Source organism: Lineus longissimus, chromosome 5, assembly GCF_910592395.1.
Source record: "Lineus longissimus chromosome 5, tnLinLong1.2, whole genome shotgun sequence".
NCBI classification, from domain to species: Eukaryota; Metazoa; Nemertea; class Pilidiophora; order Heteronemertea; family Lineidae; genus Lineus; species Lineus longissimus.
The window spans coordinates 19,530,265-19,642,143 of NC_088312.1; the positions used below are offsets into that span (position 1 = coordinate 19,530,265).

A 111,879-nucleotide genomic window follows, 5' to 3' on the forward strand; every position below is an offset into this window, starting at 1 on the left:
TAATACTAATACCATATGTACATGAATGAATAAAAAAAGTAAGTGAAGAGAAAAAATGCTGTGGATACACGGAGAGTCGAACCCGTGACAACCAGATCGAAAGTCCCGCATTCTAACCATTGAACCACAGAGGTTTTTCTTGTTAGAGCGGAGATTTTCTTCGCCTATAATAGCCAGGCTATGGCGATATGAACCTTGTGTGAAATGGAGCTAATTTTTATTTCACACACGCTTCAGATCACCATGATGTTGAGTTCGTTGAGAATTGTTTGTGTGGTTGCCACTTTGATAGAGGCCCTCTGCCAGAAATGAATTATAGTTGTTTTTAATCAAACGTTGCCTTGGCTGGTTCCCATTCTTTTTTTGTGAGAATCCATGTTTTAATTACATTGTGCCCACTTACGGCCTGATAATACTAACCTGTTATACTGAATAGTGGCGTGGTGTAGCTTCTGGTATTGATTTTAATTGATTTGTGACTTTTAAGTTCTGATACCAATTTGTGATATACATTATATTTCTTTGTTGAATAAATTGACTAATTCATATACGGTACAAGAATCTATGTGTTTTTGTTTTAATACAAAATAGCCTGATGCATGTACGTGTATATACTTATATCATACATCATGACTCAAGTTACGTTGATGCGACATGACTTTGGGTGGCTCAAAAAAGCCCCCCCCCCCCTCCAGATATTTAGGATAAATCCAACAGTCAAACGCAATTTAATCATTGATTACATGTAGATTATTGTGGCCCCTCTCGGCCCTACCAGACCCTTTTTCATGAACTTTTGATTTTCTTACCAAATGAAAACTATTGGAGATTTCTCTTGAATGATGTAAAGCATCCTTATCAAGTTTATTGTAGTATATATATTTTGAATATAATTCTATATGTAAATTCTTACATAAATTTTGGGTTATTGAGCAGTTTCCTAGGGCAACGCATTAACTTAGATAATTTGTATCCCACTAATCTAACTTTTAAAAGTTTTTTAAAATGCTGTATGTATAAGCGTCGTTTGCTGCCGAAGATGCCCTGTTAATTAACTACATTTATATAATTATTTTACTGTTTCTTGACTTCAAAATAGCTCTTCAAATATTATTGGCACACTAAGAAATGCACGACTTCCGGGCAAAAATGAAAGAACCGCCTCAAGTTGTTCTTGTCATGACCCCACCTGCCCTATTCCACCGTTGGCACCAGTCATAACTTCTCCAATTCTTCTCCAGCGCCTGCTAATTGTTTGTCAAAAACCACTTTCGCAATTTACCGCGATAAATATTTCATTTGTGAGGGATCCAAGGCGTAAAATGATGAAGGATTAAACTTTCAGCAGGCTCCGAAGACAGAACGCGCGCGCGACCCGTCATCTCGTCTGCTCGTCAACCGGAATCGATTTGCTGCGGGATTGATCCGCTACAGACCAATCAGATTCGAGCCGCCTTATTGGCCGGCCACCTGCAAAGTTCCCAAACGCTGGGATATATACCCAGAGGAGAAGCAACTTTAGCCAGACTTGACGACAGCGTCCAAAGTTAGAAAGTACTTTCAACACGGACGCTAAGAATTTTCCTGACTTTTTACTGTTCGTTTTGAGGATTTTGCGAAAAGAGATTAACGAAAGATTAACCGGAAGATTTGCTTACAAGACAAAGGCAAGATCAACTGCATTGAGCAGGTAAGTGTAAGACTGTAACTTTGACAAATGGCGAATTAGGGATAGTAATCTTTAGCTTTTCATGCGACCACGCGTAGTGCCTTTAAGGCGCTGGAATTTGACTTCACTGAGACCTGCAGGTGTTGGAAAGTTGTTAAAGTTCAATTTTCATATGACAATGAATCTTTTGCAATATCTACCCTTTCTTTTGAAATGAATTGTACCTTATCGAATGACGTTTTTATGGAATTAACGTGTTTTTCCAAACGTCAAGTATGCTCACTAGAATGCCCAACACCAGTCCGTATTCTCTTTTCTGTTTTGGCGGTTCAACAGGTATGTGGTACTTCAAACACTGCTTTTAAATGATACCAGAACTGAAATTATTATTGATAGTAACGAATATTTAAGATGAAAATTTCGTTGACCACAATTCCAAAGGAATTTGACTTGCTTTGGCATGCTATTCATGAAAATATGATATTATGATTTTATTCAAATTGGCCACCGTACATCTAATCAGCATTACTAGAACTACTGACATTGTCATATTAACAATAAGAAATTCGTTTATTATAACTGACTAGACTTTCATATAAATTACGTTTAAATATAAGTAGTTCTCCGACACCTCGGTTACATCTGAGGTGTAGTTGTTGATACATGTAGCTCTGCTCAGTTCTGGATACTAAGATATTTTTTCTATACGTCATGTAGAATTCAACCAACTGAATGAACACTGCATGAAATATTGAGTTTACTCTTTCCATTATTTCTGCAAATGTTTATAAAGTTCCGTTTACGGACAAGCCCATTCATGGAGTTTAATTAATTACGTTGAGTGGACGAAGTGCATTGGACATTTTGGGAGTATTAAACAGGTGCAGTATTCATTAGTCGGGGAAAAATGAATAAATTTGCCGATACGGATTTCACATATTGATTCTAAATCTATGATGGCCCGCATGAATTTCATAACGGATTCTATCAAAGAATCATTGACGGGCATGTTGTTTCATCAAAGATTCTACGATGGGTCATCATAAAATCTCTGATAATTACCCGCGGTCATACATAGATTCTTTGACCGAAACTTATGCCTGTGTACATGTTTTATGTCTGCAAGAAAATTGATATCCTGCTGATCGGAACCTTGCTGACATATACATGTAATCTGCGTTCGATCGGCCTATTCAGGTTAGAGAGAGGTACATAATTTCATCAATTTCGTAAAAAATATCTCAGATTTAATAGCATGTTCAGCCTCATTCCCAAAAATCTAAGACGTTTTCTAAAATTGCTGGGATTTTTTTTACAAGATTCCGAAATACTTTGTCCGATTTGTAAATAAGCGATAAGTCATTCGAAAATTTTCCAAAAATGTCCCTTTTGTTATTATTTCCGTGACGAAATCTCGACAGCCATGCAGAATCTAAATAACGGCAGAATGGTTTGAAAATAACACGGTGTTTATGCGTCGATAGTGGTGATTTATAAATCAGTAAAACTAGAGCTAATTATGAACTGAATACACGTAACACCTAATTCACCTAATTCCCGTGATTGTACATGTATCATAATGTTCAACAGCGCGAATTAATTAGCATAATGATAGAAATCGTTTATTTATCTAAAACAGAGTCTTTCAATAGTATTATTTTTTATTTATATTGACAGACTCTGCTATATTGAGATAGAGAATGAATGTACTGTGTCGCCCTGCTTATTTACGCACTTTTCTTTACCGGATTTTAGAAAAAGGCAAAATCCGATTACTACAACTAAACATTCTTTATGCGTTTTTTATTGGAAATTTTATCGGTTCTCTCCACACAGCTTTGTTCACTTCAGTCCGAGAGGTCGTTTTTTAGCTGTTGAGATTCTGATAAACCTAATGCAAGTATCAATTCGTGTCTTGTCCCCCCCCCCCCCCCCTCCTCAAGGGTACGACACCTTATCACCCTATAACGACATCTTAAGGCTCAAGCATCGCCCTTTTTTCACCAATGCTACTTTTTCTTTCGTCAAGACATCACCATCAACAATATATCAGTTATCACCATCATATAAAGTAACCGGACTAATTTTACTGGGTAAGGCTGTATGTTCGACAAGACATCGACACATTAGCATCCTTATTCTTTCCAGCTTCGCCAAATTTTCACTAAAGGAAAAATAAATACTACTCAAGCATCGGCAAAGATTAGTGGTGATAGCTTAACTACCCTTGAGGAGGGGGGGGGGGGGTACAAGAAACGAATTGATACAATGTACTTGCATAAGGCCCCGTCACTTCAGTGAAATTTCTTTACGGAATGTATATTTGTTTTGGCCGAAAAGGTTTTTCAAGAGTCATTGCAGTAAGAAGGTGTAACATCATGTTATTTTTTTACCCACTTGCAGCTATATATATATATAGCTTTCAATATTGCAAATAACTTTCGGCCTTTTTCTCGAAAAGAACTGCATGAAGTAAAGGTTTATTTCAGATTAAGCAATCATGCATGATGATAATCAATTACATTTACCTTCATTTTTGAAAGTTCATGTTGATATGCAAATGTCTTGATGGTGGTACCAGAAGGGGCTATTATATTGTACTGTACTCGGGCACTATAAAAGATACATTGTACATTGTCTATAGCGTAATGACTTGACTAGTTGATTGTAAAATTCCAGACATGTCGGGAGGGGATAGTCCCTTTTCCTTCCCTTACTGCTGCCGAAATGAATAATATGCAATACAACAAATAGGAATCGACGCTATTACAGCGACTATTCATTTTATTGACATTAGACCAAAGGCTTGAAGCGCTTTGACCTATGTAGTAGACCCTCGATTACAAAATCATAGGACAACATTTCGTCCCTAATTACTCAAATTTTGCAAATAATATTTAACCAGTCTTGGGGCAACTTCTTAATTGACTTCTACTGCGGTCATTTGATTGAAGAGGTCATGATTCTTGCATACATGTACCAATTTTCATCGTTTTCTATGGATTGGCGGACAATCATGCAGCATAAAGTGGACGTTAAGGTGATATTTTCCCAGCATTCTGTATGTCATCAAAAAACTGATTAGGGATGAATGGAAATTATACACAGACACTACATAATCTCTTCCGGGGTATACCACGGTCATATAAGGTACAGTAACTGGTTTATCATATGTTTTGATCACAATATCTCATTGGCTGGTTTATCATGTGCTTTGATCACAATATGCTCTCCTTGTCTGGTTTATCATGTGTTTTGATCACAATATGCTCTCCTTGTCTGATTTATCATGTGTTTTGATTAGAATATGCTCTCCTTGGCTAGTTTATCATGTGTTTTTATCACAATAAAAATTGCTCTCATTATATTTGAAGTCACAGATATTAGGCGCTTGAGACATGTTTTTGTAGTGAATTGCAATTTCGACATGTAAGCACCACTGAGTTTTGGTTGGCTGTCAAAAAGACGTCATTCTAAAAGGCTGAGCACCTGTGTCTCAAAGTCGTGTCAGGTCTGAGGCATGTTTGGATAGACAGAGTCAGAGACCTCCCTTTAAGTCACTAAACTACAATTTTCCGATATTACAAAATATCAGATGTTGATAATGATATCTGGTTCCGAAGAGTTTAAGGCATCTCATATTTTGTAATTTGACGCTTTTTAGTCATAACGCGACCGACGACATGATACAGGAGGGGGAGGGGAAGGCATAGGTTCCAAATTCATGTAGTTAATTGAAAACAAAGTGTTGTTTTGTTTTTCTGGCAAATTGGTTACGAGGCTGGGAGAGCTGTCTCGTTTATAGGCTTCGAGGTGGCTTGAACTAGAATTTCACTCCATCCAGCTCCATCCGAAACCGCAATTTTCAAAATAAATCTTGCGGCAACTAAATAGGCACCACTCACACACAGTGACTCAAGAATGCTCCCTAATTTCCCCATTCTTCACCAATCAGTTTCAACTGGTCTCATGTCAAGCGTAATGCAGACCCAGTCGTCAAATAGCGCACACTTGCCCTGCGGTCATCGCAATCCCTAACACCAAACCTTATGTTCTTATGAAAGGCGGCGCGTGGCCATTAATGTTCTCTGTGGTGGTTGACGTGATGCTGTTTTAATGCGAATGGCCAACGTCAATGCAGCATTTTCTCATCTTTGGTTGGCTCTTCGACGGCGTTATTAAATTAATTATTGATAAAAGTTAAACTCCAGCTTACAAACCGAACAGAGCAAAACCTTCTGCTTCTTCAGGAGAGTAAATGTGTCCTGTGAAGAAGGCATAGCCGTTTCCAGTGCAAGTACATCCTCGATCCCATAGCCGGCATTGTAGGATCGTTTCTAAAATCAGCGCAGTTGTATTGAGCGTATTTTAGAAATTACACAAAGGCCTGAAGTGGGAGGATGTAGAAGTACATGTAGAGCATGCAGTCTCACTTAATTTTTATCGGGCTATTTCATAATTGTTTGGTTATCTCTTGGATTGTTCTATCATATTAATATCATGAATATGCACGACTTTATTAACGAAACATAGCATACCAAATGAGACGTTAACTCTTTCCGCCGCTGCAAATGTCCTGTCATGCCTGTGGAATGTTTGGGACATTGTCCTGCAAGTGGCATATACGGTCATGCTACTTTCGTTGGCTCTCTGACAACTCCATCATCGAAATTATGAAAAAGTTAGCCTCAGCCTTCGATTCAAGAAACTCCGAATTAGCCGCTCTCTTGGCGCGACAGAAATTGGCCTCTTCTGGTATTTTTAATAAACGTATATGTGTTGCAGCAGCAGTGTTTTGGCCGCGGCCTCTAACCTTTGATCGTAATGTTGGCTTCGAAAAGATGATAGTTTGCACTACATCAGGCTGGAAATGGTAAATCGTTGCCAGCATGAACACAACCATTTTATCAAAGGATATTGCCCTTGTCCTCGTTATGGAACGACATTGTTTAACATGTACATGTACGCATACATAATATATGATACTGTATTACAAATAAAGAATGATTCGTATTTTGAATGTGTAGCGAATACGTCCAGCATTTCAACCTCCAAGCTTCTTTTTTTTCTGGTGCAGCCCATGTTAACTAATCTTATTAGCTTTAATACGTAAACGTTGGCCTACCAAACAAACAAGATTTACAGTAGCAAAGCCGATCCTTGACAAACAAGCCTTAATTGGAGTATAAAAGACGGAATAATAGCTTCATTAAAGAAGCAATTATTTTACTCATGAGCTGTTAAAGAAATGTTATAATTAGTGCCTTTTCTGGCCCACCTGGGTGGTTATGAGACAATGAGCGTGTTGGGCTTTAGATGTTATGAGAATATGCAGGGTGGTGGGCTCTAAGTCACACCCAAATCACTCAGAGGATGCCTGGTTTAATTGCCTTGATTGTACCCTTATTTTTCTCTGCTCAAATTAAGAGACGTTTTCCTCGCATGATAAGGTGCTTGTCGTTTGATGATGTCAGAGCATCTCCTTTGGTTGTTATATGTACATCAGAAAAGTTGCTAATTTAAACAAAAAATTCTCAGACAACGCCTGGGTTATCGGCAATAGCGTTCACTGATGAGTTGGGCAAATCCAAGAATAAACCCGTATTCAAACAAACTACGAAAATAAAACATACGCATCCTAATCGACTAATCAAGCCTGGGAAAACAATGTCCCATTCGCCAGCCGAAACTTTCAAAAAGAAGAAATTGTTTGTTGGAAATTCCTGCTTTGAAATGTTGTAAATTTCTTTGAGATAATTGAAAGATCAAACTTAGTCTAAAACCTGAATCAATTGGTAATATTTATATGACTGATGTGAATTGCTTTTCAACAACCTGCCTTGATATTTTATTGAATCCGCCATACTTTATGACGACGCTAATTGGCGCCTTCTGATTGGCTATGAGAGACAAACAGATGGCATACGAATAAAAGACCATCCCGCATTTTCCAATCAAATTTAATTGGCTGCGCGAGATTAGCTTTAATGACGAGATCAAAAGCGAGAGTTTGGGCTCGTCAGAGAGACAATTTGCTAATTCATTGCACCATAACCATGTTAACGTAAAACACTAGAAATTCGTTGTTCAAAGGCTTTTTTCCTTCACAACGTGGATGCTTTATAAGTTCACTGTAATGATAATTGCCAGCAAAGCTAGGACTCTTCTTGGAATTTATTCCGTATACTCCACTTATCAAAGCTTTCACTTCCTGAGTAAAACATATGTTCAGGCTAAGAAATTAAGTTAATCACGTCTTCACTGCAGTGGATGATCTGAGATTATAACACTTTCAATGAATCCGTTTGTTCGTTGCAGTGGACACTCCTTTTCTATGACACATAAGATTGCGAACTGTCACTCCTGTCTTGCTATCATTTACAATAAAGAAGGCGTCACGAACACAGGATAACAGCCTTCATTATTCTTAGCTCAATTACAGCTCTATGAGAAGTACATGTAACTGATGGCCAGGGCTGCTGAGCCTAATTTTAATTCGAATTCGAAAATTTCTAATTGTGTAATACGCACTGAATATCATCCTGAACTTCAGGTAAATACTCGGCGTTAATGACCATCACGTGTGCGAGGGGAGGAGCATGCGACTGACTTTGGTATTCGAAGATGACTGTCTAAAAAAGCACAACAATGCTTTAGTGTAGACAGAGATATATACATACTAGCCAAGTTACAGCGAAGTTATATTAACTGCACTACGGTGTTGTGTATTTCAATGCTCCTCGGCTACATGTATAAAGGGTTTTACGTTGATATAACCATCGCTCATTCAACGGACAACTGGTCTATGATCTTTCTGATACGATCGCCAGCTGACCCCTTCCTTTAAATTTCCTTATTATAACGAAATCTGTTTCTAACTTCCAGACCTCCTCTTCTGTGTGACCTTGGACAAGACGCTTGACTCATGATGATGTCACCCTGCCACAGTGACTGCGGCATGATGAGTATGTCGGAGCCTACCAGTCCGCTGCTGTCTCCCCACGGGAAGAGTAAAGCAGGTAAGAGACGAATATTGGCCTTGTTTTACTTTCCTGTGGTGATGGGAATAGAACACATGATAAACTTACAAAACCTTAAAATGACTGCAGTCTTAGAAATAAAGGTCTTTCAGCTTCTGAAAAAGCTTAAACGGTTTTTCGGCCGTCGCGGGTGTAGCGCATTCGTGACACGGTAGAGGATTTTCAGCAATCTCGGGAAGCATTTGGTGTTTTTCATTTTACCTTTGAAGGCTTTTTTAGAAGCTAAAACATTTTATTTTAATAAGAATGTACCAACATTAAAATAAGCGGATATAGTGTACTGACAGCGATTCCGTTGTAATGATGTATAGTTTTCATTTTATACCAAGTGAACCATTTTAGGACAAAGTCACAACCAGTAATTAAGAACGGACTACCCCTTTAAGAAGTCCATGTTTGATGTTTTCAATCATGCATGTCTTAATTGTAGCGGATAAGATAGCGTATGGATTTCATACGCAAGCAATTAAATATGACACAGATTCCGATAGCCTTAATGATGTCATGGTCCATCCCATTCTGATGACCTTTAGCAACCAAGACATCAGACGTACACAAATGATCCTGACAACTTTCGACCGACTCCCAAGACTGCAGTAAGACAAAATGCCAATATTTTTCTTCCGCACAAAATGAGAAATTGCAAATTGTTTCATCCATATCTTGGCTGATGATTTGGCATTCCGATAATGAGATGGCGTATTCCATTTAGTCATCATGCTGTAATGCGGTCTCACCGACCAGTTTTTAAGGAGAGGACTGACAAAATTGAAGGGTTCGTACTCACATTGGGTAGAAATTACAAAAATTGTGTGCGATTAAAACTAAATGATGTGGACAAAAAGCTTGTAATGTGTCATTTTGAACATGCCATAAACTCCTGGGTGCCTGGAAGGCCAAAAAGTTGTATCATGAAAATTAAATGCCCAGCCTTGGCAATACGGGGAAATGGCAGACAATTGAAGCAGGGACAGAACCGCGTCATCAAATATAGACCGCCAGGCTTCCCCAAAAACGTGCATGACAGTCCCGAAATTCCATGGTATCGCTTTCTAACGAATTCCGTTGAAGTCACCCGCATTAATTTCAGCTATCGACTGGTTAAGGCAGCATCTGACTTCGGGACGCTCAGCGTTCGTCTTGTAGCGAGATCATATCGCATCTAATCTTATCAATAGTCGATGTCGCCTGCTCTTAGTCGCAACCCGATATGTGATGTTTGGCGGGGTATTTAACGAGATTTCATAGCAAACCTAAGCTAGTAATGCGGGACTTCTGTTCAGGGATTTAAATTTGAAGCCAGACCGCGCGGTTCCCTTACCGGAACTCTGACGAATGCCATAGTTGTGCAATCAGATATCCCGCTTAATACTTCAAAATATGTATCAAAATCCCGTATTCTTTAAATGGCTCGCATAATTCGTGACAAAAATTTGGCATATTATAAGATTACTGGTACAACATGGCCGCAACATGGCCTCGAGTGGTGACACGTGCGCGCGATTTGTCCTCAATTATTCGAGTGTTCCGACGCGTGCCGAGTGCGCACTGCAGTGAAGTACGCGACAATACGATTGGCTGGTTCTATTGGCGTAAGGACCTGTTTGGAGTGGCGCACCTCTTTTGTGGTTGAAGAAAAACGCATAAGAAAGTTTATATCGCGTCAAGTATTAAGTACACAAGGGAGTGCATGCTACGCAATGACACTGAGCAATCCCGCGAATAGGCCGATAGATGTCCGCCTGACGTCAACCAGCTGCATGCTTGACGTCATTCTTGGACGATATCTGCCGGAAAGACACGAATTTTGTCCCGTCTGGCGCAAAAAACACTGCGATCTACCGCATTTCACAGTGAGCCTGTAGCGAGCTAGTGCCAAGACACTCAAATTTCCTTAAACAAAATTATGTCGACATTTATTATCATAATCATCATTTTGTTCGCGACATGCCGCCAACAAACATAACACTTTCTTCACTGTAAGCAACTCATAATGGTATTCAAGGTCACCCCGGAGGTCGTCCAATCAACAAATAATAACTATGACTTTTCGTTGCCGCATCGGAAATATACAAACAGTTCTATCAATTTCCACATTCTATGGGACCAAAGATTCTGAATTTTTCTGTGGGCCCCTGCCGCGGGACCGGCTGGTTTGAATAAGAGATTTCCCACATCCTAATCTGCAGGACAATGTAATATCGCCTTACGCACCGGATTCTAGCGGTGCTATATCGTATGTTGGGTCACGTGACCGGCTGCCTTCTTAACAAGACAACAATCCCGCTGCGATAACATTCTCGCGGTATTTCGGCCATTGTTATATGTTGTTTTGACAGGTTTGAGGCAGATCGCCACGAAATGCTTCTTAGATGGCTTTCGACGCGGCGAAAGAGAATTCGGCTTAGCAAACAAATTGAGCTGACGAAAAACTACATAAATTGACCTGCACCCCTTTAGAGGTTAATGGCAAAATGAAAAGCCCTAACAGGTTTTTTCAGAATCTCAAAAATGTTTAGGGATGGTATTTGAATGTACTTGTCTAGTCATATTGAACATGTTGAACCATTTGAATGATATTGCTCCCGTTTCTAGATTATTCAGAAACTGTCTCAGATCGGCGAAGCAAGAGTATACATGTTCTGTACTGCAAAACTGTCTGCCCAAGGGGAGCTTTTCAAAGGTTAAAGTTCCCTGCGTCCCTTCAAAAGAGTTACGATATATATGGTTTATCAATACAGGATGGTCGCTAAAATTCCAATGACTTCTATCAAAAGTCCTCGGGCTTTTGATGGCCGTGTGTCACTCAACGATCTTCCCCTCAAGACATATTGGCTCGTCGACCCTTGGCTTACTGTCGCCGCTAAACTGATAATACGTATCCACATAAAATTAATTGATGTCCCCTAGTCCAGCAGACACTTATCAGGTATCGATACAGTATTTTAGTGTCTGTCTCAGACGTGCAGTAAAATACTGATAGCTTGTTAGGTCAAGCGGATAGGTTAAACCAAATCAATGCAGGATATCTTAGTTTGACTTTGAGCGGTCGAATCGGAAAGTTGTCCGTGATACATGTATAAAGAAGTCAATCTATTTCGCTGTCAGATTTATGACATCAAAGGATTCAGAATTTGACTCTAAATTTACGTAGATGTAGCTTCAGAAAAAGCACAAACGACGATAAGACATACTTTAGGCTACTTATCAATTTTCCTGTTCGCTTGTGCAGTTTTCCCCTGTTCCGTGTTTGCATGTTGTGACCTTGTGACGCGTAAAAATTAACCTTGTCTTGGCTTGTTGGACGTACCCATTGGTTGTATTAGGGAACATATAGTATGGAAGAGACAAGGAAACAACTTCACAAGTCCACAAGGAAAAACAACCCAAGCCACATTAACATAATTGCATTGGGCATCTTCCTCAAATTATCTTTTTCTTTCAGGCGATCGCCTCCTCGACATCCCATGTAAAGTGTGCGGGGACAGGAGTTCCGGCAAGCACTATGGCATCTACAGTTGCGACGGTGAGTTCGCAGGTCTTGTGCTCCTCAACAATATTTCCGCTGTGTAAACCTGGGTAACACTTCACGGGTTTTAATAGTCATCAATAAAGATAACAACAGCTACCTAACAACACACTACTTCATGTACCACAACGACTGATGAAATGAAGTCTTTGCACAATATGAAAATAGATGACACCAGACACATGATATTGGTAAAATAAAAAGCCATTCATGGTTTTGACCTCTTAAGTTATTCACTTTGCTGAAAAGCTTTACGGGATGCATATTTGTGTTGGTCAATAAAATCTTTAAAATTTTTCAAAATCTCAAAAATCCTTATTTCTAAGAGTGTATACGTAGTCAGTGACGATGCATTTATATTAGCATGCGTTTCAAAACGAATCAACTGAATTAACTTTCAATAACATTGTAGTAATAATGTCCCATGTTTTGTTTCAGGTTGCTCCGGCTTCTTCAAGCGCAGCATCCACCGCCATCGTGTCTATACGTGTAAGGCCCAGGGTGACGGCAAGGGACGGTGCCCCATTGACAAAACACATCGGAACCAGTGCAGGGCTTGCAGGCTCAAGAAATGCTTCGACGCTGATATGAATAAAGATGGTATGTCCGGCATTTTCTAAAATTTATGCATTAGTTTGAAATTTTCATTTTTCATGATGGTACAAGCACTTGTAATATCTAATATACACTAAGAACGAAGGTTCTTGAGGAATTGAAAAAGCTGTGACTCAATGGTTTTTCAGCCAACATTATGCATCCGCGAGAGGTTGAAATGAAAAACCGTAAAGCTTTTTTAGTTTCTGAAGCAGCCACTGCGTGTGAACAGTCAAATAGCAGGAATTTCTAGAATTTACAATGAAAACACCTCTGAAATCTACATCGCCTCCAGACAATGACAGAATGGTTTAAAAGCCATCAAGTCCTGGCAAATTTTCACGCTTTATCAAATAGCAAATCAAGCTTGGTGATTTCTTAGTCGAACATTGGTACAGCTGTTTCGATCCTACGGGTAAACTTCCATGAGACGTTTGGGTGACAATAAGTCGATTTAAAGGTAAAGTACCTGCTTGCTTGACTTTAACCCTGATGCTGTAAAGTTTAATGACTCCAAAATAGATCGTAAACAGTTTGTCTTATGTATTGCTTTGTTTCGATTGTGAGTTCACATTTTCGTCGCAGCCGTCGATGCGTCGTTCAAATTTAAACAAGAAACGCATTTCCGCCCGCGCATTTCCTGCTCAACCTTTAACTGTTACCAGCTGGACAGGCAATAAGTCATTTTAAGTGTTTTATCCAGTGTATCCCATCAAGTCGATCAAGACGTCTTTCATTGCATTAAACGGCTCTTGTCCTGACCAGCACGACTCAATTATGGCACGGCAGGAGATTAATAGCTGAGTCGAGATTGTCTTAATACGGCATGTTAGCTATTGACTTTTTTGCCTCTTGGCTCTTGAGACGTTACAACACTTCGTTAGCAAGTCGAAAAATGTTGCAGTTAATTTTTGAGCTGCATTGTATCATCGCATCAGTGACGTGAAATTAACGTCTTCCTCAAAATCTCTTGTTTTGGCTATGATTGTTCAGAGGTTGGTACCGCGTTGAAATGATGCAATTGACCAGCACTGACACGAGAAAACATGCTACCACAATCCAGGAAAATAGTCTGTTCATGAGTCGGAGGGTTAAACATGACATGATTACATTTTTGTGACGTCTCGGATGAATCATTTGGCTAAATCATTGGCGTGGAACCCTGCAAATGTAACTTGTTTCGCATACGAACCTACTCTCCCAAGTGCGCAAGACATGGTAGTAAACCTCATTGACAGATGGTGTGACCATAACCATTCATCTCAAACTGTCGTCTGCTGAGAGAGATGGTAGTGACTCCCTCTAGTCATAGACGTCACGATGTCAAGTCATTCTTGGCTGAGTTTAGAAAAAACTGTTTGGTGGCGTCACGGGGGGGGGGGGCATACTTTGACGCTTTGACTCTTCTGTGAGTGCCTGTTTGATAATTAATTCAGCTGGATGTATGATATCTGGTGATTTTGGCTAGCAGTTTCTAACATGTTTTAGATTAGAATTTAATTTATCGCCCATTTCATGTAATTTGAAGGGTGTAACTCTACATGTCCTGATTGAGCAAAGCGCTAGCAATGTTTCGTCCTATTTGACTATAGTTTGGAAGATTTGTTATAAGTCACTATTAGAATCCTTGGAATTTGATTCAAAAGGTATGACAGCTATCCCACAAAAGCTGGGGTTGACTGACCTAGTCAGAAAATATCATTCATGAAAACCTATTAACATTAATTTTATTCAAAATGTACAGCAGATTTGATAGTTATACAGATTTCTTAAGGCATGTCAGATAGTAGTTGCTCTGGCAAAAACAGAGATTTGGTCGAATTTGGCCATGTTTGCTTCTTTTTATATGGTGTGGTAACGGAGGGGGGGGGGATATTATGCGCTGAAGCAACGTTTACTCACGCAACAAGCCAGAAGGTACCGTTAGAATCAAAGATGGGATAAGACTAATGGACATATTGAACGAATTAAACTTATTAGGTAGCTCAGAATCTTACAGGCCTCACCATGATGATATATTTCAATAACCATCATCGAAGCAAGCTGGTCCCAACATCAGTCAAACTCAACTGAGGAAAGACAATGGTGGGCAGTGTTAGAATTGCCAGCATTCGCAACAAATATCCAAATGATCGAAACATTGGCGAGAATCTATGACAAAATGACACTCAGAACACAAAATGCCTCCTTGAAGAAGACGGATCAAGTCACATTTACGTCCCGTAACGGCGTACTAATCCCTCAGCGGAATCGGTATTATCAGAGTAAGTGCGCAGGCCGCTTTGTCAACATGGCGACGCATTGATCACAGGATACAATTACATCTTAATCCGCTCGGGATATGACAGGGGGACTCGTATCATCCAGTCACGTTCAACACTCCCCGAGATTTAGCTGGAATGATTTTTCGTTGCCTTAAATCTAGACGGTTCTTGTAACCAGCTGTTCTGGTCCCACGTGCCAACTAACTTTGGGACGGAATTTAGATGTACCAAACTCTATTGAATTGATGGGGAGTTTAGAAGGCAATGATTGTTTGCAATCGGTAGTAGCCGGTCGAAAATGGTACCACTTGGGAGTAACTGTCAGTGATCGAATCCATCTCTGTGATGCGCACGTCCAGTACATGTACCTTACTGGGTTGAATAACTATTTTTAAACCCCGGGTTGAAGTGACATTTATAGTACCATTCAGTCTCATTGTTACTTTATTTGAGCTTTATTTGCCGTTTAAGTTAGACTCAGCGATAAAAATAACCTTTTCCTGGCGTGCTGCAGGATTGTTTCGTTTTAATTCCATTATGTTAGTTCCTTTCCTGTTGGCAGGTTATTGCATGCCTTGAATCAGATTCTAGCTCTAGCTACCGTCAGGGATGATCTGAAACGCGACCCGGCCATGAGAATGGAACAGGCTGCGCGCCATCCACAACTGAACAAGCTCACCGCGCATAATGTATCATCTCATCCCAGAATCAATTGACAGTTGAAAGAAATTAACTCGGTATTAACTTGTGTCGTGCTGATGTTTGCAAGGCAGGACTCGGGCGTTGACGCTTCATTGGAAAACAACTTATCATTTATACGGGGATCATGCCCCCACTCGGAAAGTACGATTGGCGGGGAGTGGAGTGCGCGGGATTGTTGCCATGAGCGCCGACGAGCATGGGCTATTCGGCGTCGGAATCAATGAAGGGTGGCAAAAGGGTAAATATCACTCGACGTTGTGTCCATTTGGGTAAGGACGCGCCCACTGGCATTATTGGTTCAACTTCTGTTGAGTTGTAAATCGAATCATGTCACCAAGAGGAAGTTTTTTTTCTATTATTTCGGACTTGATCTTATCCAAAACTTTCGTTAGTTTATCACGAGTTTTAAAATTTTCTGGAGAGCATGATTTATTTTTCACCTTAGTTCTATGATTTATCACGTTTTAGTTACGTTTTAGTCTAATCAGATATACAAGAAGCTTTGTGAAAATCGTCAGCTGGGCTGGACTTTAGCAGTAAGTTGTTGCTCAAGCCCACGCCGGATTTATAACTTTATCGCCATAAAAGAAGGGGTCTAATTAGCAAGCCATTCTTCGCCAAGGAGGATCGAACAAGCTTTGTAACTGCTCTGAAAGTCCATAATTACACCATCGGAATGTCACAAACGCAGGGTTCATTAGTGCAAACATGAATATTTAAACAAAATTTACTTGACTATTATAAATTTGGCTGGGATTTTGTAAGGCAATGATACTTTGTACTTGGGTAACCTCATAAGGTTTATTTCTCTGGATCAATTAAAAAAACTGATGCAGTGCCTTGCGAGCGTTCCTAATGAAAGCAGCCAGTCATTTGGGATTACAATAATAATATTACTGCGCGTGTTCACTCATTTGAATAATATTACCACATCGACATGTCGTTGGGAAAACAGTTTAGCTATTCGACAACGGCTCCGCATAACAGAGAAGTTAAACAGTCATATGATTATTTGATTGTTACTGGGTCTCTCATTAGCGGTTGCAAAACGAGATGCCAAGCCAATATCATATTCATACTGGTATTACACTATTGTTTACCGTTACTGTGGTCAAATTACATATTCTAAAGCAGTACGCAAGGCAATTTCATGTTCTTTAACTATAGTTTTTTTACCATTGTATAGCGTAACTTTGCCCATTGAATTTGATTTTGGTAATTGCACATTAAAAATTCATTTACTGATTAATGATGTCAAAATATATATTTTCACATCATGTCAAAATATAATGTTCACCTCTAGTAACGCGCGGCAGGGAGGACCGTTTGGGATTCAAGACGCCAAGGAAATCAATGAAGGCAATTTTTTATTTACTTGATTATGCAATACATACGTCGATATGATTATTACATGTAAGCGATTTGCAGCCTGTTCATTGACGCCGCCCCCTGGAATATTTTTGGTGCCTTTAAGTTTTCTTGACCAAGGTTTCTGTTTGCCGTTTTTATTGATTGGGATTGCGGAATGTGCACGGAATGACCCTTGGTGTTCGTAAAACCTTCCCTTGGTCTGCTTTTTAGATGATGAATGATTTGGCTTGATGCATGTATCACCACTAAATGACACTCGGCGACAGTTCTCAACGAAAAACAACATCCCTCTTGAGCACATCACACATGTAAATCAACGTGTATTTACTATCACTCGCAAATCAAGACATTTTTATGAATAAATGAATTAAGTTTGAAATACGTTCTGACCAGATCCGTTACAAGGCGCGGTTGTACGGTGTTTGTCTATTTTGACATTTAAACGTATCACAATCAAGTTAAGAAGTATGTATGATAAACCGAGTCAACTACCGCCAATGAGTCGCGCAAAATGTATGTTTAATGAATCCGGCTGACCGTCTGCCTTGGATTTTCGGTAATATCATTCAACATACACTCTTTGGGTCATGCACCTCACCACACGTCGCATTACGCTAATCTCATAAACAGTTTAGTTGGGCCATTATTCCAATTATAATACTATTATAATACTACACCCTATCCGATCTGTAATGCGAAAAGTAGTCAAAACAGAGAAACTGCCACCGAGTGTTACAATGTCTCATGTAAATATGTTTGGATACTGACTTATCATCAGAGTTATTCTCAAAGTTCGGTGACCCATGGCATGCACTTGGCGCGCGTCATCCAAATGTGCTAAAGAGCAGTTAGGTTTTGCCTTTTCTAGTGCACTTATTCCAGCGTCACAAAAGGTAAAAACTTCTTTAAGGTCAGCTTTTAACCAAAAAAGCCAAAAATAAGCAACAAGACTCCTGAGTTAGAACATCATTTTCTTTGACTATGTCGTCTCTAACGGTTGGATAGTTGAAATTACGGACGCTCGTAGCAACAACATGGCTTTACTTTCACATATTTTTCTGTAAGAGAGGTTATTGGAATGTACTTTGCAGAATTGCCACTGAGGGTGATCATTGTGATGTTTCATTGTTGATGACACGATGAACACCGCCGTGAATTGGGAGAGTTTTTCCAGAAAAGGGTAAGATCTGACTAAAATCAGAATGTACTATTACCCATTTGCGACCATCACATACACACGTACATCGATACGTGCCCTTGTTCTTCGCGCCTTTCCTTCACGTCTAAAACTGAAGTCAGCCAAGATATAGATGTCTGGAAACATTGATAAAACTTCGATCGAAAACTGCCTGTCACTATTGAAGTCGAATCATTTACTTCAACTGACTGCCAGTGAAAGGGGGCTTCTCAAAAAATGGTATGTATTTTCTAGTCGGCGGTATCACGGATACATCCGAGGGGGTATACTCCGTCCTTAGCCTTCCCTCATGCCTCTGACGAATCTATATGCGTGTACATGTAATTTGCGCCTGTGTTTTATACTGCCTCACCCAAATTGATAAAATCCTGTCGCATGACGTGGACACTATGAGTATACGGTATAAGGTGGATACTCTTTCCATGGCGGTATTCTATTGGAAAGTACAGTTGCAAAGGTATGTTTGTGTGGACAAATTAAGATTGTCATAAAAGTGTTTGCTGTAGCCAGTGGCATCCTGGTTCTGCTAAATAATTTACATTCACTGAGAAACTAGTAAGTGACACGCGATGCATTTCTGAGCGCACCCCTCGGCAAAGTGGCAGATGAGGAGAATTACACTCAAAAGTTCGATTTGCGAGATTGAGATGTCGCGAGATCAGAGGTCTGTCGTGATTGCACCTCCGCTCCGCTGGTTGACATACCCACTGAAGCGTCAACCCCGGAGGCAAGTTGTTCAGAAGTGCAGAAACGCCGGCTGATAAGTGGGGAGCGTCTTGTATTAGGCCTATAAACAAGTCATTATTGATAATAGGGACGCGGGTAGAGCGAGACGCTTGATTAGGTTGAGTAGTGCTACATTTACTGTATGGGAAGTCTCGCCTGTCGATGGTAATCGATTGGAGACACTTTCGATTGGTTGTGACGTCATAAAGGTGGCCGCACGTGATGGGTTGGCCTCTTTTCTGATTGGCCCTTAATTACGCATTTGTCACTGTTGATATGCTCAGAGTCTTTCATATGAATTAAATTAAATGAGAGACTCTGGTTATATCAACAATCTATTTGTGTTTGTTACTGATTTAGGTATTTTAATGTTGGGATTTGTTCCCTAATAAATCAATCTTCGTCAGAAATCAGCTGCAAGGATGCTGGAGAAAAAGCAGGTTTTACTCTGAAACCAAAAACAAGTTCCAACTTCATGTACATATAGAAAGAATTTGCCTGATCATACCTGCAAAACGATTATTCATCTCGAAGTTTTAATATGAATTTTAGGTGGAATTTAGGTTCGGAAGAAAATTTCTGGACTTTCGTACATGTACATGTACTTTGAATTTCAACCTCTGAGATCATCCAAGGGGCAATTGGCGTCGTTTTCAACAACATAAAATATGTTCATCAAACGTTATACGAATTTCTTTATCAATGTATCATTCGGTCACTTTCAATTACTGTCAAGCTATTTGAGGTCATTCTAGCATAATACGTTAAAACGGGCTCATTTACCTTGCGGAAAGTCTTGCGAAATCTCTTAATACGTCCATTTATTGAAAAAGCGAAATTCACTTAAACTTTCAAATGAAAATAGTTTCGTAAAGTTCGACGTAAGAACCCCTGCAGCTGTTGGCGATGAAAAAGGTTTCTTCCCTTGTCAAAGTTCAACAGCCACCCATCACGTGTGCAGCCATCTACGAACGGTAAGTGAGAGGAGGCTACCAGAGATCAATTCAATTTCTAATCACCCGTGCCATGTCAAAGATTGAAAACGCGATAGATAACCAAGGCTTTCAAGCTCTCAATAAATTGGTTGTTTTGGTGTAATGCGTTCGACTGGCACGAGAGATCGCCTGAAGAGCGGGCACAAACATTAAAAGAATCTGTTAGTTTTTTTGCCAAATTGCGACTCAGGGTTTTTCTAAATTGCGACTCTGACAATCGTGAGACCGGAAATCTGTTGAACGACAGGAGTTGAATTGAAGTGAAATCAGTGTTAAATGACTGCTCTCTCGATTCCGTGACAACCTCTCCGACCTCGTCCTAGCGGAATAATTGGAATGTTGGTAACACGGGGTGTCTCTCAAGATATTTGCAGTTAGACACCATCTTTAGCCACCTAGGGTGAGGCTTGATTGGATAGCGTTCATCCGCCTGTGGTCACATCAGGTTCCAATGGAGCTAAATCTTGCTAACACAAACGCCCGCCACGTCTGACAATAGCGACTTCAAAGTGCTCAATCACCCGAATGAAAATATCCGAACCTTTTGACCGCTTCTCAATGCCCGCGGAACACCTGAAGAAGCAGAAGACATCTAAACATACCACGTGATCACATTGGCCAATTGAGTGAGGCGATTAGTTAGCAAAGCAGAAAATCAAAGTGTCACGTGACTGGAGAAGATGGCGGCGAGGCTACTTCACCCAGGGACATGCTGGGCCAATCCAACTCAACTTGCCTTGATATTCACATGCCCTTTCCTCGCAGAAACTCAAACTGGTTGACCTGAAACCAAGTTTGGCGTTGGGAAAGACCAGCTGTTCGTTTCATTGTGCAACTCAAGCTAACCGGAGTTTTTTCAAGATGTTTCTCCATCTCTCTCGTGATACATTCGTTTGTGTACGGCTGTCTCCCTGGTCTCTTCATCGCGGTGACTGATCAAGCATCTAAAGCGATGCCTCCTGCCTGCTGGTGTGATGTCAAGCAAGTGAAAATATAACATTGGCGTTTGCTGGATTTTTTATGAGCTGGGGACTCTTTGGCCATGTCCAGGGAAAGGTTTTGTATTGTTGTGCAGATGATTGGACATGATTGCTGACCGATCGTTTTTTCCTTGATGAGAATAATGATAATCTTTTATGACATGCTCTCTGGAAAAAAGCTTTTGTGGGCGTAATCATTTGGAAGTTATTCTTCGTTTGAAAAAAGGATAAAACACCAACGTTTTGTTGTTGATGGGTGGACAAGAATGCGCTAAGATCTGCTCTAAACATCTTGTTCCTCTCACCAAAGTAGAGGTACTTCTTTTGAACAGAATATGGTTGTCCGCAAAATCCCTTCTAAACGCAAACAAAACTCAGAAGGCCAAGAATCTTTGAAGTCCACTTTTCGAAAAGCGTCAAAAATTGATGTGAATAAAATTTACCAATAATAAATACTTTGCAATTCTTGTCAACATGTCTGATGGAATATTTCTGAGCCTTAAGCAGTTTTCATCTTTTGCCGCAAGATACAGCAATCAGTCTCGATTGCGAACATGTCTGCATAAAAAGAATCATATACGAAAATCAAAAATGACCTAATCATATCGTCAAATGAACCTTCTTTACGCGTCATATACCGGACAAAATCGGTGTCAGTATTTTTTCCCCCCTCAAGAGATTGACTATGCTACCAATATATGAACTTCTATCGGAGGTTTTGACGATAAGTCTGACATCAATACGAGATGTGACCGAATCTTCAAAATGTTTTTTCCAAGGAAATCCGTATCTAGAAAAGCAATCTTGTAATTTATTCTCAGATATGTTTCGAAGCAGCAATATGCCAAAGAGCCAAGTTATGGCGAAATCTGTCTCCTTTTTTTACCAAGAACATGTATATACTACGTGAACCAATAAGTCTGGTTCTTAAAAAAAACAAGCTCTGAGATTTGAAAGTATTATATCTTATCGATTTTCTATCTGTCATGTTATATTGCGGATGATAACGTCAAAATTGTTCCATTTGTTCTGACAAACATACGGAGAGCGAGGTTGTTGAAAAGGAGCTACAGTGCAACGGTCAATGTAACCCTGTACCCCTCCGCAACCTCAGGTGGCCGAAACTCAATCTACCCTTTGTATCTTTCCTTGGACCAGGATTCGACACTAATCTACAAATGTCTTACAGTGAAATCGCCAGGGGCTAACCATGAACTTTGCCTAAGGTTTTCAATGATTATATAAACCTTTTTATCAAGAATGGGGAAGAGGACGACAGATACACGACACATTTTCTCATCACTCGGAACTCGACTCTACGTCAGTGCTGACCCCTGACTAGGGGAGTGCACAGGGTTAAGTTTGACCGCTGCATAGAGAGAACGTTCAGTCACAGAGAAATGGAGAGACCGAGTTGGTAACGTCAAGTTATTATACCATTCTAATTCATTTTCTGTGATGGAATGTGATTTGTTACAAATAAGCAACCAGCTAAAACTCGTTTGCAAAGTCAGATGTACGGGATCGTAAACAATTTTAAAGACAAGTCGTACCGTTTTTAATGCTCTAATTTCTCTATCCTTGCAGTTTTGCAGATTAATGATGACATTACGGTCCCCTAGACGGACAAGAAAATGGAAGCCTGCTTGAATAGTCACATGTTCATCTTTCTCTTGACCGTTTCTTATAATTTCATCCGACTTTCTTTGCAGCAGTTCAACACGAGCGAGGCCCACGTAAACCAAAACCAAAACACTCCGACCAAAATGGCAGGTTAACACCGCTATCCATGAAAGGTGACCTCGAGAGCCCCATCGACCTCAGCCTCTCCTCCAAATCATCGGACTCAATGTCTCCACCTATATTCCCCGAGCCGATCGTCTCCCCGACCTTCCTTCACACTCTCATGGCCGCGGAGCGAGTACAGGAGAACCCAGTCACCTGTAGTTTCGACCCCTACATCAAGGGAGAGCCATCTGCCTTCCAGGTGCCGTCACACCCACATTTGACGGTCAGGGAGTCGCTCCAGGAGGTTACGGCCAGGATGCTGTTTGCGATTGTCGGATGGATTAAGCAGGTCCCGTCGTTTAAGTCTCTGCCAAGTCGGGATCAGGTAAGCAAAGCATAAGGATCCTATTTTGGGAGTCTAAAGGCCCGTGTCCATCCCAAAGCGTATTTCGGCTGCTGCGCAGCCGCCGCGGGATATCTTCGCTCGACCCCAGTAAGGGCAGCATATTCGCCGGAACGTTTTTTGCCTTTTAATGATAGGCCTTCATCCGCTTCGAACAACTGCGCAAGCGAGTACCTAATACGTGCTGGGCCAATTGTAGTTTTCCGCGGCACCTACCGCAATGGGTGCTTTCACCGTGGAAGCGAGTTTCAACAAGATCTCACGATCAGTGTACATTAGGGTGGCATTTCTGAGGGGTGAAGATGAAGTTCCAGACCAAGTGCACTTGGGAACGTGTGGTAGCAACTGAAACACTGTGTCCCTGATTAACATGTACGACTTAAGGAGAAACTGCAAAATCCAGAACTTTGCACAGTGGGTGTTGTTGAAGGACTCGCTAAATCCTCTCTACATCAACATGTTGGTAATAGTTTCTCAGACTCGCACTTCTAATGCAGCGGGTAAATAATGACTTTTACTCCACTGAACATCCCTCTGCTTTGAATAGCTAAAGATAGTAAAGCTCGTACATGCCATTTCGTTTGCAGATCATCCTTCTGGAAGAGTCGTGGCGTGATTTGTTCCTCCTCAACCTAGCGCAGTGGAGAGTTCCACTTGACGTGCAGGCCGTCATGGAATGTGCTAACATCTCGCGAGAAACGACTTCCAGCGAGAAGTTAGCAAGCACGGTCTCAGATGTACGCTATATCAAGGACGTGGTGGGACGGTTTGCCCAGTTCAACGTAGACGTGACGGAGTACGCCTGCATGAAGGCAACCATTCTATTCAGACCAGGTAAGGTATGACAACTTCAATTCCTGAAATGTTGATGCCCAAGTGAGGTGGTTTCATCCAGTGCCATTTAGGGTTACGGTGTGCACCATCCGAGGTATACGTCTCCTCAAGACGCTACCTCCCTTGATACACCCCTGAACGCAAGAAGACCGAAATCATAGCAGGCCTTTGAAACAACATTTATCTTAGCGCAACACCCATACACACATGTTGGAATTCGGACCAAGTGTCTGGAACTGCAGAAGAGTTAAATCAACCTCGTTCACTCTCAGAACTTGTTTCAAATTCAAGCACTTCTTGATTAAGCGCAGTTCTTAGAGCCCACGACGCCCTCAGCGAACTGCCCTGCAGATACTGCACATCTCTGGCCATTGGCTGCCCCGGACTTCTAAACGTTCACCTCAAGCCTCCGTCCAACATCGGAAGGTCATTGGATGCAACACTCGTTAGTTGGTTGAAGGCAAGGACGGAGCGAATACCAACAGAACCTTACAGCTGACTTAATTTGCTATTTACTGTTTCAGAAACATTTGGTCTCCGCGATCCAGCCACGGTCGAGGCCTACCAGGACCAGTCACAAGTCATCCTCGGGGACTACACCCGGCGTGTCTACCCCGGCCAGCCGACCAGGTTCGGGAAGTTACTTCTGATGCTGCCCTCCCTCCGCGGGATCAGCTGCCACGCTATAGAGAGGCTGTTCTTCAAAGAGACGATCGGGGATATTCCAATCGACAGACTGATTTGTGATATTTATCAGGGAGAGAGGATGCAGTGACTGCAAGACTTTCGATCAACATTTGGACAAAGGACATTCGAACCATCATAAAATATATGTTCACATTCAAACGATTCATACCCCGAAACACGACTCAACTTTGACTGATTTTTAAACGAATTATCCACCATTCACCACTGTTCTCGAATGTTTATTAATTGTGAGACAAAAAGAGAAGTAGAGAAGCAGCCCACATTCCCACCTGGACTCTAGCGCAGTCGAGAACTACGACGTTCCGTGACCGCCAACACAGCTCGACATGAAGGGCGCGTGAAATAAAGTGCAAATTATTCGTTCAACGCCCTTTTAGCATGTTTAGAGCAAAAACAATCTATCTGACGTTTTGGCTCTGTTTTCAACGCCATTTTCGAGCGATCAAACAATCTATCTTACGTTTTGGTTCAGTTTTCAACGCCATTTTCGAGCGAAAACAATCTACCTGGCGTTTCGTCTCTGTCTTCAACGACCTTTTAGAGCGATCAAACAATCTATCTGTCGTTTTGGCTCAGTTTTTTCAAAACACAAGGAGGTTATCCAAACTGTGGACCATTTGAGGGGGACTCGGAAATATAGCAATTGTTTTGTAAATATCGTGGCTAGTGCAATTATGTTTTTGGAAGAATTTGTATGTAAATATTCGATTGAATTAATATATGGAAAAATATATGTATTTTATAAGAGACTTAATTCTAGTGATTATATCGCAGTGTACAATGTACTATGGTCCTCTTTTAACTGGACGATACAGATGCGACGTTCCTTGACCAGTCGTTAGATGGTGCAGGAGGGCCGTGACAGAAAGACGACTCCAAATGTACATCTTCAGCTGGCGAGTAAGGGCGTTCTTCGGGGCGTAATGAAAAAATATACGTGGAATAAAAGAGTTTATTTTGTCATAAAACATGTAAATGAAAATGATATACGCTGTCCTCTCTATATATCTAGACTCAGTAATGAATCCAAAGTGGACGTCTCATGTATATATACCTATAAAGTAATCTATGTTTGAAAATTCTAGTACGGATACACGAATATAATATATATCACAACATTTTCTCTCACAGTGTTTCTATAATTGTTTAGGCTTTTCCTTATAAAATGTGTTCTTGCAACAACATCTCCTGTACACACAGCGGCACACAAGAAAAACAAACGAACAAGCAACTAAAGCAACAATGCAAACAACAAACATTACGTCCCACATCAGTATTTGAATCCAAGACATCTCATTGGTCTTGCTCAACAGGTGGTCGGCGCCATATTTGATCACGTGATCGATCCAGTAGGCTGCAGTTTCCCTGGGTTCCATTGGTTGATCACGAAATATCGCCGACGCTTTCTTTATATTATCCGAATATTTCCGATCACTGATCACTTGCTTAATCAGATGCAGTAGTTTATCTTTTGAGAGATCTTTTGCACGAATGTGGCGACCAAATCGTCCCTCAATTCTCTTACAGTTAAACATCTGGTCGCCAAAAAGTGGGAGCCCAACCATGGGGACGCTGTTATACAACGCCTCATGCTGACCACTATTACCGCAATGAGTCACGAAGAGTTTGATATTTCTATGTCCCAAAACATCATTTTGTGGGATCCAGTTCACAGCAAAAACATTTGATGACAAAACCTGATCAGTTTTCAACGAGTTTTTGTCCCATTTCCAAACAATTTTGTAAGGCACATCTCTGAACGTTTCTAACAAAATACTGACGATGTTATCCGGGAGGAATTTAGCAATACTGCCAAACGAAACCAAGACAAAACCGTCTGTTGCGCCGTCAACAAACTGTTTTAGTTCACCCTCGGGGAGATATTTTGATCTCCTGACGTTCAGACCCCCGACGTTGATTACATTTGGGGAAACCGGCATTGGTGTGGCGAGGACTGTACTGACGTCGTACAGCCAAAGTTTCGTTTGTCTCTGAAGCTCATTTATTGGTATATCACAAATATCCCCAAACACGTCGTTACCTTTGGCAAATCCTGTTATGAAGAATAGTTTCCCGAGTTTTATAAGAAGTGACGGGAGGTCTCCATCTGATACCATATCATCCAGGGGTCCGCTAACAAGAAAGGGCGACTGCAGCGCCGTATGCGGAATATCTGGCATAAGAAACGAACTGAACACTCCGAATGGTACACCCAGTTTAAAAGGAATTATGATGTAGCACCTCATGATAGCATCTACCACAACGAAGTCAAACTTTTCCCTCTCAAGAGTCCTGTGCAGGTTCTTGTCCAAAAAGGCTCCTCTGCATTCGGACTGAAACAAGGCAAACTTCTTCGACATCAGTTTTATTTTCTCCAAAAGTCCCAAGTCCGTCAATTCGGGGGCTAATGTCATCTCCTGGTACACCCTAGTTTGGAACATTGGCTCGACTCCGGAATCGAATTCAATTACCTTTACATTTGAGCTCACGATACCCTTAGCAGTCTTTGTCCGGGAATTCAATATGGTGACCACTTCGTAACCACGTGCCACTAGACCTACTGCAAGTGAGTCCATTTGCATGAGGTGGCTGGCTGAAGACGCTGGTAAGAACAGAACCTTCTTCGACTCGGCCACCTTCATGAGGTGAGCAAGGAAAATGACAAGGAGAAACGCTATTAAGGTCCGTCCGAAATATGGTAAACATTCCATCTTGCTAAGATAAGACGTCCCAGGTGTAACAACCGTTGAGAAATTCACATGGGGTGGGAATGCACTTTTCGTCAAAGATCGGATGGTAACCTCGTCCTTCTGCTAGCGAGCGGAGGAATGGTAGAGACGAGTGAACAAATCTCTTCGCCATGCCACTGCATGTACTATATTTGCATATGCATGCACGCTGATGTTTTTCAGCACCGTGACCTCGTTGTTCACTAGAGTGCTGAATGTTTGCATACAGAGTGTATATAAGTGATTAATGTACAAATCATTATACATGTACATGTATTGTGAATCTAGGTTATCGCCACTTGTGCACTTCACGACGCCCCGTTTTATGAGTGTTCGCCTATCGTGGCCTTCTTACGGTCAATCCGATGACTTGCTGACAGACTATCCCGCATTAGAGTCCGACGGCTGCCATCTAATCTATTCCGGTTCATGCCCATTTCGCCTTGTCTTTTTTCGCCTTTTCCCATTTTGCCTTAAAAAAATATACATTTCGCCTTCTCCATTTTCGCCTTTTCCTATTTTGCCTCTTCCCAATCCGCCTTATTCTATCTCGCCTTTGTCTTTTTTCGCCTTTTCATTTTTCGCCTTATGCTATTTTGCCTCTGTTTTATCTTGCCTTATCACAAGTTGCCTTATCCATTCTTGCCTTCGTCTCAGTTTGCCATTGTCTTAATCTGCCTTCTCCTATTTCACCTTGTCCTAATTTACCTTTGTCCTTATTCGCCTTCATCCTATCTCGCCTTTACCCGCCCCGCCTTTGTATTATTTCGCCTTCTTCCCATTTCGCCTTCTTCCTACTTTGCAACAAACCTGGTGTCTTTACCCAGGTTTGTTGAGTCAATCTTTCATATGAAAGTGTCTTCAACAGTGTTGAAGGGCTTCTAGGGTCCATTCGGGGGTACCCCCAACCAAAACCCGGTGGACATTGCCAAAATTACAAGTGTAGATAACTTCTCAGCCATTATAGTCATATTACATTACATACCATATTACAAAAGACTTTTGTCTCTTTTACCCATGTTTGTGGGGCCAATCTTCCATATAAGAGTGTTTCCACGAATTATGTTTTGGTACCCTACCCAAGGCTGTTGTTTAATTACCAATATTTTCAAATCTTCATAACTTCTGAACCATCTACATGTAAGCTTACATGTATCTCCAAAACCAACTTAGTATCTTTACCCATGTTTGTCAAATCTTAGAGTTTTCAAGTCTTTCATGGAAATATTTTGGCATAGTGTTTTGGCATTCTTTGATAAGTAAGACTTGTGACCTGGTACTATATAGGAGGGATGGGGGTGCTAAGTATTTTATTGATCATTCAAAGTGTGAGTGCTTCTGAAGTTCTTTATTATGGACTATGGTCAATAGGCCTACTCAAATCCAGCAATCTGGAAGATGTATTCCTTTGATCATTGGGGAATTATGAGGCCTTCTCACAGAACGAGTTAGCTCTCAAGACAACAAGGCAAAATAGAACAAAGGCAAGATAAGCAAAGGCAGATTGATAAAAGGCGAGGTGAGATATGGCGAAACGGGAGAAGGCAAAATGGGTAGAAGGCGAATTGACACAAAGGTCAATCAAGAAAAGGCAAGATGAGATAAGGCAGGATGAAACCAAGGCAGAATAGGACAAAGGCGAAATAAGAAAAGGCAAACTAGGATGAGGCAAAATGAGAGGAAGGCGAGTTAGGAAGAAGGCCAATTGGAACAAAGGCGAGATAAGACGATGGCGAAATCGTAGAAGGCGAATTGAGAAAAGGCAAGTTAGGAGAAGGCTAAATTGGAGAAGGCAAAATTGGATGAGGCGAATAAGGTTAAGGCGGAATGGGCAGATACCTCTATTCCAGCGGAAGAGGAGGTGCCCCTCAGAGTAAAATGAATGCGGTAAAAATCAAGATTTCATGTATCGCTGACTGGTTCGTTTTATCGCCGAATCGATCGAAATGCGTGTGACGAGAAATAAGACGGAATAGCTGCTACATGTACCATGTAGCCTGTTGATTCCTGTCGTTGTCCAAAAATTATTCAAAAGGCGTTACCGTGCACCAATAGAACAAGAAAAAAAGCTACCTGCCAAGTGCAAGCCACGTGCTAGCATTCCACGTCATGCACGTCGTGATATTGTTTTTTGTAATGCATTTTTGTTTTAAGTTGTGTTAAAATTCCGAGCATGTGTGTCCTTTTGATTTCCCATTACATCTCTTTCAACGCATGTCCCGAATGCGTTGCCTTTTCGAGCTGTCAATGCGTTTATGACAGTTTAGCTTTTTCCTTTATTACGATTTTGCTGCGACAGCACCTTCTGAACAAACAGCGACAGACGAGGAATACCACCAAGAGGAGAAGAGAAATAACGACGCAAACAACAAACAGTACGTCCCACATCAGGATTTGAATCCAAGACATTTCAATGGTCGTGCTCATGAGGTGGTCGGCGCCATATTTGATCACGTGATCGATCCAGTAGGCTGCAGTTTCCCTGGGTTCCATTGGTTGATCACGAAATATCGCCGACGCTTTCTTTATATTATCCGAATATTTCCGATCACTGATCACTTGCTTAATCAGATGCAGTAGTTTATCTTTTGAGAGATCTTTTGCACGAATGTGGCGACCAAATCGTCCCTCAATTTTCTTACAGTTAAACATCTGGTCGCCAAAAAGTGGGAGCCCAACCATGGGGACGCTGTTATACAACGCCTCATGCTGACCACTATTACCGCAATGAGTCACGAAGACTTTGATATTTCTATGTCCCAAAACATCATTTTGTGGGATCCAATTCACAGCAAAAACATTTGATGACAAAACCTGATCAGTTTTCAACGAGTTTTTGTCCCATTTCCAAACAATTTTGTAAGGCACATCTCTGAACGTTTCTAACAAAATACTGACGATGTTATCCGGGAGGAATTTAGCAATACTGCCAAACGAAACCAAGACAAAACCGTCTGTTGCGCCGTCAACAAACTGTTTTAGTTCACCCTCGGGGAGATATTTTGATCTCCTGACGTTCAGACCCCCGACGTTGATTACATTTGGGGAAACCGGCATTGGTGTGGCGAGGACTGTACTGACGTCGTACAGCCAAAGTTTCGTTTGTCTCAGAAGCTCATTTATTGGTATATCACAAATATCCCCAAACACGTCGTTACCTTTGACAAATCCTGTTATGAAGAATAGTTTCCCGAGTTTTATAAGAAGTGACGGGTGGTCTCCATATGATACCTTATCATCCAGGGGTCCACGAACAAGAAAGGGCGACTGCAGCGCCGCATGCGGGATATCTGGCATAAGAAACGAACTAAACACTCCGAATGGTACACCCAGTTTATAAGGAATTATGATGTAGCACCTCATGATAGCATCTACCACAACGAAGTCAAACTTTTCCCTCTCAAGAGTCCTGTGCAGGTTCCTGTCCAAAAAGGCTCCTCTGCATTCGGACTGGGACAAGGCAGACTTCTTCGACATCAGTTTTATTTTCTCCAAAAGTCCCAAGTCCGTCAATTCGGGGGCTAATGTCATCTCCTGGTACACCCTAGTTTGGAACGTTGGCTCGACTCCGGAATCGAATTCAATTACCTTTACATTTGAGCTCACGATACCCTTAGCAGTCTTTGTCCGGGAATTCAATATGGTGACCACTTCGTAACCACGTGCCACTAGACCTACTGCAAGTGAGTCCATTTGCATGAGGTGGCTGGCTGCAGACGCTGGTAAGAACAGAACCTTCTTCGACTCGGCCACCTTTATGAGGTGAGCAAGGAAAATGACAAGGAGAAACGCTATTAAGGTCCGTTCGAAATATGGTAAACATTCCATCTTGCTAAGATAAGACGTCCCAGGTGTAACAACCGTTGAGAAATTCACATGGGGTGGGAATGCACTTTTCGTCAAAGATCGGATGGTAACCTCGTCCTTCTGCTAGCGAGCGGAGGAATGGTAGAGACGAGTGAACAAATCTCTTCGCCATGCCACTGCATGTACTATATTTGCATATGCATGCACGCTGAGGTTTTTCAGCACCGTGACCTCGTTGTTCACTAAAGTGCTGAATGTTTGTATACAGAGTGTATAATTATAAGTGATTAATGTACAAATCATTATACATGTATTGTGAATCTAGGTTATCGCTACTTGTCGGCAGTTGTAAAACAAGAAACACAGAAACGAAACAGAAACACAGAAACACAGAAACGAAACGCAGAAACCAGTCTTGTGGCGAATTCTGGTCTGCAGACTCCATCTTGTTGCCATGGTTGTGGCCGCGAACGCGGGTGTAACTAAAACTGGTATTCAGTCGGAATGGAAGGAGGAATGCTCATTTCCCAATACCCCTTTTAGCCTCATATTTAAAGGGACTATTTAAAGGCAGCAGCTGGGCAGGCAAGATTGAGTCACTCCAAGTCCAAGTCTAGTGCCCGCCCCCCCCCCCACTTTACTCTATTCTAGTCGCCAAAATTGGTCTCTCACGTCTCACATAACGTCGAAATGATTCACCCATGTACTGGTACCGTACCTTGCATTTAGTGCTGCATCAGACGGGATTTGTAGGATGATCCTGGTACTTCATGTAAATTGAACACTACAAGGCAAGATAACATGCTGTAGGAATCGAATCGAACCTACCAAAGTACTACACCACCACCTCAAAAGACTTCACCCATATCGTGCCGCCCCCTCCCCCCCCCCCCCCCCAAGTTGCTCCATGTATCCCCTCAACAACTCTATTGCATTCCGGCTGGCCGCAACCCACCAACCTCAGATTTTACTTTTAAACGACAATAACAACGGATTGGGCAAGGAAAGTATCGGCGTGCCGCTTGATTCCAACTTTTATGAAAATCCGTTTGATTTTCGTTTCTGCGTTTCGTTTCTGCGTTTCTGTGTTTCTGTTTCGTTTCTGTGTTTCTTGTTTTACAACTACCCGCTACTTGTGCACGTCACGACGCCCCGTTTTATGAGTGTTCGCCTATCGTGGCCTTCTCACGGTCAATCCGATGACTTGCTGACAGACTATCCCGCATTAGAGTCCGACGGCTGCCATTTAATCTATTCCAGCGGAAGAGAAGGTGCCCCTCAGAGTAAAATGAATGCGGTAAAAATCAAGATTTCCTGTATCGCTGACTGGTTCGTTTTATCGCCAAATCGATCGAAATGCGTGTGACGAGAAATAAGACGGAATAGCTGCTACATGTTCCATGTAGCCTTTTGATTCCTGTCGTTGTCCAAAAATTATTCAAAAGGCGTTACCGTGCACCAATAGAACAAGAAAAAAAGCTACCTGCCAAGTGCAAGCCACGTGCTAGCATTCCACGTCATGCACGTCGTGATATCGTTTTTTGTAATGCATTTTTGTTTTAAGTTGTGTTAAAATTCCGAGCATGTGTGTCCTTTTGATTTCCCATTACATCTCTTTCAACGCATGTCCCGAATGCGTTGCCTTTTCGAGCTGTCAATGCGTTTATGACAGTTTAGCTTTTTCCTTTATTACGATTTTGCTGCGACAGCACCTTCTGAACAAACAGCGACAGACGAGGAATACCACCAATAGGAGAAGAGAAATAACGACGCAAACAACAAACAGTACGTCCCACATCAGGATTTGAATCCAAGACATTTCATTGGTCGTGCTCATGAGGTGGTCGGCGCCATATTTGATCACGTGATCGATCCAGTAGGCTGCAGTTTCCCTGGGTTCCATTGGTTGATCACGAAATATCGCCGACGCTTTCTTTATATTATCCGAATATTTCCGATCACTGATCACTTGCTTAATCAGATGCAGTAGTTTATCTTTTGAGAGATCTTTTGCACGAATGTGGCGACCAAAGTGTTCCTCAATTCTCCTGCAGTTGAAAGGCTGGTCGGCAAAGAGTGGTAACCCAACCATGGGGACGCTACTATACAGCGCCTCATGCTGACCACTATTGCCGCAATGGGTCAAGAACAGTTTGATATTTCTATGCCCTAAAACATCATTTTGTGGGATCCAGTTCACAGCCAAAACATTTGAAGGCAAAACCTGGTAATTTTTCAGTAGTGTTTTGTCCCATTTCCAAACAATTTTGTAAGGCACATCTCTGAACGTGTCCAGCAAAATGTTGACGATGCTATCCGGGAAGAACTTGATCAAACTTCCAAACGAAACCAGGATAAAACCATCTGATGCGGTGTCGACAAACTGTTTAAGTTCGCCTGCAGGGAGGGGTTTTGGTTTTTTCACGTTCAGACCCCCAACATTGATGACATTTGGGGAAACGGGCACAGGAGTGTCCAAGACCTTACTGACGTCATAGAGCCAAAGCTTCGTTTGTTTCTGCAGCTCGAAGAGAGTTATATTAGCTATGTCTCCATAGACTTCAATCGAGTTGCCAAGTGCACCGACAAGGAATATTTTTAAGAGTTTCCCAACGAAAGGTGGTAGGTTGCTATTTCCGAAGATCCAGTCCTCCACCGGCCCGCGAAAAAGAAGTTGCGACTGCAGTGCCACGTGCGGGATATTCAGTGGCAGAAAGGCCATAAATACGCCAAATGGTACACCAAGGCGATACGGGATTATAGTTAAGCATTGCAACACGCCGTCAACAACAACAAGGTCAAACCTCTCAGCCTCCAGTTTCTTGAACAGATCCTTGTTCGATAAAACTCCCCGGCATTCCGCATTCAACTTATCAAACATCTTGTCAAGATATTTGAAATTTTCAAAAAAGCCATGGCTCAACAACTCGGGTGCCAATGATACCTCCTGATAAGCCCTCGTTTGGAACACTGGTTCGGCCCCTGGATCGAATTCTATCACCTTGACTTTTAAACTCAGAATGTCCTTGGAGAATTTCGTCCTTGAATTCAAAATAGTGAACACTTCGTGTCCCATGGTGATCAGGCCGTCTGCCACCGAGTTCATTTGCATAAGATGGCTGCCCGCGGACGGCGGCAAAATCAGAATCTTCTCGGACGCAGTAGGATTCAGAACGACGACCACGACGATCAAGAAAAGCACGAACTTCCAATCAAAATAACGGCACTCCATCTTGTTTTGATGTTCCAACAGGACACGGACTAGTTTTTAAGTTACAGATCTCAGTGACCACGCAGACACGTATGTCCCAGTTCAATATCGTTGGCGAACTGAATGATTAGACAAATTATCTTGGATCTAAGCTAAAGTACACAGCTAAAATGTTAAGCTTTAAAGGGAGACTAAAGGCAAGGGATCAGGCAGGTTTGATTAAGTTACACGAAGACGCCGATAGTGGTCTCTCCTATCTCGGAGTACATGGGAACTAATCAGGCATGTGTGAGGAACATAACTGTCGCAGAATCGAACACAACTTATGCCCCTATTGAATACAGTCAACGGACTACTGGCCCACTTCTGCCTAGTTCCCCTGTACCGGTAACGATATTTTTGCTTGAAAATTGATTCGTATAATTATCGCCTAGCCTACATACTCTTTTGATATGGTGTTCGAGTTTTAACAGTATTCCAATCAGTGCAAATAGAGATTATCATCGATTTTCGACGACTGGTTGCCCCAACTATTATAGGTCATCGATATGATAAGAGACAAGACCACAATTGATTTTTTAAGCCTTTTAGCAGTTAAATTGTCAATGTTTGACCGCGACGCATCAAAGAATGCGTCAAGTAGTGAAACTGAAATTCGGATATAATATACGGGTTAGTCTTGCGAGTAACTGGTGCGATTTAAATTGGTGATTGACCACGAAAATTTTTTTTTAAATTGACAAGTTTGACACAAGTGGACATTTTTACCCATTTCGGCGATTTTCACTCCAAATTTGAACCACCCCCCTATGGCCAGGTTGTCGAAATTCAAAATTATTTTTTTCCAAACAATTTATTTATATCTGTAGACTTGCCACAGCAAATAGTTTTTCAATACCTCTCCAAATATGTACTTGAGAGTAAAAAACATGCACTCGTCTAATAGATAGGCCTCGACTCTCCAACCTTTGAATATTCATTAGTAGTCTTGTCTCGTAATTCGGTGGTGTACAATCCGTTGCGATCTTGGAAACGAGGCTGTCTATGTGCCCTCCTCCAGTAAAATGGTGGGAAATCTAAGTGGCAAATATGCACTTTCCGGATAGACCATCGAGGTTTGACCATCGAGGTTTTTATATCACGATCAATTGAAATGCTTGGTGGATTTATTATAGGTACAAAAATCATTCGAGATTCTTTTTAAAGTCACCGTAATTGCCCTAGACGAAGAAAACTGAACTTCTGAAATAAGGAAAGCTGACCCATAATCTCGATTAAGACAATTTTATTCACTAGAAGTGTTTGCTGGATTTTCTACATTCTGATAATCACCGCATACTTGCTGATACAGTCATGTACAAACGTTTCTATTTCTTCCGAGTCATTTCATATCAGCAAACGTTGCAAAATAACTGATCTTTGTATGTATGTATGCATGTATGTCTTGGCGTTGTTTGAGGAAATAAGGCATCCGACCTACGAAATATTTAGACTGTTTGACACCGGCTAAGCAGATATTCGAATAGTATTGGCCTTACACTTCCGAGTGTGTATAGCAGGTACTGCAATTTTTCGAGAGAGAGGATTTTTTTCCTTAATGGCAAATTTGATGGAGGATTTTGTACTAAAATGGAATGCCCTGTATTTCCTTCATCTTAATGAGCTCAGGGCTAATCTTGACATCATTTTGTTAGTCTTGGTGATATCTTCATGTACAGTGATTTGATAAAATTTATATCTGAGTACAGGAAAATTTAGGCTACCTTCTTAAAAAAAGAGAAGGGTTTTTGGGGGAATTTCTTAAATTCCAAAATTCTTAGATAAGTAATGTCAGTGACTATGGTTTATCTATTCGATAATAAATTGAGAAAATAGTGAGTATCCTTGTCTAATGCGTTTTCCTGTGTTTCCATTCATCGTGCGCCGAACCCGTTCTACATCCCAGCATCAGATGCTCCCTCTGTTGGCTCTGCCGCAGGGGGTGGGAACTCGTACACATGACCGCTGCCGTAAATTCTGCAGATCACGGTGTTCCCGTTCTTCACCAGGGTTTCACCGTCGTCGAAGCATTTGTCCATGTCGTCACGGCAAGCTGGAATAAGACAAGATACAGATACGGTTTAAGTAATATGCAGAAGGAAACAGATGATGTCGAGTAGGCCTATGTTTGTCAGTTTCAATCTAATAAGAATGCGCCATGTGAGCATAACAGTAAAAGACTGTTACCTTGGGTAATGAGGAATTATAAGCCATTCTAACGCGTTTCGCTTCTACAAAGTTCTTCAAAGAATGTTGGTGCTCATTTTTCAAAAGCGTGTTGATACACGGACGCTGCGCAATGTCAGACGAATTCGTAACAGCTCGTCACGACCGACGATTCTAAACTTGTATCATCGAAGAGATCGCAGAGGATTGGTCAAAGAACCTTGAACCCCGAGTCTTCTTCTGAGAGTAAAGGATGTGGATCAGCTTGGAAACCAATGATATTGTGGTCTACTCTTTCTCGGATAAATAGAAATGTTTGTAAGTCGTGCGATCTGCAGTTTGTGGAACCTTAATTAACCCCTCACCTGCTTTGACGAACTCCATGATCTTGAATTGCCCGCTGCACTTCCATGTGTTGCATCGCAGTTCGTATTCCTCATCCGGTTTCAGCCACTTGTCCTGGCCAACAGCACTGTGCGCCAAACACATTCCTGAAGAGACGACAAAAAGGGATGCAAGGCTTGGTTATACTTTTTGCCCGATACACCCTTTTTCAATGAAAAATAATGGAACCTCAATCCCCTCTAATCACGAAAACTATTAATCTGTCAGTTTTTATGCACTAAATGGTAAATGAAACGCCCCACAAACGAGCGATTTGAATCGTTGCTACCTGCTGTTATAATGGCTGCGATGAGCGACAAAATGATATCTCGTCTGCGGATAAAACCGGTTATCGCTGGATTTGATATCGATCACGGGGCGCTGTGAATACCAATTCTTGTCGCATGTAGAACGACGACCATCGCAATTATCGTCGCATGCACATGTAGCAGCGATTTAATCTATAGGTGCCACACGCACGCCCACCACTGCAACAGGATCTTTTGCGAGTAAAGAGTACCCGCGAAACTAGCCAAGTGTCGATGCAGCTTTGCGCGTCGTATCGACTGACAGGCCAAATATTTTCTGTTGAACACCAGAACTTACCGGCTTTGGGGTCAACCCTCTTCTCAATTTTGCCATCTATGCATTCGTGTTCCTCCTCATTCTTGAGGAACGAGTCCCCTTCATACCAGCAGTTATCGCCGTCCTTGCAGCCTGGAAGGAAAGGACAGAATGGCATGAATTAATAAACAGGGCACGCGTCGATCATCATGCAGGCGCGGATCCAGGATTTTTCGCAGGGCGCGTGGGTTCCAAGTTGTCGCAGGTACCCGCGCTATAGGAGAATTCTAGGAGGCTTCCCCAACATTCTGATGATTTAGAAGGCCGCAGATGCGATTTCCAAGTATGTCGTCAGCATCTAGCAGAAATACGCTTAGCCTTTTGGTAGAACGAAAATACGATTATCGGCTGAGTATATTCATTTATTAGCCGCCGATAGAAAGCAATCTATAAGGCCTTGCCGCTACTAATGCTTTCAAGATCGCTTCGCCGCAGGCTGGTATGCCGTTTAGAGTTTTAGGCGGCCACTGAAAGGAACGAGGACGGTGAGAAACGCGGACTTGGCAAAACAAATTCAAAATTCGTCTAATTTTTATCTCCCACGGCCATTGCAGGGCCGAAGAATCGAACCCCTGATTTCCTCAGGATGAGACATCCTAACTTTAAGAAACCTGCTCGCTGACCTAATCAGTGTGGTGTATTGCTCTCGGATGGTGAAAACAGCGTGTCGATAGGACATTTCGTTCCTGAGACAAGCCGTTTTCTCATCAGAAGTTCGATTTTCACTTTTAACACAGAAACTTTAGACGTTCCGCAAAAGGGGTCTAATCTGGTACGACATAAACGCACTTTCTGACCTTGGGAGGGGAGGGGATGCTCTAATAAACGAAACTGACCGTCGCAAGGCCTATCTGCTGGTGTTGGTGGTCCGGAATCTGCATCGGTAGGGTCTTCTGCGTCTGGATCATTTTGGCTGACCACTGCAAAGGCAAAAGTAACGTACCTGTCATGTCCATGAGATTGTGATGTCAAGTGTGATGTCAATAATGTGATGTAAATGTGATGTGAATTGGATGAGAAAGTGATGTACATGTAATGCCAACGTCATGTAAATATTATTTGATATTACTGTATGATGGATGCAATGTGATAGAAAATATTCTTAAGGACCACTGATGCTACTAGTGATGACGATTATTGGGCGAAAAGATGTCGTACCTGATCCCACGGCCACAACTAACAGGAATAGGTACAACTTCCACGACGACATTCTCTCTGGTATTATATGTCAGCCTTGGCTGAAAGAAAGAAAATATTGCGATTTTTACGCTCCCATGTCAATAGGGAAGTTGAGAACACGAACGACTTATCAAGGATACTTACACGTGTACCGATAAAACTCACACAGGCACACCTTTAGACATGTTAGAATAGATCTCGGGAAAATTCATATCTGGCTTAAGTTTTCCGGATCATACCTTTGGTCGTCTGTGAAAGTAGCTCAGCGCCCCACCAGACAGGGGGCGTGTCCAGGGGTCTGCACTCCCTGCTGCACGCACCACACACACTATAGATTTAGGACATATTCTAATTGGGCCAGTGAATGTTTTTTTGCGGCTGAAATGCTGGGGAATGGTGTCTTCGGCGTTCCAGATTTTAACTTTTCAATATTGCAAGGGAAATATCCTCTCGCACGTTTCCTCCTGTAGAATTTTAGTTTTCCTACATTTAGGCTGGGTCGCAATCTTGGACATGACCCTCCTCCCCCACGACTCGGACCTTTGTTATATTTTTGGATGCGCCACAGTGACTGTTGTTGTCACTTTTTGTACCCTGCATGGCTTTGGTTCACCCAGTGCTGGTGTCTTTCGAGAGTCTGGATCACCCATCTGACAATAATATCCTTAAAATGGTCCAAAAGCATAAAACCTGGTTGAGGAGAAAAATAGGATTGAAGGCTAGTCCCTAAATCAACGGGAAAAAGGATAAGAGATCCGAGAAGAATGTCTACTTACGACACAAAATTGAAATTCCTGAGGAAGATTTCACACTATTCCGATGAGTTGTCTGCCGTTCTTGGTTTGCCAACGTAGCACAGGAACCAGCATCAGAGAATGCAGAGACGAGGCCAGGGAAATGGTACTTATGATGCGAGTACGCGCTCGCAAATTCCTCGGAAGACTTCTGCTGATGACTCTGGAAGAAGGCGTGATCAAAGCATCAACCTTTTGTGTTTGAAAAAGGCCTAATTTGCATTCTTATATATAAAACCCCATGCACCAAATCATTCTCGGCGATCTGATTGGCTCTTGACCCCTGCGGTCCTTGACACGAATGTACTCACAGTCCTGCGGTCCATTTCTGTAAGGTCGAAATCATAGTGCCGATATTTTACAGATCAAATTCAGTTTCTTAACACGAGCAGTTTTGCAAGCATTAAAAGTGGAATTTAGCCTTCGGCAGGGAAATCATGTTATGTTATCCTTTTTCAAAAGGCGCACGACGAAGGACGATGCTTTTGTATATGACGTAGGATAAAAAATCCAGGGTGCAGCACGTGAGATGTTTCGGCACCTTGTCAATGGCCTTCGTACAGCCGAGTTTTCCCGAGGATAAATTTATGATCTGGGATTAGGGCACGGGAAGGTTACCGAATGATAATTTCACGTGCTGGAGCTAAATGCAGCATTTCCGAGAGGCCGACCGCAGCGGGAAACGCTAGTGGACTTGTATAATTGTAGCGTTTTGGCCTTTTGCACCAAGAAACACAAAATACACTTTTGGTGGACCAACACCTACATCAGCAAAGAATCACAATGTAATGGTGACCTCAACATCTTGTTTAGCTTGACCCAGGCCTCTGCTGTCTGGAGAGAAATGGGGCCAACCATTGTAAACGTATGTACAGAGAAAGAAAAACTATAGACAAAAGAAAGAACTGCCTTTGCCTTCAGTAATCGGCACCAGTATGCAATTAACAGTATAGTTCTGATAAAGAATATTGCAGGCAAGTCTCGTCTCCGATGAGCCAATAATTGTGATTGTGACTGGGATTCTGATCTTTGCAAAACTTACACCGGGTGTCGGAATGCTAAGTTCCCGGGGTCGGAAGTCGGGGGGGGGTGATTTTTTACGGTTTTTAACCCGCGAATCAGCTTTTTCACCACGACGGGTTGGATGGTGCCTCAAATCACTCATAAGTAAGCGAATAGCGGGACTGAAATTTCATCATTTTCTTCATTTTAACACGTCACCTAATTCACAATTCAACAAGAAGTATATTTCAAATGGAAATTACCATTCAACTGGTATGGTGAGAACACGCATTCATCTCAAAATGAGTTATTTTTTTAGACCTGATCAAAATGAGGCGTTCGCGTTGGCGTTTTGCGAGGAAAATTCACTTGGGGCTTTCGCAAAGCCCCCGAAACGGTCACCTCATGACCTGAACGCTTATCCCATTGTTCGATTTTAGAAAATCGTTTCCTCTACGTCATATGTAGACTCCCGGGGCTTGCGTCATCCTAATTGGATCCGACTTGGCCGGTTCACTGCGTCCGGAGTGTAGAAGCGGGCGGAAAAGTAAGTCTTTTGGCGGGAATGATTTGAACTACGTAATTTGTACCAACCTTACCCGAAATTCACCCCATTTTTCTATCTTTGTTCGTTTTAAAATGACAATAGCGGAAAAAAACGAGATCCAAAGGGGACATGGTTGGTGTGAGGTGACAGGAGGCATCCTGCTTTGTTGCAGGTACGTGGCCTTTTGAAATTTCCCGCGAGTCGTTCGATTACAGCGGCATCTGACGTTAGAAAATTAAACAATCAATTCGCAAACACACGGAAACTGATGACGTCAACACAAGGGCTTTCTCAAGAAAGCTAAAAAATGAAACTATTTGTTGGAAAATGTCAAATTTCCGCTCGATTTCATTGTTAGATAACCCAAAAACTTGGCCACATTTTAAATCTTTTATTTAAACACATAGAAAGGTCAGGTTGAGGTGAATTCCGGTCTGCAAACGACTCTAAATCCGGCCAGACGTGAGCAACTTTGACACTTTTTTGTCAAATTCAGATCCATGCAAAATGGCTGACGAGCTTGAAAATGATTTGACTGATCAGATGAACAATGTATGTCTGGAGGATGATATAGGTGATGAAGGCATTGACCTTGATAATCCTGTGACCGCAGAAGACCTGCCAAGTATTCTTATTGTAACAAGCGTGGCAGATGGGGTGTTTGAAAATGAGGAAACGAAGGTGCGTGTCTGTCAGCCGTGTGCCCGTGTTGGCATTGTGTAACGGCTTAGAAAGAACATGAAGAATGTCAGGCTGTCAAACCAAACTTCTTATGAGCATGTTTGAGGGCTCAAAGTTAGTAACGTGCATGAGCAGAAAAGGTATTTGCCATTCTCCAAGGCGAAGCAGATCAAATCAAAGAAAGCAGTTCAAAAAGATGTTCTCTCTGATCTGGCAACAAAGATTTCCATTACACCATGAGGTCCTGGAAGTGGAACAGGCATGTGATGATATCTAAAATCAAGACTCTCGCTGCGGTCGATCCGGAACGATAAAATCCACATCAAAAACGCACATAACCCGCGACATAAGATTGATATGTTATTGTTATTCTGATTGTGTTTATCAGATTTTATTGATTTGGAGTAGGTGAAAATGAGCTCATCAGAATTGTGTGAATTTTAGCCTAGAAACTTCAAAATTTGACCTGGAGTAACCCATTATCAAAAAATATCAAAAAATCACTTTATTTTCTTGTTTTTTGATTTCAGCAATACTTTGAAAGGCTTTTCAAAGAGTTTGATCCAGATGCAACTTTTCAGTATTTAAAAAGCTTTCGACGGGCAAGAGTGAATTTCAACTCTCAAATGGCAGCTCTGCGAGCGAGGATACAACTCGATGAGATGTTGATTGAGGGGAAAAAGATCAAGTGCTTTTTTGCTCAGGTAGGCCTGTCAACATGGCAAAATGAATTAAATCAAACTTTTTTTGTCAACCAAATACTACAGTACAACCTCTCTACTGCGGCCACCCATGGGACTGGGCATTGGTGTCCATTATAGAGAGGTGTCCTTAATAGATATATAATAGAAATAGAAATAACTTTTTCAGGCTCACCCTGTACCTCTACGTATCTTTTTCCAGCCTCTTAATACTGGTACCAACCCACAGAGTCGGCACCTTCACCCGCCGAAACCAGAGAAACAGTTCCTGATCTCACCACCAGCCTCGCCACCTGTCGGGTGGGAACCTGTACACGAGGCGCAACCTATTATCAATTACGATATCATATCGGCTATTGCAAACCTTGCTCCAGGTTAGTATTGTTTGAATTTGAGACTTCAATCTAACTCGGGAGTTGACACACTAAATAAAGTGTGGCTGAAATTTTAAAAAGAGGGGAGCAGGAAATGTACACAAGCTTTTGACCAGCTCTTTGTGGACATCATTCTGCAGATCGATTTCATTTGTAGTGACAGTTATGATTATGATATTATTACTCATAAAAGAATACATAAATGAATCCCCTGTCTTAGTATGAATGTTGTACCTGTTGTAAAGAGCTTAGGCCTAATGTTAAAAAAACGTTGAAATTCAACTTGAATTTAAATTTTCCAATTGTGTAAAATTGATATGTTCTAAATATGAATTTCAACTGCGCCGTTGTGAAGACTGATATGCAAATACTACTTGTGCCAATTTTCTGCGGAATTGCATGGATAATAACGGCACTACGACAATGGCAATGTTTATCTCTATTTACTTGAGCCACAAGGAAGTACAATTATCATGCATGGTGTAGGCCTTTAAATCAAATAACCGACTTTGTTTTTTTAGGCGAGTCACATGAGATTCATCCACCGTCAGACAATCATCCCGCCATTGTTGTTCATGTCTGCGAGGAACCAAATAACCAACTTGTTTTTTTAGGCGAGTCACATGAGATTCATCCACCGTCAGACAATCATCCCACCATTGTTTTTCATGTCTACGAGGAACCAAATAACCGACTTTGTTTTTTTAGGCGAGTCACATGAGATTCATCCGCCGTCAGACAATCACCCCGCCATTGTTGTTCATGTCTGCGAGGAACCAAACGGTTTGAGACGAACAGTGGAACGACCGAAGAATAAAATAGAGCAGACGAAACGGCCGGAGATGAAATAATCTACAAAATCTTACGATATGGATTACAAAATCAGTGCTTGAACACAAAACCTGACATTATGGTTTATAAAATCAAAGCTTTAGCAGAAAACCATACTTTATGGTTTGTGAAGTCAGTGCTTAAGCACAAAACCCTATGTTATGGTTTACAAAATTAATTCTCAAGCATGAAATTGTTGCTTATAATCAATGCTTTTAAGCACAAAACCTTATGTTATGGTATAAAATCAATGCTCAAGCATAAAACCCTATGTTTTGGTTTATAAAATCTGTGCTTGAGCACAAGCCTTAGCTCATGCCCCCTGCCCCTTTGTAAATTTTCTTGTGTGAGGGGAATGTCTGGATGTATCTGATGGTGTGCCCAATATCTTCAGGGGAAGTATTTGGCCTCAAGGCTGATGCAGTGAGGCATGTTTTGTCAGTAGCTCGGTTTGACGTACCAGCTTGACCCACTCCCCATTAAGTATAAAATACAAGAATATATTACTGCAACATTTCGTTTTTGATTGTAAATAAAACTTGTTGTTCTTTTCATGTTTAAATACTATACAAAGTGCTTGAATGTTTTACTTTGAGTCTTTTTATTTGTAATAGTGCCTCCATCACCACCACAGTGTTAGATATGTGTTAAATAGGTACAATTTTTTTACAATTTCTCAGATGAAATGTTTTAAGTTTCAGACCTAATTACATGGCTGAACATACTGTTGTGAACATTTCATTGTGAGCAGAAACTTTTGTATAATTTTACCACTCTGTTTTTAGTCTCTTTCGACTAAAAAAAATGCTGTCCTTCATAGGGTGGTGTCCTGATACAGAGGTCGAATTTTATAAAAAAGACCCTTTTGGACTAAAATTATTGTCCCTAATGGAGAGGGTGTCCTGCTGGAGAGGTTCCAATCCACTGTATTGTCAGTTTTAATTGATAACAGTAAGGTAGAAAATTAGAGACTCATCTTTAACAAGTGGTGTTTACATCTTGTAGAATAGGAAAGTGGTGAAAATTCGCAATTATCAATTGTTGGAGTAGTCATCATAGACAATTAAAATCGAAAGTTAGAATTAGGTTTTCAAATTGAACTTTATAAGTCTTGCAAAGACTTGGTGGCCTTGGATTGAATTGGAAGTAAGGAGCCCGAAAATGAACAAGCATTTTATTTATTTATTTATTTATTCATTTATTTATTGTGGACACTTGTATACATGCACCCATGTTGTAGATGTCCTGTATGCTTCTATCTACTGGTAAATCTCAGTAAAACATGCACAATATAACAGTCTTAATTCTAAATGCTGTGACTATTCTTACTTGCTGGCTAGTCTTACATGAGAGTCCGTCACCCTCATGTGACTTTGCCATTTTCTTTTGAAGAATGATGACATTTTGAGTTGGGTATTGGCTCATCTCCCATGCCAACTCCATCGAATTCTCATAAGAAATTGCGATAATTTTTTCAGAATAAATAATCATTTGCGTAAGAATATTGCATTTTATTTGGACTATCCAGACTGCAACATTGCCATGTTAGCCACATGCATTTTGTATACAAACTGTGTACCACCAGCGTGTATGGTACACGGCTGCAGCCAAGTTCTGATAATTTAAAACAGTTGAAAATGACTTGCCAAGCACATCAGCTGCACGTGATGCCCACAGCAAAAGATATTTTTTACAAATTAAAAACTGGACGCAACCCTTTGTAATTAGTTTGGGTGGTTACAGCATTTTCTATTTTTTATGTAAGACATGTACATGTAGTGTCTGTTGAATGGACTCGAAAGATTGACAAAGATTGGCATTGCTAGTGTATAATAATGAGGGGTAGAAAAAAATTTGTAAATTGGGAGTTCCCGTTTCGGCAATTTCGTCGTGAGGGCTGGATGTACACATGTTACTCAAGTACGATTAACAACTAGCGGGTGGAATATTTGTATTTTTTTTAAACATATACTCAAATGTAACAGGGGATATTTTCTGTTGCGTTTATCAAGATGTTAGTGGTAGATATAGACGCTAGTGATAAAAAAACATCTGGTGCTTTTAATTAGTCATAGCCGAGAGAATTAAAAAAAATTTGTTTTTGGCAGAATGGTTGGATGTTAGATATCAGGTTACCCGTACCTTTATGAGTAAACTTTTCTAGCCCTCTTTCTAGTCCCATTTATTGCGATATTGATTAGCACCCGTTGTTAATAGAAATCATCAGCTAATTTTAGATGCACAAGTTTCTATGTTGTAAATAGATAGTGTGTAGAAAGGAATCGTTTTCTTTGATCAACCATTATTTTTGTATACATATATTTGGCGATTATAACAATTAGGATCTGAAGCGGTACTCATGCTGTCTGGAACCATTTATGTGGTGCAGTTTTAGTAATGTATGTGCCATTCTGAGCTTTCACTTGGCACGTACCAAGCTTCAGGAATTCGTGCAACGGGAGGAGCATGCAACTGACCGTGGTGTTCAAGGATGTGTCCGTGTAAGATTGTTGTCTCAGTTCAACGTGCAACTGAGCTGTCTGGCAAGAAAAGAAAGGGCTGGAAAAGGTACTTCTTTCCGCCAATTGAATCGGAGGGGGTAGAGAGGACCGTGCTAATCGAAAATTACTGTGACCTGGCAAACGTTTGCAGCAGGTTTTAGTCATGTTAAAACAAACTTGAATACTGGTGGTATTTAGATATGTTCGCTAGACTGTGACACCATTGTTGAAACAAACGTTAAAAAAAACCTTGTCAGCATGTATTAAGATTGTGACGATATTGTTGAGAAAATCATCAACGCTGATTTTTGGTCTGCATATAAGATCCTGGCTTCAGACATCAATAAGCATTGTCCTGTTGACTCTTTACATGTAAACTGTATGCTTGGTTGATCAAATCCCCAGACAAACTCAAGCTGTCCTCGACACTAATGGCTGTTTGCTTTGCCCGAGTGTCAGAAATGGGGGAAATAGGGTGTAATTTTGAAACGTTCATGTGACAGACTCTCTGATAATTTTAGCGTCTCGTGACCTGTACATTGTGAAGTCAATTTTGTTTAATGGAAGAATAAACATTTGTTTGTATGAAAATAATTGTTTCTTGGCATTCATTTCTCATGTATTGATGGCGGCTGTGTCCGAGACAAGCCGCAGCCGCAGTCAGTCCTTCACCATTGTGTTTGGGCCAAAGTCCAGCCTAGCAGAGGTCTGGTTATTTGACTTTAGTATTGTACCAGGGGCGGATTTAAGGGGGGGCCAACCTTACCCTGGCCCCGATATTTTCTACGGACTTGAAAAAAAATTAGACCCGCCCCTCAGTGTGGTTCTATCCATATCTGAATTTGTAGTCTATAAACTAATCGCACTAAGTTGTTGCATAGTGCCGAAGCTGGGGCAACAACTCGGACAGAATAACAAAGACTTGATGCGTTTGACAGCAGCTGCCTTCACCGCTATCTCTGGGTTAGATGGTTCCAATGAGTTGGGACCACTGACATAAGGAGAAGAACCAACCAACCGGCAGCATCCCTCTTCTTAACAGTGAGACGTGTCTGCTGGTATGGACATGTTTTCTGTATGGAAAAAGACAGAGTGGCACCCAGAATAAGGTGATGGCATGAGAAGGGGCAGGACATGCACCAGATGGCTTCATGCAGTGAAGAGAGATGGTGCGGCTGTTGATCTTGGTGAAGACTTGATGGAAGCTGGTAGTGACAGAAACAATGACAAAAGGTCCCTCACACTTTTGATGGCTTGAATATCATGTTGCACAAGAAAGTAAGCAGGCCAAGGCAGACTCATGCTTTGAATAGCAGGCAGGATATCTCATCCAGGCCTACCCTCCACGAACACTCTAGCACATCCATTTCAAAAACGTATATCTTGAGAGGGTTTTTGCTTCTGACAGACACCAATGCTTTAGTGACTGTAGGTCTACTGAACTGCATTCGATATCAGGTTGTGGGAGGTACAAGTTGGCAGTATGGGCAAGTTCGAAGGGACACCCATACAGCCCTGGCTGCACTCCCAGTTGGTGGCATACGACTGACTGTGGTATTTGAGGATGGTGGTTCTGAGCTTAGAGCAGACTAAAGGCTGGTTACTCTAAGGTCTGAGGACACAGGTTGTAGCTCATGGCACAGAGATCAGAGAATCCATTTATCAAAGGAGTGCTCATGCTCGGATGGCAGAGTGACCAGCTCCACAGGTAGCTCTCTTCATTAACAAAATTCTCAAAGCGCAAACACGTGCCTTCCAAAGGTGGGGGTATTTTAACAAAAAGTGGCCAGTGTCTGAACACCAGACGATGCTGATGGCAACATCAGATCCGAAGCCCAGGGGCATGCTGCCAAATAGCCTTTTGACAGTAGGGCATTGAGAGGAATGACACTCCGAAAGACCAAATTGCTAGAGTCCATTCCTATTTATAACCCAGCGTGTACTCTTTAAGGGCTAGTACTAGTCCAGACTCAGTACAACCAGGATTATTACAAAATTCCTCGCCTGATGACTGCGCTTGTCAATTGTGGCGAAAAGTAAGTTATGGACATGTCACCCACGCAAAAGGCTCTGTTGGGAACAATATCCCCAGACAAAAAACGATTGTGGCTTTGTGACATTTTGTGTCAGAGTCTGCCCTGGTCTATCACAAACCAACCAATACAGCCACTGATAACAAGTCACAGTCCTGATGGATTGTCAACACTGTTGTGTTGGTCCCAAATGCATTGCTTGGCCCTATCAGGCCTAGAGGCAAATCCAAAAGGACTTCCTTTTTGAATTCGTGAAAGCAAATTTGGGGGCCCCCCCCCCCCCGAGTAAAACTGCTCTTAGTAAGAGATAAGTGAGATCATGACGAGCATTTGGTCAGGCATGGCAGCTTTTTGGATTTTACCCCTGGTCTACGACCCTTATTTCGATTTCTTCTTTCAGTAGCCACGATTCAATTGAACATACTGACACAGAAATAAGTCAACAAGATGTAAATATGGCCATGAAAATATTATTTATTTTCCGCTTCAGAGTAGGATGGCACATGGATTGCAGGGTGCCATATTTTTCGTCGATAGGATGCAGTTCTTACAACATCTTGTTACAACACCTTGGTTACAATGTTTCCTTCTGGTAATGGATTATGAACTAGCCTCATTTTGACCACAGGGGTTTTGGTGAGGCAACCATAACCTCTTGGGTGGGGATACAAATATTTTGGAAGCAGATTCTCGGTGGATGCCTAGTAGATATCAAATTTGAGTTGCTGGTGTATGGTGATACAACCAAAAGCTCCAGTTCAGTATCAATTCCTTAACAGATAAACAAAAGACATTGTCTTTTCACTGCTAAAGAACAAAAATGTGGACGACGAATCAATTTTTTCATTTGGTCATCATATGGAAATTATATGCTAACCATAGTATAGTGAGTGATGCATGCATGAGATGATTGATGTTTGTAAGGAGAGCCCTGCAATTTGTTTTTGTATTTGATAATCAATGTCGCCTAATTGAGGAGAGCTTTCCAAATGCAAAAAGCCATAAAGATTTAAACACATAAACGACAATTCAGAATGAAATTTTATATACATGTGTTTTGAAAATGAGCAACGGTGTAACACATCGACCCTCAACCTCAACGATTTTTCAAAATTCAGTTAGCCCTTCTTCCATTCCCTTGTGCTACATTGTAAAAATTGACCGGCACCACTTGAAACTTTCCCCTATCTCTCTATACCTTATTGACAAAAACAACTCCATGCAGTACAAGCACATGTAGAATAGTTTGAAAAGAGACATTTAGAAATCGAGCCACCAGCGACTTATTTGCTCCGATAGAATTCTCTCATCAAAGAAGCTGATGTTATTTGAGGAGAAAAGAGCTGCAACATTAACCATTGTGTATTTATTTGGATCTCAAGGCTGGATGAAAACGTTCGCCTATTTTGTTGGGCAGAAATTCTATTGTGTCCTAATTACTGTTGCAGACTTTCAATGTTTCTGCCAATTTTGTTTTCTGTATTGCTATTAACCAGTCAACAGAACATATTCTAAATGACATTGAGCAACCTCAATGATATTCATTAAGCAAGGAGTACAACAATATTGGCTTTAGACTAAACTAAACTTCAGAACAAATCTTCCGATTTTTAATCTTCCATCTAGAGTGGGAGTAAAGTGGCCTAATATCAGCCAAACGCTAGTGCAAAATGACAGAGAGCAACCTCAATGACATTTATTAAGCTAATTAGGAGTACAACAATATTGGCTTAAGAGCAAAAACTAAACTTCAGAACAAATTTTCATGGATTTTTGATTCTATCTAGAATAAGGGGGCCTAATACCAGCCAAACGTCAGTCCAAGAAGTATTTTCAAATACTCACAGCCATACCTCAGGCATGAACAATGAAACAGCTACGCTACATATAAACTGATGCACTGAGACAGATTATACCAATTTATTCAAGTCAGGTACAAGTTCAAGAATCAACTGAGAAATAAGCTGCCCCCAGTCTACAGAGGAGGCGAAAATTATAACTGCTACTTCGCGTAGAATGAACTGATAATTCAAAGAAATCTTGGAGAAACAGACCGTTTGCTCAAATATATGTAAGACAACTCTATCAAATCTTTTATACTTTGTGAGAAACCATCTTGATTGGACATTTACATTATTGTTTTCAGGTTGAGAGCTCTTTTCCAAAGTAAACCAAGTATAATTGGCCATAAAAAGGGAGTCAGGCAGCAGCCAGGTAAGCACTTATTACAAAATCACCAATAGGGGTCTCTCTCATCCTGCAGTATACAACTGTTCACACTGGCACCAGGAATTTGATATCACTAAATGAAACACAACTCAGCCCCTAACTGCACATACAATTGTACTTGCGACACCAAGACCATCAATATTACCCCCTAGCTCCTGTCTGTAGTCACCCTTTAAACAATATTACCCCGTACTCGGCTTACTAAGGAAAAGAGCTCCGTGTCAGCATATGGTTATCACTGGATAAATGTCCAAGAAGCCAATGATTATACAGCTGTCCATCTCACGCTGTCCATATTCTGCCATAATCAACAAACTCAAACTCATCTCAAAGATCATTGAGATCGATGTCTTCGTCTTCTCCAGAGTCATCGTCGCGATCTTGAAATAGCACGTTGTCGGCCTCTTCATTCAATTTGTCCAGAGCTGCAAGAGAAAAAGGAAACAATGAATATAGGATCATTACTAGATTCAATGAATACAGGATCATTAATACTCACACTGTACAGGAATGTTCCTTTAAAGACACGGAGACGGTTTCATCCAGAAATACAACCCTGGGTTTTACCCGGGAATCGCGCTATTGCATGGTAGCCAGCAGTGTGGCACCACCAGGCTACGACGCTCCTAGCTGAAGGCCAGTAACCCAAATTGGGACTTGGGAGCTCTGAACCCTAGTGACAGGCAGCAAACACCAAGACAAGGGAGGGCAGGACGGCTCAAGGCCAGTAACCCCAATTGGACTCGGGGCGCCCTGAACCTAGTGACTGACAGTTAACACCCACAACAACTAACGCAGAAGACGAGAGAGGGCATCGCTATGACGGCTCACATCTTTAGTTGTTTTGCGACTTTCTGGCCCTGCTTTTACGGTGACTTCTGAAACTCGACATTTCTCTATCAACCGTGCCACCACATCCCTCCAGGCTGTTTTCTGTACTTACCAACAATCGGAATTTCTCCATATGATTTTAAACTCCTCGCTTCGTCAGCTGTGTATTTTAGAATCACATCTGCTTTTTCATCTTGGAACTCCCGCAGCCCGACTAGCACTATATCACCCTGACCAATCCATACCTGCAAGATTACAAGTACATGTACAATTACTTTTTTCATACTGCTTCTGTATTCAATTCATCTTCACAATGATAACAAAGATTACAATAATCATGAGGGTTTTTTTATACAGCACAATTCTGTGAACCCTAGTTCTTGCTAAAAAAGCTCCCTCTCAAAAATCTTTTGAATAAGCAGGTTTTTCACAGTGTTCCAAACGTTTCAATGATTTTCTTATCATGTATGAGCTTTGCGTCTGGGAGCTGGTTCAATACCTTTGCAGTTCCCAAAGTTCGTCTTTGTTTCTCACAAAGGATGGATGAACCAGATCTCATTGTTTGCACTGCTTCCTTTATGTGGAGAAGTTCCTGTTGGTACAATGTCGGAGAATGCCACAAACACTTAAATACCTTCAAGTCAGCTGGCGGCTTCTTAAGAAGGCCGTACAGAATGCTTTCAGGGCCAACAGTAAATGGGCATGCAATAAAAAAGACAATTGGGTGTAGTTTTAAAGTTGAATAAAAATAACTTTTTGTACAAGATTTTTTTCACCTTTTTCCTCAGTTTGCCTCGAATATGACATAATCGTTTCGTTCCATCAAAACATTTTGCATCCAATCGACCGTTTCCCAACATCTTGGTGACCTGAGCGTACTCTGAAACAGAAAGACGGACATCATTTAAGTTAATTATGCAATGGACCAAGAGGACTTCTACATACTTTGTGCCAATGTTACACAGAGCATTCAAATGACCCACTTGACAATAAATAAAAGTGAGACACTGCGTGCGTTACCTTGTCCATCCTCTTTGAAGATCAACTCTCTCTTCTCGTTTTCATTCTCATTCTTTCCTCTCCTCCTGTTCTTTCCTCCCTTTCCTGGAAATGATATGAACAATACATAATCATTTATGCCGGGATCCGAAGTCTCATTTTTTTCAAGAAATCGTCAGAAATTGGTTCTGAGCTCCGAGTCTGAGTGTTCACCACCCCAAATGGAAAAAGGCCTACTGGTACTAGGGTAAATGCGGGTAAATTCGGCCCCGAGTAATTATCGGCCCTCACGAAGTAAAACACCCCCCAGCAAAAATTGGACGCGTCTATCCCATTGAATTTGACCCAGAAGAATGCTTCAACCAATCAGCTTCAAAGAAAACACCAGGGGTTTCCCACATCCGGGTATTTTCCGATCTCAACGAAGTGTGTAGGTCAGTATTGCGCAAAATGTCAGGGAGTTCGATGGCGCCCGACCAAGACTCGGTGTCTCAAACAGTGTCTGAATCACCGTAGACTTACCTGACGCACATAAAACCTAGTTATATTGCCAGAATATTCTCTGAATGTGTGAAATATGCTGAATCTAAGTCTTCCCGCGCCCTAAGCTGGCTAAATCCAGGGGGCCGAAGATAAACTCCAGTAAACAACTCTGTCGGACATTATCGGCCTTGACCTTATGACTTAAGAGGGAGCATTCATTTTTGTTCTGTTATTGCTGTTCGGGCTGTTTGTGTTGTTTTGTACAATGTCATGAGCATGGTTCATATGAAATTCTTCAGAGAATGACATACATATTTCATTTGGCTGTAAGGCATAGACTCAGACTTAGTAAAAACTCATTATCAATCTTCTTGTTCTTGTTATTTCATTCTTTGTTGTTACAAATGTATTCATGTTTTTTTTCTAGTTCTTTTCATGCATTGTTATTGCTAAGGAATGATTTCTGGCATGAGACTGGTAAGTAACTAGTAAGCGCAGCAGCAGCAGCATTTTTTTCATGTTTCCGTTTTGTTCATTATTTCTGTTGAGAAATTGGAATCCTGTTATTAATCAAAATTGCAAGTTGGGCCAAAAATACCCTTTGCACGGCCGATAGCTCACCCAAGTGTCACCATGCGAAAAATAATGAATGCTCCCTCAATCTTCCTTGGGCGTATGCAAATCAGTATGGAGGGAATTCCAATGACGTCACTTCGTTTCTAAATATAGCTCACAATGCACGTCTGTGCAGGAGAGCGATGTACGCGAGGATTAATGCTTTTAAGGCTTAGGGGGCCGATAATTGCCGATTTTACCCTACTGCAAGTAAATCAGAAAATTCTACATTTTTTGCTCCAGTCCATGAACAGCACTTGCTATGGACCTGTGGCCCTCATGTCCTATACACCAGGCAGCATTAACAAAGGATTTAGTTAACATGGAGATACCTGGATTCAATCAAATGCCACTGTACAAATGCACACAGCAGGTAGGCTACACTAAGTTACACAGTGACGTGCATTTGACGTGATATGACAAAACTTTCAATTTCTTTGCTTCAGATCTAGGTCTTTTCCATGAAAGTACCGTCCATCACACAGCTGAAACGATGGTTGTTTTGATCTACCTTTATTCTTCGGCATTTCTGTGAAGCTTGAACAACAATCTACCAACAAATTACGACTTTGTGAAGCAAAATATGCTTCCTTTTGCGCAATGTACACCAAAATTGTGTATCGCAAAGTCTAAAAGGAACGCATGCGCCAACTTTTGTAAAACTCGAGAGCATTTCTGTGGACCACTTTTAATCGCTTTATGGGGCGCCATTTATGACAAAATTCTGACCACATTAGACCCCGCGTGGTGGCGCCGAGGCGGCCACTGATAACCACATCTGATCTTCCAATGTGCTTTTTTGGTCTTTTTACCTTGGTTTGATTTTGACTCCTGTTGGCCGTACGGTAGACTCCCGGGCAGTCAATTGCTATAGCGTCAGCCTAATTAGATCTCTTTACATATGGAACGAGGCCGGTCCACTGCATGTGGTGTGTTGTCGACCGAAGCAGCGGGAGAGACAATGGAACAACCACCCTCTGCCAAATGGTATACGACAATCAAGATGTACAGACCGGGGGAGCTGGCTGTACGTACCCATAAGTCTTTGCGGTAGTCTCGCGCGTACCGGATAGAACCTATCAAGCTTTTCTCCTTCAGAGAAATACTGCGTTGCGCTCAACTGCCAATTATGCATTAGTCTGGTGGACACGAGGTTGGCCTTAAACTTGCTTGAAATCGAAAATTTGGACAGCACACGTGTACTACAGCGCAAACGGCAGCATTCTGACATATAGAAACATGTGGTCTGATTCTATTTTTACTTGTCATTTAGTGATCACGCGTCCAACCTCGTATGCAGGGTAATGTGGCTTTCTCATTGGTCGAACGTTAATTTTGTTCACAGCCTTATAAGGCACTTGAGCGCAACGCAGTATTTCTCTGAAGGAGAAAAGCTTGATGGGTTATATCCGGTACGCGCGAGACTACCGCAAAGACTTATGGGTACGTACAGCCAGCTCCCCCGGTCTGTACATCTTGATTGTAGTATTGGTAATCTTGCGAAGAGGCCTCGTCGATTTATCCAAGCGAACCGTGCCTACAGTGGATGCACTATCAATACCGAGAACGCTGGTATTCCTTGGCTCGATGTTCCCCATCTTTGTGAGAAACACGTGACCGGACACCAGACGCCGACGCCCCCTAATCTAGTTCATGACGAGTGAAATGTCGTCAAATACCAGTCTATGTAAACTCTATCTCTGTACAGACTCTAACGCTTTTTTATTATCATTTGTAGTCACATCACCTCCGCACGCTGATGGTCAGGGTACATTCCCTGAGACAGATCCCTGCCTGTTTTACTTTCCTCTGCTTCTTCTCTCTATCCCGCACCAGTTTATGTATGTATGTATGTATGTATGTATGCATGTATGTATATACCATATTTAAATTTAAGCGCCCTTTTCAGATTATTATCCGTTCAAAGGCGCTTTTACAATATTAATAACATTGTCGAAAAAGATGAGTCTTTAGCATCGTCTGAAATGATGCAAGGCTCCTTGCTTGCCTGACCTCAAAAGGGAGCGCATTCCACAGAACAGCAGCGGAGAAAGAGAAGCAACGCTCTCCATATTTGCTCCGGGCCCTTGGAACTTCCAGTCTGTTGTCATCAGCTGACCGAAGGTCTCTGCCTGGCCTATAGATATTAACTAGGCTTGACAGGTAACCCGGGGCTGTTCCATGCACACACTTGAAAACGTGCATGAGGATTTTATAGTTCACCCTCTGCTCAACTGGCAACCAGTGGAGCTCGCGTAGTACAGGGGAGATGTGGTCTCGACGCTTGGTGCGCGTGATAATGCGGGCCGCCACGTTCTGCACCCTCTGCAACTTGTTCATAAGGTCTTTTGAAATGCCATAGAGCAGTGAATTACAGTAGTCCAGCCGTGATGTGACTAGGCCACACACTAGCGAGCGGGCCGCAGAAGCGCTGAGATACTGCCGGATAAGTCGAACATTCCTCAGTTGGGCGTAGGCCGATCTGCAGACAGCATTCACCTGTGCTTCCATGTTCATTTTCTTGTCAAACATCACCCCCAAATTTCGTACGCATGCCACAGAGTCAATGATAGAGTCACCAACATTCACCGAAACGTGATCCAGGGTCTTGGAACGATGAATGGATGCAAAGAGTGCCACCTCCGTCTTGTCGTCGTTCTTTTTCAGCATGTTCTCCTTCAACCAGGAACCATTGTCAGTTATGCATAAGTCAAGACAGTCAATTGTATCTTCCTGTGCATGTTGGATCACCGGATTAAAAGAGTCATAAAGCTGGGCATCATCAGCATAAAAATGATGACCTTGGCCATGGTTTCTTGTTATGTTGCCAAGTGGCTGTAATATTCCTACTTCGCTGTCCGTTGTGTCACTCGTCCTTGACCTCCGTCTCGTTCTATGGTCAGCTGATTGTACAACAAAGGTAAACAATACACACGAACACCTCATTAAATAATGATATAACTGTACTTACCTTTCTATACTTCTTCTATAACTCTTCTAAACCTCTTTGAATAATCACTTCTCAATCTCAATATACACAGGAGCTGACTGGCTGGCTTGGAAACTGTCCCAGATTGTTGTGAGAGCTGCCCTTTATATACAGGCAACAATGCAGCCTCCAGCAGCCTGGATACGGTTACCAACGCAAGCAACAACAAACCTTAACCTGAGTGGCCAATTTAGCCAAATTAACCAAAGACACTATTGAAATATACTACATCATCCCCTCCCAAATAAAAGCTTAAATTTCCCTAAAACAGTACCATGAAAAATGTACACCTTAAAATATCCGATACACCCTATATACAATGTACAATATATTAACAAGCGAAATATGATATACCCAAAACGAAGCGGTACATCAAAAGTCCATAGCAAAATTACAATTTTATATACAATCCTAAACTTCAATGTCCCAACAAAAAAACAAACTCTATAGTGTCCATGCATCTCCCTACACCTGTCCCCTCTCATAAACAGGAGTAGACCATTAATTAATTGAATGCCTTAGTCTATGCAACAAAGTCAAATTGAACCTCCTCTCTTGCCCCATCTACCGAATACTTCCGAACAATCATGCGTGACATCTTCGCGTCCGAAATGTCGATCTCCAGCGTATCTATGATCGCCTTCAGACAAAGCGGCAGCTTCCTGAGACAAGTTGCCTCAAATGAGTTGGATGACTCACTGCACGAAGAAGACTCTCCCTGTTTCGATGCATACCTCGAAGTTGATGGTAGCGTCGTCCTCTGTGTGGCTACAGGTGAACTTGACATAAGACGTCTCCGTTTCTCTCCGTTACTATTATGTCTCATCGAATCCTCGCTCTGAGAACGTGAGCGACGCTCCGAAATTCTAACCCTAGGAGACCGTAGCACCGGTGAACTGACGCATCCGACCTCGCTCCTGACAGTGCCGGAAGCGTGCTTCCTACCAACGTGTCGATCCAAGTTTGATCTTTTCTTCGTCTCGAAGGAGCATTTACTACATCTAAACGGCGACACTTCTCTACTCCGACTTCTCCTGATGTCTGTCGGCGGCGCCATTTCTTAAAATAAAACAAAGCGTTAGAAATGTGACATCTTTGCCCTATCTCTAGGGACTTCTAGTCGTAATAACCTATTTACAAATACAGTAGCACTACTAGCTACCCTGGCTACCGAATCGACATACTGAACAAGAAGGGCCTACTTCTTACAGATCTAGGCGAGACACACTCTTCCGAGACCTAGTACCCCTCCTTGATGGTGCCTCACTCCGTTTCTCTTGGACTGGGATATTCTCTCCCGTCCCAGCAATCTCCTTGACTGTCACATTCCATTTCATAGACTCAGGAGCGGGTCCCTTAAACCGCTTCATCCGGTTAAAATGGACAACCTTGGGCTTTGTTCTAGGGCCCTGCTGAATTCGGTACACCAAGTCTGAAATTTTCTTTGTCACTTTGAAAGGACCCCTCCACGGCCTCTGCAGCTTCTTGCTCTTCCCCCGAACGTTAGGCTTATCATGAAACCAGACAATATCCCCTTCCTCAAACGGTACAAATGACGCCTTCCTGTCATAGTACTCCTTTTGCCTGTTACTGGCAATCGCTAGCTTGTCCCTCGCAATACTCTGTATCTTGTCCATCTTTTCCAGGAGCCGGTCCAAATACTCGGACGGATGACACTCTGGGGCCCCTGGATGATTTGTCCCGAAGATGATGTCTGCTGGTAACGTCATTTCACGACCAAACATGAGCTGTGCGGGAGAAAAACCAGTAGTGTCGTGTACAGATGAATTGTAGGCCATAATGAGGAGACTTAGGTGAACATCCCAATCAAATTGGTTTTCACTGCAGTATAGAGACAACAAGTCCCCAAGGGTTCTCATGAACCTTTCTGCCATCCCGCCCGACTCCGGATGTCTCGGTGTAGTCCTTGTTTTGGTACACCCAAGACGCTCACACACACCTTTCCAGATGTGAGACTCAAAGTTTGTTCCTTGGTCGGAGTGAGCCAGATCAGGAACACCAAAGGTTGCAATAAAATGGTCCACCAAGCGATCTGTGATGGTAGTGGCCTCTTGGTTAGGCACAGCATAGGCCTGAATCCATTTGGTAAAATAGTCTCCAACAACCAGTATATAGGAATTGTGGTTGTCCGTCTCTGGGAAAGGACCACAGACGTCGTATGCAATTCTTTCTAGGGGTATTCCGACATTGAATTGCTTCATGGGCGCCCTCGGACTCTTGCCCTGAGGTTTCCTAGACTGACAGGGAATGCAGGTATGACACCAATTGTTTACCTCCCTGCGCATCCCTACCCAGTAAAACCTCTCTCTGACTCTGGCCAAAGTCCTCTTTGGACCAAAATGACCAGCTGTGGGTACCTCATGCAACTCTTTTCTTACCAGGGGTCTAAGTTTTGGTGGAACCACCAATAAGTCTTTGCGAGCATCGCCACTGTCAGACTCCCATTGTCGGTAAAGGACACCCTCCTTTAAAGAAAGACAGTCCCACTGACTCCAATAGGATTTCAGGATCACACCCTGAGGAGAGACCTCAGTCCACGGTGGTCTCGTGTCTTTCTCCTCCAGGAGTTTAACTATCAGGGCTATGTCCTTGTCTTCATGTTGGCTCTGTCTCAACTCCTCTGAGTTACTTGGCCAATCAACCTCATGAGGTTCCGAACTAGATTCCTCTTCCTCCTGTGAGTCCTGACTGACAATAGTGAAACTCTGACTTCCCTGCACTGAATCTACATCATGAGTCACTACTTGCACCCTGTGTGCATCCTTCAGGAGGTCTCCCGAGTCTGAGACGGAGTCCTGATCGTGCTCATGTCTTTCCATCCTATCACACTGCTTGCAATCTAAGCAGTTGTCTGGTCTCCGAGAAAGAGCGTCAGCATTAGAATGCTTGACACCAGCCCGATGTTCAACTTCAAATCTGTACTGTGACAAGTACTCTAACCATCTGGCTGTCTGACCCTCTGGGTTTTTGAAAGACATCATCCATTTCAGTGCATGATGATCGGTCCTTACGCGGAAAGTAGGCTGAGCATAGAGAAAGTGGTGGAAATGTTTGATACTGTCAACAATTCCTAGCATCTCTTTCCGAGTAACACAGTATCGGCGTTCTGGCTTAGACAACGACCTGCTAAAATAGCCTATTACCCTTTCCTCACCCTCCTGACACTGGCTAAGCACACCACCTATGGCACAGTTACTGGCATCGGTGTCCAAGATAAATGGTTTATCAGGTATCGGGTAAGCAAGGATGGGAGCCTCTGTCAGACTTTTCTTAAGTTTTTTAAAGGCTACTTCTGCCTCCTCATCCCATGAGAATTCCTTGTCTTTCTCCATTAACTTATGGAGAGGCTTGGCTATTGTCGCAAAACTGTTTATGTGCTTCCTATAGTAGGAGACTAGGCCTACGAAAGATCTCACATCTTTCTGGCTCTTTGGAGTCGGCCAATCCGTGACAGCCCTGATTTTCTCAGGATCCATACCAATTCCCTTACTGCTTACAATATGTCCCAAGAAAGACACTTCCTCCTGCAGCAAGTTGCACTTCTTTGCATTGAGTTTGAGACCTGCTTTCCTTAGCCGCTCAAAGACTTCTCTGAGTCTCTCCAATGCCTTGTCAAAATCTGGCGCATGTGAGATTATGTCATCCAGATATAAAAGACAGACTTCCCATGGAAGACCCTTTAGTACGGCATCCATCAGACGCTGAAACGTCGCACTTGCATTTACTAGACCGAATGGCATCACATTGAAGTGAAAATGTCCCAATCCTGGCACAGAAAAAGCCGTCTTAAGTTTGTCATCAAGGCTGTCCATCTCTACCTGGTGGTAGCCAGATTTCAGATCAAGAGTAGAGAACCACTTGCTCCCTGATAAAGCCTCAAGACAATCATCAACTCTAGGCAGAGGGTATGCATCAAGCTTTGTCGCGCTATTAACCGGACGCATGTCCACACATAACCTCAAACTTCCATCTTTTTTTCGTACTGGGATTAAATTTGTTGACCAAGCGCTGTCAGAATTATCAACAATTCCCCGATCAAGCCAACTTTTAACTTCCCCCTCTATGTCTCCTCTTTGTCCCAAGGGAAGCCTTCTGGACTGTTGTCTAATTGGCTTTGCATCCCCTGTATCTATCGAGTGTCTGGCGTATGTCGTCTTACCAATATCACTGGCGTCTTTCGAGAAAATATCAGCAAAATCTCTTAAAAGACGGGCTATGGCCACTTTCTTATTGTGGTCTTTCCCTTTTGAACTTCTGTCAAACGCATCTTTGACATGCTCTGGCACCCAGAGCTCACCCTTCTCTGAGCTTTGGCTCAAACTGGCCTCCAGAGATTCTGGAGCTTGTACTCTCCTAATCTTTTCATTGATGACTTCCTCATCTGAAATTTCCGACACAGGTTCAACCCATGCCAAAACTGTATTACGTCTTAAAACTACAGGCTCCTCGGATAGATTAAGCAGCCTAACTGGGGTCGTCTCTATTGACATGTCCACTAAGCCTTTGGCGACAAGTATACCACTCTTTTCCATAAGTGACGACGCAGGCACAACTAAACCATCTTTTGGTCCCCAACGTGCGCCAGTCATCTCACCCAAGACAACTTTTTCGCATCGTGCTGGAATAACCACCTTGTCCTGCAAAATCACCCGCCGACAGACGTCTTTAACACTACCTCTTGTGCCTATTATCTCGTGATGACAGCACATCACAGTATCTTTCATGTAGTCAACCTGGCAATACTTTGCTAAGAAATCATGTCCTAAAATGACGCCGTCCTGTATGTCCGCCACCCAGCATAGGTGATCAATCTGTACCCCTCCAAAGTTCAGGCTAAAAACAGCTTTCCCAGCAAATGGGATAACATCACCATTTGCAGCTGTTAGTCTCCCACCAGAACTTTCTAACTCGGGTCTCTCTTTAACAGGAATGTCATTGTACGTCTTTGGATTAAGCAAAGTCACCGATGCCCCTGAGTCAACTAAAATCTCGACCTCCAAGGTCGCCAGGCACCCTCTGATATAAAGACCGTCATCTCCGGCTTCCCCTTTCGCCCCCATGGCTCTCATGTCAACGACGGGCCCCTCCTCATTTACTGTTGTCGATCTCTGGCCCCCGAGGTCGACACCTGCTCGTTTCCCTGGCCCCGAGCTTTGATTTTCTCTAGCTCAACTTTCCACTTAGGACAATCCCTCTTAAAGTGGTTTCCCTGACAGTGGAAGCACTTTATGTCTCTGGAGCTTCTGTGTTGGTTGTACTCTGCCCTTGGCACCTGGTTGTTCCTGTTGTTCTTAAGCTCCTTTACAACCTGTAGAACCTCAGCAAGAGTGTTTGACAACTTATCTTGGCTGTCATTACCCATTGATTGCTGTGCTCCAACTACTCTGACCTTCCCATGGTCACCCGCGCGCCCATTTGAAGCCGCTTGAAACGCCTCATACTCTGTGGCTGTCCTCTCAGCGTCTTCCAGAGAGAGAGGTCTTGACTGTTTAACAAACCACCTGTGATTTGTATCCTCAAGCGCATCAATGAACTGATCTCTAGCTAAGGACTGGAGCATCTCCTCGGACACCCCGGGGTAAGCCCTCCTTGCTAATTTTCTAATGTCTTGGGCTAACTCAGCCAAAGACGAATCCTTTTTCCTCCTGAACGACCTGAGCTGCGCCCTGAACAAATCTACTTGGTTCTCCTGTCCGAACCTTCTCTTTAGTGCTGCAGTGAGGGCGTTGATATCTTTCCTACTCTCAGGAGAAATATCACAGAGTACACTTTGAGCTGGGCCTCTTAGGCTCGCTGCCAAGTACTTCGCTTTTAATTGACTGTCCCACATGTTCAAATCACTGAGCACCTCAAAATGAGAAAGAAAATCTTCTAATGCTCCTGACCCGTTGTACGTGTCTGGCTTCATTATAGGACATTTGGGAGCCATGCACATAGAAGACACATTTGTTCTCGGAGCCGGATTTTGTTCAAATCTTCTAACTGGCGTATTCATCAGTTGTCCTGGGTTCTCATTACTGTTGAATTGATGCTGCTCCGGTACTAAGTGCTCTCTGCTCAGGAGCTGATACTGCTCTGGAGCAACTTGCTCCAAGTTGTCTCTGCATTGTTCAGCCTCCCTGCTCCGGAGCTGAAATTGCTCCTCTGGAGCCAGGTAAGACCTGCTCCGGAGTTGACATTGCTCTGGAGCTAAATGCTCCATGCTCCGGTGCGGAGCCAGATATTCTCTGCTCTGGAGCTGGTGCTGCGGAGCCAGATATTCTCTGCTCTGGAGCTGGTGCTGCGGAGCCAGCTGTTCCCTGCTCTGTGTTTGGTGATTGCTATCTGAATCTATATAATCGATAGATTAACGTGGACAACCAACGTCAATAAACATATTTATTGGGAGCCATCTTGAGAGGGGCGTCAGAAACAATTCCATGGCGTAATGGCAAATGGTATATGGCGTAGCAGCCAATGGCGTACCTAGACATCTCCCCTTTAAAGTTTTTAAGCCTGAAAACTAAATGTCATAACATACCAGATTTTTGGTATAATCAAAGTCCTAAAATCACACTGGTAAACTGAAACCAGTTAACTCTCAACCAAACTTATCAACTCTTTTAAACTCAGAAATTACAACGGGCACACAAAAATAACACACACAACATACAAGTATGAAAGATACAAAAATAACTCTTTCTCCAAAGCAAAGCCTACACTGCAGGTTAGGGGTAGACTGCCCGTCCCCTGCCGCACACCGACGGGTATTTCGACCCAGCACAGCCGGTTGCATGACCCAAATATAATAGGCCTAAAATGTCAATGTTATAGCGTCTATTTCGCAAAGTCTTTCTGCCAACCTGGAGGCTTCACAGTCCTCCCGGATCTCGTAGTCACTGGTTGTGACATTGACGATTCGGCATTCGTACTCGGAGTCGACGCTGGGGTTTCTCGTACTGGATTCGGCTGTATACTTGGCTGTACATTTGTATGTACCGGTACGGCTGGTTGGGACTCGGACGAGTCCGAAGCTTTGTCCTTGCTGTTGCTGCCATTTGTCTTCGGGAGAAGTTGTAAATGGCGGCGATTTCGACGATACTCCCTTCCTGACTGTGACTGCACGACATAGGATCGAGGGGTTTCGTGCTGTCTAACGACGGTAGTGGGCTGTCCCCACTTGGACTCATTGTCCAACTTGACTCGGACCCGATCACCAGGCATTAGTTCAGGCATAGGCCTAACTCCATGCCTCCTATTGTACTGTTTTTCATAGTTCATTTGCGTGTTCTTTACATTCTCTGACAGTCTTTCGCGATCAGGCCAATGAGGTGCTAGTGTCTTTGAGAGTATCGGCAATGTTGTACTCATCTCACGTCCCATCATTAGACGACTAGGACTATGTCCTGTTGAGACAACTGGTGTTGCCCTGTACACCATCAGTGCTTTCACTGGATCATTCTGGCGCAGAATTCTTTCCGCGATAGCGACTCCACTTTCGGCTTGGCCATTGGCCTGTGGATTATGCGGGCTACTTGTGGTCAGCATTATGCCATATTCATTGGCAAAGTCTTTGAACGCGTTTGAATCGAATGGCGGGCCGTTATCAGAGAAATGTTCTTGCGGCACGCCCCACCTAGCAAACAGAGTCTTGTACTTAGCAATCACACTAGCGGCTCGGGTATCATTCATCTTGATTATCTCAAGCCACTTCGAGTAATAGTCTATGACCACAAGGTATATCACTTTCTCGACCTCGCAGAAATCGGCTGCTATTTTCTGCCAGGGGCGATCTGGCTGAGGCGTAGATATCATCGGCTCATGTCTTTGTGTGGGACTGCGAATCTGGCAATGTTCGCATTCCTTCACTATGCACTGAATGTCATAGTTTATGCCTGGCCAGAATACAGACATATTCGCGCGCTCGCGGCACTTATTCACTCCCTGATGTCCATCGTGAATACGGGCTAGTATATCGGACCTCATTTTCCGCGGAATAACGATTCGATCACCCATGAGCAATAGTCCATCGGACACCGACAATCCATGTCGAACATTGTACAGTTCAAGTACAGAGGCGGGCACATTACGGCTATGTTGTGGCCAGCCTTCAAGCGTGATTTTCATGGCTTCAGTCAGTTCTTCATCACGCGCTGTTTCCTCGCGAATTTCGACCAATCGCTGGTCAGTCATGGGTTTTGCGGAGATAACGGCATTCACGTAAAAAGTAATGTCCTGTTCAGGGGTACTATCGATATCTGCGCATTTCAATGGCTGTCTCGACAGCGTATCCGCGACTACCAGGTATTTACCTGGCACATGCTCAGCCTGACAGCTGAACGGCATGAGACGCATCAATAGTCTCTGACAACGTAATGGTACTTGATCGAGATCACGAGTGTTCATGAGGGGTACCAAAGGCTTATGGTCAGTCTCTAATCTAAATGATTCAAGTCCCTGTAAGTATCTTCGAAATTTCTCACAGGTCCACACCGACGCGAGACACTCTTTTTCAATCTGAGCGTAATTTTGCTCAGCCTTGCTGAGCGTTCTTGAACAAAATGCTACGGGTTTGAGTTCAGTGCCGTGTCACTGCATCAGAATTCCTCCAATACCGTAACTACTCGCGTCAGCGCTCACAATTGTCTCTTTGTTGACGTCATAGTATGCCAAGACTGGGGCACTGCAAATCAGGGCCTTGACATTTTCGAACGCTTCGCTCTGGGGCGGTCCCCATTGAAACACTTTGTCGTGATGTAACAACTCATTGAGGGGAGCTATGACAGTCGCTAAATTGGGAATATATCGTCCCAGGTAATTGATCATTCCGAGGACACGTCGCAATCCTGGAACGTCACTCGGCGGCTCTAACTCTGCGATCGCTTTCACTTTTTCCTCGTCAGGACTAACACCGCTGGAATCGAATTTGTGACCTACATATCTCAGGCTTGGTTTTCGGAATTTACATTTGGGTTTGTTCAGCTTTAACCCAGATTTCTCAATGCGCTGCATGACAGCGTCTAACATAGCATCGTGTTCCTCGACGGTTTTCCCGTAAATTAGAATATCGTCCTGCCAGACAATTGCACCAGTTCCCTCTAATAAATCGTTCATAATTCGCTGAAAAATCTCACTAGCACAGGAGACACCAAACGGTAAACGACGGAAGCAAAATCTGCCCATCGGAGTTATGAACGTGGTCAATAGGCGGCTCTCCTTGTCAAGAGGCACCGCCCAGTATCCACTAGAAGCGTCAAGAGTTGTGAAGACGGTTGCTCCTGACAACTTGTGGATAACATCATCAAGGGTTGGAAGTTGATATCGTTCACGTTGAACAGCCTGATTCAACTTTTTCAAATCTGCACAAATTCTGACCGACCCATCCTTTTTGGGTACAGGAACAATCGGACAGCACCACGGGGTCGGCTCAGTGACAGACTCAATCACATCTGCCGCATGCATGCGCTCAATTTCGGCCTTTACCTTAGGTAGTATAGGGAACGCAATCTTTCTAGCAGAATTGACGCTATACGGCTCAGCATCATCGCGTATCTTGATTTTCACAGGGTCACAGTTCATCAAACCACATGCGCCAAACACAGATTCCTTGATTTCCTCGACTCGCTGAACTAGACCAAGAACTATCAAGAATAACATTTGGCTGGACCAAAGCGGGTTTTGGCCTCAGCGACTCATAAATATCTTTATTTATGATTGAAACATCAGCGCCTGTATCAATTTTGAACGCGATTGACTTTCCGTGAATTTTGAGATTGACCGTCCAGTCATCTCCCGGTTTCGAATCTTGAATTCCGACGTTTCCTAAGAAATATTCCTCGTCAGGCTCGTATTGCGAAACAACGACCTCCTTCACCGTTTTGGACCTACATCGACTCTTGAAGTGGCCCTTCACCGATTACATAACGCGTCCCGTGCTGGACACGTTTCGGTTGACTTGTGGCGACCATACCCACATTTTCCGCACGTTTGCTGTGGGTCGTACTCTTGGTAGTTTCCACGATCATTACTACGTTGCTGGCCTCTCCACGAATGACGATTTCCACGACTCCCACGACGATGTCCACCACGAAATCCACGCTGGGGCATACCGGTACCACGGGCCCCACGTTTGACCTCACTAACGGTCGACTTGGCTCCACCAAGTGTCAGCTGCTCCATCTGTGTGGTCACCTGCTCAGACTGTCTAGCAGTCTCGATTGCATCATCAAGTGTCAGTTTCGTTTTTAGTTGCAAATCTTTCGACACTTCACGGTCTTTTATACCGATGACCAACCTGTCCCTGATGATGTCATTTCGAGTGGTACCAAAGTCACAGTGCTCAGACATCTCGTACAATGCACGTACAAACGATTCTACAGTCTCATCACCTTTTTGTATGCGTTGATTGAACACAGCACGTTCATGAATGACATTTCTTTTTGGTACAAAATGTCCATCAAATTTGCCCAGAACTACGTCAATTTTCTTCTGATCTTCCTCAGAAAGCTTAAAGGACTCAAAGACATTCTCAGCCTCCTTTCCCATGGCATAAATGAGGGTAGAAACCTGCACTAAGCCGTCTTCTTTGTTGACTTTCGCGGCCAACCGGTAGCGCTCGAAACGCTTTCTCCACTCGGGCCATTGCGATGGTTTGTCGAATTTAAACGGTTCTGGGGGGCTCAATTTTGCCATTTTTGACAAAACTAAACTATTGTACCTGTTCTAGAGTTCATGGGTCTTTAAACCGCTGCCACCATGTTTGGTGATTGCTATCTGAATCTATATAATCGATAGATTAACGTGGACAACCAACGTCAATAAACATATTTATTGGGAGCCATCTTGAGAGGGGCGTCAGAAACAATTCCATGGCGTAATGGCAAATGGTATATGGCGTAGCAGCCAATGGCGTACCTAGACACTCTGGAGCTGATGCTGTGGAGCCAGCTGTTCCCTGCTCTGGAGCTGATGCTGCGGAGCCAGCTGTTCCCTGCTCTGGAGCTGATGCTGTGGAGCCAGCTGTTCCCTGCTCTGGAGCTGATACTGTGGAGCCAGCTGTTCCCTGCTCTGGACTGAGCTGATACTGTGGAGCCAGCTGTTCCCTGCTCTGGAGCTGATACTGTGGAGCCAGCTGTTCCCTGCTCTGGAGCTGATACTCCGGAGCCAAATGCTCCGTGCTCCTGATGGAGTGATCCGGAGCTAAATGCTCCGTGCCCAAGAGCTGGTACTCTGGAGCCAGACCAACTCGGCTCCGGAGCTGTTGCTCCGGAGTCAGATGCTCCTTGCTCCGGAGCCCATGCTCCGGAGCCAGATGCTCCTTTTGAGTCATGCTCTGGAGCTGACGGTGCTCCGGAGCCAAGTGCTCAAATTGCCCTGATCTAGCCTTATTCAGGCTCCGATCCTCATTCTCCCTCCTCCTTTCTTTTTGACTTAGAGGCTCTGTTTCAGTTTGCCAGCTCTTATCATAAATATGGGCTTTACGCTGCTCAGAAGGAGACACAGGTGCACGTGTGGCTTTATTCAGGCCACCCTCTCCCACTAAATGTCCCCTACTGATAGCCATAGCACATTCTAACTCCAGCCCCTTTATCTCCTCCTGCAGTTTCCTTATCTCTGTCTCGAAGACAGCCGAGACAGCTCTCTGAGACGGCTCACTCGGAGCCGCGTTGTTTACACCAACGGCTGTTCTAACGTCGTTTCGCACCCCCCTTTTACCGCTCGAAGTCAACAAACTCCCTGCCTCGGGAAAATCTTTCCAACTATCGGCCTGTTGGCGAACCTCCACAGAGCAAACATAATCGTAAATCTTTTGTTTATTGCATACAGAAATGGATTTCATTTTCTACATCACTTCCACAGAGCAAACATAATCGTAAATCTCTATTCGGGCTTTTGTTTCAAATACCTGCCCGCCCATCTAGATTTGGAGCTTATGGCGATTACCCCAGGCAAAGCCCAAGCCCAAGCCCCCAATACCAAGCCACCTTCAATTGAAAGCGAGGACGTTTTTGACACGAGGACGTTTTGGTACCTTGAAAGCGAGGACGTTTTGGCATGGGGACGTTTTCACTGGATACCCACCAAGGTATCGGCGGCATAAAATGAATTGGGGTATCTTCTGTTCATAACGGGTCCGAACTGAATCGTATCGTGACTATTATTAGTGTTTGATGCGTCTGAAGCCGATCTGAAAACTGTTGCCGATTGCATGCGTGACGCCAATGGGCGGCCATCACGGCCAATTTCACGGACGCCGTCACTCTCATTCTGCCTATTCCAGGATATCTCATCCTTTCTATTCATAGCTGGGCCTATATTTATCTAAATTAACAAACACTAGGCTACCGTATATAGCTAGGCTACACGATTCAGTTGTTTTCACTGCTGTCACCAATGTAATATTCCTACTTCGCTGTCCGTTGTGTCACTCGTCCTTGACCTCCGTCTGGTTCTATGGTCAGCTGATTGTACAACAAAGGTAAACAATACACACGAACACCTCATTAAATAATGATATAACTGTATTTACCTTTCAATACTTCTTCTATAACTCTTCTAAACCTCTTTGAATAATCACTTCTCAATCTCAATATACACAGGAGCTGACTGGCTGGCTTGGAAACTGTCCCAGATTGTTGTGAGAGCTGCCCTTTATATACAGGCAACAATGCAGCCTCCAGCAGCCTGGATACGGTTACCAACGCAAGCCCTGTTGCAGTGCAGCAACAACAAACCTTAACCTGAGTGGCCAATTTAGCCAAATTAACCAAAGATAATAATATTGGTCGGGCGGTCGATTGGTCGGGTAGTGACGTCACCCAGAGCGGATGACGTCATTCGGGCCCCGCTTGACATCACTTCGCACACCAGGGAGTCGTCTTTGTGACGTCGTCACGTCACGTCGCCTCGTCACGTCAGCGAACAGTCTCCGGCGGAATTCCGGCCTGACTTTACAATCCGGTGGTCCATTTCACGCTCGTTCCAGTCATCGCACCTACGCATCTCATTATGGGGATTGCTCCGTCTGCTGATGCCTTGACGATCTCGTAACGGCGCACCATTCAGCGACGATAAAAAGTTGAATAGCAGACCAATCGACCACCCGACCAATCGACCACCCGACCAATCGACCACCCGACCAATCGACCACCCGACCAATCGACCGCCCGACCAATCGACCACCCGACCAATCGACCACCCGACCACCCGACCAATCCACCATCCGACCAATCCACCACCCGACCAATCCACCACCCGACCAATCCACCATCCGACCAATCGATCAATCCACCTCGATCATCCCTACCAATGGACCACCCCTCATCCCCTATTATAATACCTCCATGCCCCTACGGCTCTGCTATTCAGTGCAATTGATTCCGGGACTACTTTTTATATTTTTTATTTTTTTATTTTTATTTTTTACTGCGCTACTTTTGACGGGGGATTCTACACTCCTTCCAAGATGTTTTACAATTTACAATTTTTTTAAGGATATTTGATTGACGGGACGCAATAGCATTGGCCAGCATCACCATGGCAATGACGGCATGAAAGAGGCTTGGCACCTCCAGCACATATCGTTTAAGATATGTTTCAAATCAGTTGAAAAAAATTTTTTCTACCACTTACAATGTATTTCTTTTTGTTTTGTAGATTATGATTGCATTAGGTTACCAAATCTTGGTAACTCATGTTTTTTTAAATGTGGCATTGCAGGCCCTCCGTGCCACCCCTGGGGTTTTTAATGCCACTCGTGCCCACACTCAGTGTTTTGAAGAATGTAAAATCCGTAAGTATTTACTAAAATTTTAATACAGCCTTTTATTTTACAATAAAATACTTTTACTACTGTTGTCCATTCATGATAAATTATTTGTCCGTATCGTTTTTGGGCTATGGATGATGGAGTCTAAACGAGTGGACTGGATGGTCAAACTTTTTCAATACAAATTTTTGATTTAATTGATCTGTTATCGCTTGGAATTGAAAGTCATGGCATCGGTCGTTTTTTTTAAAAAACTGCTTGTCATTTTTTGGCATGTGATATTTGACCCTTTATATCCTAACCGGCCGATATCCGGCCACTGATTTTTGTCTAGTTTCCTAGCCTAGCTGCCTGCCAGTACGTACCTAATCTCAAGCAACACCATCGCCATCATGAAACTAAGGCTGGTTTTCGGGCGGTTTAGGGATATGCAATATACTTGTTTTCATCCGTTTGATGAAATAATACTAGTGAAATTAATTAGCTGTCTTGTACATGGGGGGGGGGGGGGGGCATTTGGAGGTCGTTTGGGGTGAAAATTGCTGAAATACTTGGAAACACCAAAAAAATTCAAGGATTTAAAGAGTTAAAACAGAATAAAAATCTTTTTTTCATCTGACTCTGAGTTGGGCTTTGTGCTGGGTCAAACTTCTTTTCTGAATATTCATACATGTATGATGAAGTTCAACTTCATACACAAGCTCAGCTCCTGCATCATTCAGTCCATAAAGCATTTTACTTCTCGTGCTACAGGTATGTAAAGGCAAAAAAGGTTTGACTGTCATTGTCTGCACTTAGACAGCCGCAGAAACGTTTCTTATGTCTTTATGATGAATATGATTGTCGAAATGTTTTCAAAGGATTCAAATTGTTATTTTTTTGCAGAGTGTGTGATAAACATGTGTAAAGAAACCTTTCGTAAGAAGCCAGAAGAGCTTTACAACAATCTTGGACTGGGAGGTAAGAAACATGCAATTTTTAAATTGCCTTTTAACCATTCATGTCTTCTCCATCAGTTCATCTTCCGACTTCGTCATGGACAATTTGTACAGCAAACAGCAATTTGATACCTTTCATTTGACAAATGTTATGTTATTTCAGATGGAGGCCATCATAAACTTCTTGTAGGATGAGTTGCCGCAGACAGAGATGAAAACCATGACGAATGTCCGTGAGCCAGAGGTGGGTCTGAAATTTGACAAATGGTCAGCCTTATTGACGGTATCTCTTCATGAAAGTACAGCACATAACAGACGAGAAACTTGAAGCGAATTGGGTTAAACTGACCGGCTGCAACCAAATACAGTGCCCAGAGATGATTTTGAATCACTTCATGCATTGTCCTGTGGATAGTCATGAAACAATAAGACCTACGTACAGAGATGGGTACATTTTCAGGCATATGGAATAATTTGTGCTCAGAGGAACGCAGTGGCACAACGTTTGAGCATCAACATTGTGATCGGGAGGTCCTGGGTTCGATACCCCGCATGTGCCACTTTGTAACTCTTACCTTCTGGATAGGCTGGATAATGAAAGCTCTTTTAAAGCGCCATATAAATCTCCTTGTTATTACTGTTATTTGGGCTGATTTTGTTGGGAAACACGAAAATATGTCACTTGATTGTCCACTGCATTCTTATTACAGCTGGGTAATATTGCCCTTTACCCCTTGCCTCCCTAGAGGGGACGATATATCGTCCCTGTATTTTGTCTCGCGTAGGAGGTACGATATATCGTCCCTATACTAATGCTTTAGTATAGAACTCTTGGTACATGTTAGATGCTATTGTACAGTGTATTCGTGTCCCTGGTGATCTGCGGAAGACTAGATTTAGTTTCATTCATAGTTTGCAGAGAGCGCTGCAGTTTGATTGGCGCTTGTGCAGCGTCACAGTACAAGAACTCATTAGCATATAAATTAATATTATGTTGTATTATTCGATCAATCAGTAATATACAATAGTCAAAGGTTATCAATCAAGTTACGTTGATCATTAACATGTTGTAACTGCATCAATTACAGTTCCATATACTTTGTTCAAATCAGAAAAATCAATTAGAGCAAAATCAATCAAAAAATATTGATTATTACTGATTATTGATTACCTCTTACCCAATTGATACCCAGAAAATACGCCAATTGATAGCCAAGGTAATCAGCTTTACAAAAATGTATGGTTTGAGTAATCTTGGAAAGTTTTGAAAAATGGCGTCCATAAGTACATTTACATTCTTCGCTCGTGCCTCATCTCAACTAGAGCCCTTTGACGAGAGATAATGGCTTTTTCTGGCATTTATCTGAAAAACTTGTTATATATGAGAGTAGTAGACAGATCAAGTTGTTTGAAATGACTGACATGATTTTTAAAAAAAGCCCTTGTCCTGCAATTGCCACCGTGATAGTGTATCTCAAGTGCCCCACCCACATATGTACAAATGATAATCATGTTTGGCAAAATTAAATGTGTGGTGAATATTGAAAGTTCAAGTGTGAACACATTATGTAAAAGTGTGGAATTACACAGCGAGAACTGTATAATCCCAGTAAATGATTTTTATACATATTGAAGTCATGAAGACTGTGAGTGTGAATTTTATCCTGATACTTAAAGGCAGAAAGGGAATTGAAGATAGTGACAAAAATGGTATTTTTTCCTAATGTTAAGTCGGGATCGTGGGATTATTGATTTCTGCCCGTTTCTAGTATGGTGAGGATGTATTAATTGGTCATTTGTTTTGATGCATGAATGAAGTAACCCGGATCGCAATTATTGAAAAATTTGTGTAGAACTTCATTTGTAGTAGAGTGTGTATATCTGTTACTTCTAATGATTTTAAAGTCTTGAATAAGGGTTTGGTGTGGGCAATGAGCAGAGCAGATAATGATAATTAAATGACCTGAAATCTATCGCCTTGTCTTTTATCTTTTTCACTAGGCTAAAATTCATTTCTGTGACTCTTCTTTGTATCACAGTGACATCTCTGTGAGACCACCTTGTTGTCTGTTAAAGACTGCACACTAAGACATGGCTCCATAAGCAATATCTCTTTGAGAACATCTTGGTGTCCGATTAGGACTGCACACCGAAGACTTCCCTCCATAAGGAATGCTCTAGACTCGACAAGAAAATAGTGTTGACCGATTGGGACACCACACTGAAGAAATGCCTACATACCTTTGAGACCACACCGAACACATGTCTCAATAAGGGACATCCATTTGAGACCCCCTTTTTGTCTGATCAGGACAGCACACCATAGTCTCCATAAGTGACATCTCAATGAGACCACCTTGTTGTCTGTTCGGTGCAGCACGCACACTGAAGATATGCGTCCATAAAGGACATCTCTATGAGACCATCTTGTTGTCTGATTGGACAAGACATGTCTCCATAAGTGACATCTGTATGAGGACACCTTGTTGGCTGATTGTGACAGCACATTGAAGACTTGTCTCCATAAAAGACATCCATTCGAGAGCACACTGAAGACTTGCATAAAAAAGGGACATGTCTTTATGACCATCTAGTTGTCTGATTGAGACAAGACATGTCTTCATAAGTGACGCATGTATGAGGACACCTTGTTGGCTGATTGTGACAGCAGATTGAAGACCTGTCTCTATAAGTGGAATCCCTTCGACAGCTCACTAAAGACTTGCCTCAAAAAGGGACACATCTTTGAGACCATCTAGTTGTCTGATTGAGACAAGACATGTCTCCATAAGTGACATATGTATGAGGACACCTTGTTGGCTGATTGTGACAGCACATTGAAGACTTGTCTCCATAAAAGACCACCCCACGTGACTTCATCGACGAGTGTGCGAAATCCTTTTGTTCGGCCTCATTCAGCCTATTGTCGCCTCCTTGGTCGGTCGACTGGCTTCCCCTCCTGTCCATTTTGCTTTTCTCCGATTTTCGACCACGATATATTGTGTCTTTCCTCTCAGGCTTGCCTGAATCTCACACGGCTCTTTATCTATCTTTCTTCGGGTCACCCTAGGGAGCTTCTTCGCTCGGCTAGGGGGGACGGCATCGTAGCAGACCATTGGGGGGCGTGCTCAAGCCAGAGATATGAGATATATATATAACTGTCGCCTTGGGAGTCTTGCGTAGGCTCGCCAGTGAGCACAGTAGAGATGAATCGGGCGTTGCAGTTCTTCTCTGAACGCGCCGATAGGCGACTATATAGGGGAAGTCACGCTCGACTATTTTTTAGTCTGATTCGAACTCTAAAATTTTCTACAATTTTACATCGCCAAAGCCAGACAGTGCACACATATATATTGGGCAAGCTTCCGTCAGAGTCACCCTACGAGCTGTCAGTTCGCCCTTGCGTAATTTTAGAATTTTCGGGCGATTCCTAGCCATGCGGGCAAGAGCAAAATTTCAAGCCGGCATTTGTGTTCCTTGTTTCGTAAGTACAAAGCCTAGAGTTCCTAAACATATGTCAGATAACAAGGAATAGCGCCCTTGTTTAGCTCTTTACTTCCACCCGGGGTAACTTCCCTAGTGATCTTTTTCACGTGGGTGGGGGGTTGAGAGCTTTCTGTCCTTCCTAAATGTAATCTCTATTTGTTTTGCAGAATCAACGCTTTAGAGCGTATAACGTGCCAACATGGGAACTGAAACGCCATTTGATCCGGTGTCAGCTTCGCGCTCTGCAAGGTTCTCGCCAAGCTGGGTAAACCTCAAGGGACAGAAAGCCCAACTCCCCGCCCAATTTTGCCCAAAATTTGAGGACGTTTTTTCCCGGCGGCTAAGCTTTGATGTAAATAGTATTGCGCTAAGAGACCCAGATAATTTCGTTGCCGGCCAGTTGCACGAGCATGCCAGTTCTTTGGATGAAATTCTTCCCCCTGACGACCCTATGTCGCAACAGTACAGCCAACTGGCTACATAATGGAGTGGACATATACAGCCATTTTTTAAGCATTTCAAGGGAAATTTTAAAGGGCAAGCATTTGACTCTCAGCGCCCGCCTTCTGAGTCGTTCCAAAATTCGCCCTCCTGTGCTAAATTTGCAAGCTTGATTGCATCAGAGTTGGAACAAAGAATAAAGCCATCTTTAGAGAATTCGGTAGAGGAACTTCCTATTGTGACATCCTAGGCGCGGGAAACCCGGCGGCATCTCCGCTCGTTAAATCGTACATAAAACATATAGCAGGGAAGCAAGCAAGAGCTCAGGTTGTTCCCACTCAGGCCAAGCCCATGTTTCTCTCAAAAATTATCAAAATTGCCGCCTATATTGATGATCAAATAACTCGTAGTAACCTGTCGCCAAGGCAACGTTTCGCTCTACATAGAGATCAAGCTTATTTCAAACTTCAATTCTTTGCGGGAGATCGTGCCAGTGATTTAGGCAGAGTCGCAAGCCAACTTAGACAACTCGGGTGTGGCGATATCGCACTCCTTCACAAAAGCGATTAGGGGGGCTACCGGCGTTTGCAACACTTTCACGGTTACACGCTGTTCCAATGTTGCTACCTGCCCGATTGCGGGTCTTGACCGTGATGTAAGCTGGGCTCGTTCATGGGCGGTGGATCTCTCGTTAGGTTATCTCTTTAGAGTGGTATCGGAAAATGGTACCGTCTTAAAAAAACCCGTATCATACACTACTATGTATCATCGCCTGGTCCATTACCTACGTACCCTCGGCATATACCAGGGTGAGACCCCTCACAGCATAAGAGTGGGTTGCTCTATCACCCTAGCACTTTTATGATGCGCAGCAACCTCTACACCCTCGTGAAAGTAACGCCACCGACACGATCGCCACCGACACGATGAGGCACGTGGGTTGGTCGACAAGAAAATCTTATGCTTATTACACTAGGGAAGGCTCGTTGAAGCGAGCTATCGCCGTTGCCCGTAGTTTGGCTAGCTCCTCAAGTGCACCACTCAGGCTGGAAAGAGAGTTCGAGCAGTATGCATCCTTTAATGCCTTTCCGCCAGCGCTATATAATTTTCACGCAAATCTGATTCAGCACAAAATACGATTGTAAGCGCTCATTCAATTACATTAGTTCATTAATTCAATGATATGCATGCATACATGTTCACAACGAGGACTTCTATATCACGGTAATCGCAGGCCCCTAAACCAAAACTCTTGATCAAGTTCTAGCTTCTATCATCATTCTCACTAAAGTGATTTCGGTAATAATAGGTTTTGCGTTTGCATCATGTTAACTCCCGTTTCTGTAGCCGTATGTCACGTATATACATGTACTCTTGGTTCAAAGGAATAAAAGTATCTCTGTATAAGATATATCCGCCTTGTATAATTTTCTTTCACGCGTTGGAGAAGTTATAGGAGTTTTGGGAGTGGTGGGAGTGTTGGAATAGGAATGAGCGAGATTTTGCCTGGCGCATTCGAAATTGAAGGAATGTCGTGCTCAGTTCCTCCCAATACTCTTCCTCATGAGCACACGATTGGATGGAGTCACGTGGGGTGCTATCACACCCCACGTGACTTCATCGACGAGTGTGCGAAATCCTTTTGTTCGGCCTCATTCAGCCTTTTGCCCCGAGAGGGGAGGAGAATGGCTGCTCCCCAGCTGTCCCGTTCGAGGAGGCAAGACCACAATTGATTTTTAAGCCTTTAAGCAGTTAAATTGTCAATGTTTGACCGCGACGCATCAAATACTGCGTGGGGTTGTGAATCTGAAATTTAGATTATGTTATTCCGGAGAGTCGGGCAAGTAAATGGTGAAAAATAAACTGGTAGTTGACCACGAAATTTTTTTTTTTGTTGATAATCGACAAATTAGACAGACTTTGATATTTCCACTCTTTTCAGCCAACTGGCAGAAAAACTCAAAACACGCCCCCTATTACCCAATTAGCAAAATTCGTAAATTAATTTTTTCATCAAATAATTTCTTTATATCGGTAGACTTGCCACAGCAAATATTTTTCAAAACCTCTCCAAATATGTACTTGAGAGTTAAAAACATGCACTCGTCTAATTGATAGGCCTAGTTCATACATTAGAAATAGCGTCGTTAGCTTTCTTGAGACGTTTGCTTTGCCCACCCACCCACCCCAGTTCTCCGTCCTTTCGCTTTTCTGCTTTTGAAGATGTCGTGCTCAGTTCCTCCTAATACTCTTCCTCATGAGCACACGATTGGATGGAGTCACGTGGGGTGCTATCAATCCATTCGAGAGCACACTGAAGACTTGCCTCAAAAAGGGACATGTCTTTGAGACCATCTAGTTGTCGGATTGAGACAAGACATGTCTTCATAAGTGACGTATGTATGAGGACACCTTGTTGGCTGATTGTGACAGCACATTGAAGACCTGTCTCTATAAGTGGCATCCCTTCGACAGCACAATAAAGACTTGCCTCAAAAAGGGACATGTCTTTGAGACCATCTAGTTGTCTGGTTGAGACAAGACATGTCTCCATAAGTGACATATGTACGAGGACACCTTGTTGGCTGATTGTGACAGCACATTGAAGACCTGTCTCTAGTGGCATCCCTTCGAGAGCACACTGAAAACTTGCCTCCAAAAGGGACATCTTGTTGATACCATCTTGTATTCTGATTGAGACAAGACTATGTTTCCATAAGTGACATCTATATGAGGACACCTTGCTGATTGGGGCAGCACATCGAAGACTTGCCTCCAAAAGGGAATCTCTTTATGACAATCTTGTTGTCTGATTGAGACAAGACAGTCATGTGTCCATAAGTGACACCTCCATGCGACATTTTGTTGACTTATTGGGAGGGCACACTGAATACATGTCTCTATAAATATCACCTCTATGAGACTATCTTGTTGATTGATTGGGACAGCACACTGAAGACTTGTCTCCATCAGGAATATAACAGAAAAGAGGCGGCGGAAGGGGCCCTTTAGATAATGACTGAAATTACAGCTAAAATCATCACGAATGTTTCCATTTCATCATATTTTGTTGGTAGGGCATAGATCTCAACATTATTTAGCATTCGGTGAAAATCGACTATGTTTGGAGGGTTCAAATGGACTCTTTCAATATTGGGCGGGGTACTTTTTGGGGTTATTTTCAAAAAATTTCAATTAAAAAACAAATTTACCGTGCGATGGACATATATACCAGTTTTATATGAATAAATGATTGTTCCAGATCATTTCCACCCAAAAAAGTATATTTGCCATATTCGACTGATAAATCAGGTACTAAGGGTTGGGGTCTATAAGGATTTTCAGTTAAAGTCAACCGAAAAACCTAAAATTATGAATTATAGTTTTTTTTATCTGTTTTTGGTATGAGGGGATTACAAATGATGAAACGCACTAAAACTAAGATGTTCAGTGTGAATTACAGAAAATATAAGTGTTAGATCGGTCAAAAAGGGCCAAAATAAGACCTAATGCAATACGCCTAAGATTTGCCTAAAATCACCTCATCCACTGGGACAATTTCCTGATATATTCCCAATTCTGCACATATCTAATTCAAGACCAACGGTCTTTTACATTTTTCTCGGTTGTTGTTGGTGTCGAACGAGTTGAAAATGCCATTTTCTGAAGGACAGTCACAATTTTGTCTTCCACATCATTTGTTTTTGTTAAAAAAAAACTCAAGTGTGGTTTTTGCATTCAAACCAGTTTTCCATGCATAAAGGAACACTACATATCTCCTTCGTAACAGAAAAACAATAGACCTTGGGATAAATCACAAATGAAATCAGAGAAAGTGATAAAAAAGACAAGAAGGAAGGATGTGACAAAATTAAAGTGTCCTTAGCTTAAGTGACTTTATATCATATGAACAAACTTTTATTTCAATATAAAGCCATGTTTCATGTAATATTATCATATTTCCTACCTTTACCGAACCATCAATGCAGTTTTTGAGCAACTGGTGAGGTTATCAGGGTTAGGGTTAGTGTTGGAACACACAAAATTCACAATAGTCAATACACAGAAAAGTCAGAAGTGGGCGTGATCAGGGCAGCACCGTGATTTTAACATTATTCTGCTCGTTAAATCAGACATTCTCGGATTTCTACTAGCTAGCCCAAGACATTGCGATGATGTAGGCTCTGGTCAAGGTTTAATATCGATTGATGCAAATTTTATGTTATGATTTGTCTTGTTTTCATGTTCAATCCCCCTGGTTTGAAAAAGCCGGCTTGTCTGTGTTTATACACGTGCATTTATTTACACCTTAAATACACAGTCTCAGGGCAGCTAGTGCGCGCGCAGCTAACACGCACACATGAGCCTGCGGCGCCTAACGGCCAATCCTAAAACCAACTACTGCTTTTAGCGTTATTCCAATGTTAGTGCCCTCACTGTCCTTGGATTTCCCCAGGTTGTGACAACTGCCTTGACTTGGTTGTGACTTTGTCTCCAGGACATTATCACTGACGCTTTACCACTCGGACAGGTTTCGCGCTACAATAGCCAAGTCTCATCAAGTCGCCAAGCTGATGAAGGCAATCGTTGGTAGGATGTCCCGCCTGGAGTGTGGTGGAGAGAACCATGGTGACGGCGCGAGGGAAGATGGGCCAAGCATTGAAGCCGCTGATGACGAGCCTGACATAGGTTTTTACATCGTCAGATTAGAATAGCCAGCAAGGTAACTCTCTTGGTCAATCCCAATGAAGACAATTAGCTTTAAAATTAATAATTCACTCATCTTCTCGTACATTGTATATTCCGAGATGTCAGATATCAGAAAAGAGAATTTCCTGATGATAGATCCTCTAGAAGTCATTATAATTTATATCTAAACTTTTTGATGACCTTAAATTATGTTCAAGACATGCTTAATTTTTTGACGACCTTAACGTAAATGTCCATGCTTGATATCATAGTTTTTGTTGAGAGTTCCATTGTGTAAATAACGCTGATTACAGCAAGTCCTTTTTAGGATGTAAATACCATACTAGATTACAGCACATCCGGTAGAAATAATTCTTTCATTGTCTTTGATTACAGTGACCAATTCCCCTCTTGGTTCAAAAATGCATATATACACTTTGTTTGAATGAACTATCTAACTACAATATCTCTCGTATTGGCCTACAATCCACCGAATAGATTCTTGGAGAGCTGGACAATGATTTGTCGTGCCTGACTTAATTAAATCAAATACTGTCATGATCTTTTGGGCTTGCTTTCTTTTGTCTATCCCTCCAGCATGCAAGGTGATGGCGTCACGTGAAACCACTTCATACAAAATGAATATACAACCTGCCTGTGTTGAGTAATCGCTTTCAGAAGTACAATGTGCCTGATATCAATACGTTTATTTCCAGTAATCTTCACCCCGATGAACACTTTGTATGCGAGACGGATGTCCCGGTGTAACCACATCTATGGTTATTCCCTGGCCTCACCCGGCCCGGCCAGTTCAAACCACGAGAGTGCATGTTTACGAGTTGGACCGACACGACAGGCGCAGCGGTCGGAAGCGAGTCTCTGGCGGGGTATCTCGGACTTTGGTTCGACATCGAAAGCTTGAAGTGCGTCAGGACCTTCAAAGCCAAGTGGTAGGGAATTTGTTCTTGAAATGACACCGGGCTCAAAATAGCTGAGATGTTGACTTTGAGAGAGAGAATCGTGAGAGATCGTGTGGTGTACAAAGGAAAACAAGCACGACCGTAACATTTTAGAAAACTTCTAAAATTATTCAGACCCCCTCCACCTCTTACACCTCCCCGTTATTCAGATATGCAATTGCAAAGCTTTAGACTTTCCGAGGTTGGGGACACATCACGGAGATGATATACCAAATGTTCACCACTTCTGAAAAAAAGTATCAGAACTTTCAGATTTTGGTCAAAAATGCACCCCCCCTAATTTTAGATGATTTCTGAAGTTTTAAAATCTATTTTCTACTTTTAACTATGAAATTGATACAAAGGCGACACATTGGCATTGTTCATCCCGATTGAGTTGAATGTTGGATGGCATCCAACGACAATGCGCATATTATCTACAGGGGCCTTGGCTTACATATTCAGACACTCTCAGATCGGTATTATGACATAGGAAGTTGGATGTTGCACTCATTTCCTTTCATAGTACTTATGAGTTACTTACACCCTTTGATATGCTGACTGCATGGGTGAACAAAGGTATGGACTGGTATATTTTGTATTGACATGTTAACTTGTATTGATATTGTAATTGTATGAGGTAGGGTGGCTATCTTATAACCTTAATATCCTTATGTATTGACTTGTATAAATTGTATTGTCATGTATTGACATGTATTGACATGTATAAACTTGTATCAACTTATATTGTAATTATGTTCGTTGTAACTTTTTATAATGATATGTGTCACAATAGTATATGGTAGAAGGCAGAAGGCCTAGAGATTGCAAGCTGTTTGAAGCCAGTCTATTACTATCATAACATTGTATTACAAGAGAGTCACATTTATTATTTCCTATATTTCGTGAGTAACATTTAAGAGTGTGAAGCCTGGTAGGCCCTGTCACAAGTTCTAAATGATCAAGCGGTTTTGTGTACGCTTGTAATGACTCTCATTACAGAATGACTGCAAACTTGTGGATGGATATAGATTGAATACTCGTTAAGGTGATGCTATATAGTGCCTCCATGTTGCCAGTCAACAAGAATTCATCCAAAATATCCACAAACTGGTGAAAGTGTTACTCGGAGGACATAATAGTTTGCGTTGCCACCGAACAACATGTTATATGACAAAGACAAGCAAATGCTTTTACTTCAATTTTGTGCAGAAAGGTTTTGTGTACATGTACAGTACATATAGCGTTTTAGATAAAATCACCCGACAGTCTCTTTCATATCTGCCATTATCTTGTCCGATTTTTTGGTGTTTGAAAGAGTTCCGGTGTTCCTAATACACTAACATAATATAGAGTGACTATATAGTTTCACCTTAATGGTTGACAATAGGTACCGCCATTTTGGCGAGACCTCCAAATCCTAAAGCCTTTAGAGCTCTTTCAAAACATAGTGACAGCTCATTTCAAGGGCTGGAGTCTGTTTATTGTTTTCCAGAGAACAGCCTCCAGGGTTTTAAATGAGCATTCACTACATTTTGAAGGAGTTCTAATTGCTTTTTGATTTCAAGTTCGAGCCAAAATGGCGGTACCTATAGTCAACCCTTAATCTTAGTGCACCTTCAGCTTTCTAACAATTGTTTGGGTGTCTTTTTAGACTTCAAACTATTTTGAGTTTCTCTTTAACTTTGTTTAAGCCAACTGGCTGGTCTTAATGACTGGTCATAAAATTCAGTTTTATTTAAGCTACATGTGTATATTTTCCCAATATATGTACCGTTAAGATATTCGCTGCAGTGGCGATTTTTACGTGACCGTAATGAGACCTTAGAAGGCTATTCTAACGTGAATTATTTTGGCCGATACGCGAATTTGTTATGAAAGATAATAATTCTATGAAGGTTGAAATGATTTTATTGCGGTAAGGCTGGGTAATGACCAGTAATGTAGTGAGTGGGTTAACTTGACAAAACAACTGCGACTTGATCACTCGTTGCAACCATTCCAGCGAAGTGTCCTTGCGAACCATATGCAAGTTATTGTAAACATTTTCAGTGAGATTTTGATTTTTGAAGGCCCAGGTGTCCTTGGTCGAAGTTCCTCAATGCAAATCTCCTTTCATTCAGAGTTTTCTAATGAGAATTTCATCATGGCATGTGTAAAAAAGAGGTAGTCGCAGTGAATGGTTGATCTTGGGTTGTAAACAATGGCTTGTGTGCCAAACTGGTGGGGTTTGGGTGGAAAGAGTTGTTAGGTTACCAATCTGGTGTTTTAAAAACTTGAAAGTGGCAAGAGTGGTTTTATAAAAGTGGTTTGGTGTTATTAGATTTACCTTAGTAAAATTTCAGTTCGAGATAAGAATATTCATAGGTTGCAGTATCTGGACCTATCAACGAGAAGCTTGTCCGAGTATCTATAAAAATCCGCGGACAACGACCACTTTAATTTCCACCGGTTTGTCGCCAGACTGTCCGGAATATCATATCAACATCTAAGATTCAAAACTGCCCGCAGTAATTAGTGCGACGTGGGCAAACTTTGGCAAATGAACTGATGAAAGTATTTTACAAATCAATGGTGGTTTTGTTTCGTTGGACGAACGAGTCCTTCAGTTCTCACCCCCTATTCTAGTAGGCGCTGTCTACCCGTCTCAACACTTGCGACAGGCGACACTTCAAAAAAGCATGACTTGGCTTTACTGTGTGTTTCTGGACCGAAGTCTGTTGCGATTATATTTTATAGTTCGGCTAATTAAAGCCATTATATGTGTACATGTAATCATATGCGATTTCGCAAATCATTTTGATTACAGTTGGAAATGCACAGATAGGGGGAGATATTGCTTGTAAATGGAATGTTTCATAAAACATATTTCTATTAATACCTGTATTGGGAGAAATACATTTGTGGATCCCCTCTAGGCCCTATTGTAGTTTCCCCGCTTTTTCTTTATCTTCGTTGTTATCATGCCAATAACTAATTACTATGCTCTCCCAGGTCAGTTTGCACGCTGAGCTGCACTAACGTCAGCCAATCAGATTCTTCCAGCATCCTCACGTGACATGGGGAGCCAATCACGCCTTAGCATGAGCAAGCTCGGTGGCCCAGATTCATGGGCATCATTCTTGCTCTAGATTTACACTAAGCTACTTCACGTTTTAAATATCACAATTTTGCTATTCGTTTTGCCCGTTTCATTTCGTTTTTGGCGTGTTTCGCATAGTATTATTAGGCAAGTATACAATGGCACTGTCAGTTAAGATCGTAGGGAGTAGCTTTGTTAAAAGAATAGGCCAATTTGTACAAGAGCGGGGCGAGTTTGGCCAATTTGTCGCCACCGTTTGAATCTTGGTCTAGATTACGAGTTTGCTCGTGTTGACATCCACGGCTTCGGTGGTTTAACTGCGCCTTCCCTTGGTTCAAAATACGAACCAAGCATCAGGCAGTCGGTTCCTGATATCGTTGTATGTCATGCTGGCGGTAATGACCTCGCCAAACGGGATAGTCTGTCGACGGCGGCAGACATCCACGATTTCGGTGTGTTGCTCACTGAACACTATGGCGTGCAGCACTTCATTGCATGCGGTACGTTGAAACGCTATAGTATCAAGCATGATGGTACTCTGAAATTTGGTATTTCGGAGCAGGAATTTGAGGCTAAGGCAAAAGATCTTAACGTTCGTCTCAGCAATTTCATGGATGGTAAGCGGCTGCGTTTTTGGGAGTTCTTTTCCAAGGCCCTCGAACTGGTCCCGCCGCAATAGACTTTTCTGATGGAGTTCACCTTAACAAGCAGGGCATGAAGAAGTACTTCAGGGAGATGAGAGGCGTGATTATGAAGTACTCCAATCGGCTCCATCATGAAAATCGCTGGAGTTATCAGTATTAGGCTTCAGGCTCCATTCTTCATTAGACTTGATCCGTCGGAGGGTTCGACGACTTCCATGCGGGAGGTTGGCTTACTCTCGACAGGTTTACATATATATATTTTATTGGGATTAAATGTATATCCGTCTTTTTGCTGGCATGTTTTCTTGCGTTGCCCGTATAGCACTTCTTGCCCCCCCCCTTACTATAGTAGTTATTTTAGCTACGATCGCTATATTGTTGGTCTTTCCGGGGTGGGGGTCTACGACACCCTCTATTTGCATAGTTAGCCCGTATAGCAGCTACTCCACTATGCCTAGTGGAGTCTCTGCAGGCTCTGTAGCTAACTAGATTAGCACCTTAGCTATCTACCTCAGTTACTTAATGGCAGGGTCCGGTATGCTTATCGGCCACCTGGGCAATATTTTATGGTTTTATGCCACGTTTTATGGAGGTGTTCTTTAGCCCGTATAACAATTATCCCACTATGCCTAGTGGATTCTTTGTTGGCTTAGTTCAGTTAACGGTTGAACGGGGCCAATATCAACTTTAGGATAAACCCGTCAACGCTCTGTGAGCTACTAAGCAAACAATAGCCAGTGAAAGGGCTAAATTGTAAAATATATAGTCAAGGCCAACTGTAACCTTACATCCAGTGTTTTATTGGACTTAGCAAGCCCGGACAAGGCCGTTGCGACCATAAAGTTATCACCAGGATCTTGCCAGCCATGTGTCTTACAAACGTACCTAAATGCTGAGACGTAAGATGCGATAGTGGGTGGTTTAAGTCCCTTAGCTCGCAAATGGACAATGTACAAGAGTAGTAAAATAGGTGAAGTGGAGATATGATACTGATCCAGAGAATCCTGAAGGAAGGAAACATAAGCTTGAAAGGCTCGCAAATAGGCCTTATGAGATGTAACCTCCAAGTTGGAATTCACCAAGTCCTTCACGGATGAAAAAAGTTCGAGTGATGTAGCAACGGCTCTATTCTCGTTGGACTGTGATCCATCCCGCAACATCTCGAGGCACGTCGAAAAAGTTGAATCTGTTGACGAGAAAGAGAGTCACACAAAACGTTATTTACGCCGGGAATGTGTTCAGACTTGAACAAAATATTGTAACGTAAGCATACGAGAACCAACCTGCGTAAAATAGATAGGATAGCGGGCTCCTTAGCCGACTGCTTATTAATCACATGTACCAAAGCTTCATTGTCCGTATGGAAAACTATTACTTTGTTGGACAATTCCTTGGACCATAAGTAAAGGGCCAAAACAATGGGGTAAAATTCCAGAATCGCGATATTGAGTGAGCGATACTGTTCCTCCCACACGCCATAAGCCCAGAGGGTACCAAAGACCACTCCGAATCCAATAGTGGTGGAACTGTCCGAGAAAAGATGTAAAGTATCAGAGGAATAGAATCGGTCGCTGAGGAAAAAACAACGGCCATTAAAACCAGATAAGAATTCTAGCCACATGCTGAGATCCTACTTGACCTCCTTGGTGATACGCCTCCTGTGAGAGTGATGCTTGAGGCCAATAGCAAGATTGATGAGTCGCCTAAGGAAAGGACCAGGGTGCACCACACAGACTGCAAAGTTCAGTAGACCGATGATAGACTGCAACTCGCGGAAGACGTATCTGTGGAAAAACGAGAACCCAGGTGGGGACGACCTCTATAATTGGCAGACATGTGGAGTTCCCAGTTGATGGATAACCAGGGATAAGTAACTGGATCTTGGGACCTGAGGTACCGAAAATTCTAATCATAAAAAAGCCAATCGCCCCCTCCTGAGGCCAAACTGCGGACTATCTCCACATACTGTACCAAACCAGGAGTGGAGTCGGGGTGAACCTTGGAATACACCGCAATAAAAACATTGAATGCGGTACACCAATCCTCTATGGATTTTATGCGACGAGCTTTAGAGGATGGAACGACCTTCAGGGTACCGTCCACTAACTGGAAGGTGCCAGCTTCGGGGACCAGATTTGAAACGGAGGGTTTGGGCAGCATTGAATCCAGGTCTACATACTTGTCAGCGACGACCTTAGCACGGACGTCATCTGACACATGAAGATCTATGGGAATGCCCTTAGAATAAAAAAAAAGTATAGGGGGTTTATCGTTCGCGCCCTCCTCTAATACTGCTACTTTAGCATGAAGGGGTATCATACCCGTACCTAATGAGACTGTTGGAACATGGTTTGGATTAGCGGCTACACCTATTGGCCTCACTGTTGAAGAAGCACTGGGAGGGGCTTGTGTACCCAGTTGGTTTGCTGGAATCACTCCCTCACTGCGCAAGGCCGCCATAACCTGCACCTTGACCGACTGCACAATGGTCGGCACTAAATTGTTCTGAATGTCCGCTGACAATGCCTCCACGATTTGTTTGGTGTCCAACTGTGGAGGTCGAACTATCTGCAGCTGCGGGGTTGTGAACTGAAAGTCTGGCGGTGGGGAGCAGCGCCCCAATGGGAACTGCGGACGTGGGCGAGAGTCCTCCTTAATTGTCCGAGAAATACGCCTCCTGGCTTTGTCCTTCACTTTTTTGCTACGACGAGCCGATTTATGGGATTGTCCGACCGGGCTCGTAGTTGGTGAATTATCAATGGTGTCCAGAGATTCCTCCTGAGTTGGTGAACAAACTTTCTTCGCGACGGGGGGTGTGACCACCACCACTGATCTCATCCGACTCAGCGCTCGTGGGCCTGGTGTCGGCCCCGTGTATTCTTTTCGCCGGCGTATTCTCGAGCGTAGCCTTGACATGTTAATCTGAAAGACATAAAGCGTAAGGTTTGGTCACAACCAGGACTCCAATTACAGTTATTCTCCGTTGGGACTGTCACAACCTTAGGACGGTCTCCGCCGTCTCTCACAACCTCGAGGGGGCACCACAAAATTCGTGTCCGTTTTCAAGCAACAAGACTCGAAATATGGTTAGACGCTTTATGTCATTCGGTACAGATTCATCCTAACCGGTGTAGAAGTAGAAAATGTCCGAGGAAAAAACCGTCCACCCTATTGTATTTTGTCAGATTTATGGTATTATGATCCTTTCGGTGACATTACCGTTAATAGGTCAGAGATTAACGAGCATAATAGAATCCTTTGCTCTCCCGGAAATTCCTGGGACATTTCAAACTTCTACACCTTCTGAAAACACTCACGTTTCCATATGAGGGCGGTTCGTGGGGTGGGGGGGGGGGGGGGTCTCAGATGTTCCTATCTCTTTGATACTCTCTGTAGTCAATGTGAGCCTTAGAGGCAGCACGTACTTGGATATCACTATGTATGTTTATTGTTGCTTTTGCGCTGTTTAGTTATCATGCTGTTTGTATTCTTAACGTGAGGGACAGGATTTGCAACGCTTACGAAGTGTACTAAGTATGTAACCATTATGATAGATGTATTTTATCGACGGCGGTCTTTGATGAGTTCGCTGAGTCCTTGTACTACTAAGTGTGAAAGCCTATTTACGAGTGTCCCGTAAATGGATTCGCCCAGGACTTGATGATACTACGTACAGACCTTCGTACCTCGTACTATGTTGCTCATAAAGATTGCGAAACCTCCCTATTATTTCAATAATTAGATTATAGCCTGAGGCAAGAAAATGACAAACATCGTTGTCAGAGTTCGATATATATGTATAGCTATTATAGTAATCAACAGAGACTGGAGGGCACCGTAACTGTGGACGAAGCCTTTAAATGAACTTGGACGAGACGCTCTTCTCTCGAAGTAAGGACTGGACAACTGAAGCAAGGATGCCCGTTTTGAAAATTGCACCAGAACCCCCCCCCCCTTGAAACGCCTCGATTCGAATATGCAGCAGATACCACGGCGTAGCTAATTCATCTCCCCCCCCCCCCCCCCCCCCCCACCTCCCAAAAGAGAAACCCCTCCATTCGATTATGTCAGGAGATACTAGCGTAGCTAGATCGGCGCGTTTGACGGAGATCGCTCGATGCACAGCCCTTGACATACATAGAATGTGTGAGATATCTCGATGAATCTCAGATTTTCACCTCGTCCGTCCACTGTTGACGGAGCGAATTAGGAAATCACCATTGAAACCAAGAAGAACATGAGCAGATGCAGGACCCCAGATGAGGTAGACAGGATTGTCGCGCGTCGTCGAATGGGTTGGTGTGAACGGAAAAATAGCTCAGTCGGGCTACAAGTCGCCCTTTGCTTTGAGTATCTTTCCCTGACTGCGCACAGAGATCCGGCTGATGGGATCGTCCTTTTTATGAAACCTATCGGTTGTCGTTGGCTGTAACCTGGGACGATTCTAAAGTTGTGACAATGTCGTCATGTCTCGGGCAATGCCCGTGTCGTAGATCTAAGAGTTTGTTTAGCACTTCTCTACTGTTCTATAGAACCTGCTAGCGACCACATCAGAATCACCTTTCCCGTGACACTTGGATGGGCGATAAAAATAACATAACGAAATTTGGGATCAGTTCAGATGCAACCAGCTGTCCCGGTACGAGTGTGCGCCTGAGAAAGCGTCTTACCGTTCCTTGGCCCATTCCTACATTGCTTAACATCAGAAAACACTCACTGTTCGGGAAAAAAATCTTGTCATGCGTAGAGGCCGTACAAAATTCAACAACCTGAGTACCTTTGTTGTTTTGTTTTATCGTATTAGCCAAGACAGGATCGGACCGGATTCCCTGCCAGAGCAAAATGTCCGTCTCTTCCTGTTGTGATTGTCATCAAGTGCACCTTTCCAGGCCAGTCGGTTTTTCAAAACCCAAAAAGCCTGATGAGACAGGAGGGGTTAATCAGAGTCGGCCATCCTCATATAGCAGGCCTTTGAAAGGTTCCTGAAATTCACTCACCCGTTGATTGAATATATCATAGGGAGGACACAAATGCCCGCTGTGCGAGGATGGAGTCGAGACATTTCACGAGAGTCAAGATGAGCTGCGATTGGAGGTAAGAGCATCTACAGGCAATCTTCAATCTTGCCTGCCCTGACTTTAAAGCGTCAAATAAAAAAGTTAGCAAGTCACAATCTGCGAATAAAAAAGTGTTTGGTGGTGTTTTTTAAACGTGAGTTCCTAGCTATTCCATTATGATGGAAGGGCTTGCATACATAACGAAGGAAATCAGCTGATGGCCTAAATGAAAGATGTATACATGATTATCCCAGCGGCAGGTCAACTTTGTGACATTCTTCGATATAGTATGGGAGTTGATATTGATGCCTGTCAAATGTATGCGAGGCCATATTAGTATAGAAGTTCAAGTTTGGCGCAAGGTATGACATGTATGAGATATATTGAGTGTACGTTGTGGGTCATAATTTGTGTTTCAACAATGCAGCTCCGCGACATATCAACCGATGAGTTGGTATTGACGTTCATCTACTGTGAATGCAGGTCACCATGTTCAGCCAACCGTAGTATTCGTTCCAGATACTTTGCGTACTGCTTTACATGTTATTTAGTTCACGAATGATAAAGCTATGATATGAAAGCCTGCCCCAAATACATAAAAAAACCACTAGCCCATTGCTTGCAATGAGAAGCCCCGAAGTATTGCATGATAATATCTAAGTTCTAATCCAAATGATAGTATTTTGAGGTGTTGTTTTGAAACGTCATCAAATCGACAGGGATTTTCAGTCTCGCACTAGGACAGGGATGACACATTCGTTTCAAAGTTTAAACAAGTTGCATCATATTTGCCGAATTTCTCATGACAATTTTATATTTTGCTATCGCAATAATTGGAAATAAGACCAAGTCGTAACTACGTTGTTTCACTGGACTAAATCTTTATGGAACTAGTTTGGTCAATAACGTTTCGAGTCGCGAAACGAAAATTCGTGTGGATGTAGGTAACTTTAGCTATTAGAGGATAAGGTAACTTGTATATTGTTTCATTCAAGGGCGCAGAGACAGTTCGTGACCGTATTTCATATTCAACGGAACTTTCTGAATGTACGAGTTTCGACCTCATCAGCATTTTGATAATGCATTTTGATGTTGATGTTGTGTATGCGAATAAGATCTATGCGGACGATCCAGCCGACGGAAAGACAAACCTTTGAATCTGATATTTGTGCGGTTAATGTGTCTACAATTCCACCGTCCAGATCGAATCCAAGAACCTAAGACTTCCTCCTCATACAGCTGCTGTCACTGGAACGATACTGATTACCACGAGCACGAGGACTCAAATAGAATCTGAAGGTAATATTCTTCTCTTTACTTTTCCTGACCCCTTAGAGAACCTTACATGTTATTCCCAATCAAACAATTACATTCGAGGCCGAAACTTTGGAGGAATACATTTCTACTAAGTCATATCCAATTGGTTGTCCTAAAGTCAATAAACATGTACTGAATTTAAACAATAAAAGGGACAATATAGGCATTGACAAACTATGTCGTAGCTTGGCAAGTTGAAGTTAGCTTTCTAAAACGCATATCGCCCCTTCCAACAAACCAATTTCAAATCTCAGAGAGCTTGTTCCGTTCTATAGTGCATAGCGATACATAGCAGGCCTAGACCATGTATGCGCCGGGATTCTGGTCACGAGTCGGTTTTGGGATAGAAGGGGTTGGGTTGGTTAGCAAGGACATACCTGTAAACAAGCTAATGTTTATTTCAACGCTTTTGAAGGCCATTGTGGTCGTGAGCAAGTGATCGACCTCATTAACAACTAATTCCCGTGATTTTCAGCGGGTCCGTCCCGGCTAGACCGTGGTACGTACATCTCATTCATGGGTGATTATCATGGTTGGCACTGTATCGTGCAAAAAGCATAAAGATAGCTTGAACAATTTAGCAATGTTTCGTTTCATGTCGCGCGCTCTCAGTCATAAAATGGCATCGGCACTTCTGATTACCGTCCATCAAGGCATGCATATAAGCATGTGAGATACGAACGAAGAGGCCGAGGTTGCTGAAGTAGACTGGAAAAGAAAAGTAATAATTACAAAGTGGTGAGCGACTGCAACAACCTGAGCATTTCTGTGTGCCTCCTCAGTGTAGAAACGCACTGTTGCTGCTCGAATTTTACTTCGGAGTTCCGGACCGTTTTTCTTTCCGACCTGCCCTCCCAGACCCAGCTCCTACGGACCTGGTATACGGAAGCGAAACCATTGGCATTGAGGCGTCAGGTACGACCGTCACGTGACTGCATGATATGAAATGGCTTCGGTATGAGTTTATCAATTTTTTCATTGCAAAAGCCATCATTCCTAAGGGACTTCATTCGATTGGTTGACACTAAAACAGTATGATATAACTGATTCAAACACATTCGACTGTAACGCAGCATTGATTTATATGTATCATATAATACCAAGAATTGATTAAAGACGAAAGTTTTATAAAACAAGCTATTGGTGAGGTAACACTCAGTTTTGAATATAGGGGGCTTTTGTAATTTGATTAGCCTTGACTCTTCCAAGGTTGGACTTATCTCACTGCTTCTGCGTGAAATAGTTCATTAAGACACGATTTTACACCGGGCCTCATTTTCGAGACAGCGGTCTCAATTTCTTATCTTGAATTGTGCGACATTAAGATCTCGTGTTTCATTTCAGGCAAACTTGTAATCGCCTGGTAAAGCACTGACCCAAACAAGTGATAACCGTCGCATGTGCTTTAAATCGCGGCTTTCACCAAGAATCTAAATCGCTCGTTTGTGGAGCTGTTACTATTTTTTCTCGCAGACGAGAGATTCTTTTAACACTCCGTTGTTTGCAGGATTATATAAAATTAATTGGACTTGTTGATTGTGCTGTCTTTAACAGGTGGCAACATATTATATCATCGCAATTCTCTGCATATAAAGATGCTTCAACTCCGAGAATGCACTGCATTATACAGTGCGTATCAACAAAAGGTAATCCAAAGTCAAGGGGTTAATATTCCAAGACTATAGTTTCAGAAGCTACATGTGGTCTACTGATAAAGAGGATATCCTCAGGTTTCCATTGATACCATTCTTGAATAATATCAGGAAAAATCAGGAAAGGACTGCTGCAAATAAATTAGCTGAGTCCCTAGGTAATAACAAGAATGACGACTTCTGGAAAGAAATAAAAAAGGTGAAAGGAAAAGGCACTGTACTCCCTTCTAGTATGGATAATGTGAAGGGTACGGACGCAACTTGTGAACTTTTTGGTGAGAAGTTTAAACGTTTGTATAATTCTGTATCGTATGATATAAATGAGATGAATGATGTGAAGAGAGATATTGATACGGGTATTACCAGACATTGTATTGACAATAATCATGATCATGTATTGAGTGTGCACGAAGTTATGAAGGGAGTACAGTGTCTGAAGCGAGGTAAAAAAGACAGTAGCCCCAAAATTATGTCGGATCACTTTATAAATGGGGATCATTTATTACATGTTTACGTGTCTTTTTTAGTGAGCTCCATGATGAGTCACGGATATTGCACGATGGGGTTTGTTCGAACTAAAGTAGTTCCAATTCCAAAAAACCGTAGAAAGTCTTTGAATACGTCCGATAATTATAGAGGTATTTCGCTAAGTAGCGTTATTGGCAAAATAATGGATAATATATTCCTAAAAAAGTACGAGAATGAGCTAAGTACATCTGATGCCCAGTTTGGGTTCAAGCAGGTCTCTCCACAGCTACGTGTAGCACGGCTATAAATGAAGTAATTAATTATTATAACGGTTGCAACACCGCAGTGTATTGCGTAATGCTTGATGCAAGCAAAGCATTTGATTGTGTTCATTTTGTGAAGCTATTTCGAATTTTGATCAAAAAAGGGCTATGTCCATTAGCGGCTAGGCTATTAGCCAACATCTACACACAACAACGTGTACAGGTTCAGTGGGGGAAGCATATGTCTGGTGAATTTACTGTATCCAATGGAGTTAAGCAGGGTGGGGTGCTCTCCCCCGTTCTTTTTGGAATTTATCTGGATGAGCTTATTACGAGTATAAAAACTGACGGTTTCGGCTGCCATGTTGCCAACATTTTTTGCGGTGTATTTGCATATGCCGATGATGTTATTCTCTTAGCACCATCGTTCTATGGGTTAAATAAGATGCTAAACACGGCTCGTCAATTTTCAATTGAATTCAGAATATCCTTCAACGCATCTAAAAGTAGATATTTAGTCTTCGGGTCACATGACCCGCCAGGGGAGATTGTATTTGAGGGTACAAGGGTTCAAATTTCTAATGAAGAAATTCATTTGGGCATTCTTCTTGGTCCTGATGTTCGTCGGAGTAGGGTTCAGGTTTTAGTTAATGATCTGTACAAACGGACCAACATGCTTATGGCTCAGTTTAGGTACGCCAACTTTGAAATCAGATATAAGTTATTCAAAAGTTTTTGTATGCCGCTGTATGGTCACCAGTTGCTAGATTGTTCAAAACCATACATGGAAGAATTGTATATTGCATGGCGTAAATGTATTCGTCAGATTTTGTGTTTGCCATATCGCACTCATAATGACCTGTTACCAGCCATTATAAAGGACTGTAGCGTTCAAACTCAATTTGAGAAAAGGTTCGTAAAATTCATTAAAGGACTGCAGAAATCAGGAAATACACTCGTAAAGGTTACAGTTGGATTATTATTTGCCGGGAGCGTCTCATCAGTGGGGAAAAGTCTAACTATGGTATTACAAAAGTACAACTGGAATAGGGATCAGCTGCCTGATGAATGTATAATGCTAAGGGACATCAATAGGGAATTTTGGGGATTGGGGCATAATAGGGTTGCCATCCAAGTTAGGGAATTGCTTGAAATGCGGGAGGCAGGGAATCATATTCTCACAAAAGAGGAAATAGACACGATAATTAACTTTTTGTGTACAGGTTGATTTGATGGAGTATTGTTTTTGGTGTTAGTTTTATTGTGATAGTTCAAGATACTAATGTAACTTATTCAGGATCATCTCCAAGAATGAGAGGTTTTCGGGTTCGACTCTCAGTCTTACCTTTTACTTTGTTTGCCTTATCGTAAACTTGTATTTGCACCCAACTCTGTATTGTCTTATTGCACCTTATTTTTTGTTATCTGTACAACGGAAAGTAGTACGAATAAACATATATATATATATACATATATAATTACGGTCTCGCATGGCCGAGTAAATTGTAATTGAAAATGACGAGTTCAAATCGAAAATTTCCAAGTTTGTGTAATCAGTGCAAGTTGAATGAATACGTTCAAATTGTACGTTTACCAACTTAAAAAGGTTAAAACGAACACGGTTTTCTCAGGAATTATTTGGCTTCATTCAGAGATCTTCTAATCTTTTATTTTATGCACCCACACTTTTAACATGCCCTCCGCCTCTTGCAACACGAAGTTCACAGCGATAGAGCATGTCCTGAACTGCTTGTCTGATCACTGCTGGATTCCCGCGTAAAACATCCACTTCGTGTTGAATTCGGCCCTCCAAGTCATTAAGATCACGGGGCGGAGTCGCAAACAACTTGTTTTTCATGTATCCCCAAAGGAAAAAGTCACATAGTGTGAGATCAGTTTGTAATCGTTTATTTCAATTCACCAAACTTGGACATTTTTGGATTTGAGCTCGTCATTTTTAATTACAATTCACCCGGTCATGTGAAACCGCAATTAATGCAAGAATGGTATCATTGGAAAGCTGAGGATCTCCTTTTCATTAGTAAACCACATGTTAATCAGCTTGTTAAACTAAATAGTATTGGCGTATTAACTCCATGAATTTGGATCACCTTTTTTTGATACGCACTGTATTGTGGAAATGTTTGATTTCCAGCTCCCAAGAACAGTCCACGATGCCAGCCACACGGCGCCAACTTGCTCTGTTCGATGCAGCAGCATTCGGTTATTTTTGGCTAATCAGATTCCTCCTGTCATTCTGTGAACTGGAGTACATATAAAGTGCAAAAATTACATGGATCACCTAATCATCATCGCCTCGATTATAGGAGACAAAAATCTTGTGGCTCAATTGATTACAGCCGGGGCGAATATAGAATGTAAAGACAATGACGGGAATACTCCAATCATCATCGCCTCGATTAAAGGACACCAAGAGGTGGTGGACCTATTGATTAAAGCGGGGGCGGATATAGAATGTAAAAACAATGGCGGGAATACTCCAATCATCATCGCCTCGATAAATGGACACAAAGAGGTGGTGGATCTATTGATTAAAGCGGGGGCGAATATAGAATTTAAAGACACTGGCGGGAATACTCCAATCATCTTTGCCTCGATTAAAGGACACCAAGAGGTGGTGGATATATTGATTAAAGCGGGGGCGAATATAGAATGTAAACGCAATGGCGGGAATACTCCAATCATCATCGCCTCGATTAAAGGACACAAAGAGCTGGTGGATCTATTGATTAAAGCGGGGGCGAATATAGAACATGCCAACGGTGAGGGAAGAACTCCTATAGGGTGTGTTTCGATTGAAGGACACAAAGAGGTGGCGGATCTATTGATTAAAGCGGGGGCGAATATAGAATGTAAAGGCAATGGCGGGAATACTCCAATCATCATCGCCTCGATAAAAGGACACCATGAGGTGGTGGATCTATTGATTAAAGCGGGGGCGGATATAGAATGTAAAGGCAATTGCGGGAATACTCCAATCATCATCGCCTCGATTAATGGACACCAAGAGGTGGTGGATCTATTGATTAAAGCGGGGGCGAATATAGAATGTAAAGACAATGGCGGGAATACTTCAATCATCATCGCCTCGATTAAAGGACACAAAGAGGTGGTTGATCTATTGATTAAAGCGGGGGCCGATATAGAATGTAAAGACAATGACGGGAATACTCAAATCATCATCGCCTCGACGAATGGACACCAAGAGGTGGTGGATCTATTGATAAAAGCGGGGGCGAATATAGAATGTAAAGGCAATGGCGGGAATACTCCAATCATCATCGCCTCGATTAAAGGACACAAAGAGGTGGTGGATCTATTGATTAAAGCGGGGGCGAATATAGAACATGCCAACGATGAGGGAAGAACTCCTATAGGGTGTGTTTCTATTCAAGGACACAAAGAGGTGGTGGATCTATTGATTAAAGCGGGGGCGAATATAGAATGCAAAGACAATGGCGGGAAAACTCCAATCATCATCGCCTCGATTAAAGGACACAAAGAGGTGGTGGATCTATTGATTAAAGCGGGGGCGAATATAGAATGTAAAGACAATCTCGGGAATACTCCAATCATCATCGCCTCGATTAATGGATACCAAGAGGTGGTGGATCTATTAATTAAAGCGGGGTCGAATATAGAATGTAAAGACAATGGCGGGAATACTCCAATCATCATCGCCTCGATTCAAGGACAACAAGAGGTGGTGGATATATTGATTAAAGCGGGGGCGAAAATAGAATGTAAAGACAAAGGCGGGAATACTCCAATCATCATCGCCTTGATTAATGGATACCAAGAGGTGGTGGATCTATTGATTAAAGCGGGGGCGAATATAGAACATGCCAACGATAAGGGAAGAACTCCTATAGGATGCGTTTCTATTGAAGGACACAAAGAGGTGGTGGATCTATTGATTAAAGCGGGGGCGAATATAGAATGTAAAGACAATGGCGGGAATACTCCAATCATCATCGCCTCGATTCAAGGACACAAAGAGGTGTTGGATCTATTGATTAAAGCGGGGGCGGATATAGAATGTAAAGACAATGGCGGGAATACTCCAATCATCATCGCCTCAACTAATGGACACCAAGAGGTTGTGGATCTATTGATTAAAGCGGGGGCGAATATAGATTGTAAAGACAATTGCGGGAATACTCCAATCATCATCGCCTCGACTAATGGACACCAAGAGGTGGTGGATCTATTGATTAAAGCGGGGGCGAATATAGAACATGCCAACGATGAGGGAAGAACTCCTATATTGTGTGTTTCTATTGAAGGACACAAAGAGGTGGTGGATCTATTGATTAAAGCGGGGGCGAATATAGAATGTAAAGACAATGGCGGGAATACTCCAATCATCTTTGCCTCAACTAAAAGACACCAAGAGGTGGTGGATCTATTGATTAAAGCGGGGGCGAATACAGAATGTAAAGACAATGGCGGGAATACTCCAATCGTCATCGCCTCGATTACAGGACAAAAAGAGGTGGTGGATCTATTGATTAAATCGGGGGCGAACATAGAATGTAAAGACAGTAGCGGGAATACTCCAATCATCATCGCCTCGATTAAAGGACACCAAGAGGTGGTGGATCTATTGATTAAAGCGGGGGCGAATATAGAACATGCCAACGATGAGGGAAGAACCCCTATAGGGTGTGTTTCGATTAAAGGACACAAAGAGGTGGTGGATCTATTGATTAAAAAGGGGGCGGATATAGAATGTAAAGACAATGGCGGGAATACTCCAATCATCATCGCCTCGATTCAAGGACACAAAGAGGTGTTGGATCTATTGATTAAAGCGGGGGCGGATATAGAATGTAAAGACAATGGCGGGAATACTCCAATCATCATCGCCTCAACTAATGGACACCAAGAGGTTGTGGATCTATTGATTAAAGCGGGGGCGAATATAGATTGTAAAGACAATTGCGGGAATACTCCAATCATCATCGCCTCGACTAATGGACACCAAGAGGTGGTGGATCTATTGATTAAAGCGGGGGCGAATATAGAACATGCCAACGATGAGGGAAGAACTCCTATATTGTGTGTTTCTATTGAAGGACACAAAGAGGTGGTGGATCTATTGATTAAAAAGGGGGCGGATATAGAATGTAAAGACAATCTCGGGAATACTCCAATCATCTTCGCCTCGACTAATGGACACCAAGAGGTGGTGGATCTATTGATTAAAGCGGGGGCGAATATAGAATGTAAACACAATCTCGGGGATACTCCAATCATCATCGCCTCGATCAAAGGACACAAAGAGGTGGTGGATCTATTGATTAAAGCGGGGGCGAATATAGAATGTAAAGACAATTACGGGAATACTCCAATCATCGTCCCCTCGATTAAAGGACACCAAGAGGTGGTGGATCTATTGATTAAAGCAGGGGCGGATATAGAATGTAAAAACAATGGCGGGAATACTCCAATCATCTTCGCCTCGACTAATGGTCACCAAGAGGTGGTGGATCTATTGATTAAAGCGGGGGCGAATATAGAATGTAAAGACAATCTCGGGGATACTCCAATCATCATCGCCTCGATCAAAGGACACAAAGAGGTGGTGGATCTATTAATTAAAGCCGGGGCGGATATAGAATGTAAAGACAATGGCGAGAATACTCCAATCATCATCGCCTCGATTCAAGGACAAAAAGAGGTCGTGGATCTATTGATTAAAGCGGGGGCGAATATAGAATGTAAAGACAATGGCGGGAACACTCCAATCATCATCGCCTCGATTAATGGACACCAAGAGGTGGTGGATCTATTAATTAAAGCGGGGGCTAATATAGAATGTAAAAACAATGGCGGGAATACTCCAATCATCATCGCCTCGATTAAGGGACAAAAAGAGGTGGTGGATCTATTGATTAAAGCGGAGGCGAATATAGAATGTAAAGACAATTACAGGAATACTCCAATCATCATCGCCTCGATTAATGGACACCAAGAGGTTGTGGACCTATTGATTAAAGCGGGGGCGGATATAGAATGTAAAAACAATGGCGGGAATACTCCAATCATCATCGCCTCGATAAATGGACACAAAGAGGTGGTGGATCTATTGATTAAAGCGGGGGCGAATATAGAACGTAAAGACAATAGCGGGAATACTCCAATCATCATCGCCTCGACTAATGGACACAAAGACATGGTCGATCTATTAATTAAAGCGGGGGCGAATATAGAATGTAAAGACAATGGCGGGAATACTCCAATCATCATCGCCTCGATTAAAGGACAAAAAGAGGTGGTAGATCTATTGATTAAAGCGAGGGCGAATATAGAATGTAAAGGCAATGGCGGTAATACTCCAATCATCATCGCCTCGATTAATGGACACCAAGAGGTGGTGGATCTATTGATTGAAGCAGGGGCGAATATAGAACATGCCGACGATGAGGGAATAACTCCAATAGTGTGTGTTTCTATTGAAGGACACAAAGAAGTGGTGGATATATTGATTAAAGCAGGGGCGAATATAGAATGTAAAGACAATGGCGGGAAAACTCCAATCATCATCGCCTCGATTAAAGGACACAAAGAGGTGGTGGATCTATTGATTAAAGCGGGGGCGAATATAGAATGTAAAGACAATGGCGGGAATACTCCAATCATCATCGCCTCGATTAAAGGACACAAAGAGGTGGTGGATCTATTGATTAAAGCGGGGGCGAATATAGAATGTAAAGACAATGGCGGGAATACTCCAATCATCATCGCCTCGATTAAAGGACACAAAGAGGTGGTGGATCTATTGATTAAAGCGGGGGCGGATATGGAATGTAAAGGCAATCTCGGGAATACTCCAATCATCATCGCCTTGATTAAAGGACACCAGGAGGTGGTGGATCTATTGATTAAAGCGGGGGCGAATATAGAACATGCCAACGATGAGGGAAGAACTCCTATAGGGTGTGTTTCTATTGAAGGACACAAAGAGGTGGTGGATCTATTGATTAAAGCGGGGGCGAATATAGAATGTAAAGACAATGGCGGGAATACTCCAATCATCATCGCCTCTATTAAAGATCACCAAGAGGTGGTGGATCTATTAATTAAAGCGGGGGCGAATATAGAACATGCCAACGATGAGGGAAGAACTCCTATAGGATGCGTTTCTATTGAAGGACACAAAGAGGTGGTGGATCTATTGATTAAAGCGGGGGCGAATATAGAATGTAAAGACAATGGCGGGAATACTCCAATCATCATCGCCTCAATTAAAGGTCACAAAGAGGTGGTGGATCTATTGATTAAAGCGGGGGCGAATATAGAATGTAAAGACAATGGCGGGAATACTCCAATCATCTTTGCCTCGGCTAATAGACACCAAGAGGTGGTGGATCTATTGATTAAAGCAGGGGCGAATATAGAATGTAAAGACGATGGCGGGAATACTCCAATCATCATCGCCTCGATTAAAGGACACAAAGAGGTGGTTGATCTATTGATTAAAGCGGGGGCGGATATAGAATGTAAAGACAAAGGCGGGAATAATCCAATCATCATCGCCTCGATTCAAGGACACCAAGAGGTGGTGGATATATTGATTAAAGCGGGGGCGATTATAGAATGTAAAGACAAAGGCTGGAATACTCCTATCATCATCGCCTCGCTTAATGGACACAAAGAGGTGGTGGATCTACTGATTAAAGCGGGGGCGAATATAGAATGTAAAGACAATGGCGGGAATACTCCAATTATCATCAACTCGATTAAAGGACAAAAAGAGGTGGTGGATCTATTGATTAAAGCGGGGGCGAATATAGAATGTAAACACATCGGCGGGAATACTCCAATCATCGTCGCCTCGACTAATGGACACCAAGAGGTGGTGGATCTATTGATTAAAGCGGGGGCGAATATAGAATGTAAAGACAATGGCGGGAATACTCCAATCATCATCGCCTCGATTAATGGACACCAAGAGATGGTGGATCTATTGATTAAAGCGGGGGCGGATATAGAATGTAAAGACAATAGCGGGATGACTCCAATCAACGTCGCCTCGTTTAATGGACACCAAGATGTGGTGGATCTATTGATTAAAGCGGGGGCGGATATAGAATGTAAAGACAATGGCGGGTATTTTCCAATCATCATTGCCTCGGTTAAAGGACACCAAGAGGTGGTGGATCTATTGATTAAAGCGGGGGCGAATATAGAACGTGAAGACAATGGCGGGTATATTCCAATCATCACCGCCTCGACTAATGGACACCATGAGGTGGTGGATCTATTAATTAAAGCGGGGGCGAATATAGAATGTAAAGACAATGACGGGAATACTCCAATCATCATCGCCTTGACTAGTGGACACCAAGAGGTGGTGAAGCTATTGATTAAAGCGGGGGCGAATATAGAATGTAAAGACAATGGCGGGAATACTCCAATCATCATCGCCTCGACTGAAGGACACAAAGAGGTGGTGGATCTATTAGTTAAAGCGGATGCAATTATTGAAGTCAGTAACTATGAAAACGACACTCCGATAGTTTGCGCAGCTAGTAGGGGTTATGTTGAAATTGTAGACGTTTTGTTGAAAGAAGGTGCTTGTTCCAGAAGTTCTAGTTATGGATCGATATTAAATATCGGTGCAAAATTTGGTCGAAGGCGGGTCGTTGAATACCTTTTGAGACGCGGGATGTCATTAGAAAGTTGTGACTTGAAAGGAAACACCCCACTTCAAAATGCTATCATAAAGGGTCATCTCTCAGTGGTCCAACTCCTAATAAGGAGTGGAGCAGATACATCCACACCACACTCTTCATCAGAGAGTATTATATATTCTGCGGCTTCGCGTGGCCATGCCGATATCGTGAAATACTTTGGAAGCAGTGATGCACGGAAGTTATTGGATTTGCCCAATGCCAGTGGGTGGTCGCCTATTGCCAAGGCAGTTTCAGGTGGTCATTTTCGGACAGTTAGACAACTTCATCAGCTTGGAGCTGACATGAACTGCAGTGTAAATGGAAAAGGACTCCTTCATCTAGCAGCTGAGTCCGGTTGCCTAGATATCTATCAATATCTTATCATCGCTGGGCTTGACTGCAAACGACTCAACATCCATGGATTGAAGGCTTATGAATGCTTCCCCTTTCAATCAAAACTTAATTATCAAGCAAGCAACCGATTAGGACATTCCTCCGAACAAAGTCTCTCTTACGTCATGTCTCGATTAAATGAGCAATATGTTACACCCGCGTATAGATACAAACTTTCAGAACTATCGGGTGTACTGGGACTAGGCAGCGTGAATATTATCGAGGGTGGTGTTTCGGAAACTATCATGAGGTTTGTAAGGGAGAAGGAGGTTTTTAAGTGTTTAGAGCTATGTGGAAGTTCGGCTGAGGGCACGAAGGTTCAGCTGCCTGATGAAATGGACTTCCTTAGATTGGTAACTGCAAATCATCTCTCTCGAAACGAAATAGTTGATACCTTACATGGATATAAGTATATACAAACTAGAACATTTAAGAACAGGTTTTTATCAAGTAGAGCACTCCATGAGAGTGAAAGCGAAAACCTAGAATCTAGCGCAAAAGCCCAAGAGTCTAAAAAAAGCGGAGAAATACTTTTGCAGGCAGTTGCTGGAGGAGGCGGTGCCAGTGTTCCTGTGACTATCAGATGGCCCGATGATAAACCTTCAAAACGCATTGTCTCAGAGCATATAGTAACAACCGTACCTGTAGATGATTGGCCCGATAATTGTCAAGATGATTGGTCCGATTATGCACTACAGAAAGGAGAATCTGAAAGTGAGGTAACGGCGGACGTTTGTGTTTATCAACGGACCGGATACATCTTATCTCAAGTTGATGCTAGGAGAGGATTGGCCAGTGTTCCTGTGACTATCAGAAGGCTTGAAAATATATCATCCAGTCTCCTTATCTCTGTGGATATAGTACCGATATTGCATGTTGATGATTGGCCAGACGATGCTATCAAGAAGACCTGGCGAATGGACGAGGACACCCTGAGAAAGAGTGGGTATAGGCTGGTCCTAAAACCGCCACACAAGGACAGTGAGTACGGACGGTTGCTACCGGAGGAAGACAGAGAAAGAATGTTGCGGATCTCCTTCTCTCATCTAGAACCTGCCACAATCACACCTTTGGATCCAAGAATCAAAGACGCATACATCACAGCAAAGTGTCTGAGGTCACCTATGGCATGTGGCGTTGTGATTAGAGACACGAACGGCGTTATACATTTCGTCAGTCATTTCCTTACAAGCTACCTCCTGAAGACAGTCTTCCTCCATAACATAGACGACTTCATTGAGACAAACAGGAGCCTGCCAGAGATGGTCTACATCATCTACAGCCAACTTGAGGATTACCTCGGCAAGGGCAACCTACCGTTCTACTGGCAGCCCAGCGTCAATCTGCTGGAAGGCTTGAAACTCAACATAGCCAAGTCTTATCAAGTCGCCAAGCTGATGAAGGCAATCGTTGGTAGGATGTCCCGCCTGGAGCGTGGTGATGAGAACCATGGTGACGACGCGAGGGAAGATGGGCCAAGCATTGAAGCCGCTGATGACGAGCCTGACATAGGTTGTTACATCGTCAGATTAGAATAGCGAGCAAGGTAACTCTCTTGGTCAATCCCAATGAAGACAATTAGCTTTAAAATCAATAATTCACTCATCTTCGCGTACATTGTATATTCCGAGATGTCGGATATCAGAAAAGAGAATTTCCTAATGATAGATCCTCTAGAATTCATTATAATTTATATCTAAACTTTTTGATGACCTTAAATTATGTTCAAGACATGCTTAATTTTTTGACGGCCTTAACCTAAATGTCCATGCTTGATATCATAGTTTCGTTTGTGAGTTCCATTGCGTAAATAACGCTGATTACAGCATGTCCTTTTTAGGATGTAAAGACCATAGTAGATTACAGCACAGCCGGTAGAAATAATTCTTTCATTGTCTTTGATTACAGTGACCAATTCCCCTCTTGGTTCAAAAATGCATATACACTTTGTTTGAATGAACTATCTAACTACAATATCTCTCGTATTGGCCTACAATCCACTGCATAGATTCTTGGAGAGCTGGACAATGATTTGTCGTGCCTGACTTAATTAAATCAAATACTGTCATGGTCTTTTGGGCTTTCTTTCTTTTGTCTATCCCTCCAGCATGCAAGGTGATGGCGTCACGTGAAACCACTTCATACACAATAAATATACAACCTGCCTGTGTTGAGTAATCGCTTTCAGAAGTACAATGTGCCTGATATCAGTACGTTTATTTCCAGTAATCTTCACCCCGTTGAACACTTGGTATGAGAGACGGATGCTCTGGTGAAACCAACAATCTATGGTTATTCCCTGGCCTCACCCGGCCCGGCCAGTTCAAACCACGAGAGTGCATGTGTACGAGTTGGGCCGACGCGACAGGCGCAGCGGTCGGAAGCGAGTCTCTGGCAGGGTATCTCGGACTTTGGTTCGACATCGAAAGCCTCAAGTGCGTCAGGACCTTCAAACCCAAGTGGTAGAGAATTTGTTCTTGAAATGACACCGGGCTCAAAATAGCTGAGATGTTGACTTTGAGACAGAGAATGGTGAGAGATCGTGTGGTGTACAAAGGAAAACAAGCACGACCGTAACATTTTAGAAAACTTCTGAAATTATTCAGACCCCCTCCACCTATTACACCTCCCGTTATTCAGAGATGAAATTGCTAAACTGTAAACTTTCCGAGGTTGGGGACACATCACGTGGATGATATACCAAATGTTCACCACTTCTGAAAAAAAGTATCAGAACCTTCAGATTTTGGTAAAAAATGCAACCCTGCCTTATTTTAGATGATTTCTGAAGTTTTACAATCTATTTTCTACTTTTATGAAATTGAAATTGAAATTGATACAAAGGCGACACATTGGCATTGTTCATCCTGATTGAGTTGAATGATGGATGGCATCCAACGACAATGCGTATGATATCTACAGGGGGCTTGGCTTACATATTCAGACACTCTCAGATCCGTATTATGACATAGGAAGTTGGATGTTTCACTCAATTCCTTGCATAGTACTTATGAGTTACTTACACCCTTTGATATGCTGACTGCATGGGTGAACAAAGGTATGGACTGGTATATTTTGTATTGACATGTTAACTATATAACTATATAACATGTATCGATATTGTAATTGTATGAGGTGGGGTAGCTACCTTATAACCTTGATTCCCTTATGTATTGACTTGTATAAATTGTATTGTCATGTATTGACATGTATTGACATGTATAAACTTGTATCGACTTATATTGTAATTATGTTCTGTGTAACTTTATATAATTATATGTGTCAAAATATTATAATGGTAGAAGGCAGAAGGCCTAGGTATTGCAAGCTGTTTGAAGCCAGTCTATTACTATCATAACATTGTATTACAAGAGAGTCACATTTATTATTTCCTATATTTCGTGAGTAACATTTGAGAGTGTGAAGCCTGGTAGGCCCTGTCACAAGTTCTAAATGACGAAGTGATTACGGTTTGTGTACGCTTGTAATGACGCTCATTACAGAATGACTGCAAACTTGTGGATGGATATAAATTGAATACTCGTTAAGGTGATGCTATATAGTGCCTCCATGTTGCCAGTCAACAAGAATTCATCCAAAATATCCACAAACTGGTGAAAGTGTTATTCGGAGGACATAATAGTCTGCGTTGCCACCGAACAACATGTTATATGACAAAGACAAGCAGATGCTTTTACTTCAATTTTGTGCAGAAAGGCTTTGTGTACATGTACAGTACATATAGCGTTTTAGATAAAATCACCCGACAGTCTCTTTCATATCTGCCATTATCTTGTCCGATTTTTTGGTGTTTGAAAGAGTTCCGGTGTTCCTAATACACTAACATAATATAGAGTGACTATATAGTTTCACCTTAATGGTTGATGTACCTTAATGTACCGTTAAGATATTCGCTGCAGTGGCGATTTTTACATGACCATAATGAGACCTTAGAAGGCTATTCTAACGTGAATTATTTTGGCCGATACGCGAATTTGTTATGAAAGATAATAATTCTATGAAGGTTGAAAAGATTTTATGGCGGTAAGGCTGGGTAATGACTGGTAATGTAGTGAGTGGGTTAACTTGACAAAACAACTGCGCCTTGATCACTCATTGCAACCATTCCAGCGAAGTGTCCTTGCGAACCATATGCAAGTTATTGTAAACAGTTTCAGTGAGATTTTGATTTTTGAAGGCCCAGGTGTCCTTGGTCGAAGTTGCTCAAAGCAAATCTGCTTTTATTCAGAGTTTCCTAATGAGAATTTCATCATGGCATGTGTAAAAAAAGAAGAAGTCGCTGTGAATGGTTGATCTTGGGTTGTAAACAATGGCTTGTGTGCCAAACTGGTGGGGTTTGGGTGAAAAGAGTTGTTAGGTTACCAATCTGGTATTTTAAAAACTTGAAAGTGGCAAGAGTGGTTTTATAAAAGTGGTTTGGTGTTATTAGATTTACCTTAGTAAAATTTCAGTTCGAGATAAGAATATTCATAGGTTGCAGTATCTGGACCTATCAACGAGAAGCTTGTCCGAGTATCTATAAAAATCCGCGGACAACGACCACTTTAATTTCCACCAGTTTGTCGCCAGACTGTCCGGATTATCATATCAACATCTAAGATTCAAAACTGCCCGCAGTAATTGGTGCGACGTGGGCAAACTTTGGCAAATGAACTGATGAAAGTATTTAACAAATCATTGGTGGTTTTGCCTCGTTGGACGAACGAGTCCTTCAGTTCTCACCCCCTATTCTAGTAGGCACTGTCTACCCGTCTCAACACTTGCGACAGGCGACACTTCAAAAAGAAAGTCCTGGCTTTACTGCGTGTTTCTGGACCGAAGTCCGTTGCGATTATATTTTATAGTTCGGCTAATTAAAGCCATTATATGTGTACATGTAATCATGTGCAATTTCGCAAATCATTTTGATTACAGTTTGGTAATGCACAGATAGGGGGAGATATTGCTTGTAAATGGGATGCTTCATAAAATTCGTGTCCGTCTTCAAGCAATAAGACTCGAAATATGGTTAGACGATTTATGTCATTCGGTACAGATTCATCCTAACCGGTGTAGAAGTAGAAAATGTCCGAGGGAAAAACCGTCCACCCTATTGTATTTTGTCAGATTATGGTATTATGGTTCTTTCGGTGACATTACCGTCAATAGGTCAGAGATATATATATATATTTTACAGAGCATAATAGAATCCTTTGCTCCCCGGAAATTCTATCCTGGGGCATTTCAAACTTCTACACCGGACTCATTGAAAACACTCACGTTTCCATATGAGGGCGGTTCGTGGGGTGGGGGGGGGGGGGGGGTCTCAGATGTTCCTATCTCTTTGATACTCTCTGTAGTCAATGTGAGCCTTAGAGGCAGCACGTACTTGGATATCACTATGTATGTTTATTGTTGCTTTTGCGCTGTTTAGTTCAGTTATCATGGTGTTTGTATTCTTTATATGAGGGACAGGATTTGCAACACTTACGAAGTGTACTAAGTATGTAATCATTATGATAGATGTATTTTATCGACGACTGTCTTTGATGAGTTTGCTGAGTCCTTGTACTACTAAGTGTTAAAGCCTATTTACGAGTGTCCCGTAAATGGATTCGCCCAGGACTTGATGATACTACGTACAGACCTTCGTACCTCGTACTATGTTGCTTATAAAGATTGCGAAACCTCCCTATTATTTCAATAATTAGATTATAGCCTGAGGCAAGAAAATGACAAACATTGTTGTCCGAGTTCGATATATATGTATAGCTAGTATAGTAATCAACAGAGACTGGAGGGCACCGTATTACTCTGAACGAAGCCTTTAAATGAACATGGACGAGACGCTCTTCTTTCGAAGTAAGGACTGGACAACTGAAGCAAGGATGCCCGTTTTGGAAATTGCACCAACCCCCCCCCCCCCCCCTCTCTGAGAGAGAGCGGAATTTGTGGGAGCGGAGGGGGGGCACTGGTACCTCCTGTTGTATATCGTGTGATTAAATGAAATGGCCAGGGCCATTGTGCTCACCTCATGTGGAGGAAAGATGGATGAAGAGCACGGTATTGTGTCATGTAATTTTAGGTTTGATGTAGGTCCAAGCAATTACAATTTCCCCAAAATGGCCAATTTATAGAACATTTGACCTCTGTGACATTGAAAAGTAGGTCAAATCAAAAAAGACCCGGGTGACACATTGAATGGTTGTTAGAATTAGATGTACCTATGATATAATGTCGGTGCCAATTGGGCAAGTAATTTAGGAATAATAGCATTTGGAAGAATTTTGGATTTGGCCCCCTCCCTGGAGGCCAAACGGCAAATCAAATCGCACCAAACTTCGGTACCTGAGATCACCTGACCAAGGGGTACATGTGTACTTAATTTGTTATCAATAGTCATTGCGGTTAAGAAACGTGCCATAGTTATGGCCTGACGACCAATTTACGCCATTTGACCTCTGTGACCTTGAAAAGTAAGTCAAATTAAAAACCTGTGTGCCATATACTGTATGGTGGTTAGATGTACCCATGATATCAAATTGGTGGCAATCGGGCAAGAAGTTAAGGAATAATCACTTTTTAAGGTTTTGGATTTTACCCCCTGGTGGTCAAGTGGTGAATCATATTGGACAGAACTTCGGTCTCTGAGATCACCTGACCAAGGGGTATATGTGTACCAAATTTTGGATCAATAGTCATTGCAGTTTAGAAACGTGCCATAGTTACATCCTAACGGCCAATTTACGCCATTTGACCTCTGTGACCTTGAAAAGTAGGTCAAATCAAAAAGCCGTATGATATGTGATGTATCCTTGCTAGGAGTACCTACCATAAAATCTTTATTGAAAACGGATCATTAATAAGAGACATATCACACTTTTTATGTTTTCAGTTTTGGCCCCCTGGTGGCCAAATCAGGAATCAGACCGGACTGAAATTTGGTCACCCAGATGTCATTACATGGGGAAACATGTGTACAAAGTTTCAAGTCAATAGCTTCAGTAGTTACCAAACGTGCCCTGCTAACGGACAACGACGCACGACGACGACGGACGACGGACGTCACGCCAAAGCAAAAGCTCACCTCTCAGAGAGGTGAGCTAAAAATCAACATCACTCACACTAATTGGTTGTTAGCAGCAAAACTGTCCTGCCCATATCTGAGTCATAAAGGTTGCAGATTACAGGCAAGAGCAGAGATTATTGATGAAGTCGGGGACAAAACAAGATGGCTGTAAGGAAGATCTTAAAGTTTTGTTTACATGGCTTGTCTTAGCCAACATCCCCACCGTTGTCATTTGACTTGTGCAGCAAATTAAAGTGACACATAATTCATCCATGTTTTGCCGAAGTAGCAAACTGTTTTGAAGATTATCTTGACAATTCAGCACTTTGACAGAACGTGTTTGCATAACAGTCAAAAGAAGTCTATAGTATGTAAGCTTGTGTCGCAATGTTTGAAATATCACAACTGGGTGAGATTTCTAACTTTGTACTTTACTTCCTTGGTGAGCTGGCTTAGATATACCCAGTTCAAATCATGTGGAAGAGTAAGCCTTTATGCTGCTGGGAAACAGCCAATCTCTGCACTGCCTGTGAACAGTCATTTTTATACCTGATGAACCTGGCCATCACCTAATTACTTGTTAACTCATTCGATAATGGATCAAGTTCTTAATGACCATAAAGGAAGATGCTATTGGAAGCTGGATTCAGCTGTCTTGGTGAGATCAGCGTGAGACCTGCAGCACCCTGGGTGTATTCCTTCGTCAACATGACAAAAGTATCTCATCAACTGCGTTGACGGATCATCATTGTTGAAGTTCAAGATGAGAGTGGTTTCAGCCAGCTCTGAATACACCTTATATGATTAATATATCACTGTTAAAGCCAATGTTAAATGTCAAAGAAGAATGGAATGTCTTTGAACAACTGATATCTGATGGGAAACTCGTTGGAAGTTTTATTTTTAAATCATGTGCCTGCAGCAGGTGACACCACTCATGCTTTGATGAGTGTTTAATCAGCTGGGCTGGTGTTGTATTCTCGATCTTTCAGGTGCCTGTGGCTAGGGAGTCAGTGACAAATGTATGTTTTTAAACTTCTCCTTGAAAATGTTGATCAATATTCTCACAAATCACAAGTGCTTGTTGATAATTATGGTTGACCCCCCAACGATGATTAGGTCAAAAGAGATTCACTGGAGAGGTGTGCCTCTCTACTCTTTGGTCCACAGTTCTTATCTATAGTAATAAAATGATATCACATTTGTGTATGTACAGTATGTCTTTTGATAACTGTTATTGGATTCTTGGCAGATCCAAATAGTATACATGCTTCCCGAAATTGCTGGCTTGCATTGGAGCTAACTTGGTCCCCCTTGTCCGTCATCAAAGGCATTCAAGTGTGTTGGTCAATCATGACTATCTCCTTTGTCCCTCCACCATAAGGCCTAGTTTCCCCTTATGACATCACTATTTCGGACACTCAGCGCCCCATTTCTGGAAAGGTGTATGGAATCTATAAAGAAACTGAATTGAAATTCAATTGAGCAGAACCCTCAATAATTGTGTTAACCAAACATTATCTGGTGACACTTTCCATTAAACAAAACTAATCTGACCCTAATTATTGTGTGGACAATAACTAAAGGAGTGGCATGGCAGCCTGACACCGGGACAATGAACAACGGATTAGGCCAGCCTAGACAATATTATTTATTTATTAATTTTTGTATTCATTACACTATAAGGCCTGTCGGCCTAAAGTACAGGAGTACAAGGTAGTAAGTGTCTTACATCATTTTGGCAGCGTGAGGATACATACACCATCAATTTAGGCTATCTCGTCTTCTAAACAAATGATATACAAAGTGTCCCAGATTAGTGCAAACTTTCTTATTGTCCGAATTAAGTAATTCAATAAATTTAAACATATTGGGTCTAATTCTATAGAATCTTGGGATCCATTTGGTTCTTAGAACATTATACAAAGGACACCTGAGACAAGCATGATATTCATCCTCGAGATCATTCAGGTCGCAGAATTTACATATTCTTGCTTCTCTAGGTATAGGTCTTGGCTTATGCCACCTACCAATCTCAATATATAACTTATGCGCAGAGCATCTAAGCCTTGTTAAAGCTATTCTAAGCTTCTCGTCTTTTACAACATTCAGATAATTTGAGAGAACATAGCTAGTTTTCGTTTCTACTAACAAATTCAATCTATTCATTCCTCGACTTTCCATCTCCCACGATTGTTGGTAACAATCATACACTCTCTGTTTAAAGGCACTCAAGAACACTTTCTTGTTCGCTACACCCTGGTTTTCTCATACATCTCTAAAAACCATACATAGACAGTAAATTACTAACACTCTTTGACCAGTTTTTACCACGCGTCTGACGTAAGCCATCATAACATATTCTTGGGTAGCGATCCTCATTCATATTCAAAATTTTTAACCAGTATTTGACAATAGATAGTTCTAAATCCTTCTGGACCGGCAGTCGTCCATATTCAAT

General features: G+C 42.4%; 9 protein-coding genes and 1 long non-coding RNA gene across 13 annotated transcripts; 4 read left to right on the forward strand and 6 right to left on the reverse strand.

Annotated features, from left to right (window-relative positions):
- The first annotated feature begins 1,545 nt into the window (after positions 1-1,545).
- LOC135488039 (protein dissatisfaction-like) lies at positions 1,546-25,590 on the forward strand. Its single transcript, XM_064772409.1, has 7 exons — positions 1,546-1,690; positions 8,555-8,688; positions 12,155-12,235; positions 12,677-12,838; positions 22,781-23,181; positions 23,787-24,033; positions 24,558-25,590. Exons 2-7 carry the CDS (start codon positions 8,595-8,597, stop codon positions 24,806-24,808), a joined length of 1,236 nt encoding a protein of 411 aa, XP_064628479.1. The 5' UTR covers positions 1,546-1,690; positions 8,555-8,594; the 3' UTR covers positions 24,809-25,590.
- A 287-nt stretch (positions 25,591-25,877) lies between these two features.
- Positions 25,878-27,383, reverse strand: LOC135488591 (UDP-glucuronosyltransferase 1A8-like). The gene has a single exon (XM_064773234.1). The coding sequence runs from the start codon at positions 27,381-27,383 to the stop codon at positions 25,878-25,880; it is 1,506 nt and encodes a 501-aa protein (XP_064629304.1).
- A 2,340-nt stretch (positions 27,384-29,723) lies between these two features.
- LOC135488592 (UDP-glucuronosyltransferase 1A10-like) lies at positions 29,724-31,298 on the reverse strand. The gene has a single exon (XM_064773236.1). It carries the CDS (start codon positions 31,296-31,298, stop codon positions 29,724-29,726), a length of 1,575 nt encoding a protein of 524 aa, XP_064629306.1.
- An 898-nt stretch (positions 31,299-32,196) lies between these two features.
- LOC135488185 (UDP-glucuronosyltransferase 2B19-like) lies at positions 32,197-34,785 on the reverse strand. Its single transcript, XM_064772676.1, has one exon. The coding sequence runs from the start codon at positions 34,507-34,509 to the stop codon at positions 32,941-32,943; it is 1,569 nt and encodes a 522-aa protein (XP_064628746.1). The 5' UTR covers positions 34,510-34,785; the 3' UTR covers positions 32,197-32,940.
- Positions 34,786-35,758: 973 nt separating this feature from the next.
- On the reverse strand, positions 35,759-39,843 carry LOC135488674 (uncharacterized). The gene is made up of 6 exons (XM_064773337.1): positions 39,657-39,843; positions 38,860-38,939; positions 38,538-38,621; positions 37,684-37,794; positions 37,059-37,184; positions 35,759-36,580 (listed from the first exon to the last, which is right to left on the reverse strand). Exons 2-6 carry the CDS (start codon positions 38,909-38,911, stop codon positions 36,423-36,425), a joined length of 531 nt encoding a protein of 176 aa, XP_064629407.1. The 5' UTR covers positions 38,912-38,939; positions 39,657-39,843; the 3' UTR covers positions 35,759-36,422.
- Positions 39,844-41,501: 1,658 nt separating this feature from the next.
- Positions 41,502-46,899, forward strand: LOC135488138 (calcipressin-1-like). Of its 2 annotated transcripts, none has more exons than XM_064772605.1 (4): positions 41,502-41,904; positions 42,435-42,608; positions 42,808-42,979; positions 43,501-46,899. In XM_064772605.1, the coding sequence occupies exons 1-4, from the start codon at positions 41,731-41,733 to the stop codon at positions 43,698-43,700; spliced, it is 720 nt and encodes a 239-aa protein (XP_064628675.1). In that variant the 5' UTR covers positions 41,502-41,730; the 3' UTR covers positions 43,701-46,899. The 2 variants fall into 2 exon arrangements, with proteins under 2 accessions (XP_064628675.1, XP_064628676.1); XM_064772606.1 differs by having other exon boundaries at positions 43,688-46,899.
- A 1,895-nt stretch (positions 46,900-48,794) lies between these two features.
- LOC135487680 (eukaryotic translation initiation factor 1A, Y-chromosomal-like) lies at positions 48,795-54,132 on the reverse strand. Its single transcript, XM_064771718.1, has 5 exons — positions 54,013-54,132; positions 52,425-52,508; positions 52,181-52,284; positions 51,517-51,649; positions 48,795-50,998 (listed from the first exon to the last, which is right to left on the reverse strand). The coding sequence occupies exons 1-5, from the start codon at positions 54,026-54,028 to the stop codon at positions 50,901-50,903; spliced, it is 435 nt and encodes a 144-aa protein (XP_064627788.1). The 5' UTR covers positions 54,029-54,132; the 3' UTR covers positions 48,795-50,900.
- Positions 54,133-63,327: 9,195 nt separating this feature from the next.
- LOC135488593 (uncharacterized) lies at positions 63,328-64,038 on the reverse strand. The gene has a single exon (XM_064773237.1). The coding sequence runs from the start codon at positions 64,036-64,038 to the stop codon at positions 63,328-63,330; it is 711 nt and encodes a 236-aa protein (XP_064629307.1).
- Positions 64,039-69,669: 5,631 nt separating this feature from the next.
- Positions 69,670-73,169, forward strand: LOC135488201 (uncharacterized). The gene is made up of 3 exons (XR_010446940.1): positions 69,670-70,282; positions 71,144-71,218; positions 71,360-73,169. It is a non-coding gene; the product is annotated as an uncharacterized LOC135488201 (long non-coding RNA).
- Positions 73,170-90,113: 16,944 nt separating this feature from the next.
- LOC135488156 (uncharacterized) lies at positions 90,114-107,662 on the forward strand. Of its 3 annotated transcripts, none has more exons than XM_064772629.1 (4): positions 90,114-90,853; positions 95,410-101,884; positions 102,254-103,895; positions 104,576-107,662. In XM_064772629.1, exons 2-3 carry the CDS (start codon positions 95,548-95,550, stop codon positions 103,885-103,887), a joined length of 7,971 nt encoding a protein of 2,656 aa, XP_064628699.1. In that variant the 5' UTR covers positions 90,114-90,853; positions 95,410-95,547; the 3' UTR covers positions 103,888-103,895; positions 104,576-107,662. The 3 variants fall into 3 exon arrangements, with proteins under 3 accessions (XP_064628699.1, XP_064628698.1, XP_064628697.1); XM_064772628.1 differs by having other exon boundaries at positions 95,410-97,473; positions 97,573-103,895; XM_064772627.1 differs by having other exon boundaries at positions 95,410-103,895.
- Positions 107,663-111,879: the final 4,217 nt, after the last annotated feature.

Coding starts and splice junctions, on each gene's coding strand:
- LOC135488593 (XM_064773237.1), bottom strand. CDS start 64,038: ATGCTGACCACAAGTAGCCCGCATAATCCACAGGCCAATGGCCAAGCC.
- LOC135488185 (XM_064772676.1), bottom strand. CDS start 34,509: ATGGAGTGCCGTTATTTTGATTGGAAGTTCGTGCTTTTCTTGATCGTC.
- LOC135488592 (XM_064773236.1), bottom strand. CDS start 31,298: ATGGAATGTTTACCATATTTCGAACGGACCTTAATAGCGTTTCTCCTT.
- LOC135488039 (XM_064772409.1), top strand. CDS start 8,595: ATGATGATGTCACCCTGCCACAGTGACTGCGGCATGATGAGTATGTCG. Junction 23,182..23,786: donor CTCTGCCAAGTCGGGATCAG/GTAAGCAAAGCA, acceptor TTTCGTTTGCAG/ATCATCCTTCTGGAAGAGTC. Junction 24,034..24,557: donor AACCATTCTATTCAGACCAG/GTAAGGTATGAC, acceptor TTACTGTTTCAG/AAACATTTGGTCTCCGCGAT.
- LOC135488138 (XM_064772605.1), top strand. CDS start 41,731: ATGGCTGACGAGCTTGAAAATGATTTGACTGATCAGATGAACAATGTA. Junction 42,609..42,807: donor TCAAGTGCTTTTTTGCTCAG/GTAGGCCTGTCA, acceptor ATCTTTTTCCAG/CCTCTTAATACTGGTACCAA. Junction 42,980..43,500: donor TATTGCAAACCTTGCTCCAG/GTTAGTATTGTT, acceptor TTGTTTTTTTAG/GCGAGTCACATGAGATTCAT.
- LOC135488156 (XM_064772627.1), top strand. CDS start 95,548: ATGGATCACCTAATCATCATCGCCTCGATTATAGGAGACAAAAATCTT.
- LOC135487680 (XM_064771718.1), bottom strand. Junction 51,650..52,180: donor GAGGCAAACTGAGGAAAAAG/GTGAAAAAAATC, acceptor GTAATCTTGCAG/GTATGGATTGGTCAGGGTGA. Junction 50,999..51,516: donor TGGAGAAATTCCGATTGTTG/GTAAGTACAGAA, acceptor TTTCTCTTGCAG/CTCTGGACAAATTGAATGAA.
- LOC135488591 (XM_064773234.1), bottom strand. CDS start 27,383: ATGAAGGTGGCCGAGTCGAAGAAGGTTCTGTTCTTACCAGCGTCTTCA.
- LOC135488674 (XM_064773337.1), bottom strand. CDS start 38,911: ATGTCGTCGTGGAAGTTGTACCTATTCCTGTTAGTTGTGGCCGTGGGA. Junction 38,622..38,859: donor AGTTGTGGCCGTGGGATCAG/GTACGACATCTT, acceptor TTGCCTTTGCAG/TGGTCAGCCAAAATGATCCA. Junction 37,185..37,683: donor GAGGGTTGACCCCAAAGCCG/GTAAGTTCTGGT, acceptor TCGTCTCTTCAG/GAATGTGTTTGGCGCACAGT.